This window comes from Trichosurus vulpecula, chromosome 1 (genome assembly GCF_011100635.1).
Source record: "Trichosurus vulpecula isolate mTriVul1 chromosome 1, mTriVul1.pri, whole genome shotgun sequence".
In the NCBI taxonomy this organism is placed as follows: Eukaryota; Metazoa; Chordata; class Mammalia; order Diprotodontia; family Phalangeridae; genus Trichosurus; species Trichosurus vulpecula.
This window is the reverse complement of record NC_050573.1, coordinates 540,638,754-540,752,089: the sequence shown is the minus strand read 5'-3', so window position 1 is coordinate 540,752,089 and position 113,336 is coordinate 540,638,754. Positions and strand designations below refer to the sequence as shown.

The 113,336-nt window shown below is 37.2% G+C and overlaps 1 protein-coding gene across 8 annotated transcripts; it reads left to right on the top strand.

Annotated features, from left to right (window-relative positions):
• Positions 1-22,976: 22,976 nt before the first annotated feature.
• On the top strand, positions 22,977-64,615 carry FAM220A (family with sequence similarity 220 member A). 8 transcript variants are annotated; one of them, XM_036741437.1, is made up of 6 exons: positions 22,977-23,723; positions 46,643-47,557; positions 50,497-50,597; positions 61,459-61,618; positions 62,850-63,030; positions 64,435-64,609. In XM_036741437.1, the coding sequence occupies exons 2-6, from the start codon at positions 46,718-46,720 to the stop codon at positions 64,590-64,592; spliced, it is 1,440 nt and encodes a 479-aa protein (XP_036597332.1). In that variant the 5' UTR covers positions 22,977-23,723; positions 46,643-46,717; the 3' UTR covers positions 64,593-64,609. The 8 variants fall into 8 exon arrangements, 4 of the variants coding, with proteins under 4 accessions (XP_036597332.1, XP_036597333.1, XP_036597334.1 ...); XR_005009335.1 differs by having other exon boundaries at positions 23,091-23,723; XR_005009334.1 differs by lacking the exon at positions 61,459-61,618 and having other exon boundaries at positions 23,085-23,723.
• The last annotated feature ends 48,721 nt before the right edge of the window (positions 64,616-113,336 follow it).

Below are 113,336 nucleotides of genomic sequence, written 5' to 3'. Positions count from 1 at the left end.
TTACTATGTGCAAAGTGCTGAGGATACAAATAGAAAAGCAAGACAGTTCCCACTCTTAAGGAACTCATAGTCTAGTGGGGGAGACAACACATGAGAAAGGTTTCAGCTGATGGAAAAGTCACATGGTTCTAAGAGTATAGCAGCAAAGCAGATGTCAGTTCTTCTTCTTTAATGTCATTTTCACAGACAAGATGATATCCTTTTCTGTTATTGAACCATTTTACAGTGCAAGGACTTTGCTGGCAAGAACTTTCCTTTCTGGGTTTTCAGTAGCTGTAGGGCTGTAGCACCTGCAACATCAGTTACAAGGCTGTATCTCCAAAGGAGTTACTTCCCAGGATGATGGCTGAGGGCCGTGGGCTGGAAGCACTCAAGGGTCTTGGGTTCAAGGCATGCACGCCCGCGCGTGTGTGAATGTGTGTACTTTGCCTTCTAGAATATTATGTTCCAAGTTCTTTATTGTGGTGGCTGCTAAATTGTATGTGATTTTGGCTGGCTCCTTAATACTTAAATTCTCTCTTTTTGGCTACTTGCAGTAATTTTTCTTTGACTGGGAAGTTATGAGTTTGGCTATAATGTTCCCAAGAGTTTTCATTTTAGCATTTCTTTCCTGAGTTGACTTTGGCAGATTCTTTCTTTTTCTACTTTGCCCTCTGGTTCTGAGAGATTAGAACAATTTTTTAAAAAGATTTCTTGAAAAATGATGTTCAGGACTTTTTTTTTTTGGCATAGCATTCAGGTAGTCCATTTATAAAAACATTTTTAACATTAAAAAACCCCAAAACCCTTGCTTCATCTCTTCCAGGAATTCTAGATGAATTTGTGCCCAAGGTGTATTTTTCTTTGAGGCTTTGTTTGTAGGTATTTTAGAGTCATTTTATGCTTCTGGCTTTGTGTCTTGACCATCCCCTGTCAGCATAATAGCTTTTTATGGTGGGATTCTTTTTTTTGTTTGATCATTCTTCCAGTCTCTTATTTGACTTCAGATTTGATGTTGGGGCCTAATTCTTTGTATTTCTAGAGGGTAGCTCAAGGCTGGTCCTGTTGTTGCTTTGTTAAGGTATAGAATATTGTGTTATTCCAGAATCTCAGGGACAAGCTGGGCACCTGCAAGCTTTCAGTGTTCCCAAAGTGGTCTTCCAGGGTAAAGTCTGATCACTGCTCTCTGGTCTGAGCTCAGTAAGTTCCTTATCTAGGTTTACATCTGAGCAATAGCAGATTTCAGGTGGACTCAGCAACTATTAGTCAGCTGAGAAGCTTTGCTGGTTCAGAGTGACAGAAATCACAGGCTCCCCTTTAGTCTGGGATTCTTACCCTGGTTATTCCCGTGCAGGCTTCAGACTTGGCTAAAAGTCGGAATAAGACCCTGTTTTGTTCCTGAGATCACTCAGGGTCTGTAACCTCTCCTTACCCAGAAATGCCCTCCCTAGAAAGGAAGGTCCCTTCCTCAGTTCGCCCTGGATCCATCACTTTGGTTAGTGGATGATAAAGCTGCCAGTTTGCACCTGTTTCAGAGGTGTCCCGGTATGAATCTAGGGCTTCTTTTGTATGTGCCAGGACCTGATCTTGCCATTATGCACAGCCTCTCCCTGGGCTGGAATGCTGCACTTGTGGTATGCCTGGTCAGACCCCATCCCCGATGTCCAGAAGCCTCTCTTCTGTCTCCCTTGACTGACCTGGACTGGAAAAATGGCTCACTGTGACTTTTTCTTGGATTTCTCCATGAGGATGGTCTGGTGTTTTCTAGATCTGTTTGGAGGACTTTTGAAAGGAATTCATTACATTGCTCCCTGCTATAGCTCCATTTTTGCTCCATGTCCTGCAAATAAAATTTATTTTATCTAAGTCCGTAAAATCACTCCATTGGGTAGTGATATAGATACAAAAATCTTTTTAAAGAAATAAAAATATGCTACTAAAACATTTTTAAAAACACACATAAGAAATTAAAAGATTTTCAGAAAGAGAGCATTATAATGTAAACTCCTTGAGAGCAGGGACTATTTTTACCTTTCTTTGTGTCCCTTGCACTTAGCATATAGAAAATATTTAATGAATCTTGTTGACTAACTGCCAGACTGGATATAAATAAACAAGACAATTTTGTTACAATTTTGTTAAATTTAATATATATTTAAAAAACCATAACAGAAGTTCACAAGTTTCATACTATCAGTCTTTTTTTCTTCTTTGACTATTGAAATGTTTGTGTTTGTTGGTGATTAATTTTTAAAAGTACCCCCACTGGTTATGATAAAAGAGAAAGACTGACTCCATGTTGAACAAATAGCTGTATTAGTAAAGTGATATTGTTAATGAAGTAAGCTAGGGAAATTTTTAATAAAACATTTATCTTATTATTTGTAAAAACAATGTATCTACCCACCTCCTGACAGAAGTGATGTATTCAAGGTGCAGATGGAAACTTTTTTTTCTTGGACATGGCCAATGTGGGGATTAATTTTGTTTGACTATGCATATTTGTTATGATTTTGTTTTTGTTTCTTTTTTCTGTGGGGAGGGGAGTAGAGAGATGTGGGAGGGAGAGAAAATAGATTTTCATTAATTGAAACAATAAAATTTTTAAAAGAAAGCAAAATGTACCAGGAACTACTTCTCTTCTCTATTCCAGGAGAAGCCCCTCTGCCCCCCAATGTACTAGTGGTATATATTTTCCTTGTTGATTAGGTAGCACTCACTCAGAAACCTATATATGTGTATCTGTTTTGCACAGTTGAACAGTATTCAAAGCAATCTGATTCTCTCTTCCCTTATCAGCAAGTAAAATCTCTGGCTTATGTGACTGGACACAGTCTGATTCACTATCTGTCATTTGATTAATATAGCACTAATTCTCTAAATTTAGGTAATATAAATTTTATTGGTGATGCCCAACTATAACCAATGAATACCATTTAAAGTATTTACTTCAGTCTTTATTTCTTTAAAGACTGTATTGTAATGGTATTTTTATGTTTCAAATATGTCTTAGTAAATTGACTCTCAAATATTTTATGAGTTTTGTTGTTAGTATGCTATTATTTTAAAGTTCTGTGTTAGCTACTATAAGGGCTACAAAGTTAAAACATGATCTCTCCCTTCAGGAAGATAACAATCTAGTAGGGGAGATAAGACTTGTACACAAATAACCATAAAATATAGCAGTATAGACTAAGTATCACAAGATAGAAAATGTCCTAGAAAGGAAAAGTTGACGAGTTGGGGAGAGATTGAGGGTCAAGGAAAGTGTAAAAATATGAGACATTTGAGCTGGGCCTTAGAGTATGGATAGGATTTCAGTAAGTAGAGGATGGGGGAAAGGCATTCCAAGTCCTCCAAAAAATTTTTGCATCAGATATCTGTGATAAATGTGTGATAGGCAGGAGCATCAGCAAATGTTCTGAAACAGAAGTATTAGGTGGATTTGGTGAATGGTGGGTAGGCTGGTTTGACTGGATTATACTATACTTGTAAATCTAAGTTTCTTCATTTGTCAAATAAAGAAGCAGTACTAGATGACCTTTAAATTCTGTTATAGCTATTAGTCAATTAGAGTGAAGAAGTAGGGTGAATGAGACCATAAGGAAGAGAGCCCTGATTGCCAGCCAGACTAAAGAGTTTGTACCTGATAGGCAAGGTACTACTTGTACCTAATTTGATAGGCAATTGACCTCTAAATATATGATTGTTAAAAATCATCTCTTCTTTTAGATGTTATCATTTGTAGGTGAACTTAAACACAACATTCAGATGTATTCTATTGGTTCCAAGGTCCAGATGAGTCAGGTAATTTTCCTTACAGGGCCTTTATTCTATTGCAGGAAGAACCTTCTATTCTGATTCTTAAGAGGCCAAGTGTACTGCCTTTTAGGGCATAATGTAATACCATAAAATTCATGAGGCAGGAAAGAACATTATAAATTCATCTAGTCTAGAGATGCACAGTAGTACAAGTGATAAAAGGAACTGGCTTCAAATCCTGGTTCTGCCACTTATCTGTCTGGCCTTGGTCAAATTACAATCTTTCCGACCTTTAGTTTCCTTAATTGTAAAATAAAGGGGTTGAACTAAATGGCTTCTTAAGTCACTTACAGCTGAATTTATAATCTTGTAATCTACTTCTCTGTCTTTTGGGTAGGGATGAGTGGGAGAATCATAGATCTAGAACTCAAAGGGATCTCAGAGTGTTTATTGTCACAGATAGTAAACATCTGAGGTGGAATTTGAATCCTGTCTTCAGATTCCAGAGGATCATTTCAGACAGATTTTTTTTTTTTGGTTAAAGCAGGATGTAAACTGAGCTTGCCAAAAGTACCTTTTTTTTTAGTATCATATATATCTGACACAAAATAGTGTATTAAGATTCCAACACAATTTATTTCTCAGAAGTCATGTAAATCAGAGGTCATAAAATGTTAGTTGAAAGTTTTTGATGACAGAATGAAAAATCATCTTGCCAAAAAGAAAACTATTTTATAATTCCTTCTGTTTTTAAAAGCCAGAACAGCATTAATAGGGCATGTCTTTCTTACCTTTCATTTCCTCCTCTCCTGCTACATTCTCCACAACTTTCTAGAATATAGCTTGTCCACCCAACCTACTTACCCTTTCCCTACCTCCAGTTCTGGAATCATTCACCACAATCATATCAGCTCTGCCACTATTCCTGCACAGAGTGTGTCTATTTACTGCATTATAACATCACTCACCATTCCTCTTATTTTCTGGACCAGAGTGCTTTTCCCTGGCCATTACTCCCCATGTATGTTGTTTTCCCATTACAGTGTAAGCCTCTTAAGGGCAGACTCTGTGTTTCCTTTTGTATTTACATCCCCACACAGTGCTTGTTATATAGTAAACATTTAATAAATGCGTTTTCATTCATTATTTTATTCATCAGTTTTCTGAGTCAGAACTCCCAGATAAAGGTTAGTTTACTTACATTTTCATCCCAGTCTAAATCAAAAATCTTAGAAGATAAAATGATTCTGCCAAGAGTTCAAGTTGTTTGCTTCCTGAAGTAATGATACTTAGGATAAGTTCCAGATAGAGATCCGAACTTTTGGGTGGGAAAGTGGCATCATCAGAGATCAAGTCTGGAGTTCAAGAGGACAACCACAGAATCAAGTAAATCCAGATAGTTTAAGTTTATCCACTTGGAAAATGAGAACTCAGTCATTCTTCGTTGTTCACAGATTACCTGGTTTTTATTCTTACTAACATGAGGTTTGTTCATAGGATCATAGATTTAGACCCCCAAAAGATCACAGAACTCATCAATTCCAGCCCCTTGATTGAGTGGATGAGGAAATGGGCTTAAAGAAATGATTTACTCAATCATATATATAAATATAAGTAGTTGAGCCAGGATTTGGATCCAAATCTTTTTACTTCAAATCCAGTGCTCTTTCCACTGTACCATGTTATTCACTTAACACCTAATATGGTTTTGAACTTCAAGAATTTATGTCATGATAATTAGTTGCAGAACATGAGCAGTTGAGGGATTATCTTGCTTTTTAAAGTTGTATTTTTCTGTATTTCCGTAAAAATTGATATTAACACAGTATTTTCAAGTTTTTCAAAGGACTTTATAGGAATTACCTCATTTGAGTCTCACAACCCTATGAGGTAAGTTGGTTGTTTCTTGTCCTTTGCTCTCAAAGAGGACCAAAATGACATCACTATGCTAGAGTCAAGTTACAATGTGTCTAAATATGGCTGATCAGAACAATATAAGCACGAAATGCTCTACAACAGGTCAGGCACAAATAGTCCATGTGAACATTTGGAATAAATTCTCTAAATTTATGCATCTTGCTTTTCTTTTGAGCTACTTCAGTTCTGCTTTGCTTATAGAGCACAGCCCCTTCTCTGATGAGGGCACACCATACTGAGTGGTCCTGTGCCAGTGTCTTCCATAGTCGACAAATCAGTTCCAAGTTCTTAAGAGAGACCTTAAGAGTGTCCTTGTATCACTTTTTCTGACTACCATATGAATACTTGCCCTGTGTGAGCTCTTCATAAAATAGGCTTTTTGACAAGTGTACATTGTGCATTCAAACAATGTGGCCAGCCCATTGGAGTTGTACTCTCTGCAGTAGAGTTTGAATGTTTGGTAGTTTGGTTCAAGAAAGGACTCCAGTATTAGTGTATCTTATCCTGCCAGATGATCTTCAGAATCTTCTTAAGACAATTCAAATAGAAGCAATTCAGTTTCCTGGCTTGGTGCTGCTATACTGTCTGAGTTTCACAGGCAAACAACAATGAGGTTGGCACAGCAGCTCTGTAGACCTTCAGTTGGGTAGTCAGTCTAATACCTCTTCTCTCCTACATTTTCCTTTGAAGCCTCCTAAACACTGAGGTAGCTCTGGCAGTGTGTGTCAACCTCATTATCAATGTCTACATCCCTGGAAAGTGTATTACCAAGGTAATTGAACTTAAACACAGTATCCAAAACTTCTCCACTGTGCTGTAAGCTATGGTTTCATGTGTGGATGGTATGGTGGTGGCTGGTGTTTTCTTGGTGTTAATTGTTAGACCAGAATTAGCACAAACAGCAGAGAATTAAGCCATACTTTGTGGCGTTTCCCCTTCAGAGGCTGCATTAAGTGTACAATCATCTGCAAACAGAAAGTCAAGAAATGTTGACTCCCACCACTTTGGTCATGGCTCGTAGCCTTTTTCAAGTTAGATAATTTGCCATCAGTGTGGTAGCTGACCTTGATGCCACGTTTGTCCTCACTGAAGGTGTTTGATAGCATGGCTATAAACATCATGCTAAAAAGCATGGGAGCAAGCACACAGCTTTGTTTCACTCCATTGGTGACTGAGAAAGCATGAGAGCATTGTCCATTATCCGGAACCTGGGCAAGTATGCTGTTGTGAAATTGACGTACAATGCTGATGAACTTCTCTGGGTAACCAAATTTTGATATAATTTTCCATAAGTCCTCACAACTGACAGTATCAAAGGCCTTGGTCAGAGCTACAAACATTGTATACAGACCTTTGTTCTGCTCCTGGCATTTTTCCTGGAGTTCTTGGGCAGCAAATACCATATTGACTGTTCCAAGGCCCTTTCTGGAGCCACACTGGCTCTCAGGTAGATGACCATCTTTCAGCTGAAGAATCAGTCTATTAAGGAGGACTCTGGCAAGAGTCTTGCCAGCAATGACTAAGAGAGAGCCCCCCCTGACCCTCACCCCCCGATTGTCACAGGACCATCTATTTCCTTTACTTTTATAGAGATGGACAATGGAGGCATCCTTGAACTCCTGTGGGATAACCTTTTCTTGCCATATAACCTGAAAAATTTCAGTCAGCTTTTGTGTGAGCAATGGACCCCCTACCTTGTAAATCTCAGCTGGAATAGAATCAGCACCACGTGCTTTGCCACACAAAAGAGTCTAATGGCATTCAAAATTGTTCTGATTCTTGTCTTGGCAAGTAGACTCTCAAATATTTTCTCTTGTCTACAGTTATTTGAAATGGAATTTCTCCTCTCTCTTGCTGCTGGACTTTGTAATATATAGAAATGCTGATGATTTGTGTAGGTTTATTTTATATCCTGCTAAAGTTATCAATTATTTCAAGTAGTTTTTTATTTGATTCTCTAGGATTCTTTAAGTATAGCATTATATCATCTGCAAAGAGTGATAGTTTTGTTTCCTCACTACCTATCCTTCAATTCCCTTTTCTTCTCCTAATACTAAAGCTAACATTTCTAGTACAATATTGAATAATAGTGGTGATAATGGTCATCCTTGTTTCACCTCTGACTTTATTGGGAAGGCTTCTAGCTTATCCCAATTACAGATAATGTTTGCTGATGGTTTTAGATAGATACTACTTATGATTTTAAAGAAAGCTCCATTATTTCTATGTTCTTTCATGTTTTTTTTTAATAGGAGTGGGTACTGTATTTTGTCAAAAGTTTTTTTGCATCTATTGAGATAATCATATGATTTGTTAGTTTTGTTGTTGAGATGGTCAGTTATGCTAATAGTTTTCCTAATATCAAATCAGCCCTGAATTCCTGGAATAAATTCTATCTAATCCTAGTGTAATACCCTTGTTACAAGTTTCTGTAATCTCTTTGCTAATATTTTATTTAAAATTTTTGCATCAATATTCATTAGGGAAATTGGTTTATAATTTTCTTTCTCTGTTTTTGCTCTTCCTGGTTTAAGTGTCAGCATCATTTTTGTGTCATAAAAGGAATTTGGTAGAACTCCTTCTTTGCCTGTTTTTCTAAGTAGTTTATATAGTATTAGAATTAATTGTTCCTTAAATGTTTGGTAGAATTCACTTGTAAATCCATTTGACCATGGTGATTTTTTTTCTTACAGAGTTCATTGATCGCTTTTCAATTTCTTTTTCTAAAATAGGTTACTTAAGTATTTTATTTCCTCTTCTGTTATTCTGGGCAATTTATATTTTTTGTAAGTGTTCATACAGTTCACTTAGATTGTCAGATTTATTGGCATAGAGTTGGGCAAGATAAGCCACCAATTATTGCTTTAATTTCCTCCTCATTGGTGGTGAATTCACCCTTCTCATTTTTGATACTGGCAATTTGGTTTTCTTCTTTTTTTTTTAAATTAAATTAACCAAAGGTTTATCTATTTTAGTAGTTTTTTCATAAAACCGGCTCTTAGTTTTATTTATTAGTTCAATAGTTTTCTTGCTTTCAATTTTATTAGTCTCTCCTTTGATTTTCAGGATTTCTAATTTGGTGTTTAACGGGGGATTTTTAATTTGTTCTTTTTCTAGCTTTTTTAGCTGCACACTCAATTTATTGATCTGTTCTTTCTCTATTTTAGTTACGTAAGCATTTAGAAATATGAAATTTCCCCCAAGTACTGTTTTGGCTGGATCCCATATGTTTTGGTATGTTTTCTCATTATTGTCATTCTCTTTGATTAAATTATTGGTTGTTTCTATGATTTAGTGTTTGAGTCACTCATTTTTTAGGATTAGACTGTTTAATTTCCAATTGGTTTTTAGTCTGTATTTCCATGGCCCCTTATTACATGCAATTTTTATTGCATAATGATCTGAAAAAAATACATTTAATATTTCTGCCTTTCTACATTAGATTTTGAAGTTTTTATGCACTAATGCACAGTCAATTTTTTTAGGTGCCATGTACTGCTGAGAAAAAGGTATAGTCCTTTCTATCCCCATTCAGTTTTCTTCAGAACTTTTCTAAAATTCTGTTAACCTTCTTAACCTTCTTTCTTGTTTATTTCGTGGTTAGATTTACCTAGTTCTTATAAGGGGAGATTGAGGTTCTCCACTAGTATAGTTTTGCTGTTTATTTCCTCCTGTAACTTATTTAACTCCTCCTTTAGAAATTTGGATGCTATACCATTTGGTTCATATATGTTTAGTATTGATTCGTTGTCTATGATACTTTAAATTTTTAAAAAGTTATTTATTTAGTTTTACTTTTCAACATTTGCTTTTATAAGATTTTGAGTTCGAAAAATTATTCTGCTCTATATCCTCCACCCTTCCCAAGACAACATGCAATATGTATAGGCTATATATGTACAATCATAGATAACATATTTCCATATTAGTCATGTTGTGAAAGAAGAATCAGAACAAAAGGGAAAAACCACAAGACAGGAATAAAAGAGAGAAAATAGCATGCTTTGATTTGCATTCAGACTCCCTAGTTCTTTCTGTGGATGTGGATAGCATTTTCCATCATGAATCTTTTGGGATTGTCTTAGATAATTGCATTGCTGAGAAGAGCTAAGTCTATCAAAGTTGGTATGATACTTTTTAGCAAGATGTAGTTTCATTCTTTGTCTCTTTTAATTAGATCTATTTTTGCTTTTGCTTTGCCTGAGATCATGATTGCTACCCCTGCTTTTTTTTTTACTTTAGCTGAAGCATAATATATTCTACTCCAGCCTTTTACCTTTACCCTGTGTGTATCCCCCATTTCAAATGTCTTTCTTGTAAACAACATATTGTAGGATTATGGTTTTTAATCCATTCTGCTATCTGCTTCCATTTTATGGGAGGGTTTATCCCATCCACATTCACAGTTATGATTACTATCTGTGTCTTTTTCTCCACCCTATCCCCCCCATTATGCTTTTATTTCTCCCTTCTTCCTTCCCCTCCTCAAAAGAGTTTTGCTTTTGACCACCACCTCCTTCAATTTTCACTCCCTAATTGTACCCTTTTCCCCTTAGTACTTCCCTCCCTTCTAACCACCCTCCTTTTCTTTCCCCTTTCCCCTTCTACTGCCTGTAGTACGATTTTTATTTCTATACTTATCAAAGTATGTTAATCCCTCCTTGAACCACATCCCATGGGAGTAAAGCTCAAACACTGCTCTTCTCCCTCCCTTCTTTCCCTCTACTATAATATGTTTTTGTGCTTCTTCATATGATGTAATTTACCCTTACCACTTCCTTGCCTTTTCTCCCAGAACAATCCATCTGCATCCCTTAATTATATTTTTTGTCATCACATTAGTTAATCTATACTCACACCCTCTGTCTATGTATATCCCTTTAAGTTGCCCTAAAAACTGCACCTTTCTCAAGATTGACATATATATCATATATAAAACAGTATAATCTTATATAAGGATGTAAACAATTTGCCCTTATTGAATAACAAGGGTTTTTTTCCTCCCTGTTTACCTTTTTATGTCTCTTTGAGTTTTGTATTTGAAGATCAGATTTTCCATTGAGCTCTGGCCTTTTCATCAGGAAGGTCTGGAATTCCCTTATTTCATTGAATGTCCACTTCCTTGCCTGAAAAATTATGCTCAGTTTTGCTGGGTTGTTGATCCTTGGTTGTAGTCCAAACTCCTTGGCCTTTCAGAATATCATATTCCAGTTCCTTCTATCTTTTAATATAGAAGTTGCAACAATTTGTGTGATCCTGACTGCAGTTCTGCGATATTTGAATTGTTTCTTTCCAGCTGCTTGCAGTATTTTCTTCTTGACCTGATAATTCTGGAATTTGGCTACAATATTCCTTGGAGTTTTCAATTTGGGGTCTCTTTCAGGGTGTGATCGGTGGATTCTTTGATGACTATTTTACCCTCTGGTTCTAGGACCTTGGAGTAGTTTTCCTTGATGATTTCTTGGAAGATGCTGTCCAGGCTCTTTTTTTCATCATGGCTTTCTGGTAGACAAATAATTCTTAGGTTATCTCTCCTGGATCTATTTTCCAAGTCAGTTGTTTTTCCAGTGAGATAGTTTATGTTTTCTTCTATTTTTTCATTCTTTAGATTTTGTTTGATTGATTTTTTTTATTAAAATTTTTTTTTTATTTTTAGTTTACAACACACGGTTCTACATAATTTTGAGATCCAGATTTTCTCCCCTCCCTCCCCCTCCCTCCCCAAGACGGCATGGAATCTCATATAACTACCATGTATAACTTCGCATTGAATGAATTTATACACTAGTCAAGTTGTGGAGAAGAATTATGACCAATGGAGTGAATCATGAGAAAGAAGAGACAGAACCAAAAAAAAAACCCCAAAAACAAAAACAAAAGAGAAGAAAAAAGGTGAGCATGAAGTATGCCTCAATCTGCATTCAAATTTCACAGTTCTTTCTCTGGATGAAGACAGCATTCTCCATCGTGAGTCCCCTGGAGTTGTCCTTGCACCTTACGTTGCTGAGAAGAGCAAAGTATGTCAGGGTTGGTCCTCACAGAATCCATATATCTGTGGTTGTGTACAGTGTTCTCCTGGCTCTGCTCCACTCACTCAGCATTATATCGTGTAGGTTTTTCCAGACTGTTACAAAGTCCGTATCATCCCCATTTCTTATGGCACAATAGTATTCCATTACCTTCGTATACCACAGCTTGTTCAGCCATTCCCCAATTGATGGGCATCCCTTTGATTTCCATTTCTTTGCTACCACAAAAAGAGCCGCTATAAATATCATTGTACATATGGGTCCTTTTCCCGCTTGTGTGATTTCTTTGGGATACACCCCTAGAAGTGGTATTGCTGGGTCAGAGGGTATGAACATTTCTATAGCCCTTTGACCATAGTTCCAAATTGCTCTCCAAAATGGCTGGATCAGCTCACAACTCCACCAGCAATGTAGCAATGTTCCAATTTTCCCACATCCTCTCCAGCATTTGTCATCCTCCTGTTTTGTTATTTTAGCCAATCTGACAGGAGAGATGTGGTATCTAAGAGTTGTTTTGATTTGCATTTCTCTAATCAGTAGTGATCCAGAGCATTTTTTCATATGCCTATAGATAGCTTTAATTTCTTCCTCTGAAAACTGCCTGTTCATATCCTTTGACCATTTCTCAATTGGGGAATGGCTTGTGTTCCTATATATTTGGCTCAGTTCCCTGTATATTTTAGAAATGAGGCCTTTATCAGAGATACTAGTTGTAAAGATTTTCTCCCAATTTTCTGCTTCCCTTCTAATTCTTGTTGCATTGGCTTTTTTCTACTTACCCAATTCTAATTTTTAATGAATTGTTTTCTTCATTTAGCTTCTGATCCTCCTTTTCCATTTGGTTGATTTTACTTTTCAAGAAGTCATTTTCTCTAATTAGATTCTGTACCTCCTTAACCATTTTGCCAATTTTACTTTTTAAAGATTTCTTCTCATCAGTGAATTTTGTTTCCATTTTTTCTTTTACTTGTCTAATTTGGTTTTTAACATCCTCTTTGAGCTCTTCCAGGAATGCCTTTGGAACTCGAGATCAGTTCACATTCCCTTTTGAGGTTTCAGATGTGGTTATAGTGTCAATGCTACTCTCTTCTGAATTGGTATTTTGATCTTCCCTGTCTCCATAGTAAGAATCAATGGTCCTTTTTCTGGATTGTTTCTTCATTGTGCTTGTCTTTTTCCTGGCTTTTAAAGTGCATCTCTGCTTCTGGGGCCCAGGGGGCCCTGTTCCAAGCTTCTTGTGCTGGGCACTGGGAGCCTGGTTACTGGCTTTGTGTGCTGTGGCTTCTGGTTTTGTCAGCTAAAGGCTATATGATGCTGCTACTCACCTGGTGCTAAGCTGGAGCTGGCTGGTGTGTGCCAATGTCAAGGCCAGGTGCAGTCTTTCTGAGTTTCCTGGGTTACACTGACACTCCTTGCATGAGGTGTGGGTGAGGAGTGGCCTGGCTGCTGGAAATCTCCTCTTCTGCTAGGGCTGCACTATAGCATGGATGGTCTCAGCCATTGTCTGCACTGGTGTATGCCACTTCCCCTGGCTACGCAAAGGCAAGTCTAGGGTCCTGATGTTGGCACTTGCCCGCTCCACCCCTTGGGACTCAGGAACTCCCGCTGGTCTAGTGAGGTGGGGCCTGCTGGGATGCCTCCCTCCATGCACTGGTTTCCTTCTGCCACCACAAAAGGGGCCCATCTCCCCAGCCTCCTGAGATAAAAAATTACTGAATGCCCACTTCTGGCTCTTCTATTTCAGGGTTTTTCCCAGGGCAGTATTCTCTGGGTCAATTCAAGGTGAGGAAGGGAGGGATGAGAGCCCCTACAGTTTACTTGGTCATCATGGCTCCCAGAAGTTCATGAAGGTACATTTCATACCTTTAGATTGTGGGCTGAAAGCCTTAGGAGTAGCTGTTGCTGTGGCCGCAGGCTCTGCGCTGCTGTCTCACCTAGCTCCAACAGACTCCTATCTTGGGCTGAGAAGCCTAGTGATTGCCACCGCAGTGGGAACTTAAGCCCTCGGCCTGCTCCCACTCCCACTCTGGTATGGTTTAGTTCTTCAAGCTCAGCGCTCTCCCAGCCTGGTCCACTGGCTGGATTCTGCTGCTGCTGCCACTTTGGTGTGGTCAAGTACGGTTCCACATGCCTGGCACTCATCCAACCCGTAGAGCCATTCCATCGACCCTGTGGGCTCTCCTGACCCAGAAGTCTGCCACACAGTCTCCTAGTGGCTTCTACCTCTCTCAAATCTGCTCAGATTCACTTTTTTTGGAGGTATCTGACAGAATTTGTAAGAGAGCTCTGGTAAGTCACTACACTCCGCCATCTTGGCTCTGCCCCGCTATTTGAATTGTTTCTTTCTGGTTGCCTGTAGCGTTTTCTCCTTGACCTGACAGTTCTGGAATTTGGCTATACTACTACTTGGAGTTTTCATTTTGGGGTCTCTTTCAAGAAGTGAATTTTTTCAATTACTATTTATGCTCTGGCTCTAGGATATTAGGGCAGTTTTCCTGGCTTTTAGGTAGTCCAATAACTCTTAAATTGTTTCTCCTGGATCTATTTTCCCGGTCAGTTGTTTTTCCAATGAGGTATTTTACATTTTATTTTATTTTTTCATTCTTTCGATTTTGTTTTATTGTTTCTTGATGTATTATGGAGTCATTGGCTTTTACTTGCCCAATTCTAATTTTTAAGGAATTATTTTCTTCAGTGAGATTTTTTAAACCTCGTTTTCCATTTGGCCAATTCTGCTTTGTAAGGAGCTGTTTTCTTCAGTGAATTTTTGTGCATCATTTTCCATTTTTTATACTTCTTTTTCCAAGCTATTGATTTCTTTTTTATAATTCTCTTGCATAACTCTCATTTCTTTTCCCAATTGATATATATCATAAATATAAAGTGAATAAATACAAATCTATACAAAGTAGTTAAATACAAGGTTGCTACTTGTCCTTTGTTCTCGAAGAGGACCATGACATCAAGAAGGTGTTGCCATGACTTGCCAGTGAATTGGACTTAAGTGGGGGAGGGCTGTGCAAAGTCACCAGCCTCACTTTCTCCTCTGGAGCCATCTGAGTCCCGTGGCAAGTTAATGATCAGGATAAATGAAAATGGCCCAAGATGCAATGGGAGACCTTGGCCTTTTTAAGTTAAGGTCTTTCTTTTTATTAAGGTTTTACCTGCAAATAAGGGTATGATATCCTATGAGTACAGAGGGAGAGGAAGGAGGAAAGGAAAGGAAGGGAAGGGAAGGAAAAGAGAAGGAAAGAAAAGAGGGAGGAAGGAAGGAGCTGTTTGCCCAACTGGAACTGGCCAGTTGGGTCCCCAGTGGGCAGCTTGTACTATTTACAAGTGGTACTTAAGAAGTAAATGACTTAAAGTTCAGGTCCAGCTCCTCTTGCAGTATTCATTCTCTCATTAATTGTTAACCAATCAGGATTGATTCCCACCCTGGGGAAGACCTACTCTTCAAAGGGCATGTAAACTGTGAGCCACCATGATGTTCTTTGGTCTAGCCTTTTATTAAAGGACCATCCTTTTATTAAAATGCTGGCATTATTAATAAAATGATTAAATTATCCAGAAATTATGTCTCTTAAACCTTTTTTAAACACCACAGTAGATTACCAAGAAAGTATGAAACCACAGTAGAATATCCCCAAATAGTTTAAAGAGAAATGAAAGAATTGAACAGGGAACAAATGGCAGAAATTATGGTCTACACAGCAGAAATAATTAGTACTATAGAAGAGCTTGAATCTATGACAAGTCTCTCTAAAGAAGCAGAAGAAGAGAATAACCTATTGGGAAAACAAATTTGCTTACTTAAGTGAAAGACAATCTGGAAGAAAAGAAGTAAAATGTACTAACCGTATAAGAATACATGAACTCTATGCAAAAAAAAATACACATTGATCTCAAAAATAGGATATATAGAGATAAATTAAGGATCACAGACCTCCAAAAAGAACATGAAAAAAAAACCTGAACACCATGATATAACAAATAAAATAAAACTTTCCAGAACTTTTGAATACAGAATAAAAGTGCCTATCTAAAGGATCTACAGACCACTTCTGGAAAAGTCCTTAGTTAGTTTTGAAAGGAGCAAAATACTTTCAGCCATTGAGTGAAATAAAATGATGTAACAAAGGACTATATTATGATTGGTTGAAGAGTAGGCCATGTCCTGTGGGACTTGAATAAAATAGTAAGTTAGTTCCACATAGGCAAGTCTAGCTGATGGTCATTTTAGCAGTATCCCTAGAAAAGTAGTGGCTGACAGCAGCATCTGCATTGGGAGCAGATGAGGACAAATTAGGTGCCTTGAGGAAGGGCAGCTTCAAGACCCTACAAATAACTTAGTAGAGAGCAACACAATACTTAAAGGAAATTTCATAAAGATATCACAGAGGGAAGAACTGGAGTCTTAGCAGTCAGGAGCTGTGAGCTACTCCCTTTGACACGTGTGTTCTCTAAGCTTTCTGTATTACTTGTGGGAGAGTATGTCCTAGACTCGACTTCTTTTGGGGGGAATGTTTTGAACCAACTGTCTTTATTGTCCCACTTTAGTAAATATTCATTTTTCAAAGCTAATCATATCTTTCTGGCTAACCTTTAATCAATTGGAAATATACTGGTAGGAGTTCATGAGTGCCAATATTAGTCTTTACAACCCTTCAGGGTTAACCCTAGTCTCCTGAGGGAAGAAACAGCTGAGCTCCTGAAATCCTACCTTCCAGTTCCACTGGAGGTTGGGAGAGGGTACCCAGAGTTCATGTGCTGAAAGCTAGGTAAACCTTATCCATAGTATTCTTGATATACACCAGTTCTACCAGCACTCTAGATAGTGGATCCATAATTACATCTTACTTTCTTTTGAGACCAGAGCATTTTTTTTTCATTTAGGCCAGGTGACTTAAATTTCATCAAAGGCAACTGGGTACTTTCTAATTATATTTGTAACACTGACTACCCTGGCTTCTACTTCCTGAAAGCCAGGTTACATCTCATCCCTCCACTAGGGTTCTGCAGTACCCTTAAGGGGTTTGGGGTAGTCTAAGGTCTCTGCCAATGGCTCCAGCCCCTACCAATGGTATTCTCAAGTGTAGGACATGGGACATTTGCACCCCAGTTCCACTTAGCCACTAAAGTTGGATTAGTTTTACACAGGAATATTTACTTCAAAAATATAATAACAAGTATGTACAGAGAGACAATGAGAGAGATTGAGACTCCCAGTGTAGCAGTTTTTAAAGAGGCAGCCTATTTCCCCTTGTTAATAAAATAGCTAGATGGTGCAGTGGATAGAGTGTTGGATCTGGAGTCAAGAAGACTTAAGTTCAAATCTGACCTCAAACACTTTCTAGCTCTGTGTTGGGCAAATCACTTAACTTCTGTTTGCCTCAGTTTCCTCATGTGTAAAATAGGAATAATAACAGCTACTTTCTAGAGTTGTTGTGAGGAGCACTTGACATAATATTTGGAAAGCACTTAGTAGAGTACCTGGGCAAATAGTAGGCACTATAAAATATTAGCTATCATCATTTCAACAAAGCAGCCAACCAAAGTTGGCTACTCTTCTGTCAGCCAAATGGGCCATTCTCCAAAGCCTTGTTACATGTTGTTACTCATCTTGGGTATCAAGTCTGAGTCACTTTTGTTTTGCCATTTTCAGTCATTCCCCTTTACAGAAAAAAAAGCAGAATCAAAAGAAGTATTGAGCATCTTTTTCTAGTCTCTATTGTTACCATCTCAAATGAAGGTTCTATGTTTTCTTTGATCCTCCTTTTTCTTTCAATATAGCTGTTGAAAACCAACTATTTTGTTGCCCTTAGTTTCCCTCTTCAACCTCAGCTCTTCTGGAGGTTTAGCATTTGTGAAACTTTGACAGGGCCATACCACACCTTTTTTTGAGATTTCTTATTTCTAGTTTATAACACTCAGTTCTACATAATTTTGAGTTCCAGATTTTCTTCCCCACCCCTCCATCCCTCCCCAAGACGGCATGGAGTCCAATATATCTTCTATGTATAACTTCGCATTGAACTTATTTACACAGTAGTCAAATTGTAAAGAATTATGACCAACGGAATGAATCATAAGAAAGAAGAAACAGAACCAAAAAAACCCCACAAAAACAAAAGAGAAAAAAAGGGGGGGGGAGGGAAGGCGAGCATAAAATGTGTCTCAATCTGCATTCAGACTCCATAGTTCTTTCTCTGGATGCAGATAGCATTCTCCATCGTGAGTCCTTTGAAGTTGTCTTTGCACCTTGTGTTGCTGAGAAAAGCAAAGTCTATCAGGGTTAGTCATCACAGAATCCATATATCTGTGGTTGTGTATGATGTTCTCCTGATTCTGCTCCGCTCACTCAGCATTATATCGTGTAGATTTTTCCAGGTTGTTATGAAGTCTGTATCATCCCCATTTCTTATAGCACAATAGTATTCCATTACCTTCATATACCACAACTTGTTCAGCCATTCCCCAATTGATGGGCATCCCCTTGATTTCCAATTCTTTGCTACTACAAAAAGAGCCGCTATAAATATTTTTGTACGTGTGGGTCCTTTTCCCACTTGTGTGATCTCTTTGGGATACAACCCTAGAAGTACATACCACACTTTTATATTCATCTTCTGTTACCTGATCTTGCTTCTATTTTCTGTACATTTCTTTTTGAAATATGAGTTGGTTAGTGAGTTACTTGTTTGTGCACACCAATCTCTGTAGATCAGGGGTTCTTTTTTTAAATTTCAATATAATTTTGTTCTGTTAAATATTTCCCAATTACATTTAAAAATTTTAAACATTTATTTTAAAAAATTTTGAGTTCTAAATTCCCTCCCTTCTTCTCATCCCTCCTCAACCCCTTGAGAAGGCAAGCAATATATTGATTATATATGTTAAATAATGTAAAGCATATTTCCATATTTCCATGCAAAAGAAAACACACAACAAACAAGAAAAATAAAGTGAAAAAAATATGCTTCAATCTGTACCCAAGAGTTCATAGGTCTCTCTGGAGGTGGATAGCATTTTTCAGCATGGGTCCTTTGGAATTATCTTGGGTCATTTTCTTGATCAGAGTAGCTAAGTCTTCCACAGTTAATCATTGTTACAATATTGCTGTTACTATGTATATTGTTGTTTTTGCTCACTTCACTTTGCTTTAGTTCATATAATTCTTCCCATCACAATTACATACCACCAGTCATTCTTCAGTTGATCTGCATCTCCTCAATTTCCAATTCTTTGCTACTACAAAAAGAGCTGCTATAAATATGTTTGTACAAATAGTTCCTTTTCCTTTTCCTTTGGGATACCTGGGCAAATTGGTATTCTCAAGACCTAGTATTGGTATTATTGGGTCAAAAGATATGCAGTTTTCTAGTCCTTTGGGCACAGTTCCAAATTATTCTCCAGAATGGTTGGATCAGTTCACAACTCCACCAATATTGCATTAGTGTCCCAGTTTTTTCACATCTCCTCCAGCATTTGTCATTTTCCTTTTCTTAGACCAGGGGTTCTTAACCAGAGGTTTGTGAACTTGATGTTTTCAATATTTTAGTGACTATATTTCACTATAATTGGTTTCCTTTGTATCTTATTTATTTTTAAAAACGCTATTCTTGGATTTCGTAGGCTTCACCAGACTTTCCAAAGGGCTCCCTGATATGCACAAAAAGGTTGAGAACCACTGCTTCGGACAATCCTTTCTGTCCCTCTTCTTGGGACTATTTCCCTTTTGTACCTTCCGAATTCCTTCCTGGGCTGATTTCCTCAGAGGCATTTTAGCACATGGAATCCTTTTTTCTCTGAACTCTTGTTTCAACAATCCAGCTAGCAGCACCAACAGCCAGCACCCAGAAAACTGTCAGCACGCTGCAAAAGCACAGGTTCTTTTGATCTGCCTTAGTAAGGAAAGCAATGTCTAAGGGGTTGACAAGCTTACTTTAATTCAGCATACAAATATCACTCACTTAGTTCAGGGGAAAAAGCCAGCACCCTGAACTTCAGAACAAATACAAACAAATTACAAACATGAACAGACAGACCTTGTCTGATTCAAATCCCAATACATAGTTACCAGAGTTTAACAAAGTCTCAGCATCTGGGTTACAAGCTGGAGGGCCCTTAGCTACAGCTGCCCGGAGTCTCTGCATCAGCACACCAGCACCAATGAGAGCCCTAAACAAATTACAAACATCGACGGACAGACCAAATACAGATTCATAGTTACTAACATCTAGGTTCAGCCTGGGAGCCCATAACGAGGGCTGGCCCAGAGTCACTCGAGTCACCACTGCTGTAGGAAAGAGCTCCAAAGATGAGAAAGCCAACCCCTGGTTTTATATCTTTTTTAGCGTCAGGGGTGAGTCACACATGCGACTCACCCACGTGACCTAGAATCGTCACAAAGAGCTGACTTAAACCCACGTGGTCTAAGAGCCTCTGATGTCCCAAACCTATCACTCAAATTCATGAGTAAAACTAGGCCCTCCCCTGAATTAGCCCCACCTTGGGCCTCACCTTAGTTACCAATCCACACCCACTTAGGTTTTACATCTAATGGGGGTTTGGGCTCAGGGCTTAGCACCTAGTAAGGCTCAATGAAATACATTGAATTACTCAAAGGAGACAGAAGCCAACTAAGTGCTAAGAGCCCATTTTGCTTACCAGCACAACTCTTAGAAATTTATTTTCGTAAAATAATAGGCTGCATGTCAGACTATGTCTAAATTTCCTTTCTTTTATCACAGACTCTAGGAGGGAGTGTTCACCTCCAGGGTTCTACCAGAGCAACCAGGTCTTCCCTGTTAGTGAATAAAATTTCTCCATCTTTTAAAGGCTGAAATTATCACTAAGGTAACTCAAGGAATTTTATAGCTGCTACGCTTTTGAGAAGAGGGGGAGAGAGAGGGAGACTCCCATAAACATCTAGATAATTTAAATTTAAAAACCCCATCACTGCTATGTAATGCCACTGTGCCGTACATGGGATTTAATTCCCACACTCTTCATTTATTTCTTCTTTTTGCCCAGGTGGTCTGTATTATATTCCAATGATGAAAATCACTTGTGTTCTTTTTCTCCCAACTTTCACCAAAATTATCTCCATCATGCTTTCTTCCTCTGGTTCCTGGATTTCTTAACATGAGTATTTCTTCTTAATATAGAATGCTTCCCCCTCCCCTTTTACCCACATTTTTATTCCTGTTGATCAGGTATAACCATCCAGTGCCATAATCTATTTATGGACTGTCATGATTCCCAGTGATACTTATAAAGTTTAATTTGTCTACCTACTTTTAAAGAACTCTAGCTCCTTTTGTTTGCTGCCTAAACTTTTTGGGCATTTGTGTAGTGACTATCAAGGCTATAGGTTTTACTACTGACATTTTGCTTGGAAATTGCCTATTGTAAGTTTCTGTGTGACTCAACTGCTACTCTGTATTCATCGTAGCTATTTTTTTAATAATATTGTGAGAAATGCAGTTTTGGGGATCATGGACTTCCTAAGCAGGGCCAAAGTCCTGAGGAAGAACCCTGTGATAATCCCTAGGGAAGGCTTACAGACCACAGGACTTCTAGAGGAAGACCAAGTGGTAGCCCCCTCCTTAACCTGTGGGGATCACAGGGCCTCCTGGGGGTCAGACCCTAAGGAGGACCCAAGTGATGGCCCCTTAAGAGGGCTGTGCAGACCACAGGGTTCCCTGGGGGAATCCTGAGTGGCAGACTTCTTATCACTGTAGCAGAAAATCCCAGGACTCCCCAAGACAAAATCAGGAAGGAATCCTTGCTTTCCCTAACTTTAGAAGGATCACACGTGAGTTACCTGTTCTCACCCAAAGAACTCAGGACCAGAGCAGGCAGAGAAAAAGCATTAGATTACGATCCTCAATCCTCAAGAGAGTAGGTATGGTGTTTGCTAGAATGCTCATACTGATACAGCTGCAGGAGCAGGGGTAACCATTCCCTCCACTCCTGCTAGAGTTATGGTTAGTTTACAGTCTTTACTTTTTACATAGTTTTCCTAAGTTATACAGTTTATATAGGTAAGATAATAAGGATACAGAAGCAAAAGTGAAGTTAATTAGATTTTCCTTGTCTTAGTTTAGGATCAATCTATGTTCTTTTACTTCTCCTACCTTCCCTCTTTAACATATGCAAATTATGCAAATCAGTAGGCCTGGATTGTTGACCAAGACCAGACCCTAGATAAGCTTGAACTGGTTCAAGTGGGTTTGGCCTCTCTAATTCCCCTGACTGCCTTCTCAAAAAGCAAGCCAATTCGTACAAGCCTCTGACCTCTTACCTGACCGACCTTGAGGCCTGGTTTCTGCTAAAGCTGGGGGTAAGGGGGGAAGTACACCTTCAGTTCTGTGGAAACAAAACTCCTCCCATTTCTTACAATTTCTAGTTTAGGGGATATGAATAAGCAGTTTTCTGTCTCTCCTATCCCTTATAGTTTAATATCCTTTTGATTAGATTTGCAAGACGTCCAGCAATAAGTTTTTGCCAGCCATTTGTTACTCCAACTCTGTCCAGGAATGTTATCCTTTTATTTTAAGTTGTGGTCTGGAATTCTGAAACTTTTTCTGACATACTACTTTTTAAAGATTGCTTTTCACTTCTCAGATTTATTTTTGTTATTTGTATGTACATTATATGCACATTTTTTCGCTTTCTCCTTGAGTGCAGAGATTGTTTCATTTTTGTCTTTGCATCCGCAGTACTTGGTGCATAGTAGATGTTCAATATTTGCTAACTGATTTTCATATTAAGAAACCACAAGCAGGCTCAAAACCAGAAAATACAGAAACTGAATACACAGTTACTCTCTCTGTAACAAGATAGGTAGAACTATGGAATATCTGGTACCTTCACAGCAGCATAATAATTCCTTGAGAAGTTTTCCCTGAAAAACCTTGGAACCCAATTTACTAGTAGAGATTCCTTGAGCTATGTTTGGAATGTTATCCTACTGTCAAAGTTGTTTACTATCAGGAGCTGACAAATGCAATAAAAATTTCAAGTAAAATTTCTTCACATTTATTATAACCATATCGTTCCATCTACCGAAAATAACCAAAAAGCACCAGTCTTAGGGTCCTTCTCTCTTTCCATTTTTTTAAGTCAGCCACTAGAGGGTACATCAAGACAATGCTATTAAGTTTTAAATTGCCTCTATGCGCTCCACGTTTAAGCCAGGAGAGACGTGTCTGCGCATGCGTCATCCTCCAGCCTCCAGCCTCCAGCCTCCAGGCTCCAGGCTCCACGCTCCAGGCTCCATGCTCCAGACACCTGGCAGAAGGTGGGGTAGGGGTGTCAAGCCGGGGCAGAAAGAAAGCAGACTGCGCAGGCACCGAATTTCGCGGTCGAGCATTATGACGTAATCAGGCGCCAGGACTTGGACCGGGACCGCGGCCCGTCCAAGACGTTGCGCGGGGCGTGACGCAGAGGTGTTCGCCTCCTCCTCCTCCTCCTCTTCCTCTTCCTCCTCCTCCCCCCGCCCCGTCTCCTCCTTCCCCCGCCCACCTCCTTCCCCCCTCCCCCTCACCCGCCCCCCCCCCCCGGGTCCTAGATTGGGGCTTCCCGGCTAGGGGGCTGCCGCCGGGTGGAGAACCCCAGGGCGGAGTACCCCGGGGCGGAGCTGCAGCGCCGCCGAAGGAGGCAGCAGCTGCCGCGGCCGGAGACTCGAAGAGGAGGAGCCGCGGCGCCGGGCCCAGCCGCGGAGCCCTCGCACCCCACCCCGCAGCCCGGCGCCTGCCCTGCCCAGGGTCGCCCCCTCGCCCAGCTCCCTCCCCTTGGTCCCAGGGCAGCGGGCGAGCGGTCGCGGAGCAGGCGGCTGGGGGGTATATGGCGGCGGCCCTGTCCGCCCTTGCTCTCCGGCTCTCCCGATCAGCCGCCGCCCGCTCCTATGGAGTCTTCTGCAAGGGGCTGACCCGGACCCTGCTCATCTTCTTCGACCTGGCTTGGCGGCTTCGCATCAACTTTCCCTACCTCTACATCGTGGCCTCCATGATGCTCAATGTCCGGCTGCAGGTACTCACCCCCCCGCCCCCGGGTTCTGGCAGGAATTGGGGAGGGGGGGTCCTTGGGGCAGGGGACGGGGAAGGGAGCTCAGCCTAATCCAGGCTTCGCGGCATCCTCTTCGCCGCCGCTGCCCTTACGTAGAGGGAAATGGGTTTCTCCCACCCCCTCCCCAAAAGGTGTTGGGAGCGCTGGGAGACTTCGCTTGCAAAAGGATTGTTAGTAGGGATGATAACAACAAAAGCAACTGAACATCGCAGCGCTGCGTCACTAGGGTGTTGGAGCCCCGGGCACCCCCAATTAGTGAAACGTCTGTTGTTCCCCTTACCCTGTTTCTTTTCCCGAATGATGACAGCCTCAGGACCAGGACCCATCTGAGCAACCTGTTAAGGTATTGTGGGGCTTCACTAGTGGGATAGCTTGTCTTCATGCTGCGATGTAACTCCCATAAAACTGTATAAGAACCGCACTAGTTCATATGTAATTAAATTCTAGATTGGAGAATAGTGAGGACCTGGGTACTTGCGAGGCTTCTTGGGGGAAAAAGTTGTCTAGACAAATTGGTGTTTGGGTAAGTTTTTATCCCTTTCAATTACTGCTTTTTGATTCCTTTAGTGGTAGGGAGGAGCGAAAATGAGATGCAGGGTGAGAAGCAAAAATAATTCAAAAGACATTTTCAGCCAGGAAGTAAAACTACTGTCCCAGAGGTGAGGGAAAGAACTGATTCTCCATTTCATAAAATAAATGCTTCATTCTGGTCAGAAAGAAAGTTGCTATGAGGCTGAGAATGAATGAATCCCCTTCCTGGTTTGTATCATAAGGATTTCAAGAGGTATACCTTCTAAATCAGGTAGCAGTTGTGATCTTTTTGTAGTTACTTTAAGCTGAATGCCGAAATTTCCAGTTACACTCTAGCCTACGGTTACACTATGGTACTAGGTAGTGGTAAGTTTAAGTGGGCATTCTTTATGTTTTTTTTCTTTGATTTAGCTGTACTTGACCATGATTCCCCTCTTCTTTTACCCCCCCCCCCACCCTTTTAACCCTTCTAGCTATAAAGTATCTGGCAGGGTCATTAGCTTTTGAGGAATTCAAATAGAACTTCTCTGAAGGAGTGCCCAGGAAAATTAAGATAAATCTGACTGAAATCTGACTGACTTATTTCAGGGTCCAAATTAAGTGAGCATATAGTATGGTTGATGGTTGTTTTTGCTAACTGGCCCAATAATTTACTTATTGTTGGGTTAAAATCATAAACTTGGGGTATTAGACTTAGCAGGTACTTAGAAATCTAGGCCAAATCCCTGTTTGAAGAAACAGAAGCCTAGAAAAGTAGCTTGCCCACTTAGCCACACTGCTTTTTAGAAGCAGGAGTAATAAATACATGTTTTTCAGATTTTTGTGTCTTTTTTTTTCTTTAAACAATAATGGCTTCATTTAGATACCTGCTTTGTCTCAAAATATTTTTCATGTACCATAGCCATGGAGAAAGGGGAGGGCAAAATTTGAATCTTCATTTCTTAACTCTTGAATCTTCATTTTCTTAACTACATTAATATTTCTCAAGTTCTTCTTAGGCTCTTTATATTAGATGTTAACCTAAATTAAAATGATCAGCCCCAACTTGATTTTGTTTGATTGTGGCTAATTAATAGTGATAGTACCTTATTGATGTGAAGATTAGTAAATTGACATTCCTAACCTAATGATATTAAATTGCTATGGAAGTGTAATGGAGTAGTTCTCTTAATAGAGAGCTGTTAGCGAGCAACAGTATTGCTCAGTAATAGTACACATCACTTTAGGGCAGAAGGTAATGAGTACTCCTCTTTTTGTGCCATTGTGGCATTAAATAGGCCATATATTTAGCAATTAGCTAGTTAGCTAGGGGGACCTTTTTCTGAACTTATAACTTTCATGACTTGTGATTTTTCAAGACAACAAGACACCAGGCAAGAAAACTCCATTAATTCTGAAAACTACTGTGCTTTGTACCATAAACATTACTTTTCATTTCCTAGTGCAGAAATGTATATAATATTTTGCTTATTTGATTTTCTTTTTTTTTTTTTTTTGGTTAAACAAGCAAGTCAGCTTAACTAGTTCCAAAATACAAAGAAGCAAGAAATTGTTATATTTCCATGACAGATCTACAGATGAAAATTGCTCTCTCACCATTGTACTTAACCTTTTTGAAACAGAACTATAAAAATAAAATTTCCGTGTTCTAAAAGCTTGCAGTATAAGAAGTCAACTGATGTGAATGTATATGTATAGGAAATAGAGTGGGCAGTAGGACAAAAAGGACTAATTTATATCGTAAGTCAAGGGGAGGGTGAATACTAGTAGCCATTTCTTCCCTAATCAATCTTGAAAGCTTTCTTGATCTTAGTAGGGTAGGTGAGAGAATATTGCAGGTACATTTTGAATTGCTTTTGGAAGTTCGGGATAGAGTAACAACTCTGGGAGCAGTGGAGAGGTTGAAATATCTACAGAAAATAATGAAAGAAGTAAAATATAATCTAGGGCTTCAAATAAAGGAAAAGGATCTTAGGCTTGATATCAAGAAATGGGTATAGTTACCCATCTAAACAACACTCTCAGAAGTTAAAGGGGCCCCAAGAAAGAAATATTCAAATGTTACTGGAGAGGTCTATGACTGCATAAAATGCTGCATTTAGATACAATACTAATTTGGACAAAACTCTCAGTTTGTAGGGAGTCATTATTTGTTGAAGATTACTCATCAAATTATTGAGGATTAATCATTGAGAAGCCTTTATTGGTATGAAAAAGAGAATCAGTTCTTTCCCTCACCTCTGAATAATAATACTGGGACATAGTTTTATTTCATGGCTGAAAATGTTCTTTGAATTATTTTTACCTCTCAACCTGCATCACTTTTTCCTTCCTCCCCATCACCGAAGAAATCAAAGGGGAGTAATTAAAAACTAAAACAGCAATAACTCCATTTATCTAGGCACAACATACACATTAGTTGTTCTTGTTATTAAATAGATAAAATTTCAAAGCTCTTTTACTGACCCCAAACTTCCCATGATAGCAAAGGCCCTTCTTTTCAATGCTGCATTGAACATCTTTGCTTCTGAAAAACTAAAGATGAGTATCATGTAGAGGACAATGGTGGATATGAGCAAGCTGCAGCATATAATCCATAAAGAAATCTGAAAAACAGTAAGAGTAAAAGAGGTCAACAAGCAGCTGTATGATGGGAAGAGAAGATGGGCAAAAGCAAGGGATGATGGGTAGACAGCTAGCCCTGGTGATGTTAGGAGGAAGGCTTTGAGTACATCGGTTATAGGCCCTGTGGCAAACCTGTGGGACAACATTGACAAAGAGTTGCACAGAATGGGCAAATTTGGATGGATTGTTATCTGTATCTTTGGAGGGAATTCCTGAATTGAGGATATTCATTTGAGTGTTATTGTTGACTGTGTGATCCCCAAATCATTTTATCTCTCAGTGTTTAATGCTTGAAGTATTAGCCAACTACTGAAATGTGAGTTATAGCCTGCATAAGGGAACTGCAAAAGGCCAAGAATAAGGTAATCAAGGCAAGAGAGACAGCACCTCCTTTCTGCCCCCCCAATTCCTGAGTATTTACATTAGAACTGACAAGCTCCTTCTACATAATCTTAATTTCTGATTTTATTAATTAGGAAATCTAATATTGCCCTGCTAGCACCTTCATTGTTATTCTTTAAACCTAACAGATCTGAACATTTCATTCCCCTACTCAGAAATTTTCAATACCTCCCTGTTGCTTCTGATAAAATACAGATTTACATTTAAAAGCCCTCACAACTTGTGCCTGCCTGTATTTCTAGTCTTATTTCATTATTCTCCTTAGTGGAATCTCTGTTCCAGTCAAATTGGCCTGCTGTATGTTTCCCATATTAGACATTTCATCTCCTCTCTTGTCTTTGTAGAAGGGGTTCCTCATGTCTGGAATCTATTCCTGCCTCATAGAATCTTTGGTTTTCTTCAAAGCATAATTCAGGTGCCAACTCCTACATAAGCCTTTTCCTAATTCTTCTTTACCCTATGTTACTAGCACTCTTTCCATTTTGAAATTAGTTTATATTACTTAGTATGTACTTCTTGAATATTTTGTATCCTTCCAGTGACACTGCTGCTAACTATTGATCATGGGCCCTCCACTTCATCTTATGAGTTTTCTGATCTATAAAATTAGATGAATGGACTATCAGATGGTTTGTACGGTACTCTCTAGCAGTGCCATTCTAGGAATTTATGGAGTCTGCTGAGCAATGTCATGCTTAGACTAAGGCAGTGGTCAAGGGAATAACTATAGAAGTTGGAAAGAAATCGATTGATTTGGAAACTGATCAGATCAGTGGAACAAAGGACAGAGGTGAGTTGATGATTATTGTGATTCTTTGCTTAGAATTTAATGACATAATTTGACATTAAGATGGAGAAGTTGAAAATCCTGCAGGACACTGTTAGAGAAGTCTGTTAGGAACTTTCTTTGCTGTTTAGAGCACAGTACAAGGGATCATAGATTTATATCTGAAAATGAACCTTGAAGGTCATTTAGTCTAACCCCCTCATTTTATTGGTGAAGAAGCTGAGGCCTGGGGAGGGTAAATGGTTTCCCAAAATGAAATAGGTGGCAGAACTGGGTTTTAAACTTAGGCGCTCTAACTTCAAATGTAGTACTTTCTTTCCTACACCATGCTACCCAAATAGTCCTATGACACTTATTTGATCCTTACAACAACCCAGTGAGGTAGTTACTTCAGATATCCTTCTAGTTTGGAGATGGAGTTAAGAAACATAGAAAACTTGGAAAACAGATTAGTGTCCATTCGATAGTATTCATATTAATCCTTTATTATTGACTTGAGCTCTACTCTGATATTTGATTGTGGTATGGGTCACCCTGGTTTCTTTTTTTTTTTTAAATAGTATTTTATTTTTTTCAATTACATGTAAAGATAATTTTTAACATTGATTTAAAAAAAATTTTCAGCTCCAAGTTTTTCTCCCTTCACTTCTCTCCCCCCTTCCTAAAATGGTAAGCAATTTGATATGGGTTATATATGTGCAATAATGTAAAACATATTAGTCAAGGAAGAAACAGACCAAAAGGGAAAAAACACACACAAAAAAGTGAAAATAGTATGCTTCGATCTGCATTCAGACTCCATAGTTCTTATAGCATTTTCCATCATGAGTAATGCTGAGAAGGGCTATGTCTGTCATATTTGATCATCACACAATGTTGCTGCCAACAGTATATAATGTCCTCTTAGTTCTGCTCACTTCAATTCACATCACTTCATAGAAGTCTTTCCAGGTTTTACTAAAATCTGCCTGCTCATCATTTCTTATAGCACAATAGTATTGTATCAACATTCATATACCACAGCATCACTCTGGTTTCTTAAAGGATATACCAGCAGATCTAAACTCTGGAAAGTTCTGCCATTTTATAAAGGTTTTGAGGATGGCTTCTCTTTGAGGATGGTCTATTTTCTGCTTTCCATGAACCAGCTTAGCTAACTGGTGAAGGTGATCATTAAGGCCAGTCAGGAGGTAGTAAAATTTTTGGCCATGGGAAGCCATGAAACAAAAAATACAAAATGGACCTCAGTCATGTGTTGTCCCTTTCTATGAAGTATATATATAAGTATATATATAAAGTATGCAGAATTGAAGAAAAGTGGATAGGGCCTGTTGGGAATCTCATTTTATAAATACATATTAATTTAACTCACTCTGAATGTAAGGTCCTTGACTTAGTACCAATGAAAGGTTGACATACTAGATTGACATTGAATTATATCAGAAATAATATTCTCACTATAAATGAGATCAGAATATGTATCAGAATGTATATACTTATATCTTACAAAGTAGAGCTAAATGGAAGGATGCCTCATAGGCTGTCCTTGGAGAGATAAAGAAAAGAATTGGTGGAGTTGGTTTTACTATGTACCTAAAGGCAATAAGAAGAATCATTTCATGTGCTATTTGGTCATTTTGTGTTGCAGAGCTCATGGGCATTTGCAGAAGTACTACCATGAAAATAATGATAGCTTATGCACCAACACCTCTTGCAGACAATGAAAAGGTTTAGAAAGAACTTGATGAGACCCTCTAAATAAAATCAACCTTAATTCTCTTTGATTTTAATTAAAAGTTTAGCATAGAGGAGGATGCTGAAAAATATGTTGAAATATGTGACTCAAAATTAAGAAATGAGGGTCCAAAGGCATATATAGACTTTATTGAAATTTTATACTTAAAAATCATGAATGTTTTTTTCAGAAATAAAGTTGGGACGTGCTAGAGGTGACATGATTTGAGCACTTAAAACAATATCACACGCACACAAAAATCAAATTTGCCATTTTTCACTGGCAGAGTAACCAGTTAATGTGAGAATAATTTATGAATTGGTCATTATTACATACTGCCATTGTATAGTGAGGTCACTGGTTTGCTAAGTGAAAGGTCAGAATCAATATCAAATTAGGGGAAAGGGGGATAAAGATGAGAAGATAAATGCAATTTAAAAAAACAACCTTGTCTGACCTGTCTAAATAAACTTGCTGATGCTGAGAAATGGGAAATGGATAAAGGAACAAATATCACTTTTGATTATAGCCATTTCCTGTGAAAGTTTAGCTGATATAAATCAGTTGTTGCAACATGTCAACAAATATCTAATTGTAATCAAAGACAACACTTTAATATAAACTACTTTTTAAAATCTCAAGGAGAATGATGAACATAGAGAAGCGTTGTAACCTAGAGTGAAGGCAAAAGCAGGTTTATAGAAAGTTTGTGAGAAACTCAGTTTTCTATATCCTGAAAACATTTAGGATGTAACTTTTTTTTACACTTAATAGTATTTTATTTTGTTCTAATTACATGTAAGGATAGTTTTCAACATTCATTTTTGTAAGATTTTGAGTTTCAAATTTTTCTTCCTCCTTCCTTTCCCTCCCCTGTCCCCAAGATAGCAAGCAATCTGATGTAGGTTATACATGTACAATGGGATAAAACTTTTAAGAGAATAGATGAAAAATAGAAAACCTGTAGCAAGATTTCTGTAACTCTTTTCTTATGCTTTAGAATCCCTACTTATTCTAATGTAGTTCTTGAGTTGCTGTATGAGGGACTAGACACTAAAGTAAACAGACAAGTAGAACTTCTGGATCCTGTCAAATATTCAGAGATGGTCCATCCTGGTGGTAACAATTTTTAGGGTTATGAGAGGGATTAATTTTCTAAATATTTGTAAAATGGGAGGATATAAAATGCTTGGGAAAAGCACGTTTTTTATTTTTAAAAGGGAATGGAAGAAATAGTTCCCAGCATAGATGCCTATCTTCCCTTTTCTATATCTTTGACAATAATCTGCTCATATATTAAGGGTATCCCTAATGGTATTTGAAGGGAACAGGCAAGTTTTTATAAATGATACTTAACAGTAGGCAGCATCTTTACAGTCACAGTTTTCTGAAACTTGTGGAAGATTCAAGATAGCACTGTACTGATTTGTTTACTACAAAAGATAATTTGATTCAGTAAAGTAAAATGCCTCCTTTAAAGCTTAAACAAAGTGCCTCCCATGCATATTTTAAAAAAATCAAACAAGATTCCTTGAATGACACAAGGAAGGACTTTTTTCAACCCTCTGATTACTAATATCAAGTGAGGTGTAAAACAGGGAGATGTGTCTGCCGCTGTTATGGAGGATGTTCAGTAGAGTCTGAATAAAAAAGGGATTCTTGATAGATTATTAGGTTTTCTAGTTGCTTCCCTTTGTGGATGACTTTGTGTTGATGGCATCTAGTCCTAGGACACTGTGGAGCCTTCTAAATGAGGTTGATAATCCCTCAAAAAAATAATTGACTATCCATATAGGAAAAACCGAGTAGATGAAGGGTACCTATTATCTCTCCCATTGTGTCTCATGGTTTAGACAGCCCATAGGAACTGGTCCATTAATGCATACATTTTGGACAGACAGCAGATAGATATTGAACCAAGTCCAGCATTGAATAGGAGGAAGAGAGCAGATTATATTGAATTTGGGAATTCTATGTGTTCTTTACTCTTTTTAAAAAAAATATTTTGAACTTAAACGTGAGAGAGAGAGAGAGAGAAAGAGAGAAAGAGAAAGAGACAGAATGAGAATGAGAACATTTCTATACACACAGCAGAACACAAAAAGACGATTGTGTGTGAAAATTGTGAATCTTCATTTGACACTGTTTCCTTTGTGTGGTGCTTTTAATTGAATTCAAAATTTTCCATGACAGAAAACCAAATTTCTTCACACCTATATTCTTCCAGGGATGGTATATGGTTATAAAACTTGGAATACCTTAAAGAAAATTGTTACCCAAGGTAACGTGGGCATGAATAGGCTGTAGCATATTGCCAACAAAATCAGTGATTAGGAGAAGCATGCCAGTGTGAGGGATGTATCAGGAATGAGAGATAACAACCCCATATGCTGCTCTGGTACCCACATAATATTAAGAGAGCTAAAGGAAGGCTCCTGGGACCAGTGTAGGGATGAAGCACTGAGAGTACACAGACAGGAAGTACACAGAATGAGAAGGCCCAGATGGATCGTCATCTGCAGTGTTAGAGACAATAGCCCACGTTAGATTCGTTGAAGTATTGACTTGAGAACTCTGTGAATCTAAACCAGTTTTAAAAGTTGATCAGTGGAAAAACTGCTGGTCTTCTTATCAAGAAGAATAAAGGTGTTGCTATGGTCCTGTAGCTTTTCATTTATACACAATGGCAAGGAAAAACTGATTTTCCTATTTAGTTCTAGTTGATGGCAAGCATTCTATTAACCGTGTTAGGAATTTTTTTTTTATTGTTTAGGTCCAAGATCTTGGGGTTTAGAAATTAAAATTTACTCTGAGGTCAAACTGTTGTGGTTGATAGATCATATCTACTGTGCAACACCCCCTACCCAAAGTCCAAGGGGATACTAGAAAATAGTTGCTTTGTAGCAAGTTTCAAAGGAAATATTAGACTTCCCCCAATAATTCCTTCAGGAATAATAGCAGAGACCAATTTAAAATCTGGTCTGTGCTCTTTGTACCACTTTTGTGTCAGTTCATCATGTTCTGCTTTATGTGTTAGTTATGAACGTCTTGCCTTCCCTATTAGGTTGTACCTGCATCGATGTTTGTTTTAGTCATCTTAACACACCCTCGTAATTCCTAGCACAGTGCTTTGCGTATAGCAGATGTTTAGTACATATTTAACTAAGGAATAGGACTACCTAAAGCATGAAGCATAAACAAGCAGCGTGTGTTGTCTATGTATTCAGGATGATTGAATCCATAGGGTTGGGCTACCTTCGTCAGGCATGTCTAAATGAAACAAACTTGGTGAGAACAGTGTCTTTGAAGCCTAGGTTGGAGAAAGGGTTAAGGAATAGTCAGTCAGTGCTCACAGAACAAAGAACTAATGACTAGGAATAGCAGTATTTTGTTAATTGAGCAAGCATAATTATGCAGACTACCCTACCGAATATGGCAGTGAGGAGCTTTTAGTTGACCTTAAGAAGTCTGGAATATAAATCGCAGAAACCCATTGAAAAAGTGAGTCCAAGATTAAGCTAGTAGTTAGGAAGTTTACAGAGTACAGATAAACTCTAAGAATTTTTGATAAAAGGAAAGAGAAAGATTAGCTAGGTTGTGAGAAGATCCAGAGCTTATTTAAGAAAGGGTATAACCTATATGACTTCTTGTTTGTTATTTTGCTTAGGGGAAGGTATTAGGAGAGTATACATTTAGAAGGACCTATTTTGATGTGGCAGTGATAGATTGAGTAGGCACTTAATAAATGCTTATTGACTATCTGAATGATTTAATGAAGGTAAGGTGTTAGAAGCAGAACATAATAAGAATTGGTCAAATTATACGAAATTTTCTATCCAGCTATGTAGTCTGGCCCTTATAGGGACACTAACCATGTTTGTGGGGAGACATTTTGTCCTTCTTAAGGTTGATTTTTAAAAATTGGGAAATATATCCCCAGCCAACCAACAAATCTTTACTAGGCACCAGAGCATAGTCCTAGACACCAGGGAGATACAAAGTTGAGAAGTCATGGTCTTGGTCTGTAGGAGGTTTTAGTTTAGTAGAGAGATAAGTTATCAATAGAGGTAAGTGCAATATTATATAAGTGGTTTAGAGAAAATAAAATGCTACATGAGGTCTGAGGGAGGTTTTTACCAAGTTGGGGTCGGTGGGTAGAGAGGAGAATTAGGGAAGGTTTCCTGGAAAGGTGGTGTTTGGGTCGGGCCTTAAAGTATGGAAAGGAATATAATACATCTTCTGTGCTTACCTTTACATTCCAGGCATAGAGGATAGTCTTAGTAAAGTTTTTAAAGTGTGAAAATGTGTGAGTCTGGGAGAGTGTTGTCCAGGTTGATTGTGGAATATAGTATTTATTGAGTTGTTTAATGGAAGGCAAGGCCAGAGTTGGACAGCTAGGCAGCACAGTGGGTAGAATGGCTGACCTCAAGTCAGGAAGACTCATCTTCTTGAGTTCAAATCCAGCCTTAGACACTTAATAGCCGTGTGACTCTGGGCAAGTCAATTCATCCTGTTTGCCTCAGTTTTTTCTGTAAAATGAGCTGGGAAAGGAAATCGCAAACCATAACAACATCTTTACCAAGAAAACCCCAAATGGGGTCACAAAGAGTTGGACATGACACAACAGGGCCTGAGTTAGGTTTATATCACTTGTGTCAGGTAAAGTAACTTTTACTAAGGAGGCTATAGGGAAACTGAACATTTTTTTTAATTTTAATTTTATTTTTCAGCCTACAAAAAAAATTTGCTTTCCTACTCATTCTTCCCATATTGGGAGGAAAACTTGAAACAAACTCTTATTACAAACATACAAAACAAATTCTGGCTTTCTCCATTTCTAAACAATATGTCTCATTCTGTATCGCAAATCTCCATCTGGAGGGTAGGTATCATGCTTCAGCACTGGTTTTCTGAAATTGTGGTTGGTCATTGTGTTCATCAGTTCTTAAGTTGTTCAAAGTTCTTTGTCTTTAGAATGTTATTGTTTAGATTTTACTTCTGGTTCTGCTGTCAGTTCATGCAAGTCTTTCCAGATTTCTCTGAAACCCTCCTTTTCATCATTTCTTACAGCACAAAAGTATTCCATTACATTTATACACTATGATTTGTTCAGCTCTTCCCCTATTGATGGGCAGTCCCTTTGCATCTACAAAAAGTGCTGCTATAAATATTTTTATACATATGGGTCCTTTCCTTCTAAATCTAGTAATACTGAGGATTTGAGGCAGATTAATGACATAACCAGATTCTATCTATGCATGGGGAACTGGTGGCCATGAGGTCACATGTGGCCCTCTCAGTCCTCAAGTGCAGCACTTTAACTCAATCCAAACTTCACAGAACAAATCCTCTTAATAAAAGGATTTGTTCTATAAAACTTGATCTCAGTCAAAAGGCCATACTCAAAGACTTAGAAGGCCACATGTGGCTTCAGGGTCACAGATTCCCCACCCCGGTACCCACATATCCTAGTTTTCCTTGGTTACTCATTTTGGCTCTGGTATCTGTGACTATAAATTCTATATTCTATATTTTCAGGCACTACAGTCAGTAATAAGAGACCAAGGCCATGGCTTCTCAACTTTGTCTCTTCCCTGGGTCAGAACTGCACTGATGCTTCCTACATATGAAGAGTAATTTTTATTCATAACGAACTTAACACTCTTGAACTTAAAAGTACTTCATTTTGTTGTTCTGCAGTTTTGTGAACAAATTTATATCTGACCTTTTTCTGTTGATGTTTTCATAGAGATCAATTGGGATGGTGTTTAGATGGACTCTTACTCCTCTCCCCTCCAGCAGAGTGTGATTGGGTTCAAAATGCTGGACCACTTTACTTTTGGCATTAGGTTTCTAGTCTATGTAGTCTTCATTTTAGGAACGGATCTCCTTTTGAAAATTTGTGAGTCATTTTCTTTTTTTAAATAAGAATGCATTTTCTGCTGAAGTAAACAGTAAATGGGGGCTCTGTTATCTAGATTAGATGACAAAAACCTATTTGATTCATTTATATGGCTACGTCAGCACTAGCCCCAGTTTTAGAATCTAGGGTCATGAAGTGCAGAACCCTAGGATAAACCATAGCTTCCATCCCTTTTTCTGGGCATAAGGGTACTCTCTTGCAAAATTTTAAAAGAGGCAAAGTTGGGTTTTTTGGTGCCTTCCCAGTCTTTTTGGACCGTTTCCCCCATTTCCATCCAGTACACTAATTCCCTCTAGCTTTGCAACACAGGAAGGCTAGCTTTAAGACTGTCAGAATGCTCAGTGGTCTGAGTATACCTCTCTTTTATTCCTTCAATCAGAAATCCTATCTTCTCAATGTAGCATATTTCAAAGGAAAGCTGATATGATTGAGTTGTCAGTATGTGTGATTAATAGCCCATTTGTTTATTTATAGAAGGTTCTCATTAACACAGATTTCTTAAATATTAGGATTTCATAGATTACAAACAATTTTAGGCAGGACAGTACTGGATAAACAGGGTATTTTCACCTGGAAGCATGTCCTTGGCATCAGATTCCCTTAAGTTGTACACTTCCCCTTTGGGAGCCACAACTTCTCAGCTTTTTTTCCCCATTCTCTATTCCCCCCTACAGTGGGTCCCATAGTAGTTGTAACAGGTACTCTGTAAGTAGTGGTGGAAAAAAGAGCAGGGATATAGGAATTTTGGGGCTGTTTATAAATTAGGGAACACCTGTATGAATAGGTAAAGAATAGGTAAAAAAATTTTTGAAGTAGTATTAAGTATTTGGGAAATATCTGAACTTTGTTTATAGCTAAAGAAAAAGGAATCTATAACACTTAAACCAGAGAAGAGTTGACAAGAATAGTTGTAGGCTTAGAGCCAGTTATATTTTTATGATGATCTGCAAAAGTATTTTTGGAAAATGACCTAACTGCAGTTTATTAAACTGTCTTCTAAATAAATGAACTTGAGCACATATCTGGGTTTATAAATAATCATGTTAAAGGGTCTTAAATTAAGGGATCTTTAAGGGATTTAGCATGAACCACTAAAGAGAACAAGAATAGAAGGATTTTCCTTAACATAATAAAGTTATCTACTTTAAGCTGAGGCAATGTACTACTCAATGGAGAAAGATTTGAAGCAATCCCATGAGAAAGAGGTACAAATACAGTGCTCCTTTTCACCATTTCTATTTTACATTGTATAGGAAATGCTAGCAGTGTCAGTAAGAGAAGGAAAAAAACATTAGAAGGATTGTCATTGGAAATGAAGAGGTCAAAGTACACTATTTTTTATTATATAATAGCTTATTTGGAAAATCCACTTGCCTCAACCAAATATTTGATATACAGTAAGTGAATTCAGCAAGTTTGTAGGATATAAGATTAATTTATAAAAATTACAGACATTTATTAGTAATAAAGATCAAGAAAACATAAAAACAAAATTATGTAGTGAATTTTATCTTTTCTCTCCCTTTGAAGTTGTTTTTTTTAATGTAACACTGTCACTTTCCAGAAACTCCCTCCTTTTTAGCAAATAAGCGCAGTCAAGAAAAACAAGTCAACACATAGGCCAAGTCTGAAAGTGTTCACCTCATTGTGTTCTTAATGCTTCACCACCAGATCCTCTAAAGTCGTTATCAGGTGCACTGATTCAGTCTTTCAGTATTGCTTTCCTTCACATTGTTGTGGTCATTATGTAAATTGTTTTTCTAGGCCTGCTCATTTCACTCTGCTTCAATCCATACAGGTTTGCTTTGAATTCTTTATATGTGATTTCTTACAGCACAATAAAATTCAAACAAAAAATTGATGGGAATACATTCCAATTTCTTTGTTACCATAACAAATGTTCCTATCAATACTTTTGTATTAGATGGCGCCTTTGTTCCCATGTTTGACTTCCTTGTTGCATATGCCTGGTAGTAATATCCCTGGATTAAAGGGAATGTATGTATAGCTTAATTATTTTTTTAAATATAATTCCAAATTGTTTTCCAGAACTGTTGAACCAGTTGATAAGTCCACCAATAATACCTGCCTCTCTTCCCACAGCCTCCCCAGTATATGCTATTTTTGTCTTTTCTTGTCTTTGCCAATCTGATGGTTGTGAAATGAAATCTCAGAGTGGTTTTAACTTGTCATTTCTCTCTTTAACAATTTGGAGCAGTCTTTCATACTGTTGTAGATAGCTTGCTTTTCCTTTGTTGAAAATTTTTCATATCCTTTGATGATTTATCCATTGGAGAGTGGCCCTTGTTTTTATGTATTTGCATCATATATGTGTATATAGATGTATCTACACACACACATGTCTTAGATTCCAGACCATTTACAGAGATAATTGTAGCATAAATTCCCCCCCGCCCATTAATTGCTTCTCTTTTAATTCTAGCAGCATTGCTTTTGTTTGCATAATTTTATCTTCTTTGATAACCTCTATCCCTTCTTCAGTTAAAAATTATCTGTAGTTGTGCAAGGTACTTTCTACTTGAATTTTTTTTAATGTGACCTCTTATATTTAAGTCATGTATCCATTTGGAGTTTATTATGGCATATGGTGTGAGATGGTTTAAAACTTACTTCTGCCAAACTGCTTTCTACTTTTCCCAGGAGATTTTTGTGGAATATGGAGTCCTTACCTCAGCAGTTGTTGTCTTTGGGTTTTATGGAACATTAGGCTAATATGTTTAATTGCTTCTGGGTCTCACCTGCCTTATCTGTTCCATCGATCAGCTTTAATGTTTAAAAATTGGTACAAATAATTTTCATATGCTAGCTTGAGATCTTGTGACATTAGGGTCCCCTTCATTACTACTTTTCTTTTTTCATTATTTACCTTGAGATTCTTGACCTTTTCAATATTCTATATGAATTTTTTTATTTCTTCTACTTAAGGAAATCCAGTGTTAAGGATGAGATCTAAATCCTTTTCTTGACATATCACTAATATAGTACATGTGTTTAAAAAGAGTTTTTCCAAGTTCATGTGTTTTTAAAAATCTATAGAAAATAAAAAATGAGGAGAAGAGTCAAAATATACTAACTTTTGTATTATTTGGTTGCATGTCTGATAGCTTTTACTCTGTTCCACTGGATCTTTTTCTCAATTTTTTTTTTGCCTAAGCGTCAAGATGGAAGTTATTATTAAAGCTCTTTGGTGCTAGGAAAAAAATAGAGAAGTACATCAGTGGAACATAATTAGAGCTATCAGTTGTACAAAAAAAATACACACAAAAATTAGCCTCTCTTCTCTCCCTTTTTTATTTTCTATAATTTTTTAAACACATTCCTTGTAAAAAATGGTTAGTAATGTGTCAGGGAATGGATTTAGACTGACACTCATACTGCATGCTACAATTTGTAGTATTCCTGCTGGATGATAGTCTTAAAAATAAAAATTAACTTTAGAATGTGGAGAAAAACTGAAATAGTATCAGTTTCAGAAGCGAGAATAATTTTTATTTTAAACGAACAAAAGAAATTATTAGGGGCAAGATAGATGTGCCTGATTATATTAAAATGAAAAAAAAAATTGCACGACAACATGAAACAAAATAAAAAGAAATTAATGATGTATTTGACAGAAGAAAAATGTGGTAGTAAAAATACATAAGGAACTGTTAAAAATTTAAAAGATATCTTGGAGTTCCTAATAGATAAAATAATCAAGGAATATGGATACACAGTTTATAAAAGGTGAAATACAAATTGTTAATCACTTAAAAATGCTCAACCTCACTAATAATCAAATAAAAATAATCAGAGGGACAAATCAAAGTAAAATAATTTGAAGTAGTGAAATAATATTGAAGGGATTGTAGAAAAACAGGTTTACTCAGTTTTTTGTGAGTGGAATTAAAGAGGAAAAAAAACTTTTGGGAAAGCTGTCTGGATTTGGAGTCAAATATTCTGGCCTGAAAATCCCAGCTTGGATATTTACTGGCTATATGACTCTGGGCACTTAATTGCCCTCAGTCCAAATTTTCTTATCTGTAAAATGGGAATGACATAACCTCCTATCAGAAGACTATAGTGAAGAAAGGGGTTTGTAAATTTTAAAATGCTTTCTAAACTTAAGCTGCCATTATTATTAATAGTTTATTACTTATTGTAACGTAATAAACAAGCCCTTCTTCTGACACATACTGGCTCTGTAATTCTGAAGGGATATCACATAGATTCAGTGGCCCAGGTAACTCTCTAGATACAGAGGAACTGTTGATCTCTATTGGTGATAGAAGTTTCCTCATGGGGAGGTCCTTAAATGAATGAAATCACAGATGTGGACCCCCTAATACTATAAAAATAATATGCTATTCATGAATTTTAGCATTCGTAATTTATTGTATTGTATTATGTATTTAAATTTACCAAAACTTCAGTACTGAATAATTCATTTAGTCCTTCATGGTCTTAAGAATTTCCAGTGGCTTCCTTGAATAATAGTCCTGTTGTACTCTGCCATCGTCACACCATATCTTTGAGATGATGTTTAATTTGGGGCACCTCATTTTAAGAATATTAATAAGCTGGAGAATGTCCAGAGGAGGGCAACCAGGATGGTAAAAAACCTTGAGTTCCATGAGATTCATTTGAAAGAAAAGGGTATGTTTAGCCTAAAGAACAGAAGACTGACAAATTTATAAGAATACAAGCCATTCCCCAATTGATAAATGGTCAAAGGAAACAAACAGGTATTTTTCAGAGGAAGAAATTAAAGATATCTATAGTCATATGAAAAAATGCTCTGAATCACTATTGTTTAGAGAAATACAAATCAAAACAGCTCTTAGGTACCACATCACACCTGTCAGATTGGCTAACATGACAAAACAGGAAAATTATAAATGCTGGAGAAGATGTGGGAAAATTTGTACACTGATGCGTTGTTGGTGGAGTTGTGAACTGATTGTGTTGGTAAGCAAAATGGGCTCTTAGCACTTAGTTCAAGTACTTAGCCCTTGAAGAATTTGGCCTTTGTTTCCTTGATTAGATTTGGGAGTCCTTGGTGGCCTCCTTGCCTCAGGGGAGGGCCTAGTTTACACATGAGTTTGAGTAACATGTTTGGGACATCAGAGGCTTTTAGGCCACGTGGGTTTAAGTCGCCTCTTTGTGGAGATTCTAGGTCACGTGGATGAGTTGCATGTGTGACTCACCCTGGACCCTGAAAAAGATATAAAACCAGGGGTTGGCTTTCTGTTCTTTGGAGCTCTTACCCACAGCCATGGTGGCACGAGTGACTCTGGACCAGCCCTCGTCATGAGCTCCCAGGCTGAATTTAGATGTTGGTAACTGTGAATTGTATTGAGTCTGTCTGTCGATGTTTGTAATTTGTATTTTGTTCTGAAGTTCAGGGTGCTGGCTTTTTCCCCTGAGCTAAGTGAATGCTGTCCGTGTGCTGGATTAAAGTAAACTTGTCAACCCCTTAACGTTGCTTTCCTCACTAAAGCAGATCAAAAGAACCTGTGCTTTTGCAGCATGTTGGCAGCTTTCTGGGTGCTCGTTGTTGGTGGATCTTACACTCCCATAGAAGCTGCTAGCCGGATTGTTGAAACACTGATCCAACCATTTTGGAGAGCAATTTGGAACTATGCCCAAAGGGCTATAAAAATGTGCATACCCTTTCACCCAGCAATACCACTTCTAGGGCTGTATCCCAAAGAGATCATACAGAAGGGAAAAGGACCCAGATGTAAAAAAATATTTATGGCAACTCTTTTTGTGGTGTCAAAGAATTGGAAATTGAGGGGATACTGTGTTGGTAAGCAAAATGGCCTCCTTAGCACTTAGTTCAACCAAGTGCCCTTGAATAGTTTGGCTTTTGTCCTCTTTGAGTAATTCAGTGTATTTCATTGAGCCTTACTAGGTGCTAAGCCCCAGGCCCAAACCCCTATTAGGTGTGGAATCTATGTGAGTGTGGATTGGTGACTGGGGTGGGGCCCAAGGTGGGTCTGGCTAAGGGGAGGGACTAACTCCAGAGCCATGCCCTATTAGGGGTTAACCTAACCTATGTGGATGTGAATCTCCCAGGGTCCTAAGTGGAGGGGCTAACTCAAGAGCCAATCATAGCAGCCTAAGTTTTGGTCGTTCAGATGACGTTTGATGACATCTAAAGCCCTATAAGAAGGAAGGACAGAGCCATTTGTGCAGAGCTCTTGAGATGGTGTTGATGAGGAGACTCCGGGCAGCTGTAGCTAAGGAGCCCTCCAGCTTGTAAACCAGGATGCTGAGACTTTGTTGAACTCTGGTAACTATGTATTGGGATTTGAATCAGACAAGATCTGTCTGTTGATGTTTGTAATTTGTTTGTATTTTGTTCTGAAGTTCAGCGTGCTGGTTTTTTCCTCTGAACTAAGTGAATGATATTTGTATGCTGAATTAAAGTAAGCTTGTCAACACCTTCACCTTGCTTTCCTTAGTTAAGCAGATAAAAAGAACCTGTGCTGTTGGCAGCTTTCTGGGTGCTGGCTGTGGGTGGATCTTACACACCCACAGAAGCTGCCAGCCGGATTGTTGAAACATCAGTTGGGGAATGGCTGAACAAGTTGTGGTATATGAATGTAATGGAATACCATTGTGCTGTAAGAAATGATGAGCGGGCAGATTTCAGAAAAAACTGGAAAGACTTAATATGAACTGATGCTGACTGAGGGGAGCAGAACATCATACACAGTTACAGCCACATTGTGCAATGACTAGCTTTGATAGACTTGTGTGTTGGTAAGCAAAATGGGCACTTAGTTGGCCTTTGTTTCCTTTGAGTAATTCAGTGTATTTCATTGAGCCTTACTAGGTGCTAAGCCCCAGCCCCAAACCCCTATTAGGTATGGAACCTATGTTGGTGTGGGTTGGTGACTGGGGTGGGGCTCAAGGTGGGTCTGGCTAAGGGGAGGTGCTAACTCCAGAGCCATGCCAGTCTTGAGTCTTACTAAGTGCTAAGCCCTAGGCTCTAACCTCTATTAGGTGTTAACCTAACCTATGTGGATTCGAACCTCCCAGGGTCCTAAGGGGAGGGGCTAACTCAAGAGCCAATCATAGCAGCCTAAGTTTTGGTCATTGAGATGACGTTCGATGACGTCTGAAGCCCTATAAGAAGAGAGGACAGAGCCGTTTGCGCAGGGCTCTCCCTCATGGTGGTGCTGAAGCGGAGACTCCTGGCAGCTGTAGCTAAGGGCCCTCCAGCTTGCAACCTGGATGCTGAGACTTTGTTAAACTCTGGTAACTATGTATTGGGATTTGAATCAGACAAGGTCTGTCTGTCCATGTTTGTAATTTGTTTGTATTTGTTCTGAAGTCCAGGGTGCTGGCTTTTTCCCCTGAACTAAGTGAGTGATATTTGTATGCTGAATTAAAGTAAGCTTGTCAGCCCCTTAAACATTGCTTTCCTTACTAAAGCAGATCAAAAGAACCTGTGCTTTTGCAGCGTGCTGGCAGTTTTCTGGGTGCTGGCTGTTGGTGGATCTTATACCCCCACAGAAGCTGCTAGCTGGATTGTTGAAACAACTTGGCTCTTCTCAGTTCTAAGACAACTCCAAAAGACTCACAATGGAAAATGCTATCCATATCCAGAGAAAGAATTATGGAGTCTGAATGCAGATTGAAACATACTATTTTTGCTGTCTTTTTGGTTTTGTTTCTTCTTTGTTATAGTTCATTCCATTGGCTATAATTCTTCTTTGCAACATGACTAATGTGAAAATATATTTAATGTGAACATATATGTAGAGCCTGTATTGAATTGCATGCCATCTTGGAGAGGGGGGGATGGGGGAAGAGGAGGGAGGGGGAGAAAATTTGGAACACAAAAGCTTGTGGAACTGAATGTTGTAAACCAAAAATAAATAAAATTTTAAAAAAAGAACAGAAGACTGAATAGGGTTGCAGAGTGGTGGTGGATAATAGCTGTCAGCTTCAAGTATTGACTGTCAACAGGAAGAATAATTAGATTTATGCTACTTGGCCTCAGGGATCGGGACTTGGAGCAGTGATTGCAATTTTCTTTTTTTCTTTTTTTGATTTTTAAAATTAATTAATTTATTTTTAGTTTTCAACATTCACTTCCATAAGTTTCAAATTTTCTCCTCCTCCCTTCCCCTCCCCTCCCCAGGATGGCATGCAATCTGCTATGGGCTTTACACGTACATTCCTATTAAACACATTTTCGCATTAGTCATGTTGCAAGCATCATAATGAATGGGAGAGACCATGAGAAAGAAAAACAAAACAAAAATGAAAATAGTCTGCTTTGCTCTACATTCGGACTCCACATTTCTTTCTCTGGATGTGGCTACCATTTTCCATCATGAATCTTTTGGAATTGTTTTAGTTCCTTTCATTGCTGAGAAGAGCTAAGTCTATTAAGATCAGTTATCGTACACTGTGGCTGTTACTGTGTACAATGTTCTCCTGGTTCTGCTCACTTCACTGAGCATCAGTTCATATAAGTCTGCATTGGTAACTAAGGTGGGGCCAATGAAGGGAGGTCTGATTATATCTTAGCTCCCAAGTAGGCCCCAAACCCCTAGCTATTAGGTGCTAAGCCCATGTGGGCGTGAAGCCCCCAGGGTCCTAAGGGGAGTTGCTAAGACCAGAGCCAATAGCAAGAGCTTAAGTTCTGGTCACTCAGATGACATTTGATGATGGCTAAAGAGTGCATAAAAAGGGAAGACAGAGCTTGGGCTCTCACTCCTGGCAGTGTGCTGATGTAGAGACTCTGGGCAGCTGTAGTTAAGAGCCCTCCAGCTTGTAAACCCGGGTGTGTGGACTTTGTTAAACCCTGGTAACTATGCATTGAGATTTGAATCAGACAAGGTCTGTCTATTGATGTTTGTGATTTGTTTGTATAATTTGTTTGTATTTGTTCTGAAGTTCAGGGTGCTGGTTTTTTCCCCTGAACTAAGTGAATGATATTTGTATGTTGGATTAAAGTAAGATCGTTAACCCCTTAATGTTGCTTTCCTTAGTAAAGCAGATCAAAAGAACCTGGGCTTGCAGCATTCCTGTTGTTGGACTTGCGCTCGTTTTTCACCCCTACAGCAGCTGCTAGCCAGATTGTTGAAACAAAGTCTTTCTAGGTTTTTCTGAAGTCTGCCTGCTCATCATTTCTTAAAGCACAATAGTATTCCATTATGTTCATATACCACAACTTGTTCAGCCATTCTTCATTTATGGGCATCCCCTCAGTTTCTAGTTCGTGGCCAAGTGGTTGCAATTTTCAAAGAGATTTGACGTAAGGAATTTGTTGTTCAGTCATTTTCAGTCATGTCTGATTTTTCATGACCTTATTTGGGGTTTTCTTAGCAAACATACTGGAGAGGTTTGCCAATTTCTTTTCCAGTTCATTTTGCAGATGGGGAAACTGAGGTAGATAAGATTAAGTGACTTACATCACACAGCTAGTGTGTCAGAGGTCACATTTGAACAGAGAAAGATGAGTCTTCCCCACTCCAAGCCTGGCACTCTGTCCACTGTGTCACTGAACTGCCCTGATCTAAGGAAATTTCCTTCCAATTAAAGCTTTCCAAATGTGGAATAGGCTTTCTGAAAGTCGAATGGGTTCCTTCTTATTGGAGAAGGCTTCAAGCAAAGGCTGGAGGATCATTAATCAAGGAGTATGAGAGTAGGATTTTTAGGGCATGGGCTGGTTTCCAATGGTTACTGAAGTTGCTTCCAGCTCTGAAATTCTGCGATTTCTGACTGTAAAAATGCTATTTTATCTAATATCTGCTTACTTTTTTACAGAAGATACCGAGTGATGTCAAGTGGCAATTCAAGTATATTTCCTTGCTCTCATTTTTATTAAATATATGACTAATTACAGGTGTTATGATTTGGATCAAATTTAAAGTATTGGTAGTCAGGCTTCTAGAAACATGCAGTTCTTCAGTGACATACTGACTTTTTCTTTACTGCAAAATTCCAAAGCAATGAGGAACTAACTTAATTTTCATATTGTGTGGGTTAATCAACTTTTGTCTCCATGAGATTCCTAGGTGGCCTCATGCATCAGAATCCTCAGATTCAAATAGAAGGGTGGATGTTCTATTGCAACTGTACCTACAGACAGATAGCAGGGAAAGTCTGGGGACTTTTTAAGAAACATTTTACTGCCTTCTCCATTCAAACTTAATTTGCAGGTTCAATTTGTCCCTTCAGGTTCTGATATTCAGAAGAGCTGCTACCTTTGCTCTCTCCCCTTTCCCCAAAAGAAGTACTTCCTGGCAGCCTGTACATAAACTATGAATGATATCATATACTATGTAAGTTAATACAGAGATATTTAGTAAAACTCCTCCAGAGCCTTCATGAAAACGTATTTCAAAGATTCAGTTGAAAGACTTGTTCCAAAGCCTTCCTTTTTAGTTAATTTCCTACAGACATGGCAGTAAAAGATACTTAGAATAATTACTTTGCTGATGCTGACTTCCTGATTTTAGTCAGCCCTTTCTAATATCTACTGGCTTATGTATATATTTTTAAAGTAGCTTGAAATTAAATTGTAAATGGTAAGTGAGGGAATAGGAAAAATTGTGCAGTGATGTATTTAGCTTGAAGGTTTGAATGCTTTTAAGAGCTAAGTAATGAATTTTTAAAATAACAATTCCAATTAAAATTATGAAATTTATATGTTTTCATCTGTTTATAATAGGTTTTTATTTGAGTTTAGACCACTTTGTGCTTTTCATATATAGGAGCAACCCATTAGTATCTTTCATATTTCACATATTCATTCCTAAGTAGCAAGATTTAAAAGCTGTTCTAGGTTTTTATTTTCAATATTTTAAGATTACAGTTCAAAAAAGATGCTAATTTGATAATTTTTTTTTCAGGTACATATTGAGATCCACTGAATATATTTGGCTGACTGTAACAAAGTACTATTTCTGGGTTTACTGCTTCATAACATGGAAACTGTGAGAGACAGAAGAACTACTCTCGCCAGTCGCCTCATTAACATGAAAGGGGAAGAAGACATTGATTCCAACAAAGTATTTTGTAAGGTTAATAAAAGACAGCAGAAGGAGATCCCTCATCTATCAGATACATGCTCCTGGTCAAATAAACCTGGAGTTGATTTCAACAGAAGTTTACACAAGGAGCTATTCTCCTCTGAGATGAAGAATTATTTGAGTAAGGCTGATCCATTGCCACATATTGGTAACAAAATGCCTCCTTATTTGAGAAAATCAACAAGAAGAAATTCAACTAGAGCAGCTGCTCAAAAAGAGTCAGTTAATGTGGTTTTTCCTGCAAAAGAACATTTTGCTAGGATTTTCTCTGGTATTAATGAAGCAATAGTGAGTGACTGGCTAGAAAGAGCTATCTGTTCAATTAATGACCTCAGAGAGTGGTGTCACATAGGGGATAATTTTGTACGGTTTGCAAATTTCTGGCTGTCAGAACTACCAAACAAACAAAAAGCAAACTTGCTGCAATTAGAAATGGGGATCTTTGAGGATGAACTGCAAAGCGTGTTTTTTGAGGAAGTAGGCACTGAGTTAGAACTCTCTCAACTGCACTCCGTCCTTTCTGCAACACTGTGCGAATACCCTGAAGTGCTTCTGAATGATGAAACAAAATATGTTTTCCTTGACTATCTAAACCTCATGTCTTCAGAGCAAACAATAGAATATAAGAAAATGCTTTCAAGTTTAAAATGTACAACAAACAATCTTCAGATAGCACTGTGGTTGCTAGCTCTACGAGCATTTGCATTAGCAAACCTCTGGCATGCAGTAGTTCAGGTAAAAACAAAACAATAAGAAACAGTAGTGAGGTTAATATAAAATCAGTTCTTTAAAATGAATGTTTCTAATTGAATTTAGTTGCAAACAGTTCAGTTATTAAGTTTCTGCTTAGGTTTGTGTGAATAGGCAAATTTAACAGACGTAGAACTGGAATTGTTTTGTTGAAACTGGTTGTTAAAACAAGGAATCATTTTTATATTAGGAAATGTTTTCTGAAGTATTTAAAATTGTGCTAATGATCCATTCAGAGATGGGTAAGCCTTTTGGAATATTAATATTTTTGCCAGTGTTGATTTGGATAAAAAGTACTTTTCAATTTCTATTTTAAAGGGCTACTGTCAAAATTCAATCTTCAGTATCTTTTTGCTTGTGACCCATGTAAAATTAAACTCATCTATTAGTAGCTCTGCTGGGTTAACATTAAGTTGCTTTTTCTGTTTTGTAGAAATGTTTTAACCTGCAGTAAAATTTGATTTCCTTTTTCACTATAAATCTGTTTTCCTAACCAACTTTAAAAAATTTAAATGGAACCCCTGAGCCAAAAATTGCAGTATTGGATTTCTTGTTAGAATGGTTACTTCTATGATCCCCAGAAACCTTATAGTGTTATGTTAATTGAAAAGCTAACTTGAAAGTGGATTTGAGTGATAATAGCTCAGCTATAGATTGGCCTATCAAGTGCTTCCATTATAAAGAGCCCAGTTTTCTGGGATTGAAATATGTTCTGCATGGAAAAATTTAAATTTTTCAGGTCCTTTTTGTTAACAACACACTTGCCTCAGCAATTAAGCTAAGGTCAGTGAGACTCTACACAGTGTCATTGATATGTTGTTAAATAAGGGAAAACGTAATAGTCTGGTATGGTTTAAAATGGGAAACATTTTCTTGCCAAACATTTCTTTTGTTTCCTTCTATTTTTTTTCCTTCTAATTTTTCCTCTTCATGGCCTTCCATGCCTGTTCTTAAACATTTTATTGGCCTTGTAAATTGTAGAAATGTATTAAGCTTATTTGCCAAAAAGCAGTAAAATTTCCTAGGTAGCATTCAATGCTGAAATGAAATTTGACTTGCGGCTATATGAGAATAAAGTATGTCCTTTTACATAAAAGCTCACAATGGGGGAGGGCAAAAAAAGTCATCTTCACTTTTTAATGCATTAGCTGCTAATTTTTCTTTTGATAATATACTAGGTTACTAGGTCCATGCACATCCCTGTCAACAGGTATCATATGAAAACTTCTGTATTAAATCCTGTCTGGTAGCACTGAGGACAACTCAGGTAGTTACACTATATTCAAATACCAACAAAGGCAGTTTGGGAAAGAAGTTGGTTCCCAAACCAAGGGTTGATAGTCCATAGAGGTACAAGTGATAAGTCTGTGAACTTATGACTCCTCTTTATTTTTTCAAAGTAAAGTTATTTGATATAAACATTTGATTTTGAGGTCATAAATGCATAAGTCCTAAGGTGAGATTCTCCTAGCCAAATTGCCTCCATATTTAATTTATATGACCTACTTTCAGTTTTATAGTTTTGACAGTAGAGATGTTAAAGCAACTACTTTTGGAGTAATTGTAGTTATTAAAATTTGTGCATTTTAACAGGGACTTCACTGGTTATCTCAATGGATGAATTTTTGAAGCTTAAATAGCAATTTTAAAATTAAAGCATAATATATAAAAATAAAATTTTTATTGGGGGTGTTTTAATTTATGTTTGGAAATCATAATCACTTTTCTGTCACATGAAAGCAGATGATGGGGGGGATAATTAGTAAGTTACAAACCTGTAGACAACAAAAGGCAATTGAGAAAGTGTTAACTTTTAAAAGTTAGGGTCATTATTGCTTTTATGTCTGCTTACTTTATAAATAGGGAAGCAAAATATATTTTAGACTTTAACCCAAATTTCTTACTGCTCTAAATTCAGAAAGGACTTTTACAGTATAACATTTTCACATGCATAATGTGAAATAGTCTCTAGAATTTTATCTGTACATTTCCTCAGATTTACGAACCAAAAAAACCTCCAAACCCAAAACAAACAAAAAAAATCCTCTCTTTTTCTGACCTCTTCAGCAGAAGGAAATAAAGGCCTTTGTGGAAAAGTGCCTGAACTTATAGTCTGAAACAGCAGTAATTCTGTAGTCTCTAGTTTGTAGAAAGTATGAGGGACTCAGAATGGAAGCTGTAGTGCCTAAGCATCCCCCACTCCCCAGTTTGGCTGTGACAGAATGCAAAGTATTCCTGAATTCTGAAGCTTATTTAAAGAGTTATTACTCCTAGTGGAATCTTTTGTTTCTTTTCAACATTTCATATTTATCAAGGATTAAGAAAGTCTGATTAGTTAAAATACATGTTTACTTACATTGCACTTTATCCTACATATCCTATTCATTGAGAACAGTATGTTTGCACTACTATAATTTCACTGGAAAAAAGTTATTTTCAATGGTCATGGCTCCCAAGGAAAAATGCTTGGGAAAATAATTTCAACGGAATAAGCTTTCACTCATTTTTACAAGATGATTTTTAAAGTACAAGTGTATACGTTTGCTAGCTCTGAGGCATGTTGTTATTTGGGGAAAGTACTTTTTAAACAAAAATCTTTTGAATTAGTTGGTATGGAACTTTATAGCCTTGATTAAAGTCAGACATGGGAATTATTCTTGACAGTACATTCATTACCTTAGTACTAAGACTGAAAAATTCCTGATCATTGGAATTTCTTCTTCTAGACAGAGCACAAGCTGTATGTAGTTTTATAGCATTTTCAGACTGACTATACTTCTGTATAGAATATATGGTAAATTTTATTTTTAAATTGTTTGATTGCCTAATAACATAGGGATATTTTTCTAGAGCAGCTGTAGATCATCACAGTATTAACAAAGTAAAACACTCTGGTTAACTGTTTAATGCTTTTTGAAATTTAGTTTTATAAGGCAGTGGTCAGTAGCCAGCCTCCTCCTGGACTACCTAGCAAGAGTTCTGTTTCTGCTACTAGAAAACAAAAAAGTGAACTGTTTAAAGAAAGGTAAGAAAACTGTCCTTGTTCTGACTTTTAAGAGTATGTCCTTTATCATGTGGAGTTTACAAAAATGATGCACTGTTCCCTTTAAAAATATAATTTTACAATGCTTATGTGTTTTCAGGATCTTAAATTTTATAGTGTCTTCCTTATTTCATTTAAAAATCTCAGGTTACTTTGATAGTTTTATTCACTGTAAAACCTTCAGAGGATCTATTCCTACTAGATCATAGGTACTTAAGTTTGCTAAACTTTTAGTTTTCCTTCAGAATGCTTGCTTTTGCTAACTCTGGCAAAGATGAAGAACTAAAAATGTCAGTCATCTTCTGGGGATGCTTCAACAAAAGAATATATATTTATATATATCTACATATATTAATATAAGTAGATTTTGTATTCTGAATGGCTAGTAGTTAGGTGCCTATCACACACCCACTGGTTTCAGATCATTATTTATATAAAAATAAAAAAGGCAGCAGAAATTACAGCTGAATTGAAAAGTATTCAGCTTTTATGGAACTCTTTGAGGAGTGTGTCAATTAAACTTGTATTTCTGGGGTCTAGACTAGCAGCAGAGCTCATAATGGAATCTCTACATTTTTTGCCACTTTTTCAAAATTATGGTCTGGTGACTGAAGAATACTTTAGAATCTGATGCTTTTTCAGTGTACAGTGTTGGAGGTTCTTTTGAAATCAACTCCTTTTCCCAGTATCATTATAGTGAAGGATTTTTTTTTTAATCAGAAAAAGTTCATTCTCATTTTATGGCTCAATTAATGAATTTTGGAAGGATATCTTAATTAAGAACAGAGCTCATTTTGTCACAGTTTGCTTCAAGTCATAGATACTGCACCAAAACTTTTTTTTTTTTAAATAAATGGTCTCAGGAGGGATAGAGTGAGTTTTGTTTTTGATGGATTGACCGAAAAAGCAATTTCTTCCATCACCCCTGACCCTGATGAAGTGAAGTTAATACAATTGCTATTCTTTTTGATGTGTGAGTCCTTTAAGAGTCAAGGGAGAGGAAAGCATAGGGGTATAAGAATGCCTAGTATTTGTGGGTGAATATCCTTCATATGGAAGGACTCTTCATCAAATGTATAACGAAGGCATATTTTAAAAAAAAACCCTAAAGTAGACCTTTTCTTCATTGACAGAGGAGGACATATCCTTGGCTTTTTCATGTTTTGATAACTTTTTAATAGAGCTTTTAGCATGAAAATTAGAAGATTTGTTAAATATTCTTGCTAAATGTCAAGTTTGGCAAAGTGTTTTTTTTAGTGATGTGGGGAAAGAGGGGTTGTATTAGGCATATAATCTGATTTTCTTCCCATGCCATTTGCTTTAGGTAACTATCTCTGTTAGGGTCAAAGCCAAACTTGTATTTAATCACATCAGATTATGAAGTTTTATTATTAGTTGTTACCAATGTAAATTCTGAAGTGTTTTTTCTTATTACTCCCACCAAATTGAAGTTGATTTTTTAGCTCAAACAACTGGAACAAGCCATAGTTGGTGAACTTGTATAGACTTTGTGTGTTCATTTAGAGCACTTGTAAGCAGCCACATTGAATTAAGGTTGTTTTTTGTCTACACAAAAAGATGTTTACAACTTTGTATTGATTTTTAGCAGTTTGTTATCTAACACATTTTTAATGAAATGCCAGTTTATTTCTGTAGTAACTTTAAAATTTATTGTTCATATGTAAAAGTAGTCTTTTTTTGTAATAGTGCATTCCACAATACTAAATGCTATAAAGGACTTATGATAATGCTCACCTGTGCCACAAGAGGGAGCCAGGCATTCAGTTTTCAGATTATTTGCCTAAGTGATGGCCTTGGTTTTTTTTTTGGTATTCTTAGATCCAAACAACAACAAAAACTCTGCATTTACCTTTATGTGGATTGTTACTTTGTTGAGTGTAATGTATAAAACCTTACAATAGGACAGTAACATTGTAACTGTTAAATCAAAACCAATGGATAGTTCTGTTGAGGTGTTTTTTAAAAAGGAAAATAAAGTGTGTTGGAAAAATGTTATGTATGTTTTTTGTATGAAGAATCATTAAAATATAAAACAATTTAAATGTAAAATGTTGACATCCTGCATTAGTATACAGGTATATTTTGAAATGTATTTTTTTACTTTTTTTTTCCTCTTAGTCGTATACCTCCATAGTTGGTTTGCCTCTCTAAAATGGTTTTTCTACACACATCTTTTCCCTACCAAAAATGGTGCTATCCCACACCAATTCCTTCATTGGCCACTGGATTTCTAGGAATCCTTTTTTTTTCACCTTAGACCTATGGCCTTTTATGAGGGCTTGGAAATACAGGAAGGATAAGTTGGCCCACAATAGGTACTATATAACTTTTACAAAATCCTTATCTTTGAGTGGTATAATGATTAAAGTGTAGTTTTATGTTAAATATTACTTTCATTAAGATTTTTGTCATTTATTACCTTCTACACATTATGATTCTTTACGGGTCTTTATTTTTAAATAGTTTTAGAATTTTTACAATGTTGTAAACTTGGGGGAAAAAAGTGTTTAGATTGAAAGTGATTCACTTCTTAGTAACTCATGAGCACCTCTTAGAACTTTAAAACACTTCATGTTGAATCAACTATAGTTTCTTCCTCTAATTTTCATTCTCTGCTACTGTGGAAATTGGGATGAGACCCATTCATCATTTGATTAATCAAAGCCTGGTTGACTCAAGATCTTTTTACTGCACAAATACATCTTATTTTGAAAGTTCTTCCTATAATTGTTTGACCTACAAAAGAAAAGCAAGACTTTAGGTATAAATCTTTAAAATATTTTTTTTCTCAGTTACATGGAGAGGTTCTTTTTACATTTTTCACTTCACAGTAATGGAGTTGAGATCTTAAAATTCTTTTAAAGCATGTTTTATATAACCTATATCTATTGCTCTTTAAAAAGGAAAAACAAAATTTGTGGTTTTTTTAAAGGAAAACTCAATTGAGCAATATGGACCATAATTTTTTTTTTTTTAGCAACTTTCTTTGTTTTGCTAGGTTTCTCCATTTGGTAGATAAGTGTCTTTCCGTGAGTGCTGATGAAAATCATCATTTCTACTTTATGCTTGATTTGAATCTCCCTTGACCTGGAAGCCTTGGGTGGTTGTCTTGTCAGCAATTTTCAAGGCTTTTTTCTTTTTTCTTCTTTTATTCAAGGATAGAATTTTTACTTATATTTAGTTTGAATAGGGTTTGTGCTTTACAAATTATGAAAACATAGCTATGCTAAAAAGACACTAATGTCACTTCAAGATATTAAGATCATATGTGGGAAAAATATTTTTTCAGAAAATTAGTAGTTTGGAGTATATAACCTAAAACTGAGCTTTTCTTTATATAAATTTCACTGGCCTTTCCTTTTACATTTTACTTCCCATTGTAAAACAAAACCTCTATTCTCTCTTTTTTTCCAACCAAAGCTGTGATTTCATTGACATAGGGAACTCCACTTGAGGAAAATCCCTTTATCAATGCAGCTCAACACCTATTCTGCAACTTTTAAGTCTGAGTATTTCCTGGGACACTATAGAGGTGAAGTGACTTGCCCAAGGTCACATAGCCAGTGCGTCAGAGGTTCCGGGTCTTCTTGGATCCTGAGGCCGTCTCTCTTTCTACTACTTCATGCATCTTCTCTACTATTCTTTTTAAAATAGAAAATAATTCCCTGCGTACGTGAATTTTGCACAAGTTGTTAATGTTTGCTTTACGTCTCTTTTTCATATTTTTCGTGAAAGTTCGTCTCACAATTCTTTTAATCAGTGAGTTCCCATCACTGACAATGAGGAACTTCTCGGACTTACTATTGTACTTATTTCATTTCCCTTTCTCTCCAAAATTTTTTTACCAATCAGGATTCTGAAAATTTATTTTATATTAACCCCCTCCTCAGTCTCATTTTACATTCCAAAGGCTATCAATTTTTTCTCTTTAGTCTTTTAAAGAAAATAAATATTCAAGTATGAAGTAGTATATTAGGGTAAACGATGACGCATCTGTGCATCAGAACATGGCAATTAATCGCATCTAGGATGAGTCATAAGAATATCATGTCCCCTACGGCGCGGAGAAACTTGCAAAATCAGGAAGTTCTGTGGATGATTAAAATGTCAGAAATTTCCTACTATTTTAAAGTATAATTTCAGAGCGTATATCCTTCTAGAGCATTCTTGATGTGGTGGGTTTGTGTCCTGTGATTTGCTTTCCCCTATTCTGCCTTATCCCTTTGAAATGCATTCTTACAAAATTAGGGTTTGGTATTTATACTCTACCAAAAAATTCACACAACTTGTACTTATAAGCAGGATGTGAGCGTTTCTCAACCAAGTCTGAAATCCTCAGGAGATAGTTGAGAGAATATTCATTCTCAGGAAACTTGAGACTGTTTTAATCACATTTTCTTAAAACTTTAAAATCACGCAGAGGTTGAATATGTATTTGAAAGTTGTTGTGGGATTTGTAAGTGCATTGTTATACACAATTTTAGAACACCACCCAATTTTTCAATTTTTTAAAAAGATTTTACCGTTAATTTTTTTTTGTTTTCATGAACATGACCAACATTGACAGACATGAACATTTCCATATACAAATAAGGGCAGAAAAAAAGATGATTGTAGATGAAACTGTTAATGTTTATTATATACAGCTTGGTTTTTTAAAAGCATCTAATAAATTCAAAATGTTAATTTCAAAGCTGTCCTACTGGTCTGTGTGTCTCTCTGAACTTCTTTCTGTTTTTGAGTTTAAAAATTTTTCATTGACATTTTTTTTGGAGGGGTGTGTGTGCACCTCACTGTCACTGGCTCCCTGCTTTCCCTTGTGATAAATGAGCATAGTCAAGCAAAACAAATCCACACACCACCCCCATCAGGCTTCTGGAGTCATGGGTGGTCGTTGCATTGATCAGTTACTGAACCTCTTACAATTGTTTTTCTTTACAATGTTGTAGTAATAAATTCTTCTCGTGTGTTTATCTTATCTCCAACTAGATTAGATATACTATACTATTAGATATATAGAAATGATACATAGAAATGATTCTTATTTTACTCTTCATTTCAAACAAGACTTCACAGGTTTTTCTGAAACTATCATCATTTCTTAGGGCACGATAGATTGTATTCTATTACGTTCATATACAATAATTTGTTTAGTTACTCTTCAATTGACTAGTACTGGTTATTTTCCAGTTCTTTGCTATAACAAAAAGCAGTGCTAGAAATATTTTTGTAGATATAGGTCTTTCTTCCTTTGTTCTCTTTGAGGTATGTGCCTGGCTTTGACTTTGACAAAGAATATGCAGCCATACTTAGTATTAATATCACATTCAGTTCAACCTTGTTAGGCCCTAAAATATTTTGTGTTAAGCATGCAAAAATGACATAGTAGTTCTGTCCTCATAATTTAGTTGGGGAGATAATACTTAAATATTTGAATATATTGGAAAGCAGTGCAAGGTAGACTATAATTAAATGCCATTATATGTGCTGTAAAACAGCAACTGTGATAGGGAATCACAATTCACAGTGGAAGGGAGGAACTTAAAATAAGCCTTGAAGTGTAGAGTGTCCCAAAAGTCTTAGTGTAATTTTAAACTTAAATAGCTTAAGGTATAGGGACACCCTCTATATTTGCAATAATAGATTTCAAAATAATATTTTCAATAAAAATACTTTTCAGGTTTGAAATGCTTCTTCCTACTCTTCTCCCCATCTATCCAAATCTTACTTAGACCATATCCCATTCTCCCTGAATCTCACCAGGCCTGCTGGAAATGATCTTGACTTCGAACTTTGTTGGCCCTTATTGTTTCTCCTTACCACTTATTTGCACAGATTACTATCTGATACTTTTTATTTTATCTGCTCATGTACCTGTCTTATTTCCAACTAGAAAAGAAGCTCCCTGAAGGTAGCCACTTCTTTATATTTCTCTTTATTCCTGAAGCAGTACCTTGAACATAGTGAGTACTCAAATATCTGAGATACTTAAACCAAGGGTGATAATTTCTTTCCTTGTCTTCAATGGCATATCTCCTGTTGTAGTCTGCCCTGAGCCCAGCTATAGCATAATCTATTTTAGAGGGAAAAATTACCAAAACATGAAATTAGTTTAAAGATGTTACATTACTTTTCTGATATGCCTGCCTTTTAAAAACTAAGTTGGAGTTTAGTGACTTTAAATGCTAAATTAGAGATTTTAATTTGGTTTGTCATCAAATGGCAATTTACTGCTAAATTGGATATCAGATGGCTGCTGGATAGAAAAACTTTGCAGGGAATGAAAGATAGTAGAAGTATTAAAAGGACTTGAAAAAGAATTTGAACTGTTAAATCCAGAAAGTAATTGTGTCCTTGGCTTTTAAATTCTACTTTACCGAGATTTAACATCAGGTGGTAAATTCAATTAGCATCAGTGTGGAGTTTCAAATCATATTTCCTTTGTTGGAAATTCTGTTGGCATTCTGTTATGAAGTTATCGATCAGGCTGTCACTTCTAAGGCTAGCATGTTGCTGGCATTATTGTGTAGTCCAGAAGGAGCAACTAGCTAAGGATAAATTATTTTTAGTTTTTATTCATATTTGACAGATTTTTTATTTTTAATTTCTGTTTGACAAACTCAAAGGGAAACCAAAACATTACTAATTGAATAGGTTATTTATGGGGAAAAAAGCAGTAACACTTTAAACTATATTTCTAAAAGCAAGGGAGCAAAAAGATAGGAAAAACATTTTAAAATATACTATTCCCTTAATGGGGTGAGAATAACTGTTTACTGAAAGGCAGGTGGTTAAGTAGCTGACCTTGGCTCGTCGACAGCATTACACTTAATTAAAAAGCACATTGAACTGTCTCAATTGAGCAAAACTTATATTTCAAAAGGTTTTATTTGTTATTTGGGCAAACATATGTCCTTTCATTTAGCTTCTCTCCCATCAGTTTTCCCCCGTCATAAATATGAGCTCATAAAAATGCTCATTTCCTAGATTAGAATTTTTTTTTGTAAACACACCTGGATGATAGTGACCATTGGCTAATAACAGTAATGGTGACCTAGGTAAACTCAAATGTTAGGCTTTGTTGAGATTTTAGTCATACCATTTATAAGTGGACAGAAAAATGATAACCTATTGGTGGTGATGAAGATCTTTGATATTATTTTTTTTAAATCCTGATTAATTCATAGAAGTACTACTTTAGTACTTGTCTGTGAGTCCTAAAAATTAATATGACCATTGAAAAGTGATATGTAAATATTTGTGATTTTTTTCCATTTTGGTTTCTTCTTGATATGACCAGTTATCTCATCAAGTAGAAACCTGGTTTTCAGTTCAATTAAATTTAACAAATCTTTATTAAGCGCCTACTGTATGCAAGGCAAAGGCAAAAAGAAAAAGGCCCTGTTCTCAAGGAGTTTATACTCTACTGATGGATGCAACTTGTAAACCAATAGGTTAAAAACAAGATAATTTGAGAAGAGAAAGAACACTAATAACTTAGGGAGATCAGAAAAAGCTTCCTGTAGGAGATGATAGTACCTGAGCTGAACCTTGAAAGAAGCTAAACATGCTAAAAACCAGGGATGGGAGGCAGCCTCTACCCAGATTTGGAGGGGAAAGATGAAATGCTGAGTTTGGGGGACAGCAAGTAGACCAGCTTTATTTAAATACAGAGTTTGTGAAGAGAGTAATATGAAGTATTCTTGGAAAGCTAGGGCAGAGCCAAATATTCAAGACTTTAAATTCTAATAAATTGTTGGCTTAAGTGTTAACAATCAACTCATCACCAATTGTGTTTTGCATTTATATTAGTAAATCACCATAGCATATAAATAAAATTTTAAAAAATCAACAAATATTTAAGTACATTTTATGTGCAAGGCATTGCGTTAGGCACTAGGAATCAAAGCAAAAACACTTATGTAATCCCTGCCGTAGAACCATAGATTTGGAGCTGGAACGGACTTGAGAGGCCATATAATCCATCCCCTCGTTTTACAAAGGAGGAAATAGTCAGTGAGTTTAGGTGACTTGCCAGCATTACATAGTAGGTATCATGGTGAGATTTGGGGAAGACCGAAGTCTAGTGCACTCATGTAATTTACATTTTACCATGGAAATAGTAATATGTGCATAGGTAAGTAAATACACTATAAATTGAGGAGGGAGGGAATACAAACAACTAGGGGCATCAGGAGAGAATTCACAGAGGAAGTATCTACCTAAACTGAGCCTTGGCGAAAGCTGAGGATTTGATAGGTAGGACTGAAGAGGGAGCACCTTCTAAGCCTAATGCATATACAGGAAGTGAAAAATGTTGAGTTCTGAGCCTTGTGCAGTTTGTACTAGTATATGAAGGGATGTATTATGAAATAGTCTGCAACCAGATTATGGAAGGCCTTAAATGTCAAGCTGAGGTAGGTGTCATTCTACAGGCTGGGAGGAGACCACGGAGGGTTTTTGGACAGTTGGGTGGAATGGCCAGGCAGGCCTGTGCACTAAATACATTATTTTGGTGGCTTTGTAGAGAGGATGGATTGGAGGGACAAAGACTGGAAATGGGGACTTTTGAGGACAATGTCATGACAGTTCAGGCGGGGGGTAATAAGGGCATGAACTAGAGCAGTGGTCAAGTGGAGAATAAAGAGGAGGGGAAAGTACGCGGCAGTGGTTAGATTGAATCAACAGGACTTGGCAACTGATCGAATAGCAAATGAAGAATCCAGGGTGAATGAGAGGGTAGTAGTGCCCTCAATAGAAACAGGGGAGTGTGAGGAAGGGGAAAAGACAATTTTCATTTTTGGAAATGTTAACTTAGAAATGCTGACAGAACATCAAGGTAGAGGTATAATAGGCATCTGGCAATACATGAGAATAGTTTTAGAGAGAATGCTGTAATATTCTGGATTTGGTAGTCAACTGTATAGAGATGATAATTGAATCTAGGGGAGCTGATTACCCAGGAAGACAAAAGAAGTTTTCTAAGATAGAGCCTCAAGGGACACCCACCTTGGGGAGGGGGGAGGAGAGTAAAAAATTGGATGATAATCTAGCAAAGGTAATTTAAGAAGGAATGGTCACAGATAGGAAGAAAATAAGAGATCAGCCTCAAGGACACCCGGGAGAGTATCCAGGAGAAAGGTGTGTTAGTCAGTGTCAGAATTTGCAAAGAGGTTAAGAAGGATAAAGACTAAAAAATATGGTAGTTAAGTCTTTGGTAAACTTGGAGACAGCAGTTCCAACAAAGTCGTGGGGTCAAAAGCCAGATTTAAGGGCTTGAGAAATAAACGGGTGGTGAGTATAGACAACTTTGGTATAAAAGGGAGGAGAGAAATAATATGACAGTTTGAGAGGTTGATAGCATCAAGGGAATGATTTGGTTTTTGTCCCCCCTTAAACATGACTTGAGCATCTTTATAAGTAGAGAAATGGAGGAGCCAAGAGCTAGGGAGAGACTGAAGATGGGAAAAATGGAAGCTTTTGCATTCTGGGAATAGATAGTAGAGAATGCTATCAAAGGTAAAAGGATAATTAGATAAGGAGGAGGGCTTGCCTCTTTCCTAGTAGAGCTATTCAGTCCTTGCAGTTGTATCCAACTCTTTGTGACCCCATTTGGGGTTTCTTGGCACAGATACTGGGGTGGTTTGCCATTTCCTTCTCTAGCTCATTTTATAGATGAACTGGGTTAACTGATTTGTCTAGGGTCACACAGGTAGTAAGTGTCTGAGGCCAGATTTGAGCTCATGAAGACGAGACTTTCTGATTTCAGGCTTTACATTCTATCCACTTTGGACTAGCTCCTCTGGTATGAGGGCTTCCTTTTTAGGACTGCTTATCCACCTTTAGTGGATATTTTGAACATTAGAATTTTTTGGCCCTCCCTTCATACCAGACAAGTCTGAATTTTTCTTTTATGGGGTTTTTACAATACCTTACTGTAAAATTTAGGTTGAGGTCATAGGCTCTGTGTTGTCTGCTGGCGTTTGCATATCATCTGTGGCTTCTGCAAAACTCCCCCAAAATTCGTATTTAATTTCATATGCCAACTCGCAATGTATCAAAACTGAGATGGGGAAAGTTGAGATGTGGAAGGGATAACTATATTACATTACATCTACATACCACAGTTTGTTTAGCTGTTTCCCAGTTGACAGGCATCTACTTTGCTTTCAGGTCTTTGCTACCACAAAATAATGCTGTTTTAATATTTTGGTTTATATGGAGTCTTTCTTTGTCAGAGACCTCTTTTGGGGGTATAGAACATGAATATTCTAAAGGAGGAAGGATTGAGAGCATAGCACACCTTAACCAAATCCTCCCCCCATCTCTTCAACATTAAAAACAAAATGGGTTGTATGTGTACAATAATTGTAATAATCTTTATCCCTAAGTTATTTTCCTCTAAATACTTTTTCATATAGTTCATCACAATGAAATGTTGAACATAAGTCCATTTTAGAATACTAGATCATAAATATAGTCCAGAAAAGGGAAAAATTTATTTTATAACTGTTGTGTCTGTCTCACTAGAGAATACTAATCTATATACTAGAAAGTTTTAGTATGTAAAAGATAACTGAAATGGAATTATATAGCTTTATATAGTTTTCCACAAGAATCTCAGGGCTGGGGTTCTCATATTTCTACTTTTCCCCCCATTTTTCTCTTTTTAGTGATGCATTTGGTACTTTTAATGACATTTCTAGAAGTCTAGGCCATGGCTATTTTTGTTTTTTTATCATAGTGCCTTCTTGCGTATGTATCCGTTTGGTCTGTATTTGTTGATTTGAAATGATTAAACTGTTGTCTCTTATCCTTTTAGAGCTTTTCAGTGCATTCAGTTGGGATACATCGATGTCTTACACTATCTAATAAAAAGCCAGCAGATTGACCTTTATGTTGTAGATGAGAACAACCGAAATATGATATTTTTATCCATCATATATAATCAACCAAAGATTCTGGAGTACTTTTTGGACATGGTCAGTTGAGAGAGATGTTTAAAGTAGTTAATTAAGATCTTAGAATAAAAATCACCTTAAATGGAAACTGAAGATAATAGTTCAAACTTCTGATAGTGAGTGAGGCCATTACTTTACTAATAATCCACAAGAGATTTTAAAGGTAACATACAATTTTGATAAACTATTATGACAGTTTTCATTGTATTTTAAATAGGAAAATGTGCCAAAATGGCAGCAAGGTAGGACCTTTGTTGAAATGCCACCTCTAACATTTATTTGGTCCATGGCCTGGGGCAGTTCATAACTGTTCTGAGCCTGTTTCTTCTTTAAAATGAGACTCATAATCCTTGTGGGACCTGCCTCATGGTATTAGCTTTGAGGAACAAGTGATATAATGACCCTAAAGCACTTTGTCAAGCTCGAAGTGCTTGGTAAACACCAGCTATTGTTGTTGTTATCAATGAATATTTATTGAGAACTTCTGGCATGGTGGTTTGAGCCCTGGCTTTTTAAGGAATTTGTTGTTGTTGAGCCCTTTGAGCAATGTCCTACTTTTAAGGAAGACCTGGTTTCAAATCCTGCTTGAGTCACATATCACTAGCTAGGGGTCACACAATGGCAAGTCACTCCACCTCTGTCAACCTGAGCCTCAGGCAATTTCCTCTGACTACCAATGGGCTGTGATCTGTCTCTGTGGAAAGGAGTTATAAAAGGGAGATGAGATCTTAGAGGGGGAAAAGGGGTGAACCTCAGGCCTTGAGGCCAGAAGCAGCCCTCTGGGTCCTCAAGGGCAGCTGGCCATGCTTGAGGACCTAGAGAGCCACGTGTGGCCTTGAGGCCTCAGGTGCCCCAACCCTGTCTTAGATGATACTTCTAGAGCCAGAAGCAACCTTGGTGGTCATCTTGTCCAACTCAAATTTAAAATGTATTTAGATGAGGAACAAAGGCCAGAGAGGATAATTAATTTGCCCAAGATTACAAAGGTGATAAATGCCAGGATTTGAAGCCAGGTCTACTTACTACAAATCTATCACTCCTGTCCACTGTATAGTATTGCCTTACGTTGGAATGTTATTTCCATAAATATCGAATGCTTGTTGTCTTGAAATATCTTGTTGTTTAATTAGAAAGCAAGACACAACTAAACTTATATACTTCTGCTGTGAAAAAAATGACCAATGTCCTTTAAAAAATGTTTTTTGTCATTTCTTCTTCACAGCTTATAATTTCGCCTCAATTTCTCTTCCAGGAGCCTCCTATTCCCAATGTAAACCAAGCAGCAGAAAATGGAAATACTCCACTTCATGCTGCAGTCAACAGTAGAAAGACAAATATCATGTGTCTTCTTTTGCGTTTTGCTGAAATTGATGTCAATGCCCCCAATCACCAGTGTAATGGAGCAACAGCTTTACATCTTGCTATCATTTATGGTAAAGCTGTTCACATTTTATTTATTCTAGTTTCATCTAATTTAGAGACTTGTCATAGACAGTTGTATATTTTTGATATTATTGCATTGGAAGAGTTACTGTCCTTTTGGTCTTTCTAATTGTTAGAGACAATGAATATCAATTATATGAAATACTGTAGGTCAGATAGTATTCAGTGATTTCATAAAGAATTTGATGCTTAACTATCAATTAAGTGAAATAAAAATGACTTACATATGAGTAGAGAATAAATCATTTATTTAATGAAATAGTATGCAAATATTAGAGTGGTATTATAAGATAATTTAGGACCTATAAAATAGTATTTTATTCCCATTTAGGCCCTTTAGTTTTTGGGAAGCAGCATTGAAATAGGATTCCATTAAGTTTACAACAACAATATACATTTATTAACCACTTAAGCCAGGCACTGTACTAAGATGGGGATACAAAGAAATGCAAAAACAGCTCCTCCCTTCAAGGAGCCTTATATTCTATTGGAGGAAGTGACTTGCAGTCAATTATTGAACAACTATTTTTATACATAGAAGAGATAAGATAGATGAGTAAATTATAAGTAATCTCAGAGGGAAGGCACTAGCTTTAGGGGAATCAGTAAAGGCTCTTGCAGAAAGTGGGATTTTGGGGGCATCTAGGTAGCACAGTGAATAGAGCACCAGCCCAGGAGTCAGGAGGACCTGAGTTCAAATGTGGCCTCAGACACTTGACACTTACTAGCTGTATGACCTTGGGCAAGTCACTTAACCCCATTTGCCTTGGGATTTTAGCTGAGACTTGAAGGAAGCCAGGTGTGACCAAGTTGAGGAGGAGCATTACACAGATGGAATGCTAGGAGACCAAATGTCACTGAATTGTAGAGAACTTTGAGGAGAGTAAATTGTAAGAAGACTGGAAAGGTAGAAAGAGGCCAAGTTGCAAAGAGCTTTAAAATCCAAATAAGATTTTACCATCAATCCTGGAGGTAAGAGGTAAAAGTAATTTAGTTGCAAATTTTGTAAAAATAAATATTTGGAAACATATCAGGGCTTAAGATTGACTTCATATATTTTAGCTTATATACTACCCTCTTTACTATAACACATTTACTATAAAATAAGCAACCTACCAAAACCAAAAGTGTTTAACTTGTGGCATATGACATCTTCTCATAACTATGGTATATGCATCTTCTCAACTCTTTCAAAACATAGGCAAAAACTAAAACTTAAGGAAAATGATCTTCTAAGATAATTCAGAGGGTCTGTGATCACGAAGGTCCTTTCATTGGCTTGTCCATGTTTTTCACTAACTTAAAATATGATATTTGATTATAGACATTTTATGCCTATGTAAATGAAATATGATTCTATCTAGAATATTTTTACCATCTTTTTCTTTATTTAGGACATCTGGATATTTGTTATTTGTTGCTGAAAGCTGCTGCTGATCCAGAAATTCCAATGGGAGAATTGACACCTTTGCAACTTGCTCAGCAAATGGGTAATAAAGCTATAGAAAGCCTAATAAGGTTTCATGTTAACAAATTGAAAAAAGGAAAATAAAACATTTTCAAAACAGGAAATTTAAAATCCCAACCCTTTTTCCCCCATTATGCATTTTACATTTCAACTAGTTATTGTGGTTTTTTTTCAAGTATGGCAACTTGCCCATACTTTTTTTTTTTTTTTAAAGTACTCAATCCCTTGTACAGAGCAGAAAATTCTTATATCAAAAGCCACTTCCTTCTGTTATTTTATCTTCTTCCTGGTTTTGTGTAATCATATCCAGATTGCAACTTTGTTTCTTGGGATGTTTTTTTTTGTAAAGAAATACTGCAGATTTTTAAAAACAAAAACAAAACCCCCAAACAACTCTGAAGTTTTGCTTTTTAATCTTGAATTTTGCTGCCTTAGTCTTTTTGCAAACACAAAAGTTTTGTTTTTAAACATCCCTTCTTGATAACTGAAGATCAATTTAAATCTTGTTCAGCTTGGTCTGAAATGTAGTTGCATTTCTTTCTGTTTCACAAGCAGCAGAGGAAGGAGATAATGCTAAGAAATACTAAGAAGAGTGATGCATCAAGTTAACATTTAAGACATGAGCATACACATGTGCTCTCTAGTTTTGCTAAATTTGATCTTAATTATTTTGTAGAGCATTTGCTCATCTTGAAAAACAGTAGCTCTTCAGGAGTATGGTAAGTTATTGAATCTGTGTAGTATAGTATATAAAATTTTATAAAATTAAAATTATACTAGATCCACTAATTTTTGTTTTACTCATTAAAAATTCAGTTTTTTTCTCTCCGCTTCTTAGTAAAGATTATACCATAGGAAGGCATAGCAGTCTTGTTCCATTAGGACCTATTTATTCTTAGAAATAATGTCACAGAGTCTGTATTGGGATTATGTGAAATGCAATCAGCTCTTATCCAATTTGTGGTTATCCCTGGCAAATGTAAAAGCAAAGATTGGATTTGTTTCCCAGCAAGTTTCTGAGCTTGCCTCCATTGTCTAGTTTGTACATATTGAAATGCTATCTGATTGGTACAGTGGAAATATCACTGGTGTTAAGACAAAAGACTTGGCTTCTAGTGTCAGCTCTGCTTACTCACTTGCAGTGTGACCTGGGTATATCAGTGACACTTTCTGGGCTATACTTTTCTCATCTGTAAAGTGAAAGGGCTTGGACTAGATGATTTATCTCAAATCTCTAAAACCAATGGTTCCAATTTTAATATTGGCTTAAATTAAACATAACTAGGAAATTAAATCCATTCTCCACTAAAGATATGTAGAATGGAGTTTTGTTTGATAATTGTCATCAATCCTCTTTGGTAACTTGAAAAGTTCCTAAAATGTTGGACTTGAGGGGACCTTAGTTATCTAGTTCAATTACTCACCTGTGTCTATCACATAACATTCTTGAGAGGTGTTCTTTAGCCTCTATTTGAATGCTTGCGTTCATGAGGCAGCATGTTCCTTTGTTGGATAGCTCTAATTATTAGACAGTTCTCCTTTATATTGAGTGAAATTGAGCCCGTTACACATATTTGTTCTAGTTCTGGAGCAATATAGAATCAAATTAGTCTCTTGTGCTATATCATTTGCAGTAGATTTTTTGTCAGATTACAGATCATAGAGTTTTTCCAACATAGTTTCATTTTACTGATATGACTGCTCATTAAACAGAAAATTCCAGATGATGGCAAGGTATTTATTCTATCATTATTTTGTAATCAAAGTGATAGAAATTCTATTGTATTATCCTTTCTTTTCTATGGAGCCTCCTGGCCTTAGAAAATTAGAATTCTGTAGTAGTTAACCTAATCTGGATTTTCTTTTTCTTCCATTTAAAAATAATAAATTTAATAATCTTTTTTATTGACAAATTTTCTTTTGCCAACACATACAAACATACATTCCACCCCTACAACTATACTTCCCCAAAATGCTTAAGCAAGGCAACTGAAAAGAGCGATCGTGACCAAGTGCACCTAGAACTGCACGCATTTGTGGTAGTGAGTCTTAGCAAATAGCAAGAAAAAAACCTGGGTTCAACTTTTGCCTCAGGTACATTTCATCTTTTTGAACATGAGCAAATCACTGACTTAAGCACCACAGGCAACTTTCTAATGGCAGATTATAGATGGACGAGGTACTGTACCAGTCTAGATCAGTGGAAGGAGCTCCCCCACATTCATGAACCACCACCCCCCCCCAAAAAAAGGTCAGTGTCTACGTGCCTTTGGATCTACTTTCTTTTTTTATACCACTTCATGTAAGCCTTCCCATTTTTTCAATTTTTCATATTTATTATTTCTCATCATACAGCAACATTCCATTATGTTCAGTTTTTGGAGCGGGGAAGGCAGAGCAATTGGGTTAAGTGACTCGCCCAAGGTCACACAGCTAGTAAGTGTGTTAAGTGTCTGAGGTCGGATTTGAACTCAGGTCCTCCTGACTCCAGGGCTGGTGCTCTACTCACATTGCACCACATAGCTGCCCCCATTATATTCATTTTTGAGCACTTTCTACCTGTGATTTCGTCAATATAGGAAACTCCTGCTATGGAATCTCCTTCCATCTATGTTAATAGGCAGTTTATCTGTAACTTGCTCTTAGAGAGTTGCCTGACAGATTAAGTGACTTGAACCCAGATTTTCATGACCGGAAGAATATCCTGCCCTTCATTAAGCTGTGTTACCTTTTTTCTTCATTCATATGGGAGCTTAATCATCCATTCCCCAATTTTTGGACATAATTTGTTTTTATTTTTTAAAAACAAATGAGAAGGGAGAAAGGGAGCCCTATGTACAAAAATATTTATAGCAGCTGTTTTTGTGGTGGCAATGAATTGGAAATCAAAGGGATGCCCATCAATTGGGGAATGGCTAAATAAATTGTGATATATGAACATAATGGAATACTATTGTGCTATAAGAAATGAGGAGCAGATGGACGTCATAAAAACCTGGAGAGTCTTATATGATCTGATGATGAGTGAAGGGAGAAGAAACAGGAGAACATTGTACACAACCACAGGCACATTGCTTCTGTGATGACTAACTTTGATAGATTTGGCCCTTCTCAATAATGCAAGGTTCTAAGACAGCTCCAAAAGACTCATGGTGGAAAAGGCTATCCACATCCAGAGAAAGAATTACGGAATCTGAATGCAGATTGAAGCAAACTATTTGCTCTGTCTCTCTTTTTTAAATTTTATTTTATTTTTGGTTTTGTTACATCTTTCTCATGGTTCATTTCATTGGTTATAATTCTTCTTTACAACTTGATTATTGGGAAAATAAGTTTAATGTGAGGTTAAATATAGAACCTACATCAGATTACATGCCTCCTTGGGAGGGGGGAGGAGAAGGAGGGGTAGAAAATTTGGAACTCAAAAGCTTGTGGAGCTGAGTGTTGTAAACTAAAAAAAATTAATAAAAACAAATGTGAACAATCAAATAAATAAAATGAGGAATAAACCTGACATAAAACCATGTGGTGTTTATATGTTGATATTTTAAGGATCTGTGACTTTGTCTGTGTGGGTACCTTCTTCCCCAATGAATATTTTTAACTGCTCTATAAATTAGAAAGTGGTCTTGGAAGGTTGCAACAGCCTTCCTTCCACTGCATGCACAACCTGGTAATAAGCCTCCCTCTGAATTAGCTAAGCTCTTTCCAGGATGACAAATATATAGTTTTTCTCTAATATTATATTCAAAGCCAGAACTTAGGCTCTACTGGCATAGCCTTCAAAAACCCAGAGTTATGTCCGTGCTACAACAAGGTACCTGAGTAGAATGTACAGAACTTGATTCATTTGGAAGTTCTTGTATCCACTTCTGTGCAGGGTACTGTTCTGTGTGCTAGGAATGGGATATAAAGACAAAAACCATGTAGTCCATGACCTCAAGGAGCTTACATTTTAGTAGGTAACATTTAAAGGGGGGGAGGAGAGAGAAGAAAATATATAAATTTTAACAAGATGGCAACTTATTTAATATGTCTCTTTTTCAGTCTTTTTCACTTACATAGAAAGTTTGCATTGTCATCTAATTTTGTTTTCTGTTTTATATCACCATGACAGTTGCATGCCATTCGTATGACAGTCTCATGTCATTCACATGCCAATCCATGCCATTCACACAACCCCATGTCATTCACATGACAGTAGCCTGTCAATCGCATGTCGTTCACATGACAGTCACATGTCACATGACAATCGTATCAACCCCATGGCAATCACATGCTGCTCACGTGACAGCTGCATGCCTATCCCATGTCACATGACAAGCACATGTCATTCACATGACAAAAGTGTGTCGTTCACATGTCAGTCACGTGTCACATGCATGTTCACGCGACCATTATGTGTCATTCACATGACAGCCACATGTCATTCACATGACAGTCACATGTCACTCGCATGTCATGTCACTCACATGAAGTCATTCACACGTCACTCGCATGCCATTTACATAGCATCTCTCTTCTGACCCGGCCACCACCACACCAGCATGATGACCATCATCATCTCATGCCTCAATTATTGCAATAGCCTGCTGGCAGGTCTGCCAGCCTGCCTGCCTCAAGTCTCTCCCCACTCCAGCACTTCCTCCATTCAGCCACTAAAGAGATTTTCCTTCAGTGCAGGTCTGATCATCTCTCACTCCCCTCTAACACCTACTCGATAAATTCCCATGACTCCCTATTTCCTCCAGGATCAGATATAAAATATTCTGTTTGACATTCAAAGCCTTTTTAACCTAGACCTCTCCTACCTTTCCAATCTTCCTACACTTTATTCTCTGCCATGCACTTTTTGATTCAGTGACACTGGCTTCCTTGTTGTACCAGACACTCCATCTCTTCTTCATATTTCTTCATGTTTGTCATTTTTATAGCATAATAATATTTTGTGATGTTGATAATGTCAGTTTATATAGTGTTTGGACATACAGATTAGTCCCAGTTTTTTGTTATTAGAAATAAAACACTGGCCTGGATTTTCTAAGTGGCACTTTGTTCTCAAGCCTCCAGGCCAGGCAGATGCAAGATCTATAAATAAATGTATGCATTATTAAATTTTTCACCTGAAAGAATGATCCTTACTGAGCTTTATAATGTGTTATTGTTTTAAAAAAAAGTAAACTATGCAACAGAATTCACACTTGCTCCAGAAGGTGGGAGAAAAAAAGATACTTCAAAAGTCAAGCTACCAATTTAAATTGACATTGCTGGAAACTTAGACAACTTCCCTATTTATGTATTACTCCAAAAGGAAGCATGTTCAAAGATTATTTAACCTCAATTAACTCTGAATTGTCTGGTAGTAAGAGCAAGGGATAGCAGGAAAAAATAAAATCCAAAGGTAATTTTGAACCTTCATTTTTATCAATATTATGGTTTTCATTCCTCTTCCATTAACACCCTGCCCCCCCACCCCCCACACACAAAGGCACCCACTAAATAAGACAGATACCTGTTACCAATGGTCAGATTGACTAATATGAGAGCTTCATTCTTTTTTTTTTTTTTCCCATTCTGACCTTCTGGTGGAGTTATTTATAAGCAATGAATTTACCAAAAGTCCGGCAGCAGAAGGAAGAGCAGGAGAATCAGCAAGACATGTGAATAATCTATGAATTGGATTTTTAATCCCCTAAGTAATTAACAACTGGATAAATATCAGAAGCTGCTTTTTATCAAGCATAAGTAGCTAGGAATGAAATTGAATTTGTTACATGTACTGCTTGTCTTCCAATTGATCTAATTAACTTATATATCATCTTTAGTTCCCCCTGCCCTTTGTGTTCTTCAACAAGACAACAAGTTTAATTCGTTTTGTCGTCAGAATAAACTGATTAAACCCAACTTCAGGATAGGTCACAGTCTGAAAGCAACTGCCATTTGTATTTTGCAAAATAATAATTTTATGAAAGTCCTATAAAATGAAAGACATGAATAATAAATGAACAGTTATTCGTTAATTCTTTTTTCCTTTTTTAAGAGAAAAATTCGATTTTAGCACTTTCTTACAACTGCCAGGAGAACCTGGCTAATTCTTACCAGATGTTGTATTTGCTTTAATTCTTCTAATCTAGCCACTTTCATTTTGCTGCTTAAAAGTCTAATGGGTGGAAAGAGAAAAGGTTTGTATGTGTGTGTGTATTTTTAATTTAAGAAGATATTTTATCAATGCATTTTGTCTCCATCTTAGTAAAAAAAAAAAGGGAAGTTTTATGAGTTTCTATCAATAATTGGTCTGTTAGTCATGATACATACTCTGCCCTCTAGGCAAAGAAAACAATTAAGCATTAAGATTTGATACAGTGACCATAGCTGGTAATCCATACAATATTCTGTCAAAATCATCCTCTGCTTCTCTGTTGTGAGTGGGAAGATCTGTTTCATTATCTGTTCTCCAGGATTTTCATTGAGTTTTTTTTTTCGGGTATTTAGAGTTATACTTTCTTTTAGTGCTTTTTTTTCATTTAAATGGTTGTTGTATATATTGTTCTCTTGGTTCTGCTTATTTCATTCAGTATCACTTAACATTTATCTTCTATGATTCCTTGAATTCCTCATTTCTCATTTCTTACCACATAATAATATTCTATTTACATTCTCATACTGTGTTTTTTTTAAAAGCTATTTTCCGATGGGCATTTACTTTGTTTCCAGTTCTTTCTTACTACAAAGAGTGCTGCTATGTATATTTCTGTAAAATTGAACCTTTTTTTTTGCCTTTGGCTTTCTTGGGGGTACATGCCAAAGGTTTATATTTCTAGAATTTTATTGCATTTGTAGCTCGTATGTCCTATCATTTAAACAATCAGCCTTAAGTTATATACTTAAAAATAAATCAACAAAGTAAATTTATGTTGCTTTCATTTTTCTCCTGTTTTTTACTTAACAATTAACAAAAAACTGAGTTATTTTTCTCAAACACTGAAAAGTATGATTCTATTGTATATGTGTTTTTGATGCATTTGTTCTCATTATGGACTTGCAAAAACTTAATATTGCTTAGCCTGCCTTGGAACACTATTATTATTACTTCCTAATTCTGTCATTTTCCCCACCACAGTTAAAGGTAGATTTATCACTTCAAGTACTCAGTAAGTTAGCCAAAGAAAATGGACTTTTACTGAACTGTTGTAAAGTAGTCCTATTTGCTTTCAGTCTCTTTATACTTTTGCCAAGAAGTATTATGACTGACCTTCTGTGAGGTGTTTTCCGGCAACACCCACAAACAGAACTTGTCTGGGGCGGCATTTTGTGGCCTGTTGGACAAGCAGTACTTCTTTTGGAACCTGATTAGTAAAGCATGTTGTAGTACTTGCAAGCTAATTACTAGTTAGAATGCATACTTGGTTTACTCTTCAGGAAGTGAACAATGCTGAGTTCTGTGCTTTGGCTTTAGTAACATGGTTTTCAAAGTATCACATCATAGATGTAGTTAGATAAATGGAATGAGAATTTAGGTCCCACAGCATCTTTAACGTCTGCCTCACCTTCCATGCTTGGGAAATTGTTCTAACTATAGAATTAACATAATTGTTAACTTAGAAAGAATCTTTAGATGTTGTTTGTTACTCGAATGTTTGGCTATCCTGATCCATCATCTGGAAATCAGTACACAACAGTTTGGGCAGAAACTTTTCCTTCTCTTCCCACTCATGTATAACTTAGGATTTTTAGTCTCTTGACAAAAAGATAGGGGAATATAGCCAGGCAAGCATAGCAGTCAAGTTAGGTTTATGGCTTCAGTAGTATTTGAATTAGCAAATTACTTTTATAATGCAATGAGCTTCTGTCATAGTTATGTAAAATCTGAAAATAAATGCTATGGTTTGACAAAATGTTTCAGGAGGGAAAAGACCCCAATTGGTGGAATGAAATTTTCAGGAGTTTAGTATATATGTTGAACTTTCCTGATTTTAATATAGTGATCCCTAAAAGCTAAAACAACGTTAGAGAAAGATCATAAGAATTTGAGACTATTAAAATGCTCTCGTGTATGAGCTACTGGCTGGTGTCTCGTCAAAGAAGAAGTTGGTTGTTTCTAGAGTTAGGTTGGGGGCAGGGGATAACTGTAATGGTTCCCTTTTCCTGTACCATGGGCCTCAGATGCTTACTGCCTGCTCTGAGCGTAAGTAAAAAGTAGGCAAAGTGGAAAGGATGATGGAGGAAAAGATCCATAAAGGACATTCTGGAGCAATTTATATCCACTTGAAAGAAGTGGATTTGAAACTATCAAAAAAAAGTATTTTTGAAAAATTGAAATCTTTCATCTTGGTCCACCCTACACACCTGGCATTGGGTACTTTCCTTCAAAGATTTTGGAGGTCACCATTATGTTCTTTCACTCGGGATTTCACCAAGGGAAGTTCAAAAAGAGGTGACTAAACATGTAGACTATCATCTGACCCAAACAAATTCTCTAATGAGAAACAGCAGCTGAGAAGGAGTGAGCCATAAGTTTATATGGAAGCTTAAGAATATGACTTGGTGTGCCAAGATTTTTCTTGTTTTCCTGTTCTCTTTATTTCTTACATTAATAAAAAGATGAAACAGTTGAGAATTTTGTCTTTCCCTAGAAAATATTCAGCTCTTATAATTTTTAACCAAAATCTGTTCTGTTCTACTTACAAGGTTGTTCTGTGGTGTTCTTATGACATAAGGTAAAGAGTCTCTCTGTATCTATGACCTCTGTAAAGGACTCTACTTGTCCTGTACCATTTAAGAAAAAAAAAGCACCTGACATTTAAGAACTGAAGATTCAAAATCAATCTTTAGTTCAGACCACTATTATAGCTGAAGTTAAAAAAATGTGGTAGCATCATTAACTATGACAAAGTATTAGATTTGAGACAGCCACTCTCTTTTAATTCTAACAATAACTGAGGTTTGACTTTTGGCCCCACCCACAAAGTGGGCGAGATATTTATCATAAAAAGCATTAAGATTAGTGGGATAATAGACCAGGCAGATCTGTCCCTTAAATTTTTTTTTTATTGAAATCTTTTGTTTTTATGTCAGCTACATTTCCTATACATATACACCCTCCTCCACCTCATCCCAAAAAACTATCCCTTTTAATAAAGAATTTTAAATAGAAGGAAAAAAATTCAGCAAAACTACTCAACAGATCAAAAAATCTGACATGATCTGCCTTGTTCCATACCTCCTCCTGCTTCTTCCCTGCTCTACAAAGAATCAAGAAGAGGTATTTTTGGAGGGGTGTAGGACAGACTTGGTTGTTATAATTGCTTGGCGGTGATTCTTCATATTTATATTATTGTAGTTACTGTACTGCACCAAGACTTTTGGAACACCCTGTATATATCTTCCTTGTTCTGCTTTGCTTCACTTTGCGTCAGTCTACATTTCTTTCCATGCTTCTCTGTTTTCATCATATTTAATGTTGCACAGCAATATTCCATTACATTCATGTTCTACAGCTGTTGTTCATCTCCCCGTCAATAAGCATCTATTTTGTTTCTAGTTCTTTGCCACCACAAAAAATCTTGCTGTACATATTTGGCTTTTCTTTTTGGCATTGACTCTTAGGGGCATATATGCCTACCAGTGTCATCTTGGAATCTAAAAGTAAGGAGGCTTTAGTAACTTGGCATAATCCCAAACTGCTTTCAAGAATATTTGGCTGCTCTTGGCATTAGGTAAGAATGCCAGAAAGAGTTGACATTTTCATTACTAAGAGAAAGTAGATTGTACTAACACTCATTGGTCCACTCAGAAGACCACTGTCAAAAGGTAGGTTATTTGGCAATGATCCTCCTCCAAAGCCTGTCCCATTAATGTAGCTTAATTTGTTAGTAACTGGCAATGAAAATATAAAACAGCTAAATTTTAATGGGGAGTAAACAGCAATGGCGTCGCCTGACTAGTAGAGAGGAAGTTTAAGGGAGAGATAATGACAGATGACAGTGAAAATGAGTAGCAGCCACAAACATTTTATCTACTTCACAATTCTGCCCAGAAGCCTTGAGGAAGTTGTGCATCAGGAGATACTTTATGAGGCCACTGGATGACTCTTGTGAAGTGAAGGTTCATAGTTCACGTGGTAATCTCACGAATGAACAAATGAATGGATAAACTGTCAAGGAAAGCTCTCTTGATGTCGACAGTTCATTTCCAAAACCCTGAAAACACTGCAGTGAAATCTGCCATTGGTACAGAACCCTGCTTTAGGTCACTGTTTTGTGTATGTAATCTTCAAATATTCAGGTGATAGTATGGATAGTCTCATGAATTTATGGCAAGTATATTGTCCAGTGTGTCTGCCTACTTCAAAGGAGGGGCACTTATGCTCAATTGCAAACTCCTTAACAAATTTATCTTTTCCTAACATGGTGGTTTTTCCTATTGCATATGCTTAACAAACATTGCTTGAATTAACCAGAAGTGCTTTGCCTGTCTTACCTATTTGGTGGTTTTAGTTATAGAAAAACCAAGTGATTATTTTTATAATGCTTCCGAAGAAAAATTACCACAAATAGTGACTGAATTATTAAAGCTTAATGCCAGTTTCTGCTAAATAGAAACCCACCTTTGTATAAGGGAATGCCACAAATTACCACCAATAAATTGAAAAGAAATTACTCTTTGACAAAAACAGAACCTAGTAAACTAGTATATTCAGGTTTTTTGAAGAGTGTTGTGAATATGGCATATGATCATATTTATCTGTTGGTTGTAGAAGGCAAAGCAAATTACTTGAGGTTTCAAGGACTTGAAAATTTAATGAGTATTGAGTTTGAACTTTGAACCACAATTGTTTATCTGAGCAAAAGTAACATTGCTTATCTGTACAGAAGCATCTCCTTTCTGATTATTCCCCCTTTAAAACATTAAATTGCAGTCACTGTAGCACTGCTTTCATAAATGTAAATTGAGGACAAGTTGATGGCGATTGTGCCATATTGTGACTCTTAACGGGGACTGGCTAGCAAAGCAGATAAAGCCGATTAGCTTGAGCCTCCCCATCTGGCGAGATAGTCGCTGAGTCTGCACTTACTGAAGATGAGACAGAAACAGTTCTCACAGTCTGGAAGCATCAGCTCAGCCAATGAACAGAACCTCTTTCTAGCTAAGCATGAATAAACTGGTCTTAGCTGGTTTTCAGCTGTGGCATCTTTTGATATTGTAGGAAGAAAAATAGGCTTTTTAATCCAATTCGATACTGACTGGTAGATTTAAAACTGCAAGTGCTAGACTTCACCTGAAAGTGCCAAATGTACAAAAGAAGAGATTGTTTACATTCCCACAAATTACTTTGTCAAGACAAACACATCCTTGGTTCCTTGAAACACTTATGTTTGTAACAGAGAGCAGAGTGATATTGATTTCTGGGATACCCAAAACCATGTCTTTCATCTCCAAGTCACAAATTATCTGAACTCTATTATTTAAAGCAATTTTAATGTTTCATCAAATATTTATTGAATGTCTTCTGAATGTTCAGAACTCTGCATTATTCTACGTAAGTGAAATATGTGGTCTCTGCCCTTGGAGAGACAATACGAATGCATTTGAAACAATAAAGCAGTACAATTTGCATATGGTATAAACTGTAAACCACATAGTAGGTGCTAGTATATATATAAATCATATAGTAAGTACAGATCAGTGAGGGTGTTCAGATAAGGCTTCATAAAAGAGGAGGGAGCGACTCTGAACCTTGAAAGGTAGATGGAGAGGGAAAGGATAATGTATTCCAGGCAATGGACAAGTAACATTGAGGTGAAAATGTCCATGAGACAGTTGGTATGATTAGATAATGGATGTCAGGCAGCAGTGAAAAATAAGGCTGGACAGGTAAATTGGGTCTAGATCCTGAAGGGCTTTGAAAGCCAGGCAGGACAGTTTTGATAGGGTAGATTAAATTTTACAAACAGAAGTTTGGTAATCCCTTCAGTTCAATTCCAGAGCTTAATGGCACTGTTATACGTGCTAAATAGGGTGATACAAGGAAGAGTAAGAGATAACCCCTGCTCTCCTATAGCTTATAACCTAGGTTAGGGTGTGAGAAAGGGTGGGGAATAATATAACTATAATTGAAGAGGATGAAAGTATACAAGAAAAGGACAAAACCCCCTGAGGTAAAGGAAAGGTTAATGAGTGGAAATTAAAAAGAATCGTAGTACTGCCTTAATCTAAGCAGCCTTCTTTATGGTAGTATTGACATTTTAAGGAAACATTTAAAATTTATTTAAAAATAGTGCTGAGTTTGGATAATTTTTCCCCATAAAACCAAACAGGTAGCACTGCATCTTGCAAGTAGTCAATACTCAGTAAGTATTTATCAAATTGAATTCCGTATCAACTTGGCTACAAATATAGCACTCAGTGTAATTCATGTCTAGGAGTGGCTAAAGCAGGGCTGTCCAACCTTGGGTTTTTATTGAAACAATAGACAATATATTTTGATTTGCCATTTTAGTGAGAGCTCTGTAGTAGCTCAGCTTCATTTGCTAAAGCCTTTATGTAAATTTCTATGCTTGTAGGTAGGCCCCATTTTGGACAGCCCTGATCTAAAATATTATAGCCAGAAGAGAGAATTTGAGTTTAGTTGCCTGGGATCAAACAGCTAGTAAGAAGCATCAAGCATCTGAGGCTGGATTGAAACTTGGGTCCCCCTGACTCTAAGGCCAGTGCTCTATCCACCACACCACCTAGTTGTCCCTAGCTAATTTCTTGAAGAAGTGATATATAATACATTTTTTTTAAATTTAAAATTGATTTAAATTGTAAAGTCTGAAATAACTAAGGTTTGCAAAGAAAGAAGGCATAGTGGATAGAACACTTGGAGTCAGAAAGACCTGAGTTTGAATTGCTTCAGTCACTAGTTTTGTGACTCTGGACATGAAACTTTGCCTCTCTCAATCTCAGTTTCCTCATCTGTAAAACGGGGATTATGACGACCTCAGAATTGTTGTGGTGATCAAATGAGATTATATATTGTAAAACACTTTGCAAACTTAAAACATATAAATACTGGCTAGTATTAATATTATCTTGTCCTGTTATTTAAGAGAAGTTCTCCCATAATTAGTGCCCAGCCTTCATAGACATCACCTAGGAAAGACATCCATCTCTGTGGAGGTACAGCCTGGCAGCTGCTCTTTTCTGCAGGTGCTACAGGCACAGCTACTGAAGACCCAGAAAGAACCACCAATGTTCTTGGCACTGTCGAATGGTTCAACATCAGAAACTGCTATTATTTTATTGATGGAAATGAATTAAAGAAAGGACATCACCATCTGTTTTATTGCTGCAATGTAAGGACCATTGGACCTTTTCATCTGAAAAGCTGAAACCTTACATATGCATTGCCTTCTCTCTTAAAATATAAACTCCTTGAGACTAGGGACTGTTTTTTCTGTATCCGTAGTACTTAGCACAGTGCTTTGAGCATAGTAACCACTTTAAAATGATCCATTTTTAAAAGCAGGGCCAATCTTAAAAGTAGGTAGACAGCTGTTGGTATCATTTGAAGAATTCTTGGGAGGCTTTTCTTGCCCTCATACCACTTCCTATTTTCCATGGTCCCAAAAATCCCACCATTAGAGAGGAATTCACAGACTCTTTCAGTGCTTCCAGAGATCTCAGAAACCACCTGATCCAACCCATACCTGAATAATGATCCATTTTATAACATATAAACAAGTGTTTGCTTTTGCTTATGGATCTACAATGAGGAGCGATCCATGATATCCCAAGGCTTTCCGTTTTTGCTATTACATAGCCTTGTTAGGAAGTTTTTTTCTTCCCTCAAACCTTTACTTTGTGCAGTTTGTATCTAGTGCTCCTAGTCCTGCTGACTAGGCCCAAGCAGAACAAATTTAATCCCTTTTCTACCTTCAAACAGCAAATATAAAAAGGTGTGGAGTAGTATATAAATATGGTATACTTATGAGGAGATCCAGGAATCAGAGTGAGGAATGCATGTTGGAGAATATTTGGACAACAGTCAAAGGAGAACAAGTGATTTTGTCATTAGAGCACACTACAGAAAGAGGAAATAGATGAGTTTGGGAAACAGCTCTCAATCCTGACACAGAGGCATGATATAGTAATTCTAGGGGATTTCAGTTATTCAGATAACTGTTGGATATCTCTACAAAAAAGGAGCATATGGTGGAGGAATCAACATGGGGAAATTCTTATTACCAGGTAGGAACTGGTTGCTGGGGTGAAAATGATGAAATCTTTGGGAGTAGTAACCACTTTCACAGAGTTTGTGATAGAGGAGGGAAAATCTGGTTATTGTCTGACATGCACCTTAGATTTGGGGAAAACATATTTCAAAGGGTTCTGAGGAAAGAAATAGAATTCCATGAACTGTTTCAATGCTAATCATCCAGAGAGACAGGATGAGAGATGCTAAAAAAAATGAAATTCAGAAGACACAAAGGGAAAGTCAATGAGGAAGAAAAATGGGATATATCTGAAGAAAGATGTGGATGCATAGGGAGCTCATTGCCCAACCAAGAGTTTTTTAAAATGTATATGAGATGAAAGTAAAGCCAGACAATAGAGGTTGAGTCCTGTTAAGAATAGTTTTAGCAATACTAGATCTCTGAGGGTGATGAGGGAACTTGAGGATAAGAAAAAGATTTTTTGAAGCTATTTTGAGAGAAAACAGGATAAAAAAGGAACTTTTGGCTGGGGTGATAGTGATAACTGACAGCAGAGGAAAAAGCAGAGTTGCTCAGTTTTGCTTCTGTATTCTCTGCAAAACTAAACTGACTACATTAGAAATGACAACACAAATTTAGCTGGAAGTTGATATCCAAGATGTTGTAACAACAATGTGCCTAGCAGTTGCTGTAGGGGTGTAAGACCAACCACAAGAGCACACAGAAGGGCTTCCAACACAGATTCTTTGATCTGCTTTTCTAAGGAAGGCAATTTTAAGGGGTTCACAGTTTTACTTTAATTAAACATACGTATATTATTTACTTAGTTCAGGAGGAAGAGCCAGCACCCTGAACTTCTGAGCAAATACAAATAGAAATTACAAACAGAAAATAACAACAGATCAAATAATTCAACAGACAGGTTTTGTCTAATCAAGATATCACATACATAGCTACCAAAAAGAGAAGCACCAACATCTGGGTTTTCTTCAAAGCCAGGGGGCTCCAGCAGCTACCCAGAGTCTCCACATCAACACTCTTCCAGTGAGTGAGAGCCCCAAACAAAATGCTAACCTCTGAGTTTATATACCCAGTTCAGGGTCAAAGGGCATCACAACCATGCAACTCAAACCCACGGGACCTAAAAGCTTCTTTAGGGTCAAAGGGTGTCACAAACATGCAACTCAAACCTATGTACACTAGACTTTCCCTTGAGGTAAGCAGGTCATCAAAGATTCCCGATTTAATCAAAGAAACAAAGGCCAGACTCATCAAAGGCACTTGATTACATAAGTGCTCCAAAAGAGAAAACAGTAAAGAAGTCCCACCCTGCTTAACCTTACAGATGTGTAAGGGCCACTTGTCCTTAATGAATTCAAGTCACTGTGCCAGATGAGCTATGTCCTGAAATAACCAACATATGTGATTGCTGAGCCACTGTCAAAGATATGTGAAAGAACACAGAAAATAGAAACAGTATCATAACATTGAGGGGGGCAGCAAATGTTCTGATTTTGAGGGGACAAGGAGGGAGGGGGAAGTGAACAGACTATAGGCTGCAGACTATAGGTGAGTGAACTTGATTTCTCTTCCTGGGAAAATTTAGAAAAGTTCATTTAAAGAGATGTTTCATGAATATCCAGAGACAGAACAAGTGATTAAGCTAGCATGGCTTCATCAAAAACAGATCCTGGAAGATTAATCTCATTTCCCTTTTTTACAAGATTACTAAACTAGTAGATGAAAGGAATGTTGTGACTATAGTCTGCCTAGATTTTAAGCCAAGCTTTTGATAAATTTTCTTATACTAGGCATATGGAGAAAATGGAAAATATAGATTAAGTGATACTACAATTGAATGGATTTTGAGCTGGTCGGATAAACTGAGACTAGTTAGGGAAGCTGACAACAATAGGTGTTTTATAAGCTATATTGAGAGAAGAGTGACTTAAACAGTAGGTCCCCAGTGGAAAATCCCTGAGATCTGTGTGTGGCCTTGTGCTGCTTGACATTTTTAATCGGTGACTTGGATAAAAGCAGTGATGGAATGTATACTCATCAAATTTGTGGATGACAAAAAAAAACAAAACAAAACCAGAGGCTTTGTTGCTACTGTGGTTGATAGGAGCCAAGAGGCTAGAGCATTAGAATGAATCTAATAAGATGGAATAGGGATAAATGTCAAATTTGGGTACAACAATCAACTTCACAAGTATAAGATAGGGGAAACATGATTTGAAAGCAGTGACTCTGAAAAAGTTCTAGGGGTTTTGAAAAGTCAGCGGTATGATGTAGCAGCCAAATAAACAAAAATACCTGTTAATGAAAGTTTGAGCTATACTAAGAGTACAGCTTCCGGGGATAGGGAGGTGGTAGCTTTCATTGTTCTTTGCCCTTATCTGGAGCATTATGTTCGGCTATGACGACTATGATTTAAAAAAGATATTAACGAGCTGGAGAGTACCCAGAGGGGGATGACTAGGATGGCAAAGAGTCACATAGGGATGAGAGAAAGGAACTGGGGGTGTTTGGTCTGGATAAATGTCTTCAAAGATCTGAAGAGCTCTCACATAGAGGAAGGGTTAAATTTGTTTTGTTTGCAGAGGATAGGACCAGGATCATTGGTCAGAAGTTGCAAAAAGACAAATTTAGATATATCATGGAAAGTTTCCTAACAATGAAAACTATACAGAAGTGGATGGGCCACTTTGAAAGGAGGCAAATCCCCCCTCCCTTGAGTTCTTCAGTCAGAAGCTGTATAATCACTTCTGTGATATTATAGTGGGCAATCCTTTAGTGCTAGATGGCTCCTGAGGACCCTTCCAACTCTCAGATTCTATGATTCTGCAAAAGGCAGCTAGTGGTTCACTGGATCAGTGACTAAACCTGGAATCAGAAAGACCTAAGTTCAAATCTGGCCTCAGATATTTACTAGCTGCAAGACCCTGGTCAAGTCACAACTTCTCTTTGCCTATATAATGGGGATAATACCACCTACCTTGCAGGGTTGTGAAAATCAAATGTGATAAAATTTGTAAAAAAAAAAAAAAGTACTTAGCACAGTACCTGGCACAAATAGAGTATGTAAATGCTTATTCCCTTTCTTCTCTTCCCATCTGTGAATACAACAGTTACCTCCCTTCATAGGTTTTTCTTCTCCAAGATAAACACATTCCCAGTTTCTTTCTCTGATCCTCACGTGTGACATGTTCTCTAGACCGCTCTCTCCAGCTGAATACTGCCTGCTTATCTTCTTTATTTTGGTTTTCTAATCCTTGCTAATTTTTTTTTCTCTATCATTCCTAGTCCAAAAACATTCTTCTTGGAAGAGTAAATAGAAACAAAAGGAGAATTGAGTAGTTCAGCTTTCTCATCAATTTTTGTTATCAGCCACTCTACCCCAAGCATCAGTCCTATCTCTTTTTTGGGGGGGAAAATTTATTTATTTTTATTTCACAGTCTTTTCATAATAAAAGGGAATCTCCCTGCCTTCCCTTATCCCATGATCCTTCCCTCTGTAACAACAACAACAAATCCAGTTAAGCAAAACCAATTGATACTACTGTTTGACAGTATATACAAATTACGCATCCATATTATTCCACCTCTCCAATGAAAGTAGGGACATACATTTCCCTAGCTCTTCTGGAGCCAAGATTGATCATTATCATTACATAGCATTGTGTTTCATTTTATTGTTCTTTTTTATTTACATTGCTGTAGTCATTGTATATGATTTTTCTTTTTCCTGATTTTTCTTGTTTCACTAAATCAGTTCATATAAATCTTTCCATGTTTCCTATATTCATTATTTCTTAGGATGTGATAATATTCTATCACATCCATATAGGACAATTTGCTTAGCAATTCCCTATTCAATGGGCACCCCACTTTGTTTCCAGTTTCTTTCTATCATACTAAAGTGCTGGTGTTAATATTTTGGAGACCTTTCTGTCTTTGATCTGCTTGGGACATATGCCCAGCAGTGGATCTCTGGGTCAAAAAATGGTCCCATCCTTTCTTTGGTCTTTCTCTTATCCCTAGTATATATACTATATGTTCCTTCATCCCTCCCCCCCTTTTGGTTCTTAGCATTTATCACCAGTCTTAGCTCATTCTGAGTTTCATAACTCTTAACTCTGTTCTTACTGGACCATACTGCTCTTTTATTTCTATTTAAAATATGAGTTTGTTGTGTTCTTGTGCATACATGTCGATCTCTTTAGGTATGTGCCCTTTTCCTTCCTCAATGGAATCATTTTTGCCTGCATTCAGAAATTTATTCTTAAGAGCTTCCCATCCCTCTTCTGTCAGCTTCCCTTGTAAAGTATATTTTAAAATTAAATTTCTAAAAATTCTGAACTTAATGCCAAACAAAATGAGCATTTCCATATGCCAAGTAGAATAGAAAAAAGAATTCTACATGAAATTGCAGCTCTCTATTAAGTAGCTTATTTTTTCTTTTAAGTGTATAATAAATTCAACACATAGCTTTCAAAGTTCTCCTGCTGATTTGTTTTTCCTTCTGTTCTCTTTGATGCTTTTTTAAAAAGTGTTTCAATGGCCCTCTTTTATTTCTTTTCATTTTCTTGGCAGTCCTATTGCTATCCTTTTCCTCCTTCCCACCTCTGCTCCCGCTATTGAAAGAAAGAAAAGGAAGAAAAGAAAAACATACTCATGTAACAAATATGTAAAGCCAAACAAAACAAATTTTCATATTGGCCATGTCCAAAAATATATCTCATTCTGTATGTTGAGTCTATGATCTCTATCAGGAGGTGAGTAGCATGCTTTATCATTAGTCTTCTGGAATGGTAATTGGTCATTATATTGATTAGGATTCCTAAGTCTTTCAAAATTATTTTTTCTTTATAGCATTGTTATTAGTATATAAATTGTTCTCCTGGTTTTGCTCACTTCACTCTGTATCAGTTTATACAAGCTTTCCCAGGTTTCCCTGAAATTGTCTTTCTTGCCATTTCTGATGGCACAGTAATATTGCATTACATTTATATATCATATTTTGTTTAGCTAATGCCTTGTTAATGGGCATCCCCTTAATTTCCTATTCTTTTTTTTAAACAGCACAAAATGGTGCTATAAATATTTTTGTATATTTGGGTCCTTTTGTCTTTGATCTCTTTGGCGTATAGGACTAGCAGTGATATCAAAGGCATGCATAGTTTAGTGACTTTCTGGGTATAGTTCCAAATTCCTTTTTGAGAATCGCTGGACCAATTCCTAAGTTCATTAATAGTGTATTAATATGTCTGTTATTTGAGCTCAACTCTCTGCTCCTTAAAATATTTAGCCATGGATTCTTATTTATAATTTTTCTGAATTTTTTGTAATCTGACCACCTAAAATCTAGGATGAACTTCAGACTATGCTTGGTTTCCCTCTCTTCTATCATGAAATGTACAGAAGAGTGATCACTTGTATTGAAGTTTCCTGTCATCTCTACTTAAGTATTCAGTTTCTCCTTGTTGATCAGAATCAGGTCCAGAGTAGCAGGTTCCTTCGAAACTTCTACCTTTTGAAACATAAAATTATCATTAAAACAATTATATATGTTTTGCATGATTGAATATAATTGAATATATATCTATATCAATTTTTTACTGTCTCAGGGAAGGGAGAAGCAAAGAGAATATTTGGAACTCAAAAACTTTTTAAAATGAATGTTAAAAATTATCTTTACATGTAACTGGGGGAAAATAAAAATAAAATATTATCAAAAAGCAATTACACATTTATTAGATTCTCTTATTTCAGAGAGACAGAGACAGAGACAGAGACAAACAGAGACAGAGAGAGAGAGAGTGCCAGATGACATGTGGCTCGTTTAAATCTCCTATCACATTTCTGTGCTGAATTGGAGATGTTTTCCAAATTTTTCATATAAGCCCTTCTTCTATTAGGTAGGTAGTCTATTAAATACCTTTATAACAATGTGTTTGCTTTTATTTCTGTTGATCTTCACTCAAATGTTCTCTAATATGTTTTTTTTTCCTTCAGGTCCCTGAATTTCCTGATGAATATATATTACGAATACATAATAGTACTCCCCATCTCCTTTGCCCTTCTCCTTTTTCTACCTTGTTCTTTTGGAACATTTTGTTCTATACCTGTTCTGGAAAGCATACCCTTTCAGAACCAAATAGTCATGAGTTCCCATCCCAATAAAGCCCTGTGATAAAAGAGTTACTCCGTTCTGTTAAAATCTATAGTGATCCCTTCTTGTTGCCCACAATTTATGCGATTGTATATAGACATCTGAGGCCACTGGCTTTATTGCTATCCTCCTTTTAGGATATTCTTTCCTATGAATTTTTTCTGTTCTTCGTTCTATGTTATACTTGCCATTTTCTGTAGTACTGGATATGACAGGTCTTTGTGGGCAGCTTCCCCTCCTCTTTTAATGTAAAGCCCTCTTGACTCCAGGCAAACATATATAATATTCACATAAATGTATGTATATATGCATATATGTGTGTTTATATATATATATATACATATGTTTATATGTATGCATTTTAACTAGTTCTTGTTAAGTGCACTCCCTCCCATATCCATTTTTCCTGTATTTCAAGACACGATCTAACATTTAAAGTTGGTTCTCAGACACCATTGTAACCAGTTTCCTAGGCACTTGTGGAGGAAGAAGCTTAATTTATTTAATAGAAAGAAACATTTGAGGCTAAAATACACAAGGCACAAAGACAGTAGACACAAAAATTTAATGAAATGTAATGATATTTACATAGTTTGTTTTATATGGCCACTGATCTCCAGACCCTTCTTTGTTCTTCCCTGAACACTTCCCTGGACACAATTCCATTGGATCTTGAACATTTTGTAGGATTTCAGCATCTTCTTAATTATTATTTTTTTAAAAAATATTTATTTTTCCAGTCAGACACATTAATATTGGTGGAGCTATGAGCCAACTGTTCTGGAAAGCAGTTTGGAATTACGCTTTAATGGAAACAATATCCTAACTCCTGCCTTCATGCAAGTTAGGCTAATTTCTCCTTAAAAGGTATTGAAACTATTCTTGAGATTGATTGTCTCAAGGGACTAAAGGCTATTGATGTAACTTTTTAGTTGTCTGAATACAAAACATTCAAGGAGGTAGGGAAGATTATCTCAGCTGAATTGACTCAGGATCTTTAGTGCATATCTTTGTCGAATATCTTTCTTCTACAAAAGTAAATCTTTTAATACATGTTGAATGGCCTCTGAGTGTCTTATTTTGTTCCATTATTGCACACAAACTACCACAGTATTGGCTTGAGTCAGGCCCTGTCCTGAACATATGCTAAGAAACTGACTAAAATGTTCATATCCTTTAATTCAGCAATACCATTTCTAGGCATACACACATGCCTAGAAATGGTATTGCTGAATTATATATACATATATATACATATATATGTATATATATGGAGAGAGAGAGAGAGAGAGAGAGAGAGAGAGAGAGAGATACACACAAACTTTCAGTAAATCAAATTTATTGCAATGGGTAGGATCTCAGGACTGGTCCCTTATCACTTCTCCCTTGTACTGTTGCAGCAACCTCATAATTTGTCATATTGACTGCCTCTAGGATCTTCCTCCTTCAAACTGATTTTTTAAAATATGTATTTGATCATGTTTGTTCTCCCTGTCCCCCCACTAAAAAAATAAACAAACCAGTAGCTCAGCGACCAGTCCTCTGTTACTTTTTTATTATTCTCCTTTGTCTTATTGTAGTAACCCCAAAATTATATATATATATATATATATATATATATATATGTATATATATATGTAAATAAAGTACAAAATTCTTAGTCTGTCATTTCAAGTCTTTCATAATCAGGCTCTCTCACTTGGCTTTTCAGTCTTATTTCACATTATTCCCCTTCAGGTACTCTCCCTTCCAGTTTAACTGGAATATAAGCAATATATTTTAATTTTTTTTCATTCAATTTTATTTTATTTTCAGGTCCTTCTCCCTCCTTCTCCTTTATATTGAGAAGGCAAGAAATATAGAACCCATTGCAAATATGAAGTCATGCAAAACATAATTCCTCATCAGCCATGTACTAGGGAAAAAACACAAAAAAGAGAAAACTATGCTTCAATCTTCCCTCTGAGTTCACAATATATTATAATTTATAATAGCTCACACTTGTATAGTATTTTAAGTATTGCAAAGTGCTTTTCTTAGAACAACCCTGGGAAATAGGTAGATTCATAGTATCATTTCCATTTTAATAATAAAGTAACTAAAGCAGAGAGAAGTGACTTTTCCAAGGTCACAAAGCTAGTGAACCACATAGTGTTGGATTTTTTATTCATATTCACACATGTTGAATATCAAAGGCCAAGCAATGTCAAATTATTCGAAATGAAATAAACGTGGGCTTGCTATAAATATAATGATCAAAATTGTATAATTCAAAGATGGCTAGCTTACAAAGTTTGAGGTAATCCAAGCCTAAGGATCGTAGTCCAAGGAGTCTTAACACCTGGATAGAAAGTTGATGTTAAAATAATTTATATTTGCATGGTGTTTAGGCTTAGAACACTTGACATAAAATTCAAAGAGCTCATTTACATTTTTCAGTTAAACGTGCTACTGAGATAAGCAACTTTCTGGATTGTACTGTAATGTCCTTATTTTGTAGGTTCTAAGATGGTAGTGATTTGCTCTAGGAAGGTCACACAATGGTCTGTGTTAGTGTTAGAACTTGAAACCTAAGTCTTAATTGCTCATTTTATAATAACTTTTTATATCCTATATTGAATATTTGCTGCTATATGCAGGAGTTTTGTAGTAAAGGAATCCCTCAGCCCCCCAATAAGTTACTGAGCACATAAAATTACTTAGAGGGAAGAGAAAAGTCCCTTTCCCTCTTCCTGCCAGATACTGGCCTATATGTATACTATCAGCATCAGGCCAGTCAGTGACAGTTGTAATTACTGTCACACTATCAGTAGCTAGACTGGTAATTTTCCCCAAAACTTACCCCTCCTCCAAACTTCTACATGTCTGTTGATAGCACTGTCATCTTTTCAGTTACTTAGGTTTGAAACCTTGGAGTCATTCTTTTTTTTTTAATATTTTTTCTTTTTCTTTTTAGTTTGCAACACACGGTTCTACATAATTTTGAGTTCCAGATTTTCTTCCCTCCCTACCCCTCTCTCTCCCCAAGATGGCATGGAATCCCATATAACTTCCATGTATAACTTCGCATTGAGTTAGTTTACACACTAGTCAAGCTGTGGAGAAGAATTATGACCAATGGAATGAATCATGAGAAAGAAGAAACACAACCAAAAAAAAAAACCCACAACCCAACAACAAATACAAAAGAGAGAAAAAAAGGCGGGGGGGGGGGGAGAAAAAGGTGAGCATGAAGTGTGCCTCGATCTGCATTCATACTTCATAGTTCTTTCTCTAGATGTAGATAGCGTTCTGCATTGTGAGTCCTTTGGAGCTGTCTCTGCATATTGTGTTGCTGAGAAGAGCAAAGTCTGTCAGGGTTAGTCATCACAGAATCCATATATCTGTGGTTGTGTATAATGTTCGCCTGGCTCTGCTCCGCTCACTCAGCATTATGTCAGGTAGGTTTTTCCAGGTTGTTATGAAGTCCGTATCATCCCCATTTCTTATGGCACAATAGTATTCCATTACCTTCGTATACCACAGCTTGTTCAGCCATTCCCCAATTGATGGGCATCCCTTTGGTTTCCAATTCTTAGCTACTACAAAAAGAGCCGCTATAAATATTCTTGTACATATGGGTCCTTTTCCCGCTTGTGTGATCTCTTTGGGATACAACCCTAGGAGTGGTATTGCTGGGTCAAAGGGTATGAACATTTTTATAGCCCTTTGGGCATAGTTCCAAATTGCTCTCCAAAATGGCTGGATCAGCTCACAACTCCACCAGCAATGTAACAATGTTCCAATTTCCCCACATCCTTTCCAACATTTATCATTTTCCTGTTTTGTTATTTTAGCCAATCTGACAGGAGAGATGTGGTATCTAAGAGTTGTTTTGATTTGCATTTCTCTAATCAGTAGTGATTTTGAGCATTTTTTCATATGCTTATAGATATTTTTAATTTCTTCCTCTGAAAACTGTCTGTTCATATCCTTTGACTACTTCCCTTGGAGCCATTCTTGACTCTTCTATATCCTTTATCCATCATATCAGTCAATGGTAGTCTTGTTCAACCTTCCTCCACATCTCCGACATTTCCCATAATGTAACGTCCTCTTCTCAACTCACACACCTACTACATTAATTCAGGCTCTTAAAATTTCATTCTTATCATTATTTTCCTTTGCATTATTGTAGTAACCTCAAAATTACGTATACATACATATATAAAACACAAAATCCTCAGTCTGTCATTTGAAGTCTTTCATAATCTGGCTCTCACTTGATTCTCATTCTTATTTCATATTATTCCCCTTCAGGTATTCTCTCTTCCAATTTAACTCCTCCTCCCCACCCTCACCCCCAGCCGATCCATGTAACATTTCATGTCTTTGCCTTTGGTTATCTCTGCCTGGTGAAATCCCTAGCTTCCTTTGAAACATAGCTTACTTACATACCTTCTATATCCTCCTCAGTTATTTACATGTTCTCTTGAAATTATTTATATTACTTTGTGTATAATTGGTGTTGATTTGTGTACATGTGTCCTCCCAAATGAATGCAATCTGCTTGAGGAAAAGGACTTTTTTGTTATTTTTTTTTGTGTGTCTCCAGTGCCTGGCACATAGTAGGTATGTAACAAGTGTTTGTAAGATTGAATTAACAACTCAACTAACTTGGGATAAGGAACACAGGAATTCTGAGAGCTGCTGGACGTTGATTCAACCAAAGAAGGCCCTAGGCAGCAAGCAAAGGATGCAGAATGCCAATTGCTGCTTCAGAAGTGACACAGCAACAGCTGGCATTACAGAAACCTAAAACTACTGTTTATTGTCTTCCTTACTATCTTGTGGTTATCACCCTGGCTGCATAAGCTGCAAGATCTGTTAAAGACAAGTGATCTGCTTAGCTTTAGAGGCTCCCAAATTCTAGATAGATGATTCTTAAAAGTTATCATTTTTATTGGTAATAGCTGATGTATGGTACTTTTCATACTTGAGATTTTTCTACCGTCATTTGATCCTCACAAACAACCTTGTAAAGTAGGTAGTGTTAATATGGTTGTTGTTGTGTGGTCATTTTTCAGTCCTGTCTGACTCTGTGACCCCATTTGGGGTTTTCTGGGCAGAGATACTGGAGTGATTTGCCCTTTCCTTCTCCATTTCATTTTACCAATGAGGAAACTGAGGCAAACAGGATTAAGTAACTTGCCCAGGGTCACATAGCTAGTAAGTGTCTGAGGCTAGTTTTAAACTCAGAAAGCTGGGTCTTCCTGAGTTCAGGCCTAGCATGCTATCCACTAAGCCATCTAACTGCCATAGTATTAGTATTATTATGCCCTTTTGGCAGCCCAGACCCATGGTTTCATTAATTTAGGGACACCCTCTCCACCCCTCAAAAAAAACCAATAACAAACAATAACAATGTAAGTTGGCCAGTCATCTGTAACATAGTTTTAGAGATTGAGGGCAAAGGAGCTGTTCTTTTAATTGCCTTTCCCAAAGTCACAGAGCATGAATGAGTGACAGGCCTTAAATTCAGGTGGCCCCAATTTTATCCACATGTTGCCTTTCCCATTCCTACTTTCCAGATGAGAAAACAGGCTTCACTAAGTGAAGTGACTTATTTAAGGTCATAGCTTGACACACTCCTTTCCAGGTATTTTGAATACAGGTCCAATACTCTTTCCACTACCATACTCTCTTTAAAACACTTTTATATGGATTAATCTTAGAATATTTGTTAAATGTGAATAGCATCCCAATAGAAGGATCCTATGAGACAAATGATTCATTGTTGTCTAGTTGCTAAACCTAAGGGTTTCAGTTGCTAGAATGTTATTTTAGATATAATTTTTAGTTCATGTGACCAACTTTATGGAAAAAGAATGGGAAAGATTTAGCAGTGGACATACTTTTACAATGCATGTTGCTGAAAACAAAGAGGGGAACAAACAAGTATGGTTCAAGACATGAAGCATTGGGATAAGCCTATGCTTAAGGCCACAGCTAACATCCTACATGAAACTGAATTGAGGCCTTAGCCTAATCTCTATCATAAATCCATTGCACAGCTGGTAGTATTTTTAAAGAAGAGACTAAAAGCTAAATTGTAAGGTTACAATAGATTAGAATGATGTGGACTACTTTCTCTGGGGTGTGCTCCTCCAGTGTGCTCCAAGTTTAATTTGTTCATAACATAGATGCTAATGCTCTATTAGACTAGGTTAATTTAATTTGATCAGTGGGTAAAGGGGAAATCAATTCCCTTTTTATCTAAGAGAAAGCAGAAAAGTTAAGAATGATTTTAAAGTCAGATTATGAGTAATAGAGGTTCTGCCACTAACTAGCTGGACGTCTTTGAAGTACCTTTCTGGGGCTGGGCTTTTTTTCTTTGTGGGGTTAGTGACCTCTAAGCCATTTTTCACTCTATGACAAAGAAAAGTTGTTAAGATGAAGGTACTGGTTTTGAATTCTTGGGCCAGCTCAGACAGACAGACCCTCTGCCTGCCAATGAATATGCCCTATGAACTGTAGTGCAAATGAAAAGGGGGGTGGGGTGGAGTTGTCTGCACATATGTCAGACCTCCCAATGTACAAATATTATCCCTCCACAGACCACCATCTCTTTCAGAAGCTAGGGAGCATAACTAAATTCAGTAAGGTTTTTTAAATTTGTTTTTCTTTTTAAGGTAGTTCAAATAAAATTGACCAAGGGGAAAGAAAAACGGCTCTTCTTTGTTTTTTAGTGTAGCAAGACCTTAGAGATGAGCTAGCCTATGCTCCCTTACTTCACAGGGTTGAGATGGGAGGCCCAGAGGGATTTAAATATCATATTCAAGGTCACAGAAGTAGTGTCAGAATCTGGGCCCAGGACCCAAGTGCATTACTTCTTGCAGCGCCCATTCCAGCACATCTCCAGGCCTTCAGCAGAGCATTTGACCAAATTTATTCATCTTGATTAACAAAACAAAACAAGACCCAACCAAACACCATAAAAATTATGAAGTTTCCCATCCCGCCCTTATCGAAAGTGACTTAGGTTTGTGGGGTCCTATCAATGGGCAAGACGGTGAGAAGGAATATAGGGCATGCTCATTGTTTATTTAATGTTTGGGGAGCCACAAAGCGAGTGGGTCTCTCGCCAAAGGATTAAATCAGACGTTTTGGAAAAGAGTGGGGGCCACCTGGGAACATGCCCGCGACAGGGTCAGCTGCCAGCGATAGTCTCACGGACTGGCGAGTGCCTGGCAGACCGTGCCAAAGACTCTCGCGTGCCAACCTCCTCTCCTCCCCCGACCCCGGCCTCCCAGCGGGCAGGGACCCGAGGTGTCCCGCGCCTCTCACGACGGGGCCGGGAAAGGAAGGCGCTGCTCCTGTCACGACAGGCCTGGGGTAGGAGATAGCGCCCTAGTTAACAGGACTGGGAGCGTGGTATGGCTTTCGCCATACCATCATCATAAGGCTGAGACAGAAGACCCTGCTTCTGTCACGCCAGGGCCGGGATAGGAAATATCGCTGTTGTCGTGACACGGCTGGGAGGGAGGTATGACTCTTGTCACGGACGGGCCGGGAAAGAAAGAGGCCTTGATCTTGTCCCTGTAGGGCTGAGAGAGGAGACACTGCTCATGTCACAGCTGGGCCGGGAACGAAGGCGGCTTTGCTCTTGTCAAGACCGGGCTCCGGAGCCGACCCTTTCCAAGTGGGATGCCAGAAAATGTGGGGCTGGGGTTGGGGTTGGGGCCCGGCCCCTCCCGGGACCTTCGCCCACGCCAGGCCCGGCCCCGCAGCCGCCTCCTGTCAGCCGCCACTGGGCTGGCCGGGCCGGCCGCGGTCACGTGACGATGGCGGCGGCGAGGGGCGGAGGGAGACGGGGCGGAGGGAGACGGGGCGGGGTCGGCGGCGGCGGCTGGGAGAGTCGTCGTCGCCGGGTGCGCTTGGAGGAACCTAGAACCGGGCACCCCGGAGCCGGGAGCCGCGAGCCGCGAGCTGCGAGCCGGGAGCCGCGAGCCAGGAGCTGCCCCGAGCGGGCGACTCTCTGCCTGGAGCTGCTCCCGGGCCGGCCTTCAGCCCCGCGTCTTCCCGCGACGCGCCCTCCGGGGGTTCGGGCTCCCTGGAAGCTGTTGTAGCCCCAAGATGGATGAAGAAGGAGGAGGCGGCGGCGGCGGCGGCGGAGGCAGCGGTGAGTGCCCGGGCGCTGCCCCGAGCCCGGCGGTGGAGCGTCCACCACGAGGACCCCCGGGGAGGGGACCGAGGCTGGGGACCTAGGGAACCAGGGACGGGGACCGAGAGACGATTGAGGGCACCAAGGGTGAGACCCGACGGACGCGGACCGAGGGGACGGGGACACGGACCGAGCCAAGGTGGGAAGGGATTGAGGGACCTTAGGGGACTCGGGATGGACGCTGGAGGGACGGAGCCGGAGAGCTGAGGAGATGGGGGGCAAGGGGCCGAAGAGGGGTTCAGGAGGCTGCGGGGACCGTAGATGAGGCGGCTCGGGGCCAGGAGGAGATACCTGAGAACTCACGGGAAGTAGGGCAGGGGGCTGGAGCCGCGGGGTCTGGGAAGGTGAGACGGGGGGCGAGGGGCGCTGGAGGAGGAGAATGTGGAAAGAAGGGTCAGGAGGGAGGGGACGAGAAGAGAAAAAGAAAAACACTGCAGCAGGCTGGAGGGTCTGGGAAACAAGGAAAAGCAGGAGGGGTCTGCACATTTGAGGTAATGGGGATTGCCAACTGAAGGTGCTCAGGGATGCCACCGTAAGATTACTCTGCTGGGGAGATGCAGCGATGAGGGGACCTCCAGCAAAGATCTGTGGGAATCCAGAGAGATCTACAAGAAACTGCCCAATAAGGACTGGGGAGAGATCCGAACAGTGAAAATAGGAGACCGTGGCGGGTGTGTGTTTTGGGGGGCTGGGGGCAGGAGAACCGTGAGGAATGTCATTAAAATTGTTGGCATAGAGATATCAAAGGAAAACTCAAATTTCTTCCGTCTAGTTGGGGAGAAGCTTAGTATTCATCCCCCTATATTTCCCATGAGAAATTTCTTATTTCTGTTTAATCTTAGATGATACTTTTCCTTTCCTTTTTCCAAGATTATGAGGGCAGGGTGGGGCCTGTCAAGCTCTGAGAGACATAAATATAAGTTTTTAGGCAGTATAGTATAAGTTTTTAGATAGTCTTTTTTTTTTTTTTTACTTCAAGGTAAAGAGGAAGATGAAATGAAGGAAAAATAGGAAAACACTGACTTTGCTGTTCAAAGCTCTGAGTCATTAAAATTACTTAAGCTAACAACTGCAAAAGATTTTGTTGACGGGGTACTCTTACTATTTTTCGATAACTTGAAGTGTATAAAAAAGGTGGTGTTTCATAGAAAGAAGAAAATAAATTCTCTCTGCTAACGGATCTGTTAAGCTGCAGCAGGCAGGAGAGGTAGAAAGCAAAGCAAGAGAACCATAAGTTTTGGCCTCTGCCTTACAGTAGTAAAGTAAGTCTGTGGTACGTGGTGGGCATGGTCCGAGTGATTTCTGTGTCTTTTCTTATTGGGAGAATGTCTGAAATTCTCCTTGATCTTTGCTGGAAGCTGCATGTTTGTCATAAATAAAATTCAAAACATTTTGTCTTGTCTCTTAAATACCGGTGATGTAGTATAATCATTGCATTACGTTGGTATTCTCTAAATTGTTTGAAGTTGATTATCTGAACAACTTTTGTTTTAAAGAATTGTACGTTATATCCGTTATTACAGAACATAGACTGGAAAGGAAAGGAAATTTGCAATTTAGGATCCATCAAAATATCAACTCTTTTCATTTTTTCATATTTTCAACCTAGGTGTCTTTTTTCCCCCTCATATACTACATTGTCAGAGTTCCTGGAGCTTAGGAAGCTTGTTTTCTGATGCTGATCATGGCTACTTAGCTGTTGTCAGTACCAATAATCAGCAGTAGTGTTTTAGAATGGGATGGTGCCTTCTGCAGTTTACAGTATAGAGGAAATGTGTTTGCTGAAGGAAGTAATGTTGCCATTACGCTGAGAAATAGTTGGCATAAGCCATGAGTTCAAGTACATGCAATTAAAGCCAGGGACAACTTTGTGACACCAAGTGGGTATGTTGTTTATAAAAGTTCTCTAGTGAGGAAGGAATCTAGTTGAAAATCCTTCAACAGCGAAGCTGCCTAAACACACTGCAGAGGATTTTTTTTTGGGGGGGGCGTGGGAATCTGTTCTTGAGGAGAGTCATACAGCAGGAAGTGAACCCATGTTTTCCTGACTCCCAAGTCGGGTCCTTTATCCACTATTCTATATTGCCTCTCAGCTGTTGAATGCTAAAACAAAATGTGATGTTAAATATGTACTTTGAAGTGTTGAAGGCATTTGGAATGTCTTAAAGATGTCATTGGATACAATTCAGTAACCTTTTTTTGTGGGCAATATAATGTAGTTGAAAAAAAACAGTGGACTTGGGAGTTGAAAGATGGAGATGCAGATTTTGGTTCTGCTAGTTCCTTTGTGGCTAGGCAGGTCAGCCTTTCAAAGCTTCAGTTTCCTCAACTGCAAAATGAGGGGATTAAACTATCTGATATTTATGGTCCCTTCCAGTTCTAACATCCTGTGATTCTGATTTGTTTAATCAAAGGTTGTTTTCCATGCTGTGTTGTGGAAGGCTCTTATTGTTTTTCCTTTTTAGCATTATAGTGAATAGCTCTTATAAATAAGATAATGTTTTTTCAAAGCAAAACCCTTCATAACCTTTCCCCCTCCTCTACATTTCCAATCTTCTTACACCTTGTTCCGTGCTACATCTTTGATTCAGTGAAACTGGCCTCCTTGTTGTTCCTCAAAGATGACAATTTCTCCCAACTCCAGGTATTTTCACTGACTGTTTCCCATTTCTGGAATGCTCTCCCTCCTCATCTCCACTTACTGGCTTCCCTGGCTTCCTTTGAATCCCAGCTAAAGTCTTACCCTTCTCCAGGAAGCCTTTCCCTTAATGCTTCTAGTGATTATTTCTGATTTATCCTGTATATATAGCTTGTTTGTAGATGGTTGTTTGTGTTTTGTGTCTCTTGTTTAACTCTGAGGTCCTGGTTAACAAGGAGTATCTTTTGCCTTTCTCTGTATCCTCAGTACTTAGCACAGGGTTTGGAACATAGTAGAGGCTTGATAAATCTTTATTGTTTGGATCATAATTATAATGCTGGCCACACTATAAATAAAATATGCTTACATTTAACTTCAGCACATGCGCATTTTTAAAAGTTAATTCACCTTCAAGTCAGTTCTTGACACAGTTATTAATGTATATCCAGCAGTGGATTTTTCTAATGACTTTCTTTAAAAAAATCGTGTTTTCTTCAAGTGGCATGTCATAATCAGAGATGATGATTCAATACTATAGCTCACCTTGAATTTTGCAAGTATTTTCGATTATTTCCAAGAGAGGTCAGTTTTATTCTTGTTTAATGGATAGGTTAATTTATCTGGTCATAGAATGAGTCATGGCAAACTAGGGAGGAGAACTTAAAAAGTCTTCATTGATAATGACACTTAGGCTAAAGGTCCTTGAAAATTGAACAGACTTGATACTTTTGTAATTCAGCAAACCTTGAAGTTTGTACATTTACTATCTCTTTCTCCTAAATGATAATCAGAGAGGTGAGGTTGATGTACATAGTAGTTGGAAGAAGGGTTAGGCAATTAGAAGAGTTAATGAGTGGGGTGCCAGAGTTGTAAAGACAAAATCACTGTGTATATGTGTTATGTAACTTTTGGATTTTTCAATTCCTTAAAGGCTTTGTTGACTTTCAGATCCATATTGTTTCACAGTTGTTTTTCAAAAACTATCCTTCAACTATAATTCTGTATGACAAAATTGCCAACCATATTCTGTTAATTGAAAAAGTGTCACAGAAAAATAATATATGACTAAGATATAAATGTGTGTATGTATAGTCTATTTTTCGATCTTCAAAGAGGAAGTTGTGAGCAAAAATGAACTATATAATGCTTTGCTTCTTTTAAATTCTTTAAAAAAGTGGACTTTATACTTGTTTTTTAGTTCTTAGTGTTTGCATAGAACATCTTTTCTAGACTATATAATTTGAATCTTAACCTTTGGTTGAATTCTTTTTGTTATTGTATTTCTCTTTACTGAGTTGATCCAGGGAAAGTATAAGGGGCTTGTTTTTTTTTCTTTTTCTTTTTCCATCCAATTTCTTTGAAATTAGTTGAGCACTTAAAATGGCTTTCATTTTGAATTGTGGTTATAGAATTTTGATATATTTAATTGGTGATAAATAGGAGTTAATTTTGTGTTTTTGGCAACTAACATACAAGTAAACTGGCTTTATAAAGTAATATGGGTAAGGTCAGGAATAATTTATGATCAACCAATGATAAGGTATGTTAATTTTACTTATAATTTTCCTAATATAAATTTTTTGGGGTAACTAGGTTAATTTAGAAAAAACTACTGGCAAAGCATAACTTTTAAGAATCATGAGTCTCTGTTTGTAATCCAGAAATTATGAAGCTTTTGAAGGAAAGCAGGAGAATAGATTAAATATTTTTGAGATGGTGGGAAAACTGAATAATTTAAATAAAAGGCATGTATGTTCCTTAAGGTTTATAATACTTTTATATAAGTAATCTTATTTGACCTACACAACAGCCAGATGAGGTATGTGCTATTATTATCTCCACTTTACAGATGAGTAAACAGAGGTTGAGAGAGGTTCAGTAACCTGCCTGGGGTTGTACAGCTACAAAGTACGGGAGGGGGGATTTGTTCTCAAACCTTCATAATTGCCAGTCCAATGAACTAACTGCTGTTTGCTGAACTAACTGCTTTAAAAGTGAGAGGGAAAATATTGATTTTTCAACCTGAGATAGTTTTGGTGATTTGTCAAAGTATAAGTTTGTCTTATTTGTAATTATTAATTACCATGTTAGCTCTTATACTGACATGAAACATATATTGTGTTTTGAAATTGGACTGAAGAGGAACCAAATTTCAGTAGGTACTTAGGTTAATATTAGTTATTGAAAAAGGCTGTCACTTGTTTCAGTTAAGGTGCTTCAGAAGACTTGGAATTTACCTTTACCAAGGCTTGACACTAAATTCAGTGCTTTATCCACTAAACTAAGTGAATTATTTCCAAATGTCTGGATAATTGATTTAATTTTTTAGTTTTCATATGTGTTTGGCATCTTGTAGACATAGCCTTATTCCACCTTTAAAATTGGGTTCCATGGGAAAATATAACACTCTGCATTTATTTTGGACAGCAGCACTTCCTCTTTCTGTGGACAGCTACATTTAAAACACATGCTCTTTGAGTGGAATCTGTGGTCCTCTGAGAATTGTCTGAAGAAGGAAATGGGTTGACCTATTTGGTTGCTACAAAATAAAAACAATCTTGTTTTCATTTTTGGTGGACATCTGGGATGCATTTATTATATTACATTCTAGAGGTTCTTTAAAACCATAATTTGATAATAACGGGGTTTCATTAATACTGTAACCATTTAGTTATTTCTACAGTTACATTAAGTACTAGTGTAGCTGATAGACTGTCTAACCACTTTCCTAGAAAACATAATATATAGAAAATGGCTCTTAATCTGAGACTATAAAATAGGATCATAATTTGCTTTTTTGAATAAAGACTATTCATTTTGTTCTATTTTTATGGCACCTTGCTGTACACATAAACATGGTAGATAGACAATAAAACAATAGAATTCTTTCATATATTCTAATACTATATCATCTCTACAGCCTCTAAAAACAGTTCCTTAGGAATCTTTTTCATTAAATAGAATTTAATAAGGCTTTATTGAGCATATGCTTTTGTAATTTTGAAAATTCAGCTCGATTGTTTTTTGGAGTATCATTTTGATAACTGACACTTTTTTCATATTATTTGATATCCGCACATACATGAACACCTATGCATATGTAGTTTTCCTTGGTAGAAATCTGTTGAGTTTCATTAAGCAAATGCATAGATTTACATTTGCTGCAAAGCAAAAATGCGTTACACCTTAACAAATATAATGATAGAGAGTAGTTCTCAAATGTATTTTAACAAAATAGTAAAGATAGGACTTTTTTTTTTAGTTTTTGGTGAGGAAAAAATTAAAGAGTAAAGGAAAATTAATTTTTCAGATTTCACTAATTAAGTTTTAATTTACTCAGACAAGAACATATCAGACACATGACCTAGAAGAAGCACAGTGTAATGCAAAGATGTAAAACACAGGGCCACTCTGAAGTGCAGCCCAAACCAGATTAAAATGTAATTGGTAAATATTTAACAAAATAAATAAAAATACAGTACAGTGTAGAAAATGCTAATTTGTGTTTTTTTAGTTACTATGGGTCTCAGGAATCTGTTTCAGTTTGATTTTGACACAACTGGTATAGTGGATAGAACAATGGAGTTGGAGTTAGGAGGATCTGAGTTTGAATTCTGCTTCAGACATTTAGTAGTTGTGTGACTTTGGGCAAGTCACTTAAACTCTCTGGTTCTCAGTTTCCTTATCTGTAAAATGAGGGAATTGGATTTGATAATCTCCAAGTTTTTTTCTAATTCTAAATAGTCTTCACTGCTACAATATGGAAAAATTGAAACTTTTTAGTGTCTCACACTAAAATTTTGGCATGTTCTCTCACTGAATTCATATTTCCCAAGTGACTTTTTGAGGGAAGACTTAATGAGCACCTGGTGGCCCAGCTGCAAGAATCTTCCCCTCTAAAGTTCCCTCCTATTTATTCTGTATGTATCTGGCATATACTTAATTTTTTTAGATATTGTTTCCCCTACTGGGATGTAAGCGCCTTGAGGGCAAGAACTGTTTTTGCCTTTATTTGTATTCACAGCACTTAGTGCAGTGCCTGACACTTAGTAAGCAATTACTAATGCTGAAATGAAGGTCTTTTTCTCATTTATTTATGTTTTAAAATTAATTTAAAGGTACCTCCTATTTGGATAATGCTATTTATAGGTTAAATTTTCCTGGGATCAGGGAGTTATTAAAATAATCCTATTCTTTCTATGGACCTTAAAAACTAAAGTTTTATAAAGCTGAATTTTTTCATTTTAAATAACACAGTCCACTATGCCTGGAGTTTATTCCCCTCCATCACCTTTGTCTCTTAAAATTTCTAGATTAATTTAATACTTAGCTCATTTGTGTCTTCTTTGAAAGCTTTTTCTGAACCCCTTAGTTCTTAGTGCTCTCACCTTCCTCAAATTATCTTATATTTATTTATTTGTGTATGTGTTGTATCCACCAGTGCAGTATAAGCACCTTGGCATTAGATATCGTGTTTCATCCTTGTCTTTTTATGTGCATAGGATAATGCTTTGCAAATAGTAGGTGCTTAATAAATACTTGCTTAATTGGATTGAATAGCTGTTAAACTTGTACATGATATCCCCTGTCAAAAGGGTCTAATAAAATATTTTTATTATCTTTTTAAAAAGTTACCCAAATGATATTTTTTCCCTCCCCTTTGTGGTCAGGTCTTTCTTTAAGTATACTTCATTCTGGTTCATTAATACTTTCTTGTTCATGTTCATTCATGATAACAAGCATCCAGAAGGAACATAATTTTTTTCCTTTCACCAGAAGGTTTGCTGGTATTCCTTCTATATTTGTCTTATCTAATTGTGCTTTTGCCTCACTAATTCTTATTAATTTGACTACATGTGTAAAATATTAGTGATGTATACACATAATAGATTTTTATGTATACACATGCACATAAATCTGTACACACATATTTAGTTGGAAAGAACATAAACTGAAATGTTTTATGTGGATCCTGCTATTACTTCAGCATTTAATTTTAAGATCTTATTTTTTCAATCAGCCATCCTCTCCTATCCCTATCCTCCAATCCAACAAAGAAGTCTGGGTGTTTCACTTTTCCTCACCCTCTTTTCTGGCAGGTGATAAGATTCCTGGTGAGCAGCAAGCTGCACTTCACTGTAGGATATTTGTTTCGGAAGTGAATGTTTCTGCCAGTGTTCTAGGCTGAAGTGTCATCTGCCTTCTCTGTAAAGCTTGGTACTGTATTAAACAACAGTTTCATTCTTATGGGATGATCACACTGTCAGGGGCCACCCACTTGTAACTAGGGGAAGAGCTCATTCAGGAGACTTACCACTATTGATTTCACTACCATGTATTTTGCTTGGCTCCCTCTTGAGAGTACCTCTCCAGAAAGAAGTTCTTTATTCTCATTTTTCTAGCTAGTATTTCTTTTAAGATTTAGTTACTGGGAAATATTAGGCCAAATTGATGTCTGGAACTTTTAGGTGCTGATTTTATAGGATGAGATTTTTCTTTAATTAAAGAGCATTAAAAGTTAGTAGATTTTTAAGTCATGAACAGGCTGCCAGGATCAATCCAATTTCAACTTATTATAGATACAAAGGCCAGTCATAGTGACTTGGAAAAACACTACAGGTGCAAAAAATTACATTTTCATGGTGTCTTTTCACATTACATGATGTCTTTCTAAAAAATTTCTTATCCCATCAATTCTTTCCACCATCCAAATGAGCTTTCTATTTTTTTCTTCAGCTGCTTATCCAAGCATAAAGATTATAGATCTAGAGCGAAAGGAAACCTCAGAGGATATCTAGTCTAATCCCCTCACTTTACACATAAGGAAACAGGCCCAGGGAGGTGAAGAGAGTTGGCCAAAGTCACACTGGTAATAAGTGTCAGGGGAAGGATAGGAACCAAGGTCTCCTGATTTCATAGCCAGAGCTTCCCCGCCCCCTGCCTAGCACCATAACTTTATTGAAGTGCTAATTTTCTCTCCAGTGTTCTAATGAAGGATTTCTTCCTCCCTGGGACGATTATTTAAAATTTATTAGAACGCTGAAAAAGTTGGAATAATATGGGATGAGGGCACCTCCATCCTCCCAGTTTCCTAGATTTATTACATTAGTGTCATGCTTGACTCTTCTCTTTCCTTCATCTTCCATATCCAAAAATGTGTCTCCAAATATGTCTAAAGATCCAGGTGCCCCATCTCTCCTCTGAACCTATCCTGTTCACTCCACTCCATTGTAAACCCCCCTATTACAGTAGTACTGTAATAACCTTCTGATTGTTCTCTCTGCTTCCATTCTCTCCCCTTTCCTACTGCTCTTTTATACAGCTGCCAGAATAATATTACTAAAGTACAGGTTTAACCATGTCATGCCCTGCTTAGAAGCCTTCATGGGTTCCCCTCTCGCCTCTGGCACTTAAAGTCCTCTAAGATCTGACTGTAGTTTACCTTTTTAGATTTGTTATTATTTTTTATAATAGCATTTTCATAGCACTTATAGGCTTACAAAGCACTTTATAACAATCACTGAGGCCTCCAGAGACTAAATGACTTGCTCAGAGTCACACAGCTGGCAAACATCTGAGGCTAGATTGGAAACCAAAGTCTGCTTATTGTGAACTATTTCCTTTTGTGTGTTCCACATGCCAGCCACATTATTCTCAGACCCTGTTTGCCAGGCCTGGAATTCACTCCTGACTCATTTCCATGTCTCGGGATATTCCTTCCAAGATCACCTCAGGTGCTACTTCTACCATGAAGCCTTCCTGATTTTCCCAGTTATTAGTATGCCCATCTTCCTAAAATTACCTTTTATTATACTTATTGATGTACATATAGTGTCTTTCAAGTAAGAATGAAAGCTCCTTCAAGGTCTGGGATATTCTGTTTTTACTTTGTGGCTCCAGTACCCAGTATAGTATCTTCCATATAGTTGGCACTTAATAAATGTTTATTGAATTGGATTCAACAATATTTATTATGCATCTACTATTTGCTAGGCATAGACCAACCTCCTGGAGACACAATGATGGACAAATATTTGGATTGAATATTTGCTGTCAAGGAACAGAAAGAATATCATATTTTGAGTCAGGAAAGACCTAAATACAAATAATGCCATTGACCATGGATAAATCCCTTCTTTGATCATCAATTTCTTTATCTGTAGAATGGGAATGATAGCACCTACTTCATAGGGTAAGGTTGTTGTAAATCGATTAAATGAGATGGTGTATACAAAGTTCTTTATATATGGTAAAAATGATAGTAGCTATTATTATAATTATCATTAGTAGAGTAGAAGTAGGTATGCCTAACATATATTTTAATACTGGATGACTTTAATGCAAAAGTGGGCATAGGGAAGGACAGTGAAAAAATATTGGAAAACATGGTTCAAGAGTAAGAAATGAGTGACTAATGGCTTATAGATGTTACAGAAGCATGATGTCTGTGATAAATACTTTAAGAAGCGAGTTGGGAGGTACTGGTTGTCCTGAGCATCAAATAATATCTCAAAGAGTGCAATTGAATATAGTGAAATACAGACAGGAAATAAACTGGTTATGGGAAAGTGGATTTGGAGTCAGAGGAATTGGATTCAAATTCTCTTTTTGCCACTCACTAGCTGTTTGATCTTGGGCAATTTACTTGCTCCCTTTGGGTCTCAATTTTCTCATTAGTAAAATGAAGGAGTTGGCTAAGATAACTTTTGAGTTCCTTTACATCAACTGTTTATGTGTAGCCAGATCACAGATTTCTTAGAGCTAAGATAAAAATCAAAACCAAATTAAAATGAGTAAAAATGAGAAGATAAACATCAAAATTGAGGCAACTCGAACCTGATATATTTAAGTAATCTGTTGATACAGAAATGGATAAAATAACAGACACTGACACAGACTAAAACCATTTTCTAAGGAGCACAGTTAGGTGATCCAGGGAGTAGAGCACCAGCCCCAAAGTCAGGTAAGATCTGAGTTCAAATTGGATCTCAAAAACTTACTAGCTGTGTGACTCTAGGCAAGTCACTTGACTTCTCTTTGCCTCAATTTCCTCTTTCCTCATCTGTAAAATGGGGATAACAATAGTACCTACCTCCCAGGGTTGCTGTGAGAATCAGATAAGATAATAATTGTAAAGGGCTTAGCAAAGTGTGAGGCACATAGTAAGCTATATACAATTTTGCTATTATTATTAAGGAGATTTAAATGAGGTGAGTCATTTGCTATGAGAAGAACAAAAGAGCAAGGAAACTAGCTTAGTCAGCAAACACTTGACAAATGAGGTTCTAGGACAGCCAAGTACAGCTTGGTTTAGAACATATACTCATTTATAGAACCTTAGTGATTGAGGGCAATGAAAGATGATGAGCAACATTGTCTCATAAAACATCAAGAAGCAATGAAATAATAAACAAGCTTGCAGAAAGTTTGATGAGAGACTCAATTAGGCCAGCTTATCCCAAGAACATTTAAGGGTAAAAACTGGAGGGACAACAAACATATGACACCTGGAAAATATCTGTCAAGATTTCTATAACAGACATGACCGTGGAACCAACATTTTAGGACTCTACTATCATAGTCCCAAGGATACTGTATGAAGAAGTACAAATGGTTCTACAGAAAACCAAGCTAGGAAAAGAAGCTGAACTAGACAAACACATACAGGGGAGGTCCAGTCTGGAGGCAGCACAATTTCAAGGGCAGTTAGGGATTAATCCTTAAGATAGCTGAAAAAAGCGAGAGGGCACCAAATGCTTGGAAAAAATCATGGACAAAATAAACAATAGTGTTAATAAACAAAGGTGATCAAAAATATTAATAACTACCAACCTACATACATACTTTTTCAACTCTGTAAAATCTTTATGATAATAAACTATATATGCCAAAAGGACATGAGAAAGAAACAGGTAGGACTGGGACATAACATATTATTAATGAAGAATTACAAAGGAGAAGTAGCATAAAGGATATTATTATAATCCAGTATGATTGGAAAAAGAGGTAGACCAATAATATGGTGAAATTGTGGGATAACTGATGGATGTCTCATACATGCCAGTGATATCTGTATTATGTTAAGATATCCAGAGGAATATGTCCAGCATGATTCACGTACCTCCATAGGGAATTTATGAGAGGATGTAGACAATGTCAGATCTCATAGAAGGAGAAAGTGTGGATGGATTGTACTCGTAATAGCCACACTGATAAGATCATGGAGCCACTAAAGCAAAAAAAAAAAAGTAGTAGAAGGATGAGATCTGTGGACAAACAAATAACCATAATACAGATTAGAATGAGATAAATTCACAGGTGAGATCAAATAGAGATTTTTTTAGCTGGTGAAATTAGAGAAGAATTCATGGAGGGGGTAGGCTTTAAAGAACATAAAGGAACTTTAATAAGGGGGTAATGTGGAGGGAGTCTATCCTAGGCATGGGAATGATGTGAACAACTGGGCAGAGGTGAGAAAGGACAAGAACAGTTAAGAAAAAAAATTAGTAATCCACTTTACCTGGAATGTAGTGTATGCCAAGAGAATTAATGTGAAATTAGGATAGAAGATCAGATTGGATAAGACTTATGTATCAGGAAGAATAACTTAGCAGAGATGTGAAGGATGTATCTCTCTAATAGAAGAGCAGAGGCATGGACACCAGTTAGGAGACTATTGCAATATTCCAAATGAGAGGCAATAAGTGTATAAGCTAAGGTGGTGATATTGGGAGTAGAAAGGAAGAGATGAATTTGAGAGGTTTTTACAGCTAAAATTGATGGGATTTAGCAGCTCACTGGATGTGGATGGTTGGGGTGAAGGCAGAATTAAAGATGAATGACTGTGATTTTGAGTCTTAGAAAGTAGGAGAATGGTAATGCCATCAGCACAAACAGGAGAACTAAGAGAAGGTGCCGGTTTGGGGGTAGGTTATTTGTTCAGCTTTACACAAATTGAGTTGAAGATGTTGGCGTGACTACCAGGTAGAGGTATCCAGCAGACAGCTGGTTCAGAGTAATAACATCAGTGGTAAAAAAAAAAATTTCACTTTTCAGTAATATGGGCAAAGTTTTCCCATTTTTTATGTGCTGCTTCTTCATGGGTGATTCTGATGGAGGAATGAATGATACTAGAAAGGACTCCATTTTCTTAAACAGCCTTGGTCCTTTAGATGGGCTAAATCAGCTTAGGTTCAGTGATTCCTGTAGTCTAGAAAGGGGTACTTTATGTCAAAATTATCTCCATTTTTTTCTCTTAGGTTAGCCTTTGAAAGCAGCGTGGTTGATACTCTGATTATTCTAACTGCCTTTGGTACAGAAAAGGGAGGATTAATCATTTAATTAGCAAACATTTATTAAGCTCCTACTATGTGGCAGGCACTGTGCTAAGTGCAAGGGATACAAAAAGAGGCAAAAGACAGTCACTGCCCTCAAGGAGCTTACAATCTAATGAGAGAGGCAACATGCAAGCAAATACATACAAAGCAAACTATATGCAGGATAAATAGGAAGCAATTAATACAGGAAAGGGCACTGGAATTAACAGGGGTTGGGGAAGACCCCAACAGGAATGTAGAAGGTGATATTTTAGTTGGGACTTAAAGGAAACCAGGGAGGTCAGTAGTTGGGATGGAGGAGGGAGAGTGTTCCAGGTGTGGGGCATGGCCAGAGAGAACATCTGGACCAGAGAGATGGAATACTTACTCTGGTTGTATTCAAATGACTGTCTGGGGGTAAATATACTAGTCTCATTAAGTATTTGAGTCTAAACATTGTTTTTTGAGCCAGTGTTTATATGTAGTGTCTAAAATAAGTACCTGCAGTTCTGTCACATGCAATACAGAGTTAGAGGCATTTTGTGTTTATAGTTTCCTGAATGAGTTGATATTTGGAAATATTGATTAGATATGTTTTTGAAGCAGTTATGTGTGCAAGTATAATAGATTGGTGCTGTGTTCTTTCATTTTGCTGCTTTTTATTTAAAAACCATAGTTCCTCTTTGAATCTTTTACCTGGATCCAAGAAGTTATATTCATTTCTGTGGGAAGCATGGCTCAAACTGGTAACTAAAAGGAGTTACTTTTAAAGCTCAAATGTCAGTGGAGTATGTGGGTGGGTGAATTTGGAAGGGATATTCACAATGGTATGTTAGACTTAAACCCATATGGAAATGATTAGTTTTCTAGCTTTATGTAGTAAAGGTTTTATTTAAAAATTTTGCAAATGTATTTTAAAAAATGAATGTTCAGAGTTGAAAATTCAGTTGAGAAAATGCATTTACATAGTACAAAAGACAAATGTTTCTGGCATATCCTTGGAAGAAGAACAAGTCCTAAATCCCTAAGGAAAAAAGTTCTTCCTTTATCTTCCTCCCTCTCCCTCTCTCTCCCTACACTTTCCTATTGGATTTTTAAAAATGCAATTTAAGCTTCAGCTGGGACTAATACAGGATCCAGCTGTAACTTTTTGTTGTTGTTCACATGTCCGGTGGTGGTCAAACCAAAGACATTGTACGAAAATTTAATAAAGGAAAGGGCAGGGTGGGAAAAAAATGACACTCTTTAAAAGTATGTAATAAAAAGCTACAGGAAGTAGTCTCAGTTTCAGACCTCTGATTTAAATCTCATCCTGAAATACTTATTTTGTTTGTTATTGTGGTTTAATGAAAGAACATTGGACTAAGAATCAGGAGACCTAGGTTCGAATTTTGCCTTCGTCCCTTGTGTGACCCTGGGCAAGTCACCCCATCTCTCTGATATGGCTCATCCATAAAATAAAGATGCAAATGATATAATTTCTGAGATCCCTTCCAGCTCCAACATTTTGTGATTCCTTCTTTCCTTTAGTAAGATTATATACAGATATATATATATATATATGTATACGCATATGTATATGTGTATACACACACCAGTAGAGTGCACACAAAATTAGTCAGCTATTTAGGATGGGTGGCAGAAGATACTAACTTATGAAGAGCAAGAAGTCCCACTGGACCTGAAATGCTGTTCTGTTAACATAAAAGGAAGGAAATAGTGTCTAAGGTTGGATGTATCTTGGACTCTAGATAAGAAAGCAAAGCTCAGTTTTCTTAAATTAGTTCAAAAGTGTCTGTCTATATACAGTAGAGAAAGTTCCTAAGAAGAATGGAAGTAATGGTTTAGTTAAAAATATTTTAAAAAGCACATTGCAGTAACATAATTACTATAAAAGTTCTTTTATCAAGTATTAGGAGAAGCAGTGTGGTGTAGTGAATAGAGTGCTGAATTTGAATTTCTGAAGATCCACCTTCAAATCTCAGCTTAGACTCTTACTTCCTAAGGGATTATGGGCAAGTCATTTAAACCTTTCTGGGCCTCACTTTCCTTATCTGAAGGCGAGGTAGTTAGAAATTGTAAACTATAAAGTCCATTCCAGTTTTCCATTAGTGATTCCATGATTCCTTTAGGTGTAGATAAATCATATACTTTAATATGATTTTTGGTGATTAATACAATTCAAAACTAGTGTTGCCATGTACTTTTTTGTCTTAGAAACATTTTGTGCTTGTTTTATGCTAAGGAGGCCAGAATTCTCAGGTTTCTTGTAATTGCAGCCAGACATCCGGTTTAGGGAACTATTTGAGAGCAATGCTCATGTGAAAAAATTGTACAGCCCTTTAGTAATCTGCTGATTTTATTCTTCCTTTTACATGGAATTTTGTAGGTAAGTTTCCTTGAAATCTCAGGCCGAGTTTTCAAATGATCTTCTTGGGTTTATGTGGCTGAAGGTGTTAGTATACTGACTGATATAATTAGGATCAAAGCAATCAAAGCAATCAAAGGTAGTTACTTGAGAATTGATTAATCAGAATAAGAAAAATTGAAACTAGTTTTGAAATCAGAAATATTTTATAACCTTTGAGGTGACTTTCCTCCAGCCATTTATCCTTTTTAAGCAAAAGTGACCTATTTGAAAAAGATGAATGGATTGACGAAGTGTTGCCCTCACTATACCCTCATTCCAGAGCTCCAGAATTCCTTATAGCTATAATAGTAGAGTTGAAAGGGTGAGAGGCTGTTAACTTCCAAATAAGATTGTATCTCTGTGAAGTATCTATACAGTTTTATTTATCATCAGAATTGGTATTTGGTATTAGTAGAAGAGTATTTTAGTTAAGGAAGGAAGGAAGCAAGCATTTATTAAATACTTACTGTTTTTGAGACATTGTGCTAAGCCTTTTACAAATATTATCTCGTTTGATCCTCACAAAATTCCTAGGAGGTAGGTGCTAGTATTGTTTCAGTTTTACAGTTGAGGAAACTGAGGCAAACAGGGTTAAGTGACTTGTCCAGGATCACACAGCTAGTAAGGTTTGAACTCGGATCTACCTGATTCCAGCAGAACACTCTGTCCTCTTGTGATGGCAAGCAAAATGGGACTTTTCACTGTTTTTTCTTTTGGAGTGCTTCTCAGCACTAAGGCAATCAAGTGCCTTTGATTGAGCCTTGCCTTTGATTGAATCAAGAGTCTTTGATGACCTGCTTAAGTCACAAGAAAGCCTTGGTCACATGAGTTTGAGTCACATGGTTGTGACGCCCCCTGCCCCTGAAGAAGTATATATATATATATATATATATATATATATATATATATATTTATGTACACTCTGAGGTTAGTATTTTGCTTTGGGGCTCACTCATTGGAAGAGTGTTCGTGTGATTTGGCCAGATGAAACTCTGGGTTGCCGTTAAGGAGCCCCTGGCTTTGAAAACCTTGATGTTGGTGCTTCTCTCTCTGGTAACTCTGTGTTTATTGCTATGGACAGACAATTAGAAGCCCCGTCTGCTGATTTGTGCTGTTTTCTCCGTTTATATAATTTCTGCTTGTAATTTCTGTTTTTGTTTTCTCTGAAGTTCGGGGTGCTGACTTTTTCCCTGAATTAAGTGAATGACGTGTGTGTATTTAATTAAAGTGAGATTGTAAACCCCTTAAAGTTGCTTTCTTTAGAAAAGCAGATCAAAGAACCTGCGCTAGCAGCCCTCCTGTGTGCTGGTGTTGTTGGCCTTACACCTCCACAGCCGCTGCAAGCAGCATTGTTGTAACACCACTGCACCACTTAGCTGCCTAAGAGTACATGAAAATAAAGGCTTGCAGAGAGCCTGCTAACCATCATCCCATGGTGGTATTGGGTTAGGTGGTATGTACATGGATTTAATAATAATAGTATCTAAAATTGATCTAGCATGATAAGGTTTGCAAAACACTTTATATGGGTTGCCCCATTTGATCCTCACAACAACGCTGGGAGCTACGTGTTATTGTTTCCATTTGACAATGGGGAAACAGTTTAGAGCGGTTAAGTAACTGGCCCATCCAACTTACAAGTGTTGGAAGCAGCATTTGAAGTCAGGTGTTCCTGACTCAAAGCCTAGCATTCTGTCTACTACATCTCTTACCCAGTGGACAGGACCTTTGATGCAAGGTACCTGTCATTTGTATGTGTTTCCCGGTTGTCATTGTCTCTTTCTTACTTGGAAAGTTTATTTCATTCTTTGTTTGGAGGTCAACAAGAAACCTCCCATCTGTACTGTTGTAATATCTTGATTAAAATGACAGGAGCAGTATAGTTGCCTTTGAAGTAGGGCCATGTTGCTTAGAGAAAAATCTTTGTTCTGTTTGAGGACATTGAATTTGCAGAGAAACTTTTTTCTCAGGAGAGTTTTTTTGAAAATCTACTTATAAGCTTTATGATCTTTTGTCCATTGGTGTTCCTGGGACAAGTTGTTCAACAAGGTTTTGCCTTGTTGCCTTTCACTCTATAGTGAAAAAATGATTTAAAACCTATAGGGTTATTTTCAAATGGTTATGGAACAGGGTAAGATATAGGCAGAAATGGGTAGGGGTAGTGTACATATTTTCATTGTCATTTCTATAATTTACAAGAGAGCTGTTTTTTTTTTTTTTGCTATGTGACTGACCTGGGAGGGAAGAGACTATTAGAAAGCAAATCTTTTGGGAGCAGTTTTTTAATGTTATAATAATATCATGCTATCAAAAGAAAAGGTTTTTGTTGTTCATTTTTTGGAAATGTCTTTGTGGGGACCACCTAGTTTCAACACAATTTTTTTTGGTTTTATTATTCTCATTGAACCCAGTCTTACTTTTATCAACCAAAGAGCATTAGCACTGTCAGGCATATAGGGGAGGAAACCCTGTTCTGGACCTAATCTTGGATTATGTTCTCAGACCAGATTTATGCCCAGGTCAGAAGAAGAATTCCTTACCTGGATCTTGGGACCTCTGAAGTTACCCCAAAGCATTTTGCTTTGGTACCTCAAAAGTAGAGTAAGTAATCTGCTTTAAAAAGGGAAAGAGCAACTGTAACTTGGCTGAAAGAATGTTCAGTCACATGAAGCCCCTAACTTATCTCTGACTGATAAATAGCAGGTAAGTCAGAGCACCTTCATGAACTCCAGTTTCTTCATCTATAAAATGAGGGAGTTGGAATTGATTCAGTGAGAACTTGTATAGCTGTAGGAACACTCTGCCCTTTGGCAATATATGCTGTACATCAGTGGTTTCAAATACCAGTGACCAGAAACAGATGAAAATGTAATTGAGAAATATTTAACAAAATAAATAAAAATAAAGTAGAATATAGATAATGCTAATGTGTGGTTTTCTAAGTCAGTATGCTGCCTTCAGGGATCCTTATGCATGGTTTAGTGGTGCTGCCTTTCTACTTTAGTCTGATACTACTGCTGTATTTGTTGAATGAGCAATGTTGTCCTTACATAGAGTCATTCTGCTTATTTATTGGAATTTATTAATCTTCCCATTCTTCTTTTTCCTACTTGAAAACATTCTGGCTGTGTTCTCATGTCCTTTATGATTGCCCAGCCTGTATTTTATCTTGAACCTGAATCAACATTTTATATCTCAAAATAATGTTTTTTCCATAGTACCTTCTTCAGAGATCATAGATCTGGAGTTGGGAGGGACCTTAGAAGTTGAGCCTTTTCATGTAACAGATGCCAGAGAAACTGAGTTAACTTGCCCAAGGTCACATAGGTAGGTACTTAATGGTACACCTGGGATTTGAACTTAGGTTCTGTGGCTGCTTAAAGTGAAGCATTTAGAAAAACAACAGCTAAACTTCAGTTTTATTTTTTCAGCTCTGAATTCTCTTCTCCCCATTGTTCCTCCTCTCCACTGAAAAAGCAAGAAAAAAATGTCATAAACATGTATAGTCAAACAACACAAATTCCCTTATTAGTCATTGTCCAATATATAGAGAGGTATTTATTCATATATATGCGTGTATATATGCATATGTTTCTCTGAAACTGTCCCCTTCATTTTTTATAGCACAGTCGTATTCCATCTTATTCATATATCACAACTGGTTCAGCCATTCCCCAATTTATGGCTACCCCTTTAAGTATTCTTTTTAGAGCATCATTCTACCTTTAAAGTGTTACTTTCATAAGTAGTGCCATATAACTTACTGTAATATTGTAACTAGTGAATATTTATTGCCTGTACAAAGGGTGTCTGTTATCATGCATTAATTATTGGAAACCAGTAGCATGAGTAATTAAAAATATTTTAGTTTGATTTTGGAGGTTTTTGTATTTATGTTTAAGTATGGATATTCTTGGCTTTCTGAAAACCAAAAATAATGACACTGTACTTTAAAGATATAACTCTCCAACTTTCCTACCTTCTTGTTCAGATCAACTTTTTGCTCCTGAATGTAGCTAAATAGCTACCGCACTTGTCCAGTTGATGGAATGATGGAATTTGGTGAATCTAGGTAAATTTTCTACAACATTGCCCTGACCCAGTAATAGTTCAGTGATTTTATTATTAAAGGAAATGGCATTAATTTGGTATGACCTTTTCTTATTGAACCCATGCTGGCTTCCTTCTCTAGATATTTACTAACTAGTGAGCTCTATATCTAAAATCCTATAATCTCTTTAAGACTGTATTTTGAATGGCTGAACAAGTTGTGGTATATGAATGCAAAATAAAACTATTGTGCTACGAGAAATGATGAGCAGGCAGACTTCAGAAAAACCTGGGAAGGCTTATATGAACTGATGCTGAGTGAGGGGAGCAGAACCAGGAGAGTATTGTGCACAGTTACAGCCACATTGTGCGATGACTAACTTTGGTAGGCTTTGCTGTTCTCAGCAATGCATGGTGCTAAGACAGCTCCAAAAGGCTCATGATGGAAAATGCTGTCTACATACAGAGAAAGAATCATGGAGTCTGAAAGCCGATCAGACCATACTATTTGCTCTCTCTCTTTTGTTTCTTCTTTCTTGTGGTTCATTCTATGGATTATAATTCTTCTTTACAACATGAGTAATGTGAAAATATATATAATGTATATGTATATATAATGTATATGTTTTAATGTATATGTAGAGCCCATATCAGATTGCATGCTGACTTGGGGAGGGGGGGAGGAAAGGGAGGGGTAGAAAAATTTGGAACTCAAAAGCTTGTGGAACTGAATGTTGTAAACTAAAAATAAATTTAAAAAAAAGAATATATTCTGGAATTTTGCCAGTGATAAACCAAAGTCAAGTTAACCACCCTAAAGTTTTTCAAGTTACACACT

Bases quoted from the DNA above. Each gene is read 5' to 3' on its own strand.
- FAM220A (XM_036741437.1), top strand. From the start codon at position 46,718: ATGGAAACTGTGAGAGACAGAAGAACTACTCTCGCCAGTCGCCTCATT. The intron at 47,558-50,496 runs GTAAAAACAAAA...TTTGAAATTTAG, and splicing joins TCTGGCATGCAGTAGTTCAG to TTTTATAAGGCAGTGGTCAG. The intron at 50,598-61,458 runs GTAAGAAAACTG...TTATCCTTTTAG, and splicing joins AGTGAACTGTTTAAAGAAAG to AGCTTTTCAGTGCATTCAGT.